The sequence below is a fragment of the Melospiza georgiana genome, chromosome 27 (assembly GCF_028018845.1).
Source record: "Melospiza georgiana isolate bMelGeo1 chromosome 27, bMelGeo1.pri, whole genome shotgun sequence".
NCBI classification, from domain to species: Eukaryota; Metazoa; Chordata; class Aves; order Passeriformes; family Passerellidae; genus Melospiza; species Melospiza georgiana.
Genome location: NC_080456.1, coordinates 5,383,367 through 5,521,228, shown reverse-complemented (window position 1 = coordinate 5,521,228; position 137,862 = coordinate 5,383,367). Strand labels below are relative to the sequence as shown.

The window sequence follows — 137,862 nt, the reverse complement described above, 5'->3', positions numbered from 1 at the left end:
TATTGCATCGGGAGGAAATCTGACGTTTTTCTCATCCACAAAAAATTGTAGGAAGCCAAAGAGTTTCAAGCGCATCCTTGAGGGGTTTGGTTGGTTTTTAGCATTGTTCCACCTCAATTTTCTCATTCTGGTGAAGAAAAATCCCTCCAAGCTTTAGTGTGGAAATAACTGCACCTCTCAGTTGGGTTATCCAGAGCAAGATTAGGAAGGAGATTTCCCTGCAGCAGCCAAGATAATCCTTGGGTAATTCAAGTTGTCCAAAACAATTTTGGATGAGAGGCAGAATTTTGGGGACACCGTGCAACACTCAGAGCCCTTCCTTGCCTGGCATTCCTGCCCCACTTGGACAATTATTCCCCTTTCCTTGCTGCTGTCACAGTCAGTTTGTTCACCACACGGGTGATTATTTCTCTGAATTCTGCTGTTTTAAGCAATCAGGGCTTGGTTCTGTGCTGCCTCACCCTCCTCCCCCAGCCCAGCTGTGTTCTCCACTGCCAAAGTTCTCCATCCACCCCAGGCTGCTCAAAAACAAGTCCCCAAAACTTCATTTATTTGCTGCCACAGCGTGGAACAGTGACACCGGCAGGGGGCTATTCACAGATCACAAATGGGATGGGGCTGCTGTGGAACTGCCTTGAGCTGTTTTATTTTCCAGCATCAGCCTCATTACATGGTTATGGCAATGGGAAGGTGCCTGCAGCTCACATCCCAGGCAGCAGATGAAGAACTCAATGTTACAACTCGCTTTATAAGTTTTTTGACAAATCACACAAAGCAAAAGCACATTGACAGTAGTTCTGTCCAACCCCTATGAGCACATGTACCTTTGGTTAAACAATGTTGGCTTATTTAAAATACAATACCTGCTTGTGAGCCTTAAAACACAACGCACAGAGCTCCATTATTAAGCTTCAAACTTCCTAATATCTCACTAGATAAACTTTTCTGTAGCTTAGAGAGTTATTCTAGCCAAGCGTTAATACACAGACCATTGTTCTATTTGCCCTTGCTTTTCTACAGTTTAAATAATTTTTCTGCTGACCAATCTCATGGCTGCTGCTCAGCTCTAATCACAGTTCTGCTGTATCTAAGGCCTGCCTTTTGCAGCTTTCCCAAACCCCTCTGATTTTGTGGATTCCCACAGAACAGCTCCATACCCAGCCCAGCCACGTGTGGGATCTGCAGCCAGCTGAAAAAAAAATCTGAATTTTGAGTTTGGTTTGATCTGCACAAAATCCACTATTTAACCCCCAAATCCATGTCTTCCACACACCTCATTTTTCCCATTCCCCACTCTCAGATGTCCCCCCTGTGCCCCTTTTTTTGGCAGTGCCAGGATTCCCTCCCTCCCCAGCCCATCCCTGCAGCAGGGCTGCTCTTTGCACCATGGCTGAGGAATATTAATTGCCTGAACATCTTGTTGTGCTCGGGCCCAGCGCCTTGCCCTGCTTTGGGCTCGTTGCTAGGGAACTGGCAATGGCAACCCATGGATTTATTTCATCTGCTCCGGGGCTGCAAAGCACAGCACCATCCGCCTGTTAATTATTTAGAGGCTAATAAAAGAAAGGAAAAAAGGTGGGGGAAAAAATCAGTGGGTTTTTTTTTTTTTTCTGTCTCCTACCGGTTTTTCAGATTGCACAGGGTCATTAATCCCCAGGGCCAGGTTTTTGTCACACAGGAGCAGGGCAGGGACCGCAGGGCTGAGCTGCACCTCCCTGAGCCTCATCTCGCTGGGATTTAATTGTCAGCATCGCGTTCCCTCGTTTCAGCGCTAATTTGGGATGTAAACAAGGCAGGCAGCGAGCTCAGCCTGGCCCCGGGCAGGGACTGTCCCCGCTGCTCCTGCTGCCACCAGGACACCCCGGTGTGTCACTTGGAGGGGATCAGATCAGCCTGGGGAGTCCCCTCTCTGCCCCTCTCCTCTCTGGTTTGCCCCAGCTGCCACATTTGATGCGTTTGCTTCTCGCTGGATGGAGGGAATTTATTCCTGTTCTTTTTAAATCTGCCACAGAACCTGACTGTTCCCCCAGTGCCACCCCAGCAGAGCCCAGGTGGCTTTGGGGGCATCAGGGTGAGCCATGTGCCCCATGGCCACCCTCCTTCCTCACAGCACAGGGCTCTCCCTGCTCCTCTGCTCCAGAGACAGAATCCTGGCATGGCTTGGGATGGAGGGACCTTGGTTTGGACACAGAATCCTGGCATGGTTTGGGATGGAGGGACCTTGGTTTGGACACAGAATCCTGGGATGGTTCGGACACAGAATCCTGGGATGGTTTGGAACAGAATCCTGGGATGGTTTGGGATGGAAGGACCTTGCTTTGCACACAGAATCCTGGCATGGCTTGGGATGGAGGGACCTTGGTTTGGACACAGAATCCTGGCATGGTTTGGGATGGAGGGACCTTGGTTTGGACACAGAATCCTGGGATGGTTTGGGATGGAGGGACCTTGGTTTGGACACAGAATCCTGGGATGGTTTGGGATGCAAGGACCTTGGTTTGCACACAGAATCATGGCAAGATTTGGGATGGAGGGACCTTGGTTTGGACACAGAATCCTGGCATGGTTTGGACACAGAATCCTGGCATGGTTTGGACACAGAATCCTGGGATGGTTTGGGATGGAAGGACCTTGCTTTGCACACAGAATCCTGGCATGGCTTGGGATGGAGGGACCTTGGTTTGGTCACAGAATCCTGGGATGGTTTGCACACAGAATCCTGGCACGATTTGGGATGGAAGGACCTTGGTATGGACACAGAATCCTGGGATGGTTTGGACACAGAATCCTGGGATGGTTTGGGATGGAGGGACCTTGGTTTGCACACAGAATCCTGGGACGGTTTGGACACAGAATCCTGGCATGGTTTGGACACAGAATCCTGGCATGGTTTGGGATGGAAGGACCTTAAATCCCACCCAGTGCCCCCCCTGCCATGGGTGACATCTCCCTCTGTCCCAGGCTGCTCCAAGCCTGGGCACTGCCAGGGATCCAGGGGCACCACAGCTCCTCTGGCAATGCCATCCCAGCCCCTCCCCACCCCCAGGGAAGGATTCCTTCCCAAAATCCCACCTGAAGCTGTTCCTGCACGCCTCATGGCGTGGCACAGTCGGTATAAACACCTCTGAACATGGGGATAATTGCCATTACTCATCCCCATCCTCAGCATCCCAGCAATATTTATCCACTTCTTCTGCGCCCACTTCTCAGGGCTGGTTTTACAAGGATCCTCCTGCTTTGGCAAGGGGGAGATTGATGATAGTGATTATTTTCATAGTTGGGAAAAAGGAGCTTTGGACACTGCAGGCTGGCTTGCCCTTGCTTTCACTCCCAGGCATTACAAGTGTGCAGTTATTGGGGGAATTGAGCCCCCAAAGCTGTGTTAAGGGATTCACTGTGCTCCCTGAAGTGGCACAATTTACCTGTGGCCTCCACTCACCTGCAGGAGAAAATGAGAACAGGGCAGGAAAAAGATGCAAGACTGCAACATGTTAATACAGTAATAAATAACATTTATTTTTCAGTGATTTCACTTGATTTAAAGTATAAATGAGTAAGGCTGATGTAATCCAGGCATGAATTTTTTCTAATCTAGTTGGGAATTCTCTACAATTCCATCAACACAACCCTGGTCATTTCTCTCAGATCCATTACAAGACACTCAACCAACCCAGGCAAATCAGCACAGGACCACGAGGGAAACTCAGCACCTTGAAATTAAATTGTCCTGGACACCGAATGGCTGCCCCAAATCCCCAGAACAGGCATGAGCCGTGTGATAAACAACTTTTAATGGCTCTGCTGGCACCACAGAGCCTGTGAAATGTCACTGCTTCCCTAAATACCTTTGGAGGGGAGCTGCTCTCTCTGTACACTGAATTTCCCCCTTATTATCAGTGCCTGCAGAGCTGGCACTGCACAGGGACTGCAGATCTCCTCAGGCTCATTTCCCTCTCTGTTCCCATCAGTATCCAAGGGGAATTTTTCCTTGGGACAGCTCCAAAGCAAAGCACCACATTCCCCCCCTGGAATTCCATCCTCCTGGAGATCCACGAGCAGCCAGGTCAGTGCCAACCCAAATCCTGATTTATTTTGTAGTAAAACACAAATCCCCACTATCAACAGCTTCTCCCCGTTTCCCTTTTGGGACTTGCTCGAATATTCTCATCATCCTCATGCTTTTATTTCACAATTCCACATTGGAGATGGTGAAAACAAGCTGCAGTTTTTAGGTTTTGCTTTGTGGCTGCCTGCTCTCCATGGTTAAAGACTGCAGCTCATTACACCAGCTGCTCTTCCCTGGATTGTTTGCAGGGTGCATGGACTGGTTTGCAAAACAACAGCAACAACAGAAAAGCAGTGTTGGAGCTCATTATATTTCCCAAAAAATGGGAGTTTCCAGCACCATTCCTGGGTGCCACAGCAGAACCTGGGTCACCAAATTCAGCAGTAGCAGCAGCAGCATCACCTCTGCTGCCTCTTCCCCAAGCTCCACTTGGCAGAGGATTACCCAGTGTCACCCCAGTCACCGTAAATTCCACAATAATCACATTTTTTTGCAGCAGGAATCGCATTCCAATCGAATCAGAGCTGCTGCTGTTACCCCACCATCACCACACCAGCACTAACCTCAGCCTGGAGACAGCTTAGCACAGAAAACCAGGACTGAAAACCGCCCTGTGGGGCTTGGAGTGTGGGGTCCTTCCTCTTCCACTTGGTTCTCTTCTTCTGTTAACAGGGACAAGGAACCCACAGGTGCTGCTTGGCACCTTTTAATGGGTATCAAAACCAGAGCCTCATCCAGCTGGGCAGTGAAATGGATGAGTGTGAGGAAAAAATCTGGGAATTTCAGCCCAAACCAACAGTTCCTGGAGCTGAGGAGCTGAGAAAGAGCCTCAGAGCAGAGAAAATCTCACCCAGGGTTTTGCATCTCCTTTATTCCCTGCTTATGATTCAAGTTACCTTTAAAAAGTTTAAACTTCGTGTAATTTCTAACAATTATGTGCCTGTGATGGAAAGCTGAGGGGATTTTTGATTAGACCTTGATGGGTTTTCCTTCCATCAGTGAGTCCAAGCTCTGTTTACACCCCAGGTGAGCAGTTCAAGGATGGTTCAGATGCCAAGGGATGGTTTGGGATGCTGGGAACAGAGGCTGAACCCCTCTTGTCTCCTCAGATCCCACAGAAAGCTCAAAAGGCAGCACCATTCAGCACCACAGATAAAACCCTCCCGAGTTTTACAAGCAGAAAAAAGCATTTCATTGGCACGGACTCTTTTTTACTCACCTGGCATAAAAGCTATCAAACTATATAAATAAACCTGGGGAATTATCTCCTCCCTCAGCCAGGACCCTTGCTGGGCCCTGAGCGGATTCATTTGAAATGGGTTATAAATTTCTGATAAAGGATGTTTCAGCTCCAAATTGCAGATTTAACGAGGCTTTCTCTGCTCTGCAGGACAAGGGGGGCTGAAGCACTTTGGGGTTTGGGGCTGGGGGGGCTCAGCACCCTCTGGAGCTGAGGAAACAGAGCCAGAAACCAGAAAAATACACTGGGATATTTCCCACCTTCTGGGGCTGCCCAGATTTGAAGCTCCCTGAGCTAATCTTGGCAAATTTGGTGTGGATGTGACCGAGTTTTGGGGACAGGGGACAGCCCTGCCAGGTGTGGATTCACTTCCCACCTCTGCTTTTCCCACTTGATTTTAAAGCAAATTCGGGCATGGAACTGTTGTGGGGAGAAGGGAGGGAGATCCAGACAGAAAACCAGTCCTTGCTGGAGCTGGAGCACACCTGGGCAGGGGGAACCCCAGAGCAGGGGGAGGATCAGGGACGCACCAGACTGAGGGACCATCCCTGCCCCAGCTCCTCATCCACGCCTTTCCCCTTTCTGCAGCAGAGAAATAAAACTGGAGCGAGGTCAGAGGATGAAAAGCTGTGCCTGAATGCCCAGCCCAGCTGAAATTGGGGGGTTTGGGAGCAGAACCTGGGGTGCTGCTGGGCAGAGCGGGACCCTTTGGCACCACAGGTGTTTTGTCACCAGGGATGTTCTGCTGAGCTGTGAGTGGTTTCCTCTGATGCACCCGGTGTTAAATGTGCTCTCATCCCCCCCAGAGCCCTTCCAGAAGAAAGGCAGATGCTGATGAGCGTTGTTGGTTCTGCAGGCTTTCAAACCCGCGCTTTCTCCGTGGGTCAAGGCGAGTTCTTTTATCCTCAGCGTTTTCAGACGTGCTCTGCTCGTGCTGCAAGACTTAACAAGAGAGGGGATTTTATTAGCAGCTCCTCATGGAGGGCTGGGACTGGCGAATTGAAACCCAATCCACACACTTCAGACAAGCCTGGCAGTGATCTGCTCCCTTCCCTGCCAGAGCTGCCGTACCAGGGAAGGCAGAGGGGGAAGCTCCCACATTTCAGCAGCAGGGCAGGGATTTTAAACCATTTCTTATCTTTATAAAGGCTGGATCCAAACCACATCAAATTCTAAATCCCACTGGCCTCAAGGCAGTGCTGCGAAGTTGTTTTTCATGTGGTATTTTTGGGGTTTTGATCTAGGCAGAAACACCACCACAGCTTTTCCCTTTGATATTTTCCCACTGTCTCCTCAGAGCTCTCCCTGCCCAGCTGCACTGGCTCAGGCCCCTTCCAGCTGCTTTCCAGTGGGTGTTTTCAGCTCCAGTGTTTTAAGGGAGCAGGAAACTCACACAGAGGGGTTGCCTGACCTTCCCTGCAGCCCTGGGGCTGATTAATTTGGTTTTTCACCAAAGCCCTATGAAGAAATCCAGCGGAACAGACCTGGGAGCATCCAGCCCTTGTGGACAGGACTTCAAATGTTCCCATTCCAGAGCCCCAAATCCCCTGGATCTCTGTGGGCACCACAAGGAGACTTGGGGAGACTTTTCCTTATGGAAAATATTTAAATACTCCCATCCCTGAGCCCTAAACCACTTTGGATCTCTGTGACCACCACAAGGAGACTTGGGGAGACTTTTGCTCATGGAAAATATTTAAATGCCCCCATCCCCGAGCCCCAAACCCCCTTTGGATCTCTGTGACCACCACAAGGAGACTTGGGGAGACTTTTCCATATGGAAAAGAGTTAAATGCTCCCATCCCCGAGCCCCAAACCCCCTTTGGATCTCTGTGACCACCACAAGGAGACTTGGGGAGACTTTTCCATATGGAAAATATTTAAATGCTCCCATCCCTGAGCCCCAAACCACTTTGGATCTCTGTGACCACCACAAGGAGACTTGGGGAGACTTTTCCTTATGGAAAATATTTAAATGCTCCCATCCCCGAGCCCCAAACCCCCTTGTATCTCCCTGGGCACCCCAAGGAGCTCTGCCCTGCCTGGGAAATCAAACCCCCAGAGCTGCACATCTGAGCGAGCCCAAGCAGGGGCTGCAGCCAGGAATTCGTGTTTTGGAAGACAGTTTGATTGGATTGACTTTAAATAGATGTTTCCCTCCCCGTTCATAATGAAGTGAAGGAAGCCAGAGGCAGAAATTATAAAGCCAGCCTGCCCATTGCTTTGGAAGCAGCTTTAAATATTTCCCTCCCACAGCCAGTGCTGGCTCTGAGGAACAAATGACAGGCAGAGGAGAGCAGATGAGTATCTATTTATGCAGGAAAATGAAGTGTATGAATAGTTATTTTCAGGACAAATGTATTTTGACAGGTATCTAATTTCGCTCTGTTGATAAAATGCACTTTCTTGCTTTCTGGAGTTGATGACTGGTTGGGCTGGATTTTTTTTTTTTTTTAATTTTATTTGCAATCGTTGTCAGTCGAAAAAAAGATGGAAAAAAAACCCACCCTGAAAATTATATTTGTCAAACATCAGAAAGCAATTTAATTTATTGTCATCACAAATGTGTTTAGGAAAAAAAAATGAAATCAAATAGCCAGGCACTATTTATTCAGCACGAACCCCAAATTAACAGGGAGTGGTGCTGAGGCACAAATACCCAGGGGAGGGCCCTGTGTAATCTGGCCACGAAGGAGAGCCCACAAATGCCTTCCCAACCTGGAACTGCAAACAAAAGGGAGGAGAAAAGCAGCATTAGAGCTGAAATCAGTGCCCAGCTCCCCACTCAGAGATAATTCCATCATTTAAACACCAGGGCCAGCTCTCCTCTGCTGGAATGGCTCTTGTTGTGGTGCTGGAAGTGGTTTTGTGACTGTCTGCAGAATTTCCTGGGGCTGCTTTCCTTTGGGAATATTGTTTGGAGGAGACCAGAAACCAGGATACCCCCAGAAACAGAAACTGCCCTGTTTGTGGGATGTGCACCGTTCCTCACCCCTGAACTGGGGTATTTTCAGGGTTCCTCGAAAGGAGGAGGAATTGAGAATCTGATTCCATGTTCTTAGAAGGCTAATTTATTATAGTATTATATATTATGTCATGTTATGTTGTGTTATGTTATGTTATGTTATATATTATATTATATTATATTATATTATATTATATTATATTATATTATATTATATTATATTATATTATATTATATTATATTATATTATATTATATTATATTATATTATATTATATTATATTATATTATATTATATTATATTATATCATATTATATTATAACATTACATTACATTACATTACATTACATTACATTACATTACATTACATTATTACATTATATTATATTACATCACATCATATCACATCATATCACATCATATCATATCATATCATATCATATCATATCATATCATATCATATCATATCATATCATTATTATATATTTATGATGCCATACTAAAGAATAGGAAAAGGGTATATCCAGGAGGTTTAACAAGATACTAATGGAAAACCTGTGACTGCCCCCAGAGTCCCAACACAACCACTGCCTGCTCGGCTCCCCTGCACTTTTATTGCTCTTCTGGCCAGGGTTTCTTCCTCCAAGGGCTGAAAATCAGGAAAATTCCCTTTTTTTTTTTTTTTTTTTTTTTTTTTGTTATATTATTATTTTTTAAGGAATAACTGCAAAACAAACCCAAACCATTTGTAGCTGCAGAACGCGGGGCACTGGGACACATTTGGGCTGGGCGGTGTGGAGAAGCCGCCAGGACCCCAATTCCCCGTTTCTGTCCCCAAAAAAAGGGCTGTGCCCGAATGCTGGGCGTTGCCATGGTTACCGCACGGTGTCGCGTAGCAACGCCGGAGCCGAGCATCACCGAGGGATGCTCTGCTCGGGGGGATGCAGCCGGGTCAGCGGGGCTGGCGCCCGCCCGGCACAAACGCGGGCCGGGAGCAGCCCCGGGGCCTTGGGTTTTAACCCACGGAAACAATTCCCGACCCTGTGCGAGCAGTTACGAGCCACAAGGGTTTGAGCGGCCCCGGGGGATCCCGGAGCCGGGGTGGGGGTAAGGCAGGAGCCCGAGCTGCCCCGGATCCAGGGCTGTGTCCCCGCTGGGATGGGCTGGCACAGCCCCCGGGCACGGGGTGGGGATTCCAGGGGGATGGAGGTGGGAATTCCACAGGGGTGTGTCACTGATGCGTGCTCCGAAAAATCCCTTTGCCAGGATTCCTTCTGCTGAGAAACCTCAGCTTGAATTGAAACTTTTCCCTTTTTTCTTATCAAGCACAGAAGTGAGGCTGGGTGGAAGTCCCTGAAGGGGGCTGTGAGCTTTGGATACCTCCCTGGATCTCTAAAAGAAACTTTTATATAAAATTGGAGCTCTCGGGGCGCTTGGCACCTGCTCTGTGCAGCACTGACAGACACCAGAAAGGTTTTCGCAGGAGACCTCGGGTTCAGCTGCCCAAAAATGACAAAAGAATGAAAACATCAGAAAGGAGAAAGGCAAAACAGGAGCAGCAGGGCTGAGGGACCCCACTGAGAGCAGAACAAAGGCAGGTTTTGTGTTTGATGAGCACTGGTGGCTGCAGAAGTGAAGGATTCAGGGATTTCAGCCTCACCCTGAGCTCACAGGAAACACCCCAGGACCAGCCCTGGGGAGCACTGAGCCTGTTGGGACCCAGGACATTCCTGTGCCTGCCCTGGAGGGCTCCAGACCCCGGCCAGGGGCTCAGAGACCTTGGCACACAGTCACAGACACCTGTGCCTTTGATTTTAGCCCATGGAAACAATCCCCAGCTTTGTGTAAGGAGTTACAAACCACAAGGGTTTGAGTAGAATGATAGTGAATTTATCACAGGGTGAAAAAGTAGAATTTTGAGGATTTAGAATGGGGGTTCAGGAGGCAAGATGGAGGAATCTGGGTGTGTCCTGTCTTCCTCCAACCTGGGCATTCTGTGATTCTGTGATTCTGGATTCCAAAAAGCACTTCCAGGCAGCAGAACGAGCTGTGACTACAAGCTCTGCATGGATTTCCCAAGAATTCCCTTTCCAGGGCGATTTGGGGTATCCAGGCTGATTTTCTGTGCACGGGGCCGCAGCAGCATCAGCTCTGTCTGTGCTTTTGCTTTCAATGCCTCCTGACACTTCCCCTGCCTGCAGCTGCCACTCAGCTCCTTCCCCCACCAGAGGCTCGGGGCTCGTTTTGGCACCATCTGGGAGCTGTCACTCGCCTGTGTGACCCAGCCAGCAGGAGCCCCACGGCTGCGTGGGGGCTGGCACAGATCGGGCACACCACAGAATGGGACCTGTGCCCTCCTCAAACCATCCCCTCCGCCCTCCTTCCCAGAAAAACCCCATTGCAGCGCCTGGGAAGCTGAAGTTTATGTGTGTTTTGTTCCCAGAGGGCAGAATTTCCCAAAAAAACCTGGTTTGGCATCACTGGGAGAGCGAGGACTGCACTTCAGGACTCCCCATTGCCCCAGGTGATGTTTAAATCCTTGGCAGGTGAGCCTTTGGTATTGTAAATTCTTTTTTAATTAAGGGAATTCCATTGCTTCTGGCGCCCCGAACAGGTAGAACCACTTCCAAATTTCACCTGGAACTGAGACAACAGCGTTTGCATTGTTTTTCCTCTGACAGATCATCTTCCAGATTAAAAAAAAACAAAAACCACAAAAAAACCCCACCGCAACAATAAAAACAAATTGTTACAATGCAACTAACAGGTGGCAAGGGAACAGCTTGCCATAAACTCTAGTTTGTAACTAAGGAAATCTCCTGGGATCGGCGTTGTTCTTGCCAATATGAGAAGTTTATGTGAGATTTTCCACCCTCCAGGGCTGAGCTGCATTAACCCAGCCCGCAGCCATTGCTCAGTGCTCCCAGCCCCATCCCCATGTGAAATCCCAGCCCGGAGGGAGCAGAGCTGATGGCACGGACCAGCCCAGGCTCTGAGCACCTCACAAGGCTCAGGGAGCCCCAGGATGTGCCAGATCCAGGGGAAATCTCCAGGCTCCAGCCAGGCAGAGCCAGCTAAGTGAGGCAAACCACACACAGGCACACATTGCACAGGAAAAGGGAAAAAAAAACCAGATAAAAACTGAGCTGGTTTTCCCTGGGGGCTGCGGCTGAACTCCAGGCTGAGCAGCCTGGCACAATTGTGGCTTAAATCCCGTTAGTAGGGAAAGGTTCAGAGCTCATTTCTAGGGCATCTCCAGCTTGGAAAGCACTGACAGCACAGGAGGCTTCCCCAGGGAAAGGTTCTCAGGCTGGGAGCTGTCACATCTCCTTCCTGGAAAGAAATGGAGTGGGAGGAGACATGGAGCATCAGTCCTGTCTGCCCAGGGACCTCCAGATCCTGCTGAAGTTCCCTTTTGGTAAAATCACAGCTCCTAAGGTGACTTTGGGCACCAGCTGTGCCCAGCACATCCCCCCCCCGAGTCCAGACAGTGCTGGGGGCATCTCACAGGGCATCCTGAGGGCAGGGCCAGCCAGGGAAAAGATGGTTTGGGCAGCAGAGCTCTCTCACTGATCCCTAATAAACCCGTCCCTAACAAACCCATCCCTAACAAACCCATCCCTAATAAACCCATCCCAAACAAACCTGTCCCTAACAAACCCATCCCTAGCAAACCTTTCCCTAACAAACCCATCCCTAACAAACCTGCCCCTACCAAACCTGCGCTGGAATAAATCAGGACATTTCAGGGGAGCCATGGAGCTGCAGAGGAAGAGGAGCTGCTCTGTGATCCCCTGGAGTCCCAAGCTGTCACTGAGCGCTGCCTCATGCTGCCACAAACTCTGATTTCTCAGAGCTCCTCGCTTATCACATTAGCAGGAGACTGTGCAAGTTTCTGGTGGTTCATTTGCGCTGATTAGCGGGGAGCAGCAGAGCAATAAAGAATATCCAGAGACAGCTCCCAGCACCAGGCAGCGCCACAGAATGGGAGCTGATTAATGAGGTCGTTGGGGTAAGAGGAATTACTGCTCCATCCCTGTGCTGGAGATCACTGGAGCACTTGGCTGATCCTCTCCTTTTATCAGCAGCAGCTCCTCTTCCCTTCAGAGGCCCTGGCAGGGTTCACCCTCTTTAAACACTCTTTAAACACTCTTTAAACACTCTTTAAACACTGCATGTCCTGCCTTTCCAGACTCCTGCTCATCCTCCAGGGGTTTTGTTAACTCCTCTGTGTGTCTCATGGGCACAAACCCCGCCAGGTGAAGCTGGGCCAGCTCAGAGCTTTGATTTCTCACTGCTGGGACCTTCATTAGGCAGCAAACCAAGGCACTGAACCCCTGAACTGCAGCAAAACCTGTTTTACGCAGAACCCAAAATTTATGTTCCACTTAACAGCAGAAGGCCAAAATATTCTGTATAATGTGGTTAACGAGCACATTCGTGCCCGTGCCCCAGCTCATCTGAGCAGGGCGTTGTGCTCAGCAGAGCAGAGCTGATGCTGCCCACAAAACCCAAATTGGTCACTGGGCTCTGCTTTCCTCCACCCGGGCCCCAGGACCTTCCAGCCTCTGATGGGATCAGCACAGGTTAAAGAAAACACTGCGGCTCTGATTCACCTGCGCTGTTTGGCAGGGTAAACCTCAGGGTTTACCTCAATTTAACCTCAAATTTAACCTCTCTCCCCTGGGATTGTGTAAGAGTAAAATAACAATTCATGGGTAAATGAAACAACAATGCGTGGGTAAATTAAATAACAATGGGCGTGTGAGAATTAAATAACAGTGCATGGGTAAGAGACAAATAGCAATGCATTGGTAAATTAAATAACAATACATGGGTAAGAGTTAAATAACAATGCATTGTTAAATTAAATAACAATGCATGGGTAAGAGTTAAATAACAATGCATGGTAAGAGTTAAATAACAATGCATGGGTAAGAGTTAAATAACAATGCATTGTTAAATTAAATAACAATGCATGGTAAGAGTTAAATAACAATACATGGGTAAGAATTAAACAGCAGTACCTCTGTAGCAGTTAAATGACAATGTTTGTGTAAGAGTTAAATAACAATACACAGGTAAATTAAATAACAATACCTGGGTAAGAATTAAATAACAATTCATGTGTAAGGGTTACATAACAATACATGGGTAAGAGTAAAATAACAATACATGTGTAGGAGTGGAATGATACAGGGGTAAGAGATAAATAAAATACATGGCTAAGAATTTAACAAGAAATGTGTAAGAATTAAATAGCAATACATCTTTCAAAGGTGAATAACAATAACAATAAATAACAATACATGGGTAAGAGATAAATAACAAACACGGGTAAATTAAATAACAATGCACGAGTAAGAGTTAAATAACAATACCTGGGTACATTAAATAACAATACATGGGTACATTAAATAACAATACATGGGTAAGAGTTAAATAACAATACCTGGGTAAGAGTTAAATGACAATACTGGTAAATAAAATAACAATACTTGGGTACATTAAATGAAAATAAATGGGTAAGAGTTAAATAATAATACATGGATAAATTAAATAACAATACCTGGGTAAGAGTTAAATGACAATACATGGGTAAAAGTTAAGTAACAGTGCATGTGTAAGAGTTAAATGACAATACATCAGCACAGAGGATCAGGCAGTGGATAATTCAGGATTTTGGCCAGTTTAGCTTTACTAACCCAAGTTCCCCCTCTGTCAGAGGAGGGGACAGCCCAGGGCTGCAAACACCAAGTCCTTTAGCTCCAGAACAAGCTGAAACCCTGCAGACTCCCATCAGAGAGGGCACTTTGACATTTGTGCTCCCAATTCTCAATATTTGCACCCAGCAGACTCCCCTATCTCAGCTCCAGAGGCTTCCCTGCTCCCCACACCTCTGGGGCTGCCCCAGGAGCAGAGAGCACAGAAATTGGTGAGTTTGGCTGGTTCCAAGCACAGAAATTCCTGGGTTTGGCTGGTTCCAAGCACAGAAATTCCTGGGTTTGGCTGGTTCCAAATGGCCGAGTTTGGCTGGTTCCAAGCACAGAAATTCCTGGGTTTGGCTGGTTCCAAGCACAGAAACGGCTGAATTTGGCTGGTTCCAAGCCCAAACTCCAATTGCTGAATTTGGCTGGTTCCAAGCACAGAAATTGCTGAATTTGGCTGGTTCCAAGCCCAAACACCAATTGCTGAATTTTGCTGGTTCCAAGCCCAGAAATGGCCGAGTTTGGCTGGTTCCAAGCCCAAATCCCAATTGCTGAGTTTGGCTGGTTCCAAGCCCAAACCCCAATTGCTGAATTTGGCTGGTTCCAAGCCCAAACCCCAATTGCTGAATTTGGCTGGTTCCAAGCACAGAAACTGCTGAATTTGACTGGTTCCAAGCCCAGAAATGGCCGAGTTTGGCTGGTTCCAAGCCCAAACCCCAATTGCTGAGTTTGGCTGGTTCCAAGCCCAGAAATGGCCAAGTTTGGCTGTGTCCAAGCCCAAAGCCCACCTGAACCAGGCACAGGCTGCAAGGTCCTCCCCTCCAGCCCTGCCCCAGCCCTTTGCTTCCCTCTGTCTCCCAGCAGCAGCAGCAGCCTGGATCCTCCACCTTCCATCTCTTCTGGGCGCGCTGTGCCATCTAACGCTGTTGCACAACAGCTGCTCTGCTGCCTGTGTCAACCTGGGCTATTTTTAGCTTTATTTCAGTGAAAGGAAGCTTAAAGGAGGCAACTGTGTTCATTACAGCCTCAAGAGCAATTCCCAGCCATCAGCCACTGTCTCCATCAATTCTTTTGTTAATTTGAGTGCAGCACTCGGGCCAGGAGCATGTGCCTGCACTCTCAGCCCCAGCCTAGAGCCATTTAATTACCTCCATTAATAAGCAATGAGGCTCTTAAGAGCAACAATTTCCTTCTGCTGATCATTTCTGGGGCTCCCAGACAGAAAATGCTCTCTTTTTAGCTGGTCTGGGAGGATGAGAGCTGTGGATCACAGAGGAAATTTCAGGCAGCTTTAATGGGCAGGATGTTTTTCGTGCAGATCCTGCTGCACTCGGTGGCTTTAATTGCACAAGAAATGTGCATAACCAAACTCACAGCCTGTGAGAGTGGGAAACTTTAAATTAAGGATGACTGACCCCATCAGAGTATGTGAAAAACTCACATTATTCCTGAGCACCGGGCCACAAAAGGGAGAAAAAGGCTCAGGGTGGGACTGAGGTCATGCAGGAATTTGGTGTCAGAGCAAGGGGCTGGGATAAAGCACATTTCCCACATTAATAACCAATAAGGCTCTGAAAAGCAACAATTTCCTTCTGCTGGTCATTTCTGGGGCTCCCAGACAGAAAATGCTCTCTTCTTAACTATGGATGAAAATCCTGGAAAATCCAGGCGAAATCCACCTGAAAATCCAGGTGAAATCCTGCAGCACCCAACCCAACCCAACCCTTCCCTCCTGAATTTATTGCTGGGGATTGATTTGCTTGGGAAAGGTGGATTTCACCTCCTAGGTCAGCTTTAGGCACTAATTAAAAAAAAAAACCAAAAACTTCTTAGAGGAGATTTTACCCCAAAACAAAACAGACAGGATGTAAAATGCTGCTGAAAATAGTTTTTAAGATAAATTTGGCAAAGGAAAATCCCAAACCTGCAGGAGCCTTCAGAGGATTCTTGTCAGGAGGAAGTTTTCCACAACTATTTCAAATGATCCTGTGTCTGCTGGCTTTTCAATGCTAATGGTCCCAGGAACGGCTGGGCTCAAACACTGTCTGCAAAATGCTTTTGATAAAACAAGACAAGAAAGGTTTCAAGATGTTACTGCAAAATTCATGAGTGTTTTTGAGGCACGGGCGAAAACAAGAGTCAGTTTAAAAATACCCTGGTTTTCTTAGCTAGAAAACAGTTCCTGGCATGGAAGTGCAGGGACAGCTCTCTCTCCATGAGGGGGAACACAGAAACCCAGAAAAGTCAGAACTCAGAATGCTCATATTGGGATTTATCTCTGCTCTGGAGCTGAGAAATCACAAAACACGGGCTCAGTGAGGTTTTCCCTACAAAGGCTGCCTGGAAAAGGAGTTTGTGCAGCAGGGGAGCCCCAGCTTGCTGAGCACTGCACACACCTCCAAGTGTCAGCTCTTAATTAGACACTTTAGCCTTAAAAATCCTTGTAACAAAAGATTCTTCACCATTTTACACCTTGCTACCGAGCTCATAGCTGAGAAACTGTTTTACTGATAAGAAAAAATAAACACCAGAGTCCAAACGGGAAAATTCCATCTCGAAGGCCTTCAATCCGAACCCGAAGGAGCCAATAACTGGTGCCCCATTTAAAAGATAAACTGTTTTACTGATAAGAAATAATAAACACTTAAGTCCAAAGATAAAGCTTCTGCCTCTAGGGCCTTCAATCCAAACGCAAATAAGCCAATGACTGGTGCCCCATGTAAAAGAGAAACTGTTTTATTAATAAGAAATAACAAAGTCTTAAGTCCAAACAGGAAAATCCCATCCCTATTGCCTTCAGTCCAAACCCAAAGAAACCAGCAACTGGTGCCCCATGTAAAAGAGAAACTGTGTTACTGATAAGAAATAATAAGCACTTAAGTCCAAACATGCAACTGTCATCTCCAGTTCCTTCAATCCAAACCCAAAGAAACTTTGTAAAAGAGAAACTCTTTTACTGATAGGAAATAATAAACTCCTAAGTCCAAAGATAAAACTGCCATTTCAAGGCTCTTCAATCCCAACCCAAAGAAACCAACAATTCCGTGCCACAGCCAGGCTGGAGGATCCAGCACAGGATTCCAAACCCTGCCTATCCCTGCCCTGCTTTAAGCTGGGTTTAAGCAGCATTTCCTGGCAGGAGCCGTGGTGATGGAGTTTGTGCCATGGTCACTTTTAGGGGGTCACTTCTGGTGACCTTCACAAACCTCACCACGGATGTTTCCCCCTCTGGGGATTGTCACATTCATATTTTCTGAAAAATCCCCTTGCCCAGGATTTTTCTCCTGGGAAGCTGAGAAGCCTCAGAGATAAAGGAAAACAATAATTATCTCATTTGCTTCTCCTGTCTTTTGCTGCTTTGGAATGTGTTTGGACATTGTTTACCCACAGGTGATTGTTTCATTGGTTTCATGTGAATTATTTTGGCTTTTTGGCCAATCAGGGCCAAGCTGTGTCAGGACTCTGGAAAGAGCCAGGAGTTTTCATTATTATCTTTTTAGCCTTCTGTCTGTATCCTTTCTGTATTCTTTAGTATAGTTTACTATAGTATTCTTTAATATAATATTATTAGTATTTCTATATTAGTATATTTGATACATACATTATATTATATATTATATATTTACATATTTATTTCTATATACTTATTATATATTTATATATTTATTATATATTTATATATTATTTTATATTTATATATTTATTTTATATTTATATATTTTACTTAATATTTATATTTTATTTATATCTTATTCATATATTATATTTAATACATACTATTTTATATTAGTGTATTAGTATATTTATTTAGTATCATAAAATAATGAATGAGCCTTCTGAGAACATGGAGTCAGATTCGTCATTCTTTCCTTCATTGGGGCACCCCACAAATCCAATAGGGGATACTCCCCCAGCAGAGCAGGAATCCAAGGATGCAGCCCCAGCCTGAGATGGTCTAAACTGGAATTTAATTAGGTCACTCCCCGGATACATTAAGCACAGATGTCCAGATTCAGGAGATTACAGATTTATTGGGCATTGATTAAATGAAAAAAAAAAAAATCAAATAAGAGTCCCAGCTGAGTGCTGCAGCCATGTGCCAGCTCTCCCTGAGGGCAGCTGGAGCAGGCTATAATTAATATTACACAGTCCTGACAGGCAAGATAAAAGTTCTGGCCAGGCCAGGGTGTAATTTAGGATCTATTTATTCTCCAGCAGAATTTATTAACTCGAGCAAACCCAGCACAGGCAGATTTGTGGCTGATCTCCCTGCAGAGGGTGTCAGGAGCTCTCTGCACGTGCTCTTCTCCTTCCCCAGAGCTGTGCTCTCCCTGCGTTTTCAGCGGTGCTGGTGGCAAAAAGCTGCTGAATTTCAGCACAGCTGAAAATGCAGGGAGAGCTCCCCAAGGCTGGATGCCATCCCTCCCTGGCAGCCCCTCCCGCAGCAGAGACCGCTGAAATAAATGCTTTAAAAGCCCTGGCACCAGTGCCCGCTCTGGGCACTGCCAGGGATGGGCAGTTCAGGTAAATCCTGGCTAAAAATGCCCAGCCAGGATTGCAGGCTGGGCAGAGCCAGCTCTGGGCTGCTGGGGCTGCACCCAGGATGGGCATCCCTGCCCATGGTGGGGGAGTGACCGGGAATGGCTGGGCGGGAGAAGGCGGCGATTTCGATTTCCTGCTGCCCTGCACATCTGTCCTGGTCCTGGGGAACTCCTGCTCCCCACCTCTGTGTCCTTCTCCTGCTGCCCTGCACATCTGTCCTGGTCCTGGGAACTCCTGCTGCCCACCTCTGTGTCCTTCTCCTGCTGCCCTGCACATCTGTCCTGGTCCTGGGAACTCCTGCTGCCCACCTCTGTGTCCTTCTCCTGCTGCCCTGCACATCTGTCCTGGTCCTGGGGATCTCCTGCTGCCCTGCACATCTGTCCTTGTCCTGGGGCACTCCTGCTGCCCTGCACATCTGTCCTGGTCCTGAGGAACTCCTACTTCTCACATCTCTGTCCTTCTCCTGAGGAACTCCTTCTCCCCTGCACGTCTGTCCTTGTCCTGGGGATCTCCAGCTCCCCACAGTCCTGTCCTGTCCTTCTGCTCCTCACACCTCTCTCCTTCTGGTAACTTCTGCTCCCCACAGTCCTGTCCTTCTCCTGGGGATCCCCTGATCCCCACACCTGTGTCCTTCTCCCCCACCTCTGTTCTCCTCCTGGGGATGTCCAGCTCCCCACAGCCCTGTCCTTCTCCCGAATGGCTCTTGCTCCCCACATCTCTCTCCTTCTCCTGAGAAATTCCTGCTCCCCACAGCTCTGTCCTTCTTCTGAGGAACTCCTGCTCCCCACACCTCTGTCCTCATCCTGGTGGCTCCTGCTCCCCACACCTCTGTCCTTCTCCTGCTCCCCACAGCCCTGTCGTACTCCTGGAGATCTCCTGCTCCCCACACCTGTGTCCTTCTCCTGCTCCCCTCAGCCCTGTCCCATCCATCTGCCCCATCACTGGCAGGTCCCTGTGCCCTGTCCCTGCCCTGACCTGCTCTGTGCTGTGTCCCCAGAGGGTGCAGCAGGGCTGGAGCTGCTGCTGCCCCTTCCCTGGCCATCCTGTGCTCTGCCCATGGCTTCCCTTCCCTGCTCCCTCCCTGTGAGCAGCTCCACCGCTGCAGGAAATGTTCCCTTTGCAGTGCCAGCCTGCCGTGGGCCCGGGGATGAGGTCCTTGTCACTTTGAAGATCCCAGCTATTTGAGTGCTTTGAATTCATTTGTTTAATGAACCTCAGGGGGCCACTGCACTAAAGCATCCCCAAACAAGTTCAGAGCTCTGCAGTTTCTCCACTAATTAGGGACTCCTTTGGGGCTAAACACAAGAGGTTCTGCTGCTGTGTTTGAGGCAGGCAGAAAGCCAAGGCAGGGCTGAATCTCCAGCTCAAGTGAAGCATTTTTAATGTTTTTCCTCCTCTATTTTTCTTTTCCCCTCTCCCCAGCAAGCGCAGAGCTGCCAGGCAGGAGCACAAACGATCAGGTCAAGGTGCTCTGAGGCAGGGGAAGGGTTTGAGCAACGCCTGGCTAAAGCAGCCCAGCTCTGCAGCGTTTTCCTGCTCTTGTGCCTTTCCCTTTGCTCAGGGGCTGCTCACCCTGCACTGCCAAAGGCTCCTGGAATTGGAGCTGGGAGCTTGGATGGTTTTGGAGGAGCCGTCCAAGAACAGGACCCAATCCCACCCAGACAGCACAGGCCGCACCCTGCACCCCTCACAGGGGTTAGGGTGGGAAATCAGGGGGGAAAATTCTCTTTTTCAACTGCCTCGAGGATGTGGGAGTCTCACAGCAAAATCCGCTCACAGCAACTTTTCCCAATTTTCCCTTTTTTTAATCCAAAAGTTTTTTTCTTTCCTTTCCTTCCTTTGCCTGCCTGGTTCTTGTCCTCCAAAAAGTGAAATGCTCATGTCCTGGTTTAAAAAAAAAATAATTAAAAATTCACACTAATTAGAAGGAATCAGGAAAGAAATTGATATCTCTGGCAATTCATCACAGCAAATTCATCACAGCTCAGAGCTCCCTCAAAGTAAGAAAGGGGCTGCTCAGAATCCAGTGCTCAGGGCACTGAGAGTCCTGCAGAATTAATTGCCAGGCACATTAATTACTGATTAAACGGGAAATCCCCAAATGCCATTAGGCAGGGATGGTTGAACACGGATCCATCGTCCTCCCAGCCTGGCTGGAAGTCACCTTTGTGGAGCTCAGGTTCAGGGGGACAAATAAATGGATCCTAGCAGGTGAGTAAATGGATCCTAGCAGGTGTGTAAATGGATCCTAGCAGGTGAGTAAATGGATCCTAGCAGTAAATAAATGGATCCTAGCTGGTGAATAAATGGATCCTAGCAGTAAATAAATGGATCCTAGCTGGTGAATAAATGGATCCTAGCAGGTGAGTAAATGGATCCTAGCAGTAAATAAATGGATCCTAGCAGGTGAGTAAATGGATCCTAGCAGGTGAGTAAATGGATCCTAGCAGTAAATAAATGGATCCTAGCAGGTGTGTAAATGGATCCTAGCTGGTGAATAAATGGATCCTAGCAGTAAATAAATGGATCCTAGCAGGTGAGTAAATGGATCCTAGCAGTAAATAAATGGATCCTAGCAGGTGTATAAATGGATCCTAGCAGTAAATAAATGGATCCTAGCAGGTGAGTAAATGGATCCTAGCAGGTGAATAAATGGATCCTAGCAGGTGAGTAAATGGATCCTAGCAGGTGAGTAAATGGATCCTAGCAGGTGAATAAATGGATCCTAGCAGGATAATAAATGGATCCTAGCAGGTGTGTAAATGGATCCTAGCAGTAAATAAATGGATCCTAGCTGGTGAATAAATGGATCCTAGCAGGTGAGTAAATGGATCCTAGCAGTAAATAAATGGATCCTAGCAGGTGAGTAAAGGGATCCTAGCAGTAAATAAATGGATCCTAGCCGGTGAGTAAATGGATCCTAGCAGGTGAATAAATGGATCCTAGCAGGGAGCTGGGAACCCCTCCCTGGGATCAAGCTGCAGGTTCCTTATCCAGGACCACACATCTTGGCTCTGCAGCCAACCAAATGCTCATTTTGCACCTTGGAGAGGGCAGCTTGTGGCAGCAGCAGCATCAGGCTGTGCTGCCAGCTCTGGGCTCAGCCCATCTGCCCCAGCCAGGGCTGCCAGGAAAGGGAAGGAGGCAGGAAAAGCTCCCAGGTTCTGGAAATTGCTGTGGCCAGGAGGGAAAGCTGGAGCTGGGATGGGGGCTCGGGTCAGGGGGACAAACCCTGAGGTGCAAGGCAGGGTGTGCTCACCCAGAGAGGGATCAGGGGATGGTCCTGGGGTTGTTTGTATCAATAAATCCCCCACCCATCGCTCCAAGCACTGCCCCCTGAACCTGACCATGAACTTGAGCTCCTTCTACCAATTTTCAAGCCCATCCCTCCTAGGAATCCCACTGATCCTCGTCTCAATGGCATTCCCCATTCTCATCTCAATAACATTCTGTTCCCATCCAGCCGCCCTGCTGGTGATGGGTGGCAGCAGGGACACTCCTGTCCCAGACGGTGATGGAGGAGCAGCCAGGCAAGTTCCAGGCCGTGCAGAGAGCTGGGATCAGCGCTCCCGCCCGCTCCGGGCTGTCAGGCTGCAGTGTAAATGTGCGAATGGAAATCAGCGCTGGAAACGCCTCTCCAGCTGTGCCGGGGGCGCCGAGCCCGTCCCCAGCGTGGCAGCGGCCGCGACAGCAGCCCTGGCACGGTGGGAGCCTGCTGCCATCTCCTGGGCAGCGTGGGCACCCTGTGCCCCTCCGGCTGCCTCCGCCGAGGGCTGCGGCTCCCTCCTGCCCGCCCGGCCGGCAGGGCTCTGAGCCCCGGGAGTCACCGGGGAATGGGTCACCTGGGGATGGATCACACGGGAATCACCTGGGAATGGATCACCTGGGGATGGATCACCCGGGAATGGATCACCTGGGAATGGATCACCTGGGGATGGATCACACGGGAATCACCTGGGGATGGATCACCTGGGGATGGATCACCTGGGAATGGATCACCTGGGAATGGATCACCTGGGGATGGATCACCTGGGAATGGATCACCTGGGGATCACCTGGGAATGGGTCACCTAGGGATGGATCACTTGGGGATCACCTGGGGATGGATCACCTGGGGATGGATCACCCGGGAATTGATCACCTGGGAATGGATCACCTGGGAATGGATCACACGGGAATCATCTGGGAATGACCCAGGAATGGATCACCCGGGAATCACCTGGGAATGACCTGGGGATCACCTGGGAATGGATCACCTGGGAATGGATCACCTGGGAATCACCTGGGAATCACCCAGGAATGGATCACCTGGGAATGACCTGGGGATCACCCGGGAATCACCTGGGAATGGATCACCTGGGCACCCACCAGAGCGGCACTGCTGCAGGTGGCACTGGGACACCGGGCAGGCTCCTGTCCCCTCCCCAGGGCTGGGGACACCAGGGATGGAGCTGGGACACCAGGGATCCATGCCAGGGCTGGGACAGGGCAGCAAGGACACCAGCACAGCCCGGGTTTTGTCCCAGAGAGGCTCTGCATACACAAGGAGAGCAGAGCTCTGCATGTGGGGAGAGCAGGAGCAGCTGAGCCCTCCCAGCTGGCCAGAAGGAGCTCCTGGCTGCTTTTTCTCCTCCTTCTGCAGCTTCTGGAGGAGTCCAAAGGAGCAGCAGAGTTCCCTTGTTGAGCTGCTCCCTTTGGGGAGGAACCTTCTGGCAAAATGTTTGTCCCTCCTGCCCTGCCCTGCCCTGCCCTGCCCTCCCTGCGGGTTATGAGGGGGTTTCAGGACTCATCCCTGCAGAGAACAATCCCCATTTTGTTCTTGCAGCCTGGACAGAGCCCTGCCAGGCTGGGACCAGCCCTCAGAGCTGGGATTCTTCCTGCTGCAGGTGGGAAATGCCCTGCAGAGCTGGCGTTGCTCAGGCGTGGGGCCCTGGCAGCCTCCTGCCCCCTCTGGATGCCAAATCCACCCTCATCCCCCTCCTCATTGACACCCCCAGCGACCCCCGAGGCCCTGCCTGCCCTCTCTGCTTTCCCTGCTGCTGGAGGCAGGGACGGGGTGCATTTCTGGAGCTGAGGACTCTGCAGGGACAGACTGCCCAGCCCTGAGCCCATCCCAGCACTGCCGGGAACCCGCCCCGCGCCTCCAGCAGCACAAGGAATCCTTTCAAGCAGTAAAAAACCCCCCGTCCGTGGCCACATTCACCAAACACAATATTTGCAAAGCAGGCCAGTAAACCTCAACTGTTCTTCACCCCAGAGCAAACAGCCCCATAAAGGCTGGCGGGGAGCTGAGAGCAAACACAGCCCGGCTGGATGGGCTGGGCAGAGTCCACCCTGTGCCAGGCAGGGCCAGCAGCCCTGGCACAGCAGAGCAGAGCAGAGCAGAGGATGCCCCGATGTGCAGGGAGGCTCCAGCCCTGCCCAGAGCCCTCCCAGCACCAGGAAATGGAACACAGAGCTCTCCCTGGCCTCGCCTTCCCCATCACCTCTGCCTGACCCTGAGCTGCTTTCCCTGCGGTTGGCATTTCCCTGCTCCCAGGCAGGTGCTTGTGCACTTGTTTAATCGGTTTTATTCCCTGGAGCAGGACCTGGAGCCATCCCCGCGCAGGGACGCTGATTCAGGATCATCAGCTCTAATTACTGAGTAATTAGAGAGCCGGGTTTCGCTCTGGCCCCAATTCCTTCTCCTGTCCCAAGGAGGTGGAAGGTGAGCAGGAGGAATCCCGCTTGTTTCAGGGACAGGGAAGTGCTGTCCTTGTCCCCAGCACTGATCCCTCAGTGCTGCCCCAACAGCTGCAAAATCAGCCTTGAAATCAGCCTCGAAACCAGCCTCAAAATCAGCCTTGAAATATCTCAAAATCAGCTTCACAAGCTGCATTTTGCCCTCCCCTCCAGGTGCGGCACAGGTGGGTGGAGGTTTGGCTTTCCTGGGTCTGCCCTTCCCTGGGTTATTCCAGCCTGGGATGCAGCTGCAGATTCCTTATCAAGGGAGCTCATCTTGGCTGCAGATTCCTTATCGAGGGAACTCATCTTGGCTTTCTGTGTACTGGAGGGTTCCAGATGCGCTCCTGCAGCACAGCCCCAGCTCCAAGTGCTGCTGTTTGCCCCAGGGATGTTCACTGGGCTCAGATCCTGAAATCCCTCTGGCTGCCCTGGAGGGCTCCAGCCCCTGCCCCAGACCCCTGTGCCTTTGATTGAGCCCTTGGAAAAAACAATTGCCAACCTTATATGGAGAATTACTAGCCATGACAGTTTTAGTAGAATGATAATGAATTTATCATGGGGTGAAAATGTAGAATTTTGGGGTTTTTAGAATGGGGGTTTGGGAGCAAGATGGAGGGATCTGAGCGTGTCCAGCCTTTCTCCTTCTCCTTCTTGGCCTCCATTTTCTGGGTGATGGTGGCACTTTGGGATTGGTTTAGAGTAGAAGCTCACTGTCTAACACAGGTGATGGGTATTGGGAAGTTATGGTAAATATTGTACATGTAGTTTTTGGTATAAAAAGATAACACCAGAGTGCCTCTGTCTGACCTGCTGAATGGACCTTGGCTGGACAGGAGAAAGAATTTTCTAGATAAGAAACAATAAACAACCTTGAGAATGAAAACAGAAGAGTTCTGACTCCTTCTTTGACTGCCATACTGGGAAAAGAGATTTTCTGACTCATCTGGGGTCACTGTGAGCCGCAGAGATCCCAGCCCAGCCCAGCCCTGGCGACAGCTCCTGCTGCAAACCAGGAGGGAGCAGATCCTGATCAGGATCCTGATCATCCCCTCTGGTGACACACTGCCATGTGGGCGGCACAGGGAAACACCCCGAGCATTTCCAAACAGCCCCTGAGCATTTCCAAACAGCCCCTGAGCATTTCCAAACAAACAGCCCCTGAGCATCAGGGCTGGGGCCGCTGCCCTTCCCCAGCGCTCCACACCCAGCCTGCAGCTCTCACCTGGCACCCTGAGATCGTCTCAAAAGTCCTTCAGGATTTTTGTCTCCTGGGAAGCTTCAGATTCTCCCCGCTCTGCTGATTTGGAATGGGATTTGGAGATTGTTTATGCCAGCGTGGGAATTGTTTTAATTTAAGGGCCAATCACAGCCAGCTGTGTGGGGCTCTCTGAGGAGTCACATTATTCATTCTCTTCTGATGTGTTCTTTGCTCTATTTCTTTAGTACAGTTTTAGCATAGCATTTTAATACAATATAATAAAATATAATATAATATGATACAATATAATGTAATGATATAATATAATGTGATAATATATACTGTGATATGATATGATGTGATATTATAATATAATATAATATAATATAATATAATATAATATAATATAATATAATATAATATAATATAATATAATATAATATAATATAATATAATATAATATAATATAATATAATATAATATAATATAATATAATATAATATAATATAATACAATATAATATAATATAATATAATATAATATAATATAAATCAGCCTTCTGAGAGCTTGGATTCTCATCTCCTTGGATGCTGCTCTGAGCAGGCTCAGCCCTCCCCAGACATTTTGGGCCCTCCAGAAGCTCAGGTCTCTCTGTCACACACAAACCTCCCACAGAAATTTCTGTTTCCTGCCCTTCCTCTGTTCTTCACTCCCATTTGATTGGTTTTGTTTCACGGGGTTACCCCTGGGTGAATGAACAATTGTGCAGCCACCTCTAGGGATAAAATTATTAATTCTACTGCTCCCTGGAGCTCTCTGCTGTGTCCTCTCCCCAAGGCAGGGCTCAGCCCCCACAGAAGATCAACCTCTTCAAGAAACAGCAGAACTGAAAAGGAAAAAGTTAAAATAATTAAAAAAAAAAATAACAAAAATTGTCCCTTCCTGCACCCCTCACAAGGCTCTGCCTGGCCCTGGGGAGGTTTCTGGAGCACTCCCACCCTGCCCTTTCTGTCCCAGATGGAATTCTGTGGGAGAGCACAGTGGCACCCACTGAGTCACCCCCGGCTCCGGAGATGGCACTGAGGGGAATTCACACGAAACTGCCCAGGGCAAAGAGCACAGCTGGGCTTGCCAAACCCTCTGCTCCCATCCCCGCTTCTTTCCCCATTCCATCAGCTCTCAGGGTGCTGCCATGCTGCCCCTGCTCCTTGGGGGCTCCCAGAAAGGGTTTCCAGCAGCTGGGAACAGCGGCTCCCATTCCCCAGCCTGAGGTCCCTTTGTGGAGCTCTCCCCCTCAGCAGAGCAGCCCCAGGCACTGCCCAGGGAAGCTCCAGAAGGGCAGAAAAGGAGATAAAACCCACAGGGAGAATTTGATCCTGTGAATTCAGCAGACCACAAAATCTCAATATTTTTGCCCGCACTCTGAGCACTGGGGCCAAATTCACCTCCAAGCAGTGCGGCATCCCTGGACATCCTTCCAACACATTCTCCCTTCCCTGCTGCTCTCCCCTTTGCCTGACCTCGCTTCTTCCATTCCTCCTTCTTCTCCCACCTCTGTTCAGCTTTTATTGGAAGTATTTTCCATAAACAACCCTCCCAGAGCTCTGGGGCTGGGGCAGGGGAAGGAAACCCAAACTCCCACTCGGGCAGCACGAGTGACTCAGCAGGGCCAGGGATGAAGAGGAGGAGGAGGAGGATGGAGTGAGCTTGGCTAAACCACAGCATGAGAACATCAGAAACACCAGGGAGCTTCATCCCCTTCTCCAGGGGAGGATATCAGGAAAAAAAAATCAGAATAAAAAGAGTGGTCAGGCATTGGAATAAGTTGCCCTGGGAGGTGATGGAGTCAGTGGATGTGGCATTGGGGTTGTGCTTTAGAGTCTCTTCCACCCTCCATGAGCCTGCAAGGCAGAAAGAGAGGCCATTCCCTTCTTTTTGGGGGAATCCAGCTCGTTTGGGGTGCCACCCTCTGTAATAGTGGCAGAAATGTAATAATGCCAGAAATGTAATAATGGCAGAAATGTCATTTTGGCAGAAATGTAAATCTCAATTTGGTGGAAATCTCATTTTGGCAGAAATGTAATAACGGCAGAAACATAGTTTTGGCAGAAATTTAAATCTCATTTTGGCAGAAATGTCATTTTGTCAGAAACATCATTTTGGTGGAAATCTCATTATGGCAGAAATTTAAATCTCCTTTTGGCAGAAATGTCATTGTGGCAGAAACATCATTTTCGTGGAAATCTCATTTTGGCAGAAATGTAAATGTCATTTTGGCAAGAATGTAATAATGGTAGAAAAGTAATTTTGGCAGAAATGTAAATCTAAGTGGAACCATCCCTGGAGCAGGACCTGGAGCCATCCCAGTGCAGGGACGCTGATTCAGGATCATCAGCTCTAATTACTGAGTAATTAGAGAGCCGGGTTTCGCTCTGGCCCCAGTTCCTTCTCCTGTCCCAAGGAGGTGGAAGGTGAGCAGGAGGAATCCCGCTTGTTTCAGGGACAGGGAAGTGCTGTCCTTGTCCCCAGCACTGATCCCTCAGTGCTGCCCCAACAGCTGCAAAATCAGCCTTGAAATCAGCCTCAAAATCAGCCTTGAAATCAGCCTCAAAATCAGCTTTAAAATCAGCTTTAAAATCAGCTTCAAAATCAGCTTTGAAATCAGCCTTGAAATATTTCAAAATCAGCTTCAAAAGCTTCATAGTCAGCCTTGAAATCAGCCTCAAAATCAACCTTGAAATACTTAAAAATCGGCCTTGAAATACTTCAAAACCAGCTTCAAAATCAGCCTCAAAATCAGCATCAAAATCAACCTTGAAATACTTCAAAATCAGCCAAGGACCTGAGGGGAAAATGGGGAAAAATCCAGGAAGGAGAGGAGAGAGAAACTGGAGCTGTTTTCCTCTGTGATGTTATTTGAGGTGTCCAGCCAAAATTACTGGAGAGGAATCCCACCAGGGATGAGTCCCCAGCATGAAAATTCCACGTTCACCAGTGAGGGGCTGTGAAAAGGGGCCAGGAGAGACCAGCCCTCCCCAGACCCTTGGCCCTTCCTGATCCAGCTCTTTCCAAGCAGGATCAGAAGCTGAATTTGAACATTTTTACAGGGCTGTTCCCTCTCTGGCTTTTTCACATTTTCTGGGACTTCAAGAAAAGCCTGGAGATCAAGACTGGAGGCTCCTCCACCTTTCCTGGGTTTCTGCAAGAGCTCCCAGGACCCATCACCACTCCAAGGGACACAGACCTCGGTGTCCAGCCCAGGGATGTCCCCAGTGCCCATCTGAACCCCTCAAACGGGGCTCACCCCTTGTTTTTCACCAGTTCTGGGCAGGTAGGAGGAAGTGTCTCTATCAGTGAAACCTCCAGGGGGGTGTGGACGTGTGAGCTGGACGGGGAGGAGGAAATATTTGAATATTTGCATTTACCTCATCACAGTCTGGGTATAAAAGGGGCTGGCGAGGGGCGAGGCTGCCTCAGTGCCAGGGCGGGTGGGCGAGCAGGGGGCAGCAGAGGGGTCATGGCAGCTTTCCTGCTCCTGGCACCCCTGCTGCTGCTGGGGACAGCGTCTGGCCAGGCAGACACGGACACAGACACAGACACAGACACAGACACAGACGGGTGCCTGTGGCTCTGGAACGCCACCGAAGGGAATTTCTCTGTGGAAACAACACCCGAGACTTACCAGCCCAACACAACCTACCTGGGTAAGCCAGCCCTGCCTGGAGCTCGCAGGCTGCCCTCGGTGCCTGACCCTGCTGTGCTGCTCCCAAATCTGCTGCAAATGCACGCTCTGATTCTGCTTCAATCCTTTTTCATTCCAGGCAGCTTCTGGCTGTTATTTCCATGGTGCTGCTCTTACCTCTTTGCTCCTATCTCATCTTCCTCTCTGCAGCTCAATCCCAAATCCCCTCTCTCACCTCAGGATGATTTTTCCCCCCTTTGTCTTTTTGCACAGAAGAAGCAAAGGAAAGACAGAAGTTGGGGAAGTTGTTTTGTGGTTTGGTTCCCTCCCCTCCTCTCTCGGACTTTGCCTTTCTGCACAGACAAAGGGGAAGAGGTGACTTTGGTGCTGACAAACGCTCAGCATCCACGGGAGGAAACGGATTTCAGGCTGCAGCAGGATGGGGCAAACACAGCCTGAGCCCTGAGGCCCAGAAAAACACAAATTCTGAGAAAACAGTGGAGAAAAGACATCCTGAGCCTTATCTGATCCTTCCTGCAGGGCGGAGGTGTGAACCACACACAGGACATCCATCAGATCCCACCAGGCAGCACCCACAGCACTCACCTGGGCTTCCTCTCATTTGCTCACTGCTGTTATTTCAATATTTTTGAGCAGGGAATTGAGGTTTGGATGGCAGCTCCTGCCTCACCTCATCTCCTGGAGGTTCGGGCTGTTATTTCAATATTTTTGAGCAGGGAATTGAGGTTTGATGGCAGCTCCTGCCTCACCTCAGCTCCTGGAGGTTCGGGCTGTTGTTTCAATATTTTTGAGCAGGGAATTGAGGTTTGGATGGCAATTCCTGCCTCACCCCAGCTGCTCAGGTTTGGTTTGGAGCAGGGCTGGCCCAAGGGGGAATGAAGGCGGGCAGGGCCATGGCAGGGCACTCAGGGGCCTGGGCAGCCCCTGCTGGTGCCCAGCAGCTGTTGGTGGTGCCCAGCAGCTCCTCCCTGCCCCACCTGGCCATGGGCCAGGTTCTGCTCTGGGGAAAAGCCCCGAGAGCCCCGGGCAGGGCAGGGAGAGGCAGAACCAGCCAGGCTGCGGCTGCCCAGGGTTCCTTCCCGTCTGCAGGGCGGGCACAGGGCTCTGCCAGGTGTGGCACCAGGTGTGGCACCAGGGGTGGCACCAGGGGCTGAGCAGCTCAGGGACACATAAACGGTTTTTTTGGGGGGGTAAAACACCCTCTGTGCTGGCTGCTGTCACCACAAGTGCCACACAGGGTGTGGGCAAACCCTGAGGGCTCGGGGTCCTGGCAGGGCAGAAATGTCATTTTGGCAGAAATGCACTAATGGCAGAAATGTCATTTTGGCAGAAATGTAGATCTTTTTTTTTTTTTGGCAGAAATGTAATATTGGCAGAAATCCCATTCTGGCAGAAATGTAAATCTTATTTTGGCGAGAAATGTAAATCTCATTGTGGCAGAAATCCCATTTTGGCAGAAATCTCATTTTGGCAGAAATGTAAATCTCATTTTGGTGGAAATCTCATTTTGGCAGAAATGTAATATTGGCAGAAATCCCATTTTGGCAGGAAACTCATTTTGGCAGGAAACTCATTTTGGCAGGAATGTCAATCTCATTTTGGCAGGAATGTCAATCTCATTTTGGCAGAAATCTCATTTTGGCAGGAATGTCAATCTCATTTTGGCGGAAATGTAAATCTCATTTTGGCAGGAATGTAAATCTCATTTTGGCAGGAATCTGACTTTGGCAGGAATCTGACTTTGTCCCTCTGGCTGTGCCCCCAGTGACCATCAAGGACGACAGGAACCACAGCAACAGCTCGGGGCCGTTCCTGCTGCAGGCCCTGTCCCCCCAGAACACCTCGGCGGGGCGGTGGGAGCAGGCACCCACGTGGACATGCAGCTCTGTGACCACAGCAATGCTGAACGTGTCTGAGAGAGCGGCCAACTGGACATCCCCTGCAGAGAACCCAGGGAACCTCTCCTCAGTGCAGATCAGGTGAGCAGTGACCGCCCTGAGCCCCCGGCCGGGACAAACCCACAGCCACCCCTTCCCCAGAGCCGGGCTCAGCACGTCCTGCAGAGCCCTCTGCATTGTCCTTTTCCTTTTCCTTTTTCCTTTTCCTTTTCCTTTTCCTTTTCCTTTTCCTTTTCCTTTTCCTTTTCCTTTTCCTTTTCCTTTTCCTTTTCCTTTTCCTTTCCCTTTTCCTCCTTTTTTCCTTCTCCTTCTCCTTCTTCTTCTCCTTTTTTCCTTTTCCTTCTCCTTCTCCTTCTCCTTCTCCTTCTCCTTCTCCTTCTCCTTCTATTTCTCCTCCTCCTTTTTTTCCTTCTCCTTCTTCTCCTTCTCCTTTTTTCCTTCACCTCCTCCATCACCTTCTCCCTCTCCTTTTTTCCTTCTCCTCCTCCTTCTCCTTCTCCTTTTTTCCTTCTCCTTCTCCTCCTCCTCCACCTTCTCCTTCTCCCTCTCCTTTTTTCCTTCGCCTCCTTCTCCTTTTCCAGCTTTCGCTGCCAAAAGCCAGCCCAGGGGTGCAGTGGGAGTCTGGAGAAGCTCGCAGAGCAGAAATGCAGATTAATGCCATGGGAGTGGCCCAGCTGAGCACTCCCAGTGGGAGATGTTTGTCCGAGGCCAGCAGAGCCCCCAGCCTTATCTGTGGGGAGGAAGCTCAGCCAGCTCCTGCCAGCAGTGCTGCTAATTACAGGGGGCAGATGGCTCCCACTTAATTGCCACCCATCCCCAGCCCAGCCAAAATGTGATGGAGAAACAACTTCAGATGTTGAAAACACCCCCCAAAACAGCTCAGAGTGGCTGGAGGGCAGCATCAGTGAGCTCAGGGTGGCTCTGGTATTCCTGTCCCTCCATCTGCGGGCAGTGTCCCCTTTCCATCCCCCTGGGACACTCAGCTTCTCTGCCCTGAACTGGTTTTCCTCTCTCTTCCCTCCTCCCACAGGGTCTATCTCAGGCTCCCTAATAACATCACTGAGCTCAGGACCTGGATGCTGGACAGAGGTAAATAAATAATCTGCATAGAGGTAAATAATCTCCATAGAGGTAAATAATCATAGAGGTAAATAATCTCCATAGAGGTAAACAATCATAGAGGTAAATAATCTCCACAGAGGCAAATAATCTCTATAGAGATGAATAATCTGCATAGAGGTGAATAATTTCCATAGAGGCAAATAATCTCCTTAGAGGTAAATAAATAATCTCCATAGAGGCAAATAATCTCCATAGAGGTAAATAATCTTCATAGAGGTGAATAATCTGCATAGAGGTGAATAATCTGCATAGAGGTGAATAAATAATCTGCATAGAGGTAAATAACCTTCATAGAGGTGAATAATCTCCATCAAGGTAAATAATCTGCATAGAGGTAAATAATCTGCATAGAGGTGAATAATCTTCATAGAGATGAATAAATAATCTTCATTTCCAGCCTCTGGGCAAGGACAGGGCACGCTGAGCAGGGGCTTCACTCTGCTCAGGGCTCTGGGAGAGGGCAGGGAGGGATTTGGGGTGCCTGGAGCTGAGGATTTCCCCTCTCTCCAGCAGCCAGGCAAAGACAGAGGGTTTCAGGTCACAATTCCAACTTTAAACCTTTCCCAGCTTCCTTTGTGCTTTAAGGGATGTGAAACAGCTGCAAACCAGAGGACAGCTTGTTGATCTCTGCAGGGACTGGCACGGGAGAGGGCTGGGAGCTGTGGCTTAGGGTCAGGGTCAGGCTCAGGCTCAGGATCAGGGTTAGGGTTAGGGTTAGGGTTGGGCTCCTCTAATGTCCTCAGCCACCCCCCTCCTCCACAGAGAGTGTGACCCCTCATTCCTGTGAGATCACAGAAGCTCTCAGCTGTTCCCTTACATTTGTAATCAATTTTTTTTTTCCATTCCAGCTGCAGAAACCACCCCGGTGCCCTCCAACACCACGTCCACCTCCAGCACCACTCCCAACTCGGTGGGCAGGGCTCGGGGCAGCTCCTGGCTGCTGGCTGCCCTGCTGCTGCTGCCCACGGCCAGCCTGCTCTCCTAGAGGGGCCCCAGCTCTGCTGCCCCTTCCCCTGCTCAGGAACACGGGGCTGAGCTGATTTACTCAGGAAAACTCTTCCTTGCTGTGAGAAATGTGTGAGAAATGCACCTGCACGGGAAATGAGAACGGTGATCCTCCCCTGCTGCCCTCGCCCATGAGCTCAGCAAAAGGAAATCTCCCCAGCAGAGACCCCTCTGCCCTGGCTGTGCCTTTCTGACCCAAAAATGGGTGGGCAGAGCCCAAGGAACACGGGACATTCATGAATCCATGATTTCCTCACCGTCTGAAGGCATCCTGTGAAGCACAAAACGCCTGAAGGGAGGAGAACTCTTCTTCTTCATCGCCGTCTTCTTCTTCTTTGTCTTCTTCTCCTTCTTCGTCTTCTCCTTCTTTGTCTTCTTCTTCATCTTCATCTTCTTCTTCTTCTTCTTCTTCTTCTTCGTCTTCTTCTTCATCTTTGTCTTCTTCATCTTTGTCTTCTTTGTCTTCTTCTCCATCTTCTTCTTCTTTGTCTTCTTCATCTTCGTCTTCTTTGTCTTCTTCATCTTCGTCTTCTTTATCTTCATTCTTCTTCGTCTTTGTCTTCTTCTTCTTCATCTTCGTCTTCTTCATCATCTTCTTCTTCATCTTTGTCATCTTCTCCTTCATCTTCTTCGTCTTCTTCTTCTCCATCTTCTCCTCCTCCTTCTTGTTCTTCACCTTCCTCCTCTTCCTCCTCTTTCCCTCCATGCCCTCCTGGCACAGCCCTGGATCTCAGGGAGCAGAGCTGAGCCTGGGGAGGGAAATCCAGCCCAAAACCGCCAAACCCCCCAGGCTGAGCCCAGCCCAGGAATTTCTGCTCCAAACCCCCCTGAATTTCATTCTTCCAGCTGATGATTCTCTTTGTTCTCCCTCTGTTTTTCCCCCTGGAAAGGCAAGGTGGGCATTTTGTGTTCCTCTTTTATTTTTTTTTTTTTTTTTTAAATCAACAGCTGATTTTACTGCAAGGCAAGATTATTGTGTGGGCCAATGGACATCTTGATTTTATTGTTGTTTGTATTTTTATATGGGCAAAATGTGTAGTTAGAAATTTTCCAAATTGTGGAAAGCAATTTTTTTTTCCTTAAACAAATCTAAATAAAATAAGGAATCAAAATTGGTTCTTGCACCTCCCATTATTTCCTGGCGATGTTGTTGGGGGTGAGGGGGGTTTGAAATTATTCTGAAATATTTGGCTTTGATCCCACAGATGGAAGAACAAATAAATAAAGGCGAGGCCTGAGCTCTGCAATCCTGGATTTTGGGGGAAAATCATCCTGTGCTTCCTCTTGAGGAGGCTGAGCCCCAAACCAGAGCAACATTTAAAATTTAAAAAACAGCCCTGGCTTCAGACTGCCCTTCCCAGCCCAGAGCTGCCCAATCCCCTCATTTCTGCTGAATAAATCCTAATTCCCAAGGGATTGAGGAGCCTGGGGATGAAGGAGCCTGAAAATTTAACACAGGAGCTGAACACCACGAGAAAAAATTCTGCTTGCCCATTTATATTTCTCAAGAACTCAAAAAAAAATTTGTTATATTTCTATTTCTCAGGAATTCAGAAGAAACTGTCCCTGCCCATTTCTATTCCTGAGGAATTCAGAAAAAAATTACTATATTTATATTTCTCAGGAATTCAGAAAGAAATTGCACCTGTTCATTTTTATTTCTCAGGAATTCAGAAAAAAAAATTGTTATATTTATGTTTCTCAGGAATTCAGAAAGAAATTGTGCCTGCCCATTTTTATTTCTCAAACATTCAAAAAAGTTTTGTTATATTTATATTCGTCAGGAATTCGGAAAGAACTCTGCCTGTTCATTTATATTTCTCAGGAATTCAGAAAAAAATTGTTATATTTCTATTTCTCAGGAATTCAGAAAGAAATTGTGCCTGCCCATTTCTATTTCTCAGGAATTCGGAAAGAATTGTTATATTTCTGTTTCTCAGGAATTCTGAAGAATTTGTCCCTGCTCATTTCTATTTCTCAGGCACTCATATATCAAGTCCAAGAGGGAATTTTTGTTAAATTCCATCAGAATTATCCAAAATATTATCCGTAAGAGTTGGCAGCTGCGATTAAACATTGCTGAGGCTGGTTTGGCTTTCAGGCTGAGCTTTCACTCAATTTCTGCTTGTTCAAATTGTACAAAAGCCACTGTTTGCCCCAAAAAATAAAGGTAATTCTCCCTCCCGTGCTCTGAGTGTAAATTCCACTTCTTTCACCCCAATTTCCACTTCTTTCCCTGCTTGCTGCTGGGCTGAGGAGGGGTTGGTGAGGGAAGAATTCCCCAGCACAATTTCACATTTCCACAGGTGCCATTTGAGCCTGAACAAATTGAACATTCGTGGAATGTTCTCGCAGAATTTCACATAAATTATTTTATTTTAGTGGCCAGCCATTAAATTTGGCTCCTGTTTAGCAGACGGTAATTAGCAGAGATAGGAACATTCTTTATCATTGCACAACACACAATAAAATCCTAATTAGTGCTGGAAATTACGGCTCAGCTCCCATCTCTTTGTTGATCTACCTATCTGCTAAGATTACAAATAATCGGATAATAAATATGAAATTGCATTTAAACGTCCCTGTGGCACCTGCCATGTCTCAGATTATCCCCATGTGCTGCTTTGGCCCATCCACGCTGAATCCTTCGCCACATTCACTGAATTTCTGGGTAAATTTACTGAATTTCTGGGTAAATTTACAGGGGCAGAGTTTTTTAATTCTTTGCCACATTCACTGAATTCCTGGGTACATTTACGAGCAGAAATTTGAATTTTCCACACCAGTGTACAAATAATTTCAGGGAAAAAGCCACGAAACGCCCCTGAACACCCAGCCCCAGTTTTTCTCCTCATTTTTCAGACTTCCACGCTCTGTTTCCACTTGGCCTTCCCCCCTGCACAGGGTAATTAATTGGCTCCAATTAGCGCCAGGCACAAACAAACACCCTAATGAGCTTTACCCAGGGTGGGAATTGCTGGGGCTGCTCTGGGGATCAGGAAAATGAGGAAATTTGGGGAATTCTGGGGCACAGACAGTTCCTTTTCTCCAGTTTTTTGCTCTTTATTGGCCTCATTCAGTTCCCTCTGCTGGCACTGCCCAGCCCAAAAGTGAGCAATCCCAAAAAAACCCCTTTAGGAGGGAAACAAAAATGCCCTAAAAAGGGAAATAAAAGCACTTTAAGGAGGGAAATAAAAGCACCTTAATGAGAAAAATTAATGAGGAAAATTAAGATGCTTTATCTTAAGGAGGAAAATAAAAGCACCTTAAGGAGGAAAATAAAAGCACCTTAAGGAGAAAAATAAAAGCACCTTAAGGAGGAAAATAAAAGCACCTTAAGGAGAAAAATAAAAGCACCTTAAGGAAGGAAAGTAAAAGCACCTTAAGGAGAGAAATAAGAACACCTTAAGGAGGGAAATAAAAGCACCTTAATGAGGAAAATTAATGAGGAAAATTAAGATGTTTTATCTTAAGGAGGAAAATAAAAGCACCTTAAGGAGAGAAATAAAAGCACTTTAAGGAGGGGAATCCCAGTGGGGAACTGGGAGGTGCAGCTGAGCTCAGGGGAGCAGCCCCTCATCCCTCCACATGTGGATTATTTATTAACTCCTGCATTGTTTGGGCTACAATGGGCTGTAAAATTCAGCCCGAGGAGTGGCAGAACTTGGGGGAGTTTCCCCTCTCTCTGCTGCTCCCTTTGGGCTGTCCATGTCCCCAGAGCTGCACCCTCCGTCCTCCCTTGGCCACTGTGCTTCAAAAACAGGGAAAAAAATCGAGATTTTTCCTCCTCCAGTGAGGCAGAATGGGGAAAAACCTCCCTGAACTAAAAATGAAGATGACAATAAATGAAAATAAAAAGGAAAGCTGCTGTTGGACAGATTTCCTGGGCTGCCTCAACCTTTGCTTTTGGTTGACAGGAGCAGATGGTGCCACAGGCATTAAACTCCATCAGCTGCTGGCACAGGCAGCCCCTGGCCTGGCATTAGCTCAGGAAAGGAGCAGTTTTGGTGAAAATCACAGAAATACCAATACCTCAGAAACCTCTGCACTGTCCCCACAGACACCTCACAACAGCAAGTTAAAATAAATTATTTACTGCGTCCAGCTCTGTGAAAAACCTGATTTGATTTTAGCATGTGGCAGGAAGGCAGGGCTGGGTCTTTCAGTCCCACTAAACACAACTGGGGACTTTAAATGACATTTCCTGTCATTATTTCCCTGCCATTCTCATTTCCATGCATTAAAACTGGAAATCCTGTTCCTCCAGCCTCTGCTGGGATCAGCTGCGGCCTCTCAGGGCTGTCCCCACTGTCACCTGAACTGTGCTCACAGCATTTCATCACTCAGTAACTCAGGCAGAGCTCAATGGTTAATGTTCAATGTTTAATTCTGGGAGTCCACTCCCTCCCTCCCTCAGCTGGGAATTTGGAATCCCACAGAGAATTCCCTGCAGGGCTCCCTCTGAGCAGGACGAGGGGACAGCACCCACTGAAATCCCAATTTTCACACCACTGAAATGCCAATTTTCACACCACTGAAATCCCAATTTCAATGGCAGCCCTGCTGTTTCCTGCCCCTTTCACCCAAACCCCTGCCCAGGCACCCAATTTATTCCCATTTCCCCAGAGCTGCAGTCATTGAAATCCGAGAGATCAGAATAATTGGTGCAGATCGATCTTCACAGCAATAAATACAAATATATATATTATATATTATGTATTATATATTATATATTATATATTATATATTATATATTATATATTATATATTATATATTATATATTATATATTATATATTATATATTATATATTATATATTATATATTATATATTGTATATTATATATTATATATTACATATTATGTATTATATATTATATATTATATATTACATATTACATATTATGTACTATATACTATATATTATATACTATATGCTACATACTATATATATATTTTTTTACTATTAAATAAATATTCAGGAGCTTTTTCAGGGCTGCAGATATATATATAAATATCTATTTTGTATATAAATAAATACTCAGGGGCTTTGTCAGGGCCGTGGGGCTGCAGAAATGCTCAGCAGTCTGGGCTGCCTTTTCTGCCCCCGTGCCAATAAAAGCAGTGGGCTGTGCTGTGCAGATGTAACGTTTGTTTGCTCGGCTTTTGCCAGCAGCTGAGCGGATTCCTGCTCTGATAAAGAGAGCACATGATGTGTTTGAGTGTCCATGAGTCACTGCCCTGTGAATCAGCAGCACAGCTCTGGATTTACATCATCGCAGGGCAGCAGGAGGGGTCAGAGCAGCTGCAAACCCCCCACGCTGAATAAAAACTGCTGATTCCACATTTGGGGAGGGAAAAAAGCAGGGAAAAGGGGCAAATGTGGCAGCTGAGTGTTCATTGCACTGAGCACTCCCTGCATGGCTCACACTGCAACGAACCTGAAGCCAAATATCCCCCAAAGCACCACCTTTAAAAAGGGAAAAATATACCCAAAGCTGCTGCAGCCAGGGCAGAGGTTTTGCTCTGGCAAAGGGAATATTCCTCATTTTCCTCCCAATTCCCTTTTGGAATTTCCAAAGGGAATATCCCTCATTTTTCCCCTCAATTCCCTTTTGAAGCTCCAAGGGGAATATCCCTCATTTTTCTCCCAATTCCCTTTTGGAATTTCCAAAGGGAATATCCCTCATTTTTCTCCCAATTCCCTTTTGGAATTTCCAAAGGGAATATCCCCCATTTTTCTCCCAATTCCCTGTTGAAGCTCCAAAGGGAATATCCCTCATTTTTCTCCCAGTTCCCTTTTGAAGCTCCAAAGGGAGGTTGAGTGAAGCCGATCCAGGTCAGGGGACAGCACAGACGTGTCCCCATCTAAAGCAATTCCCATTTTACACTCCAGAGCAGCCCAGACTCCCGTGAATTTAAAGTTTTAAACCACCTCAGGTATTTTTTGGCAGTGCAAACCCCACTTTGCCTGAACCTGCAGCAGAGTGTGGCCAAGGTGAACAATTAAGGCAAGCTTCATTAAACCTCCCCAAAGGGGATGTTTGCTCCCATTACTCAAACACCCCATTTCCTCGGAAAGCAAGGGAATTGCTGCCTTGCTTATCAGGTTGTGTTTTTTAAATATATCCATTAAGTTATCCAGGAGAATTGGGGTAGTGTCCATTTAAACTCCTCTCACAGGCTCATCCTGCTGCAACAGCCCCCACTGAGTTTTGGGGTTGATTTCAGGGTGGATTTAAGGGTGGATTTAAGGGTTGATTTCAGGGTTGATTTCAGGGTGGATTTAAGGGTGGATTTCAGGGTGGATTTAAGGGTTGATTTAAGGGTGGATTTCAGGGTTGATTTCAGGGTTGATTTAAGGGTTGATTTCAGGGTTGATTTCAGGGTTGATTTCAGGGTTGATTTCAGGGTGGATTTAAGGGTTGATTTCAGGGTGGATTTAAGGGTGGATTTAAGGGTGGATTTAAGGGTTGATTTCAGGGTTGATTTAAGGGTGGATTTAAGGGTTGATTTCAGGGTGGATTTAAGGGCTGATTTCAGGGTGGATTTAAGGGTTTTTTCTTGCACTCCCTCCCCAGGGCTCTGCCACCACTGGGGCTGTGACATTCCCCCTGCAGCTCCCTCAGTTTTCCATTCTCACCCTGCTCCCTTTGGCTCTCCAGTTTGGGTCAGAAATGCTTTTTTTGACTGCCCACCACAGCAGTTCCCCACACAGAGAAAGATCTGCTGGCCACAGGACGAAACGTGCCTGCAGCACAGGAAATAAACTGATAAGAAGCAAAGAAATAGAAAAATGATGTAATACCCTCAGAAATGCTTCTCTGTTTGATCAAGGAGCAAAGCAACACCAAAGCTCACATTATCAAATAAATTAATTCAATATTTAATCAGAGAGAAATCAAAGACTTTTGTGATTTTGCCAGGCCACCTCCTCCCCCCAAGGCTGCTTCATTTAGCACGGCACAACTCTAAATCTCCCATCAGCTGGCAGAACAGGAAGGTCTTGAGGAAAAGCAGAGAAACCAACCCATTGTGAGAAGCCAGATGGGCAAACTGCTGGGAGGGTCTTGGTGAAACACCTGCCCTCGTCCTGCTGGAGCACAGAACCAGGGCTGGCTGCAGGGAAGGCTGGGCAGGGATCCACAGAGATGATATAAAATATAATGAGATTTCTGCTGAGCAGCTGGGCCCAGGCTGATTTCACTTGACAATTGCTTCCTCTCCCTTGTAAACCACCACGTTCTGCTCTGTCTCGTGCACCTCCACCTTGTACAGGATGCCCTGGGGCAGGAGCTTCTGGAGGCTGTCCCAGATGAACACAGCCACGTTCTCCGTGGTGCTGAGGGGGAACAGCAGCAGGGCCAGGGCTCAGAGGGCAGAACTGACACCAAAATCTGCGGCCAGGGTGGGCTGGGGGATGCTAAGGGGCAGCTGGGGACACCTGGGCCACGTGGGGATGGTGGCACTGCCAGCACATGGGGTGGGGTGGGGTGGGATGGGATGGGATGGGGTGGGATGGGATGGGATGGGATGGGATGGGATGGGATGGGATTGATGGGATGGGATTGATGGGATGGGATGGGATGGGATGGGATGGGATGGGATGGGATGGGATGGGATGGGATGGGATGGATGGGATGGGATGGGGTGGGATGGGATGGGATGGGATGGGATGGGATGGGATGGGATGGGATGGGATGGGATGGGATGGGATGGGATGGGGTGGGATGGGATGGGATGGGATGGGATGGGATGGGGTGGATAGGATGGATGGGATTGATGGGATGGGATGGGATGGGATGGCATGGCATGGCATGGCATGGCATGGCATGGCATGGCATGGGGTGGGGTGGGATGGGATGGGATGGGATGGGATGGGATGGGATGGGATGGGATGGGATGGGGTGGGATGGGATGGGATGGGATGGGATGGGATGGGGTGGGATGGGATGGGATGGGATGGGATGGGATGGGGTGGGATGGGATGGGATGGGATGGGATGGGATGGGATGGGATGGGATGGGATGGGATGGGATGGGCAGGTCCTGCCTGTCCAGGCTGATGTAGGAGGGGCAGCAGGGCTGGACACAGGTGTGCTCAGCACACAGGCACAGAATGCTGCTGCTGCTGCCCAGGCAGGATGAGCTCCCCCAGGAGCCCCTGACCCACCTCACCACCTCAGAGAAGTAGGGCACGTCCTTGTCCAGGTTTTTGTGGTCAAGGGGCTCCATGATCGCTGCCTGCAGAGAGAGCACAGTGACAGCCCTGTCCCTGTCCCTGTCCCTGTCCCTGTCCCTGCCTGGCCCGAGGCCCAGGTAACCCACACAGCCAGGATGGGAATAAAGGAATAAAGGGAAAGAGCCCCAGATGCAGCTGTGAGATTCCCAGCTGGAGACGCGGCTCTGCCTCACAGAACACAGCTAAGGCATTTATTCTTCAATTATTGCCTAATTTCCTTTTGATGTGCTGCCTTCAGCAGCTCACCACGTCCCCATGCTGGCACCAGACAAGCTCTAATCATCTCTCCCAGGGGATTAGAAGGAAAACTGGGCTATTTTTACCTGCATGTATTCCTTCAGGTCTGTCAGGTTCATCACCATCCCCGAGACCGGGTCAATCTGCAGGGAAGCACAAGGGACATTGGTGGCAGCACAAAGCAGGCAGGAATATCTGTGCTCAGCTCATCTGAGCCACAAGGAAATTATCTCCCCGCTGTCACAGGGCTCCAGCTGCACTCCTGGGATGTTCCCAAGGGCTTGGTACAGCCTGGAAACAATTCCAGAGGCTCCACTCTCTCCTAAAAGCTGACACCAGGCACAGGCAGAAACAACGCTCTGGAAGAGTCTTCAAGCATGGAAACAGCATTAAACTGCAAATCCTTGTTGTGAACAGCACTGGCCACAGAAAACCTGCTCTAGTGATGTGCACAGAGTTTCTGAAATACTCCGGGAAACCCAGAACTGTGGGGATTCTGCCACCCTGAGGGACAGGAAAGGACGCTGGCAGCACTCACCTCTCCACGCACGGTGACCACAACTGGAAAACAGAAAAGATCAGGTCACTGTGGTGCCCATGAGCCCAAAACCACATCTGCTGCTCTGCTGGCACTCACAGCCCCGCTCACCCACAGGCTGCACTCAGGAGTGGGACTGCTTTTATAAAATGAGGAGATGCTCCACAAAAACAACGACTCAGAGGCACAAAAATCCCTCCCCAAGGGCTGGTGCCACAGCAGGCTGGAGATAAGCCTGTCTCCCCTGATAAAGCAGCTCCTCAGCAGAGGTTTCAGGGTGCCAACAGCACAGGGAGCCACTCCAGGAACTGGAGAGATCTAACTCTGTGTGCTCGGGGTGTTCAGATGGGAGAACTTGTGAAAAAAACCCGTTCAAATAATGTTTACACGCTGTTTAATTTGCATGGCTCTTGCTTAGAAAAATCTCCGTTCCAATCGCAATGACTCTGCAGCGCGTAAACAAGCAGACTTGATTCAAAAAGTGGCATTTGAAAATAAATATTTATTATCTACTCAGCTGAAAAATGGCAAACCCATGCTATGGTTCAACCCCCTGCTGCTGAAACTTCCTCCTAATTCTGAATAAAAACACAAGCCCAGCCGCTGGGTTTGTGTTTTTATTAAGAATTAGGAGGAAAAAAAGCTCTTTGAGGCTGCTGAGAGTGAGTGGCCCAGCCCTCCCCACCCTGAGCAAGGATGGAAATCAGTTTCCCACCTTTGTAGTTGTGTCCGTGGCCATTGGGATTGTTGCACTTCCCAAAGAGCTTCAGGTTCTCCTCATCACTCAGGGATTTGCTGTGGGAAAGGCAGGCATGGATCTGTTCCACATCTCCATGGATTCTCTCAGCTCTGCTCTCCAGCTCTCCATCTCTTCCCTCTCCCACATTTACCCAGCCCAGGAGGCACAAACACAGACAGAAATGGCTGGGCCATGAAAAGATGCTGCTGACAGCACTGAATCTTTCCCTGCCGTGGTTTTGTGTCTGTTTCACTGCTGGATAAATGTTCAACATCTGGGCCCAAAATCCCTTCGGCCTGCAGCAAGCTGCACATTTGGGTTTATCACTGATTAACAAAGAAGTACAAAGGATTTCCCTCCGAATGTTCCCTTTGAAGCAATGCAGGGCCCTGCTCTGTGTGTTTCAGGTCAAGGCACACTTTGGGAACATCACAGAACCCCAGCATGACCGAGGTTGGAAAGAGCTGTGAGATCCCGGGGTCCAAGCAGAGCCGGAGCAGTGAGTGCCACATCCCGGGGTTCCTCGGGCACCTCCAGGGATGGGGAGGCCCCGGGCAGCCCCTTCCAAGGCCTGGCCACCGTTTCCATGAAAAAATCCTCCTGATCTCCAGCCTAAACCTCCCCCGGCACAGCTCGATGCTGCTTCCCCTCGTCCTACCGCTCCTAGCCTGGGAGAAGAGACCGGTCCTAAAACTGAGGCAGCTTCAGGTCAAGGAATTTATCAGTTTTGGGGAGAAAACCGGCAGATGGGGGGGCGCAGGGCGATGTTTACAAAGCGAAAGCGCCGCCGGCTCTGTCAGAACACGGAACTGCAGCCGGGCACGGAGGGCTGGCTGCGGGAAGGGGCCGGGCCGGGGACACAACCGGGAAACGCAGCGGGGCTGGGAGCGCCCTCCGGTGCGGGGCTGGGAGCGTTCTCCGGTGCGGGGCTGGGAGCGTTCTCCGGTGCGGGGCTGGGAGCGTTCTCCCGGTGCGGGCTGGGAGCGTTCTCCGGTGCGGGCTGGGAGCGTTCTCCCGGTGCGGGGCTCCCGGTGCGGGGCTCCCTGTGCGGGACTCACCTGTGCGGGGTTCCCTATGCGGGACTCCCTGTGCGGGGCTCCTTATGCGGGGTTCCTCTGTGCGGGGCCCCCCTATACGGGGCTCTGTGCGGGGCTCCCTGTGCGGGACTCCCTGTGCGGGGCTCTGTGCGGGGCTCCCTGTGCGGGGTTCCCTATGCGGGACTCCCTGTGCCGGGCCCCCCTATGCGGGACTCCCTGTGCGAGACTCCCCTGTGCTGGGCTCTCTGCGGGGTTCACCTGTGCGGGGCTCCCCTGTGCGGGCTCACCTGTGCGGGCTCACCTGTGCAGGCGGTGGCAGGCGCTGAAGGTGACGGAGCGCGACAGCCGCGCCAGGCGGGCGGAGCGCGGCGACATCGCGGGGACGCGGCGGGGCCGGAGCGGGGCGGCTCCAGCCCGGCCCCGGGGGCGGCTCCGGCCCGGCCTCATCCCGGCCCCGGGGGCGGCTCCAGCCCGCGGGATCCGCCCGCCGACACCCGGAGATGCTGCAGTTCCTCCCCCTGCTCGGCCCCGGGGATGCTCCGGTCCATCCGTGCCGGTGCTGGATGCGGGATGCTCCAATCGCCCGGTGCCGATGTCGGACTCGGGGATGCTCCAGTTCCTCCCCGTGTTCAGCCCCTGGATGCTCCAGTTCCTCCCCGTGTTCATCCCCGGGATGCTCCAATCCCCCGTGTTCATCCCCGGGATGCTCCAATCCCCCGTGTTCAGCCCCAGGATGCTCCAATCCCCCGTGTTCATCCCCAGGATGCTCCAATCCCCCCGTGTTCATCCCCAGGATGCTCCAATCCCCCCGTGTTCATCCCCAGGATGCTCCAATCCCCCCGTGTTCATCCCCAGGATGCTCCAATCCCCCCGTGTTCAGCCCCGGGATGCTCCAGTCCCCCCGTGTTTGGCCTCAGGATGCTCCAGTTCCTCCCCATGTTCAGCTCCAGGATGTTCCTTTTCGTTTCCCACCTCAACGAGAAAAAACCAAAATTGAAAAAGAGAACCAATGGTGGCTGAACTCCATCAAACACCTCTGGGACAGGCGGGATGTGACAATGACCGGAGGCTGCAGGACAGGGCTGAACGGCAGCAACGGGAGCTGTTTGCCATCTAGTGGCTTCCACCAGCTCTGGCTGAGCCTCCTCTGCCTCTCCCTGAGGTAAAATCCTTTTTCTTTTCCCCAGACCTGTAGGGAAGGTGAAGGAAGCTCAGAGGAGGAAAAGCCCCAAGGGCAAAAGGGCTCCTTTATTACTCAGGGAAATTATTCAAATAATTCTTCACAATGAAAAAGTACAACTAGAAGTCCTCTCTGTTGACCCACCCAGAGGGTCTGGAGAAGCCTGGATGACACAGGGGGCTGGAGTTTGTTCTGCTCTGCTCAACCCCAGAGGGACACCAAGGCCACACTGGAGCTCTCTGCGTTTCCCACTGCTGTTTCCTACTGGTGAAACTGGGAGGAAGGCAGGAGCTGCCAGCCAGCAGAGCTGTGTCCTGCTCTGCAGATGTGCCCCCCACATCTACAAGACTCTGAGTGCAGGCAGAGAAAGGAAAATCTTCCCAAGGTTTTATTGGAGGGCACTGCTATGGTACAGAACAAAAGCACAAGCACAGCTTCTGTGAGTGTCTGCATCTACCCCCTGGAGCCCCCTGAAGGCAACCTGGATGCAAGGGGGGATTTATTTATTCCCCCTCACTGGGCCCACCTGTCACCTGCTGGCTTTTACTCCTCTCTTCTGCTCTAAATGTTTCAGCCAAAGTCACAGCCCTGAATGTTGATGTTCTCTTCCCCTCAGGGCACCAAAGGAAGGGGTTTATCACCTCAGCTTCCATTTTCTGCCTTGCAAGCCTCACCCTGGCATCCTTTGTGAATTGCTGCTCTAGCTGGTCTAGCAAGATAGTAAAAACAATGCAGATAAAGCAGTGGGCTGTGGGAGCAAGGGGTTCCTGCCTTCCTTGGCCGTGTTTTGTTAGGAATACAGGAGGTTGTGGTGGAGAAAAAGCAGCTCCTTCATCCCAGACGCGATGGAAAGGTGGGAGGTGAAGGCAGCAGAGGTTCCTGGTGGGGCTGGCCCGGCCCTGAGTCCAGGAGGTGCCCAGGTGCTCCTCAGTGGGCACTGAAGACGCCGTGGAACCCGTAAGGCACTGGCACCCCGACCTCTGCTCGCCCCAGCTCCTGGAAGGTCTCTGCGTCCAGCACAAGCAGGAAAGCACTTTGGTCCTGCAGGAGGAGCAGAGAGGCAGAGTGAGCAGCCAGGCTGAACTTCTCGCACTGTCTGCACACAAAGGCACGGAGCAAAGCATGGAGAGCAAACCTGCAGGGCAGGAGCTCCGAGCCTCACTCAGCTCTGAGCTTCCACTGGGGACACACCAACAGCCTGGGGAGAGCTCCTGCCTGCACTGCCTGTGCTCGGCCAGGCACTCTGGGGAGCAAGAACCACCTGCCAGGGAGCCTCCAGCTCGGCTGGGAGCTTTAAAAAGTGAATTAATGCTGTGTGACTTTGACAAACTGCAGGAAGCAAGTTACCTCAGCAGGGGAGACCACCACAGACAAGATGACTCCGCTGTCCTCTGCCGTGGCATTAGGCACTGGCACAAACACGGGCTCTGACGGGTAGCATCCCTCCTCCTGCCAGATCTAGCAAGCACAGGAACACATGGATGAGCCTCAGGGACATATGGATGGGTTTCATTGCATTAATACTTGTCTGCTGCACTCAGCAGAGTTACAATGCTCCCCACAAAGGCACCTGGAAATACTCTGGGCTCCAAGAAACTTAAGAGTTCAACTTTTTATGAACTTTTTTTTCATTCCAGGAGTGTGCTGGTGCCATCCTCTCCTGTTTGGTGACTGTGCCACGTTCACAAGGTGCCACGTGAGGGATGAAATTGGCAACCTCATCCCAGACCCATATGGGCAAAGCCCAAAAAAACCCCCAGTAAATGTCACACCTTCAAATGCAGCTCAGGAGAAGGACTCAATGACCTGACTTCACCTCACCTTGAAATCCTTGGTCTCCACATCGACCTTGATCAGGGAGTCTCCGAGCAGGTGCCCGAAGCCGCAGCCGTAGAAGTAGCGGTACCTGCGGCCGTTGTACCCCGAGTAATTGATCTGGGGGAACTCCAGGCCCCCGACCTTCTCAAAGCCCTCAGGGTGCAGATTTTCATGTGTGCACCACACCTGGGAGAAAAAGAAAACTGCAGGGTAATTTCTCCAGGAAATGTGCAGGGTTGGGTCAGCTTGGGCAGGGCAGGAGAGCTGGCAGGTCCCACCAACCACAGCACAACCAAAGGTGGTTAAAGCTCCGAGGTACAGGAGCTGCTGCATAAATGCATTTATGGTTTGGTACCCACCTTGCCATCTGCACCTTTCACAGCCTTTGCTTGGGTGTAAGGCAGCGGGTTCAGGTTTTTCCCCACGGGTGTGTCTGAATCCACGTCCAGAGGGAGAACAAAGCGGCGAGGGAAAGCTCTGGGCACGGAGGCATAAACCTGTTACAGAGACAGAGAGTGATGGTGATGGACAGAGGAAGCACATTTCAGCTTAAATGCACTTTTAGGGAACAATTCTGAAGTTTTAGACACCCCTGAATTCTTCTTCTTCTTTTCCTTACATGTTTTACCAAGTTCTGGTAAGGTAAAACACATAACGGAAAGAAGTAGTTCCTGCATGTTCCAGTAATTTACAGCAGAAACCAAAACCATATGAATTAAAAGGGTCAGCACTGCTCTCACAGTAATTAATGCTGAGCTGGGTATGCAAATCAGCCCAATAAAAAACCATTATCACCAAATCCAGCAATGGCACAGACACTGCATTGTGTTTTATTCAGTTAGAACAGGCTTGTGTTGCTTTACATCACTCTGAGGAGAAGCAGGAGAGCACTGTGCCTTCAGTGCCTGAGGTTGTCCTGCAGGATTCCCTCCTGCATGCCCAGGTACCCGTGGATTCATGGTTGGAGGTCCAGGGAATGATGGTGGGTTTACCTGGGGAGCAAAGTGCAGCCCCCAGTGTGGCTGACACTCAGCACACTGAGAGGATAATTCCACCACTGCCACTAAAGCTCTGCTCAAGCCAAGTTCACAACCCCTCATATTCCCATTCAAGTAAAATAGATAAGGACCCTGTTTTGGTGTGTCTCAGTTACTTCAATCCACAACCCACCAGCTCAGTTGTGAAACTTCACTTTAATTACGTGTTAACCTTATTTTCAAAACTTTACTGGTTCGTGTAATCTGGCTGAGGAACTCTGCCAGACAGAATACTCTGTCAGGGTTAGTGAGCCAGCCAATTTGGGGAAAGGAGACAAGCCATGCCCAGACACTCCTGAGGCTTTTGCTGCAGGGAAGTTTGAGGTTCTGTTCTGAAATGACTCCTCTGTGTGTGCGTGGGTGAAGTGTGCTGGTGATGCCACTTGTCACTTGAAGAATGTGCCTGCTGGAAACACAGGCCCAGTGCTGACACCAGGACACCTCCAGCCACATACAGCTCCACCTGGGTTGTGCTCAGAGAAGGACAAAAAAAAAAGCTGGTGTTAATCTGCTATACTTGAATATGCTCAGAAAATGCTTGAGAAACACCCAGAATGAATGCCAAGAGAAAGCAGAACCCGAAGGGACGCAGCTGTGCCCCTTTCAGGCCGGAGCTGAGCTGGTTCCAGACAGCTCAGGACAGACAGAGGAAGTTCAGCCCTGTCGGGACATGCAGCAGCCCCCCCGGCACGCGGGGTTTCCAACAAACACATCTGCACGGTGAGAAACTGAAAGCACCCCCACTTTTCCCATGTGTGACCTATGCAAAATAATGCCCCTCACACAGCCTGAAACAGGGCTTTTCACAGAGCTGGGCACAATAAATAATTTATTTGAATGTGCTGTTGTGAGGTGTCTGTGGGGAACAGGGCAGGGGTTTCTGTGGTATTTGTGTTTCTGTGATTTTCATAAAAACTGCTTGTTTTATGAAGTAATGTCTTAAAGAGCGGGGTTCCTTTTTCTTTTTCCATTTAGATGTTATGCTACAACTTATTTTGCATCATTTCTGGGGGAGAAATTCCATTACACAAGGATAAGGAAAACTAATATCATTAAAACCAAGGTTTTAAAACAGAAATAAATTCTGCCAGGCTCTGGAGCTCTGTGTCACACACGGGGCTTGAAGAGTTTCAAGGCCATGCTCCATGGAGAGAGATTTAAGAAGAGAGAAAGCATCAAGAGATGATCATTTCGGTTTTCATGGACTGTGCTTGTGCTGTCCCCACGGCGTTCTCCATTCTCCCAACCCGAGCTTTGCCGCAGAAAATCAACTCCTGCAGCAGCTGCTGGGGGAGCAGAGGCAGCAGGGGTCTCACCTGGTCCAGCTCCTGCCCACTCCTCCTGAGGTTCTGCAGCGTGTACAGGGCCAGGCTGGTGCCCTCGTCCTGGCAGCACAGGTCCAGCACCACGCAGCCCCGCTCCTCGAAGGCGTTGATCTGGTGGAAGCTGACGAAGGGCTGGGAGCACCACGAGCCCGGCAGCACCTGCAGGGAGCAGGGCACAGCTCAGCCCCTCCGCAACTCCTGCCTCACCTCCTCCTCCTCCTCCTCCTCCTCCTCCTCCTCCTCCTCCTCCTCCTCCTCCTCCTCCTCCTCCTCCTCTCTCCTGCAGCCCCACTTTTCTCTTGGTAGAGAAAAGCAAGGCACAGTTCTTCCCGAGAATATTTATGAGTTTCACATTCTCTGAACCTCAGAGAAAGGAAAATCAGTTCCTATCATTTGCTGTGCCCGTGTTTGTGCAAAAGTAGAATGCAATGTGGAGATTATTTACCTAAAGTCACGGTGTTTTATTTCCTTGGTCTGTCAGGACCAGGTGTGTGTGTCTGAGTCAGGACAGTCACCAGGTTGTGTACAGAGTTGGGTGCTTGGCAGATTCAGTTTAGATGCAATGTAATATAGTACAGAATGATGTAGTATCATAAAGTGATTAATTAGCCTTCTGATATCAATGCAGTCCTCCTCATCATTCACAGAGAAATTCACCTTCACAGAGAAAAGCGAAGCACAGTTCTTCCCAAGAATATTTCTGGGTTTCACATTCTCTGAACCTCAGAGAGTGATCAAAACAACTCTTATCTCATTTGCTGTGCCCGTGTTTGTGCAAAAGTAGAATGCAATGTGGAGATTGTTTACCCAAAGTCATGGTGTTTTGTTTCCTTGGACTATCAGGGCCAGGTGTGTGTGTGTTAGGACTGTTGGCTGACAGTCACAAGAATATATTATAATAAAGTAATTAATTAGCCTTCTGATAAGATGGAGTCAGATGCATCATTCTCTCCCCTTGCTGAAGATCCCTGCAAATACCACACTCTGCCCCCCACTGCAACCCCTCTCATCCCTTGGGCTTTGCCTTCTGTCCTTGTGTCACCACAAAAGGGCTGCCTTAAGCCACTAAGGAGCAAAACTGGAAGAAGAAAACCCAAAACATCAAGTAGCCCCTTACTGTGCATCTTTCCCAGGTTCTGACCTTTTCATACCCTGTAGTACCTGGGACCTGCATTTCAGTCCCTGTCCCTCCAAACTGCTTCTTTCTGCCTGTCCTTTTAGGGCTGGCAAAGAAAGGAATAAATAAAGAGGAAAATGCACGAGAAATCCCATTTTTAACAAATCTACAAATAAACACTACATGTAAATGTACACTACAATAAACTTTAAAATATTGCAGTAACTTCTGGATTGGTTCTTAAACTCCCCACGGCTGCTATGTAGCACTTTTGGGAATGAAAGTTCCCAAAAAATTGGGGAAAAAAACTGGAAATTTGGAACTGAAGTTCCAGATTAGCTGCTGCAGGGGCCAAAGACCCCCTCACCTCCCCAGTGTGCTTGTTCACCACGTGGAAGTAGGTGTTGTGCTGAGGCTCCCAGCTGATCCCATCATAGATGGCTTTCCCACAGAGCTTGGAGGTGATGATCTTCAGCAGGTTCAGCTTGAGGGGCTGCTCGATGAAAATGATGTAGTTTTCAGTCATCCCTGAGGAGAGAAGGGAGGAATATCACCCGAATTGAAAAGAGAACATCTCAAGGGGCAGACAGAGCGCTGGCCAGCCCTTTCTGCATCGCATTTTCCCAAATTCCCTGGTTTTGGGGTGGAATCTTACCAAAGCTGTGGTAGTAGGATGGCTTTGCCCTGTTCGTGGGAGGGATGGAGCACAGAACTTTGGCTCCCTCCAAGGTGTCCCCGTGGCCTGACTCCTGTGGGGGGACCCTGATGATGTTGTAGCTGGATCCTGGAAAGGGGAGAAGGTGCTCAAACCAAACTCAGGCTCTGCTCCTTCCTGTCCTCCAGGAATGCTTGCAACAACATCTCCTAAACATCTCCCAACAGGCAGGAAAGCATCTACAGAGGATTTATCTACCAGAAGAACAATGAAAAGAGGATGCTTGAAAGGAAATAGAGGGATCTTAGCCTGGGAGAATGCCAGCTCTGCCTGAAGTGCTGTCCTGTGATAACATGGGCAGGATGAAAACCAAGCCCACAGGAAATGAAAACTCTGAGCCTCAGTAATGCTCATTTAATAAACCCGGCATATGAGCAGGAAAGGATGGCACTTCTGAATAACAATGATCTAGAGCTTGCTATGTCCAGCTGGAAAAAGCACATGGCACAGAGCTGGGCTTTGCTGAGGCCAAAGGAAATGAAAGCAGAAAGAATGGAAAATGGTCAAAACTGGGACATTCACAAGGGATCACAATAAAGGGCAGTGGCTGTTCTCACAGGCCTCTGGGAAAGAAGGATTTCACACAGCTGACAGGGACTGATTGCTCTGAGCAGCCATGTGGATGGAACAGGATCCAATCAAGATGCTCAGAGTTCTGAGAAGAAGAAAAATATCCCATAAAACTCAGCTTTGCTGGAAGATAGCCAGGTGACCAGAATAAATTCTGTCTTCCCTTCCGCAAAAACCCTTATGGTGCTCATCTAAAGCCAATTTATTCTAAGTGAAAAACATGAATTGCTAAACTTCTTCAGATGAGGCTTCAACGGTGGAGGGGACTTTTTAAAAAAATCATTCTCCTGTTTTCCAGCAAAGCTTGGGAGAGCAAGAGAAGAATTTGCTGTACATTCACAGGCCAAAGTCAGAAGCATCTGCAACTAAATCCTGAGAGGAGCCAGTTTTATGGGACAGACTGACACTGACATTTTGACTGAGGAACAGCAATTTTCAGGTCTCTTTGGGTGTTTCTCCAACAGCTGCTCCTTGAAGCAGCACCAGGAGGGATCCTGCACCCCCTGCCCAAAAACCAGCCTGGCCAAGCCCTCCTCACCGTGCTTCCCATAGGAATTGCCCATGTTGTAGGTTGTCCCATCAGACTCGTAGTGGGGATGAGCTGTGGCCCCATTCACTGCAATAAACTTGCTCCAGTCCACCTGCAAATGCCAGAGATTTTCAGTCAGTGCAGAACTTCCCCAAGGGTCACTTTTGTGGAAGTCTGAGGAAGAAGAGCAGATTTTATTCATTATTAATAATGTGGCATCTGGACTGCAGCCTTCATTCTGCCTGCAAATCCTTGAAAATAAGGATATTTCTCTATCAGTAAAGCAGGACTAATAGCAGTAGACATTCCTCGGAGGACACAGATGTCCTTAGGGTACAGGTGCAGTGGGAATGATGCCAATAACAAGCACAGGCAGGTGTGTAAAGGGATGGTCACTGCCCCAAGAAACCACCAAGAGTTTTGTCACTGCAAGCTCAGAAAACCAGGTCCTATTTTCTTGTGCACAGAAAAAAGCTGTTTCCTGTTCTGCTGAGAGGGGCAGACAGGCCCAGACAAGCAGGGAGAGCAGAGGAGAACTGATAGCTGTGCCCAGCCAGGCAGTGACTGCACCTCCACCCCTGAAAGCTCCCCAGGGACTCGGCACGGAGATGCTGCAGGCACAGACAAATTCCTCCGGAGGTGGAATTCCCCTGGAGCCAGCAAGGGGTAGTTCTGCACCACCATACCCCAGCCCCCTTATCCCACCTGCCCACACCTTCTCCTTTGTTTCCAGCGTCTCTGGGTCCACCTTGTGCATGCAGATGTTCTCGCTGCTGACATAGTAATCCCCTTTGTACAGCACGTAGTTCACATTGCAGTTGTCACTGGGCTCTGAAACAGAAACCCTGGCATTGCGTGCAGCTCTGTGCAGCTCATGTTGAATTATGGCAAGTTAGACATGTTTAAACAAATAAACCCGTTTGCAGTGGCATTAATCTCTGGGAGATTGATTGGAAACATCTTGATAATCTACACAGGGAAACTGTGCAGGTGGAGCTGGGTGAAAAGGACAAGGACAGAGATGGAAATCACTGCTGGATCTGGGCAGAGGCAGGTGAGGAATGTGGAGAGGTCTGGAATGCCTTGAGGGAGCTGGGGTGGGGATTTGGGGGGTGTCACCACGAGTGAAGGTGTGAGCACCTTGGGAAAGGACACAGGATGTGGCAGGAGGGGAGAGGAGAAGCAGTGGATGGTCACAGCGTCAGCAACAAGCTGCAAACTTCAGCCCTGCTGGTTTTAGTGGGGAACACCTTGCTTGCATTTAAGCCTCTTTCTTCCCTGACGTACACAGAATCCTACAGGCACTGGAACTTCCGTTCCTGTGCAGCTCCATCCCTCACCCTACACAATAATCTCCTGTCCCTTAGTCCAGGAAGGGAGGGATTAGCCCACTTACCCTACAAGCTTAGCAAGGCAAGGTGTTCTGAGGGCAAAGCTGTGTCTCAGGTAGAACATCAGGCTGTAATGCTCATTATCAGCACTGCACAGGATGTTCTCTCGGGGAGAGCTTTCTTTGGGAAATTTGCAGAAAGATCCAGGATTCAGCGAGCTGAAGTGGCATTAAAACATTAAACTCTGCCTCCCCCCGCTGAGGCTGACACCAATTTGCATAATTTTGGAATTTGGGCCATATTGTAAGAAAAACACGGGCTCACAGAAAGTCTGTCCGACTTCCTCACCCCTCCCTTTCCACCTAACCACAAGTTCCTCCAAGGAGATCTCAGCAGCCCCTCAGGTTTTACAGAAGCTCTCGTACGTGGCGGCTCGAAGCGGGACAGGAAGCGCCCAAAGAGGCTCTTGCACGGGTCTGGCATGGCCAAGGTGCCAAACTCTGAGGCCACAATTCGGCTGTGCTGGCTGTTCCTCAGGTAGGAGCTGCTCTGCAGGAACCTGCTCCTGTAGCTCACGGTGCCATGGGCCAGCTGGAACTGGTGCAGCAGGGCCATGCCATCAAACCAGTGGTTAAACCTTCCAGGAGGGAGAAAAACAGAGATGAAGAAGAGTTGGGCATTATATGATGCTGTGCAGCACCCTCTTTTTAGGTTTATTGATGATTGTAAAAGCTGATTCCCAGATCCCTTGAATTATTAACTACAGCTTTGTTTGGGAAGACCCCCGAATCAAACAAACCACATCAAACCAAATCGAAACAAGTATATTCATAGCTGTGGGATGTGGTGTTTGCAAACGCTGTAAGGTTTTTTGGGAATAATCTATATAGATAAATCACCCACCTCTGCAGAGGGAATGGAGTTTGTGCTGTACTGTACAACAATATAAATTACTACTGCAAACCCAGAGGTGTTTAGCTCTCAGCTTCTTGCAGGATGTCATTGTCTCCAAACCAAGGGGTCTGTGAGACTCCCAGAACACCTGATGGTCTCACTCTGGGAATATGAGGAGATCAGCTTTGGCCAGTTACTGACACCAGCTGAGCTGCCAGTTACTGCAATGGCACATTGCAAGCCACAGGGAGTCAGTGCCTTCTGGGGGTATTTTAATATATTATTCTTGCAACTGGGTGGATTTGCTTCTAAAGCAGTTCACACCATTTGGTGCAACCAACTCTCCAAATTCCTGCCCTGGATTTATTTCAGAGTGGCCGGGGGTGGATTTTTGCTCAGGACAGAGGACAAAGCTGGGCATGTTTTATCCCCCATCCCACCACGGTGAGTGGGCGAGATGTTCTCTGTGACTCAGCTTTGCCAGCCTGGGTGACTTCACCATTCAGCTCCTCTCTGCAGAAAATGGGAGTTCCCAACTGAGGGAGCAACTGCTCTCAAAAGAGTGACACCGGTATTTCTTCCTTCCCTTACATAAAAAGAAACTAAAAGATGCTCTAAATAGTCATGAGGGGGGTCCCCTCTAGGCTTAGGCAGAGTTCTGGCCAGGAGCATTTAAAAATTCATTTAAAGGAGACTTACTTGTCGTTGCCAAACTCGAACTTGCCAGGGCCATTCCTCAGGAGATTTCCATTAATCCACTGGGGAATCTGTCCTTTGATCTTGGCTGGGATGGGCTCGGGGGTCTCCTCCACGCTCTGCACTAAGGGGGAGATGCACTGCAGCCCCCGGGGTCTGTGGCAGAGGGTTCGCTCCTTGGATGGGCTGGGCAGGTAATGCTTGAAACCTGCAAAGAGAGAAGGAAGGACAAAACACAGGGAGCTGAGATTTTCACTGGAATTGAGTGACAAATGCTAGATCCTGAGATTGGATGTCAGGGAGAAGAGCATTCAGCATGCAGCCAAGTTGCGGTGGATACTCAAAGTAAAGCCACAAAACCCAACATATCCACAGGGAGCTGAAAATCCTGTAGATACTCTGCTCTAGTTAATCCACAAGAAACACTAGTTCTGCAGCCCAAAGGAGGTAACAGAATATAGGATGATAGAAAAGATAATGACTTTTCTTTTAATCAAAGAAATGCATGTTTGGATTTAATTTTGCAAATAATTAAGAGAAGAGAAAAAAACCCTGCAAAAATGGAAGAAGACCAATGAAACTGAGTCCAAGCCCATTTACAGCACAAGATAGATTTACAACTTTTATTTGGCAGGGAGATAAGCAGAGAAGGATCATTTATGATGAAGCCTCTGGTTTGGCTGCAACCACCCCTTTTGGAGAACAAAAGCCCCAGGAGAGCATGAAGTGATTGGAATGCTGTGAGCTACCAGTGATGTCAGTGATTGGCTCCCACAGCCTGGTTTGCAAAGCCTCATCAACACAAGGATTGTTTTAGCAATCCATTTAGCTGCAGAGGTGGATTTAGCCGGGGGTGCCTCCCTGCCCAGGCTGGCACCTGCCCATCCTGCCCTCAGTGCATCCGCTCTGTGCTCTCCCCGAGACCATGGAGCCAGCCTGCACTGCTGAGCACTGAGATGGGGGAAATGCTGACCAAAAAGGGCACATGGCAGGCAGAGCTCCATCACCCAGGGCTGCTCGGACACCCCACACTGAAGGGAGTCCATGCTGTCACAGAATTCACTCTGATTTTCTGTCCTTTCGCCACCGCTGCTTCTGGCCTACATCCTTTAATCCAGGTGACCAAGCGTAGATGCTGCCCAATTTCCCTCCTCTGAAACCTTTTGCTCAACATCTCCAGAGGAAATCCACTATTTCAGCTGGACTATCTGCAAAGGAGCTGAGCTGGCAGGCAGAAAACTCTGCTGAGCTTGTTTCTCTACACAAAAACACCCACAGGTTGTGTGTTAGGATTGCAAGAAGGTAAAATGCAAGGATCCAATCTAGCTCTCCAATCTGCCAATCCCCCTTTAGATCTCTGAAGTGTTTAGAGAAATGCCGATGGGGATTGCAAAGATGCAAAATACACATTAAAGAACGAGAGAAACACATCTATAAGGAGATATTTAGAAGATTTCATTTGAAAAGGTGCAAAATGCGCATTAAAGAATGAGAGGAACACATCCATAAGGAAATAATTCACATCCAAGCAGAAACAAAGCTGGCATGACTCAAGACAGCACTACATTGAAAGTTCCTGGAGAGCACTGTCAATGGAAATTTTGCAAAGATACATTCCATAAAAGAGCCTGACCAGGGCTGGAAAAGACCTCCTGAGTCCTCCCCTCCCAACTGTTGCCCCAGAAATTCTTACATAAGAATTCTGTCTTAAAAATTATTATGTCTACATGCACTCATTCCCTCTTTTGATAACTGCTCCTTGTCCAGATGATCAGGAAAATGCTTCCAATTTACCAAAGGGTATTATTCTTGTTTTTCTGGCAGCTCTGGTGTGTAGTTTTGGTAGTTTTCCCTTCCTTGTCTTGTATTTAGGGTGAAGAATCATATCACTTCCTAAGCTAAGTAAGCCAAGTTCTTTTTGTTTTTCCTGTCCTGTGATAACCATTCACGTGGTCATCTCAGTAATCCTTGAAATCTGATCTAGTTAGAACTCATCTCATTAGAATTCATTCCAAGGCATCCCCTACAAACTGGACTTCAATAGAATGGACTATAAACAACAAGAATATTTAAGGGAATGCCCCAAACCCAGGCCAGAAAGGGAGAAAGAAGCACAGCAAGAGAATGGATTGGTTTTTTCTTCTGAGCATCACTCAAATGAGCTGAAGATCCTGGCAGAAATTCGCTCCCTGGCAAAATGGGAGCGAACCCCAACACCAACATGAGTCAAAACAGAAACTTCCAGAAACAAGACAAGTCATTGCAGACAATTCTGAATGGCTAGTGGGAGGGAAGGCATGCAAGAAAAACCAAACCAACATATCTTCCCTATTAAACAAAAAGAGATGCGAGTAATAACTGCTAACTTTAAGTGAACTTTGAATGCATGGAACACAGAAAACTCCTGCTCAACACAATATTCCTGAGTAATTTCAAAAAAGCCGTTTCAGCTTCAGGGGAAAACTCACTCATAAAAAGCCCCTTTTTAAACATTCAGCTCACCAAGAATGGACCAATCTCTCTCGGAGGAAGGCAGAAGATAGGCCAGTTTTTAATTTTAAAGAATGCATAAATAAAATTATTCCTTCCGTTCTGGCCACGCCCCAAGATGGAAGAACTTGAATCCACAATTAAAAGTCGACAGTCCCAGCGGGGCTCTCTGTGTGTGCTTGAACACTTGAAAATCGGCACAAGATCACAGAACCCTCATTTCTCCACTGTAGTTCCTTTCCATCCTACCTCAGACTTTTAAAAACACGCTCAAGGTCTTTGGCATATCCAAGCAGAGGCAGTGCCAGACACGGAGGTGTCAACTTTCCTCCAATATTTTCTTAACATAGCAGGCAACCACAGCAGAGTTATCCTTTGTTCAGCTCCTGTTTCCCTGCACAGTGTGCCATGATTTCACTGACCCGTGCAAACTGACAGCCCAGCATTGATTATTTATTGATTGCTTCTACGCAGATATGGTGGGATGAAGGACCAGGCTTTTGAAGAGAAAGCTGCTGTGGGTGCAGCCACCACGAATCACACGTTAAATTATATTTCCACAGCAGTGGGTGGGACACAAAATCTGGAATGGCGGATGATGGAAGCATGGGAGCCATTTGCTACATGGGCAACGCCATTTTGATTTTAATCTACTCGTTCAAAGCCAAGGCTCAGGATCCACCCCTCCATGCACACTCTAATTGCTTGACTGCAAAATTAAGGGCAAAATTTAACAAACAGAATGCTCGTTATAATCTTCAAGTAGGGAGAATGAGGCAAGAATTCTGTTCTCCCCGAGGACCATTCAAACAGGGAATTTTCCTCCAGCACAGGCTGTGTTTTGTTCCATATAAAACACTGGCACAACATGGAAGCAAAGCAGTTCTCCCCGACCCCAGGCTGAACCAGAGCTGTGGATTTGTGCCCTCTGGACTCCAGCCATCCCCAGGGTCGGAGCCCTGAGCTCCCAGTGGGATTTCCAAAGGGAAGGTGCAGCACTTGCCTGGCGAGTGCCGGGATGTGCCCGTGCTGGGCTCCTTGCTCCATGCAGCTGCTCGGTTCCCCATGGCCAGGGGCTCAGGCACCGACTTCCTCTCTAACAGCCCGAGGAGCAAAGGAAAACAGAGAAGAAACGACAGAAAACACAGGGGAAAAATAAATGGAGAAAAAGAGCAGGGGAAGGCTCAAAGGAAGGGAAGAAGGAAGGCGACAGTGAAATCCAGCACATGAAATAGCTGTTGATTTCCCAGAAAAATTAGAGTTTACACTTTGTGGTCTTCTGGTGGCAGATTTGAGATTTTTTTCCAGCTCTTTGGATACCTCGGAAGCAACGCTTTGAATTTAAATAGCACAAAACTACCACTACCATCAAACAGCAGAAATTCCCGTGAGGTCGGCCATGATTTTTATTGGTTCCTAATTTCTGAAAACGAGTAAACAAATAAACAAAATAAAACGAAGGGGGGGAAAAGCCCAAACAAAAAGCAGCTCAAGCGGTGCAACGATGACACAAAGCTGTGATACAAATCCTTTGGGGCAGTTCACCGTTTGCACGGTCGGGTTAAAGCCTCGGCAACGATGCGGCTCCAAAGAACCCTCTCCCTGCCCGCTTCCAGCTGGCTCCCCCGCACAGAGAATCTGCCGTGTGCTGCTTTTCCAGCTCCAGACCATCTGTATCTGCTGTAATCCTTGCCTCTGCCCTTTATCCATTCAGCAAACAACAGGCATTTTGTGCCATCTAACAAAGACTTCAAATCGCTCCGTCGCGAATGCCTGACGATAGGAATCGTTCTCCCGACCCGTGTTAGCAGCAGCAGCCCCTTTCCGAGGGCACGGGATGAAAGGGATTTTAACGCGTTTTACCTGGAATGAATTGCATCCAAGAGCAGAGGAAATGCAGCAGGTGAGCGAGCAGAAGGCTGGCGGCGGACAGAAGGATTTTGGCGAACATATTCCGGCGGGCAGAAAGCATCGGCCGGGAGCGGCCGGGCGGAGGTAGCGGTGCCAGGGCAGCGAGCAGGGAGGCAGCGATGGTCGGGAGAGGTGAGCGCTGCCTCTCATCATCCTTTCACAATAAGAGCCGTGTCCGCAGCAGCGCCCGGCCCGCAGCAGCGCCGCGTCCCGCGGGCCGGGGCGAGTCCTGCCGGCCCCGAGCGCTCCGTGCACCTGGGCCAGGTGAGCTGCGAGTGCCCGGGCACTGCTGCCGGTGCCAGGGCATTGCTGCCGGTGCCAGGGCATTGCTGCCGGTGCCAGGGCATTGCTGCTGCTCTCAGGGCACTGCCACCACTGCCAGGGCATTGCTTCTGCTGCCCGGGCATTGGTGTCGGTGCCAAGGCATTGCTGCTGCTCTCAGGGCATTGCTGCTGCTGCCCGGGCATTGGTGCCGGTGCCAGGGCATTGCTGCTGCTCTCAGGACACTGCCACCACTGCCAGGGCATTGCTGCTGCTCTCAGGGCATTACTGCCGCTGCCAGGGCATTGCTGCCGCTGCCAGGGCATTGCTGCTGCTGCCAGGGCATTGCTGCCGCTGCCAGGGCATTGCTGCTGCTGCCAGGGCATTGCTGCTGCTGCCAGGGCATTGCTGCCGCTGCCCGGGCATTGCTGCTGCTCTCAGGGCATTGCTGCTGCTGCCAGGGCACTGCCACCACTGCCAGGGCATTGCTGCTGCTCTCAGGGCATTGCTGCCACTGCTCGGGCATTGGTGCCGCTGCCAGGGTATTGCTGCCGGTGCTGGGGCGTTGCTGCCGCTGCCAGGGCATTGGTGCTGGTGCCCGGGCATTGGTATTGCTCTCAGGGTACTGCCGCCGTTTCCAGGGCACTGCCACCACTGCCAGGGCATTGCTGCTGCTGCTGGCAGGGCACTGCAGCGCCTTGGGGGAAATGCTCCATCACTCTGTGCCAGCCAGAGAGATGGAAAGACAGGCAAGAACAGGACGTGCATGCGTGTATCAGAGCAGCCAGGCTTCCAGGTGATTCCAGGAAATTCTCGTCACCTCGCCTTCATGTTCAGCTCCCAGAAATACTTGGGATGGAAAATAGTTGTGTTTCAAAACCCGAGGAGCCATTTTGCACCTTCAGGAATCTCAGGGTTTTGGGAATACTGGTTGCCACGGCAGATTCCCCCACCAAACCCAGCAGGATGGGCTGTGCTCTGCTGAGCTGCACCTGAGACAGAGCCTTCCCCTTGGGGATGCCAGGAGCGAGCTGCCAGCGCTTTGGATTTGTGCTGGAACATTGGTTTCATGTCATTAATCTGCTCTTGTGCTGTGCCTGGAGAGGGAGCTGGGCAGCAGGCACAGCAAGCCAGGGACCCTATTCTGCAGACAGATTAAATCTCATCTGAAACCTGCTGAGAATTAAGCTGATTTCTTCCTGTCCTTCCTGCACTTTAAAAACTCCTCTCTTATTATTCCCTCCCTTGAGTTGTGCCTTCTCTCAACAAATCCATCTGCTTCAGCCTTTTCCCACAGAGCATCTTTTCTCAGCTCTTTATTATTTCTCGTTTCTGGAAATCTTGATTTCCACTGAACCCTTCATGTTTTTGAGATTACCATGAATTTTTAAGCTATGTTAGTGATGCCTTTGTGACTTCTAGTTTGCTGCTCTTTAAAAAAAAATTATATTAATTCTGGTTTTTCTGTTTTTATATTAATTCTGGGTTTTTTTCTAAATCATTTGGGATAATGTGGAATTAGCAAAGCAGGAAGCAGATCACTATACAATACCCCATAGGCTGATCTATGACAAAAAAAAAGAGTATTCATTTACTTTTAAACTCATTTGTTTGCCCTGACTAACTGATTGCTCTTATTTTCTATATCATCATACACAATGGTGTCAATGACCTTACACCAAGCTGTACCCACTGGTAATTTTTCCATATTAAGCCAGCTATTCTCATAAATGATTTTCTTTTTTTTTTTTTAGTTTATTGTTATCCAAGTCATAGTTAAGAAATTTCCTCCAGCCTCTCTCCAGGATGGGATTTAGGGTGACTGAGCTATGGATCCCTGCCCTCCTTTTTTTCCTGGCTGTTCCCCTGTTGATGCAAAATGTTCACTCTGTTCTTTTCCAGTGCCACCTTCAAAGCCAATTCAAAGGTCAAGCATTCTACCATTAACAAAATTGAATTTTCATTAGTTCTGGACAGAATGTCTTGAGCCTAAAACACCTCTAGTTCCACTAGATTTGGGGTTTTTTTTCTATTCTATTCTATTTATTTCTATTCTATTTTTTTTCTATTCTATTTTCTATTCTATTTTTTTCTATTCTAAAAGGCGATCTCATTTTAAGTAAACAATCAAGATTAGCCTTTTCTCAGGAAAGAATTCTCATCACTGATTATCTAAACTCTCTGCATTATCTGTTATTTCCCATTTTTAGCTTTTAGATAATAGAAGAGCAATGAGAGAAACTGAGTTTTTCATCACTTACACTTTCCAGCCTGTGAAGAAATTCACAGCAAGCTCAGAAATGCAAAGGCTCAGTGTCAAGATCCCCTTGACTCCAAGAAGTGTCAGAACTTCATCTAAAATGCTTCAAGATTTAAAAAAAAAAATCCATTTATATTCTGTTACTGATCTGTCATCTTAGACGTTCTTGTTAATTTATAGGCTGGAGCTTAAACCAGGAGGGGAGAAGCTTAAAAGAAAACGCAGTTACCAGCTGAGCTTTGCTGATCAGGTTTAGCAGCTTTAAAGCCAATTAATTTTCTGTCCAAACCTCCTGCAGTAAAATTGGACAGCAGACAGGGATGGGATGGATGCCAGGTGGGTTTCACAAGGAGCTCACTCCTCAGGGAGAGCAGGAAGGAGCCCTTAGTGTCAGATCTGAACAGAAAAGTTGTTTTATTTCTCCCAATAAACACTGAAATCCATAAGGGGAGCAACCAGCAGAGTGGATGAATTTTAGTCAAATAAATAAAGTGATAAATTTTTATTTTTAATGGCTTAGAAGGATTATAGTGTGCAATGACTGTGTTCATATATTAAGATACTTAGTGGAACACTAAAGAGCAGCCAGCAGAAAAGTGCTCTGTATTTCTGATCAGCACAATAATTATGGAAAGTTCTCTTTAAACAGGGAGAAATAAATGCAAGATTGATTTCCATTTTCATTTTCAATTTCAATTTCCAATGTAGGAAGTATTTCCATTACTGAAATATTATTTATCTTCACAAGAGGAGAGGCTGACATTTTCAATGGGTGTTTTAAACTTTCTGAACTCACCATTTCAAGCCTAAACTCTATGAAATAGATATTGAATTAATTTTACTTTATATACATATATATACATATATGTATGCATCCTCACCTATATTCATGCAGCAAAACCAGAACCTTTGTTGCTCTTAGTAATTTAAAAAATTTCATAACCAATAATAAGCTCACCTAGGTTACTATGGCCATACTCACTGACTTTACTCCTCAAATTCTAAATTCCTCTCATTATCTCAGAAATCCCACTCTATTAAAGGTTATTCATTGGAATGACAATCAACTCTGTAAGAAATCACTGTAAAAAACCTAGAGTCATCTTGGATTGAACTGCACTAAGCAGTCCTTCATTGTTTTAAAAGTGGGACTTTACTCATTTTTGTTGGATTTTATGAAGTTTTTAAATAGAGCAAACTTCTGCAACAGGAGCAATTGATTTCCCACTGGAAAAATATTATAAAATTATTGTATCCCAAAATTAAGTTCTGGCGCTTAATGATAGTTGGATATATTTGCCACATAAACTAAAGGAGATAATCCAAACCCAGATGCTCTAAAGAGGTTGCACCATTTCCCCAAGAGCAAACGGCTCAGATGCAGTAACAGGCAGATGCTCCTCAGTAATTAGATTTGTGTAAGTTTTCCTTATGATTCATAAATAACTGTGGGTAAATGTCTGTGTTCAGGCCCTTGGCAGGCGTCATTGGGAAACTCCGGGTTGTGTCATCACTGCAGATGAGCCAGGGTTTCAGAAACACCCAGCACAATATTTTAAGAAATGTCACTTCCTAAATCTTCTCTGTATAAACAGAGCAGCCTGAGAGTATCAGGGAAAAAATAGGAGACTGCTAAATATGATAGCAGAGCAGTGGTGAGACTTTGGAAAGCCTTTAGATGCTAAAGATGCAGATAGGCACCTTATGGGATTTTCCAAAATTCCTAAGCGGGTAAGGCGCTTACACCATGCTTAGGCACTTTGAAAATCCTGCTAAGGACATATCTTGCATCTTTAGGCATCTAAATCTCACCCTGCATGTCCAGTTCCTCTCGTTCTTTGCTGTAAATCGTGTCACTGTGACACGTAGCACGTTTGGCTGGGAGCTCGGGAAAGGGGGAAAGGAGGGTGGATTAGGTCTGAGAGGATTTAGAGAGGAAATCACTGCACACTGCTGGGGGAGAGATGGAAATATATCTTGTTTCAGCACTTCTCTTTATTACATGAGCCTCATACTTAGTACAAGTGGTGCTTTGTACATTCCATCTTTCATCTTTTTTTTTTTTTTAACAAGAGTAGAATGACAAGAAATAAAAAGGGCTCAGTGTTCTCAGAAGGACTGAATATGAACAAACAACATTCATGAAGGTAAATAAAATAACACTGTAATTCTAGATCGTGTTAACATTATCTATTTACTTATTGACATCAACAGCAAGGCTTTGATTATGTTTTATAACTACATGGCCTTGAAATATAACACCTATTACCAGTATTACAATGCATTTGAAATTAAGACTTTATACTTTCTCAAAGTTCTTTATAGAACTCTTATTTCTTTGCTGATCTTTTCAGCCTGTTTACATTCTGAGGCCAAATGGAAATAACATTGCAAGTATATTCTACTAAGATTTTAGCAAAAAACACCTTTTTTTTTTAAGTAGAAAGGAAAAAAAAACAACTCATAACCAGAAAATGGTTAACATTAAATAATCTGAGTTCATTTTCCACTTACATCATAAATTTCTATATTTCATAGAAATGCTTTTTTTGCTATGTTTAATGGGTTAACATAGCTTAATGTCTTAATCCCTTGAGTCACAGGATTTAAAACAGGTATTCAGAATTGGTTTTATTAACTACCACTACACTATGTATTTAAACACTAAGTAGCTGCTTAACTTGTTGGAAGTTTCCTGAACTGACAGAAATATTTATACAAGAAACAGACATGACAACACTCATCCCGATTTGTTTTCATACACGAACAAAACTTTGGCTCTACGTTTTCATAACAAACTCCATTTAGCTTTGCAGACTATTGGCGATGACAGCGAATCTCTGTTTCAGCTTCTCCCTTTTCTGCTTCAAATGCTTTTCTATGGCCCTGGCTTCTTTTAGGATCTCATCAAGTTCCTGGACATAAGAAGAATCCAATGCTATTCTTGCACTAAAGTGAAGAAATCTGTGGTTAAAATCAGTGCTAATGCCATTCACTTTCTCACTACTTTTATGTTTTTCTTAAAAACTGGTCGTCTATCAATACACAGTTTCTGACCAAATTAATCCTCTGTTGTAATAAAAGCCACCATTTTTCTTTCAAGATCTGCTTGACAGTTTTCAGTGTTAATTTCCCTAAACTGCAGCCACCCATCCATCTTATCTAGAGAATTTAAAAATTGCTGTGCAAATTACACAAAGTTAACTTGCCTTATAGTGTCAGCATATTTTGACAGCAAGTTATTAATTTCTTTGCTGATCTCTGTTAAGAAATAAAAAGATAATTTTATTTAAACATTTGGATGAATCTCAAGATGAAATTAGGTCATTCCATACTTACTTCCAGTATATTTACTACATCACCATTTAAAACCTTTTCCAGTGGTTCAGTCTTGAAAAGGGACTGCGAGTCCTCAGAAGGAGCCAAATCTGTATTGTCAGACAATGGAGGATTTTCTGAAGCTTCATTCTAACAACAGAGCACATTAGGAAAAACACAGTTCTGGGATTTAAAACAAGCTTTGCACAGAGTTTAACTGAGAGAAAGAAAAGGTTTAAAAAGACCTTGAGGATGTTTTTGGAGAAAATGAAAGTGGGTTCACAGTATCGTGAGCATCTTGGGGAGTGGGTGGAAGTACCAGATTGAGATGTCTCTATATATATACATTTATTTATATACACACACACATTTATATCTATATATTGATATATGTAATATATGTAGCTCAGTAAAAGCTGGTGCACTTCAGAAGTTCGTTCTCAAGAAGTTCTACATACATATATCCCAGTGCTTACCCGATTTTGTTGGGCTTCAAGCCCTCAGAGAAACTGCGGTTTCCCTACACAGAAAAAGTAATTTCTGCTCCCCTAAACCTCCCTAAGGTGCCGTGGATCTCTGTTCCTTCAGTCCAGAGGAGGACATGGGAAGGGGGGTCCTCCCTCACACAGCACTGCTCACCTCCATCTTTTTGCTTTTATTTCTATTTTTGTCTGCTTTTTGCGAGTTGCTCGCCATGGCTGCCTCACGAAAAGCACGAGATGTTTGCTGAGAGGTCACGCTGGGAAGAATGTTTAAATAAAAACCTGTAAAACCTGCAGCTGGTTCCTCTGCAAGGGCGCTCCTCTCACGGGGGAGGCAGCGCCTGAAAGGGCTGGAGGCGGCGGGGGAATGGCGGGGAGTCCCGGGCCGGCCTAAATTCGATATCCGAGGGGATTTAAATTCGATATCCCAGGGGATTTAAATTCGATATCCGATGGGATTTAAATTCGATATCCGAGGGGATTTAAGCCTTTCTGATCCCCCCAGAGCCTGAGGGCACCGGGGCGCCCAGGACGCCCCGGCCTCGCCGCTTCCCCTTCAGGCAGGCGGGCAATGGCCATGACGGGCCGCGACTGTGGCGACAAGGGAAAGGGGACAAGGGACGACAAATAAGGGACAAGAAAGGACACAAGGGACACAAGGAACACTCGCTCCCCTGAGGGCTGGCAGCACCTCGGTGCCACCCTCGGTAGCAGCGGCAGGAGCGGCCCGAGGAGCGCCCTGAGGGCCCAGAGAGCGGGCCTTTCGATTAATTAAAACTTTGAGAAGTTCCTTAAATTTCCCGTCAAATTTCACCTTCTAAACGAAATCCTTGGAACGCGTCTCACGCGCGATGGATCTGCCTCAAAAAACGAGCGAGAAATGAGCGCAGTTGGAGCGACCAGGCACTAAAATGAGTAAAAACGCTAAAATGAGTAACAGCACGAAAATGAGTAACAGCACGAAAATGAGTAAAAACTAAAAAGGCATAAAAACACTAAAATGAGTAACACTAAAATGGGTAACACCACCACAACACAGGGCTGCCAAGACCATATTTTCTCTCTCTCTCTAATAAGCGGAGAATAAAATTGTAGATTTCTCAAGGCTGTGCTTCACTGCTGTAGGTGAACCAAGTCTTTGTTCACTGGAATGAAAGAAATCATTGCAAGACAGGAATTTATGATTATATTATGCTATATTATGTGTCTTAATTATGATATATTAAAGTTACGGCATGTAAGGTTATGTAAAATTTACCCCTGACTTGTGCTTTTTTCCTTTTTTTCTTTTCTTCCTTTTTCTATTTTCTCTTTTGAAGACAGGAAAGGACCTGAATCTCACATACATCATCCACAGAAGAAATTAAAATATCAGCATGAGAAATCAAACTCATGAAGGAACAAGAACTAGATACTTCCTCAAAGTAAAAACAATAAGCAGCCATAGCCCACTTCATTTAATTATCAGATATCTTATATATAATTATGTTATAAGCATTACTATCAAAACATTAATAAACAGATATGACAGAACATGTTAGGAAAATATTCTTAAGATGTTCACTTCATTGCGTCATGGTAATAACTTTTACTAATAGACCACCTGGAGTAAAACAAATTACACATCTGAATTTTCATTTCCATTTTCTTATGGATATAATAGTCTATAAATAAAACTAGGACTAAAAGTAACATAAAAATATTTAAAAGAAAATTATCTAAGAGGAGAGAGTTCACTCTTACTGGAGTTCCAGTTCCTTTCAAACTGGAGCAAAATTATCAAAACCATACTCGAAAAGTTGTTGCAGTTCCTCTAAAATTTGAGATATTAAATTCCAGGAGAAATGAAAAGTCTAAACTGTACCACAAAAGCCATTGTATGAGTTAGATCTGGTCCTGAAAAATGCAAATATGTGCACAAAGGATAAGCAAATGCCTTTTATTCAATGTGTTCAGTGAACTAATGGAATTTTAAGGCTCTCAAAGGCTGACATGAAAGACCAAGTCCTTCTTCCTGATAGCTTTGTATGGAATATCAGTTGGCCAAAAATATCAGTGCCAACAACTAATGCAAAATAAATAATTATCTGAATGTATATTTAAACTTAAATGATTAATTAGTAGTACAGCATTAATTTTTGAAAAATGTTTTTGGCTAAACCAGCCAAAATCCAGGGTTATTAGTAAAAGAGGCAGTTTTTAATCTCAAAACCACCTCATGTTTATCATACAGATATTAAAGCATCCCTGTAAACTTTGGTGGTTTTTTTTGTTTTTGGCTCCAGGAGCAGTAAAAGGCATGTGAGCAGCTGAGAGAATGTCACGGAAACTCAGGTTTGGGTTTGATGTGGGATTTTGTGGGGATGTTTTTATAATCCTCACAAGCTGGGGCTCTTCAATTTACCCCCCAAGCTGCAGGGCTGCGTGCCCTGAATTGTGACCAGCCACAGAAACAGCAAATCCAGGCACGGAGACGTAACAAACTGGGGGCACTTTATGGTGCTCGTATCCCCAATTCTCTGTTTAGCCCAGAAATAAGTTTTGCACCCTTCAGGGTGGTTCTGAGAGCGAAGGGGGGAGAGAAGAAACGCAGAGTTTTTTTTCAGAATTTGCACTCCTCCACATTCCGGCTCCTGGACTGTGCTGTCTGCAGCACGGACAGACAGCAGGACAGAGCTCTCCTTTGTTTTCAGTCAGTTTTTTAGCTAGCTGAGGAAGAGGAATTCCATGGAATGTGGTTTTTCTTTTTCTTTAGAACTATTTAAACCTGCTCTGGACTGAACACCCAGAAGAGCACCTGTGGCCCACCAGTCTGGGCCTGGGTAGCAGCATTTCCAGCACTGGGGGGACTGATAAGAGACTGATAAGACACTGATAAGAGACTGATAAGACACTGATAAGACACTGATAAGAGACTGAGTGAGTCAAGCTACAGCCCACAGAGAGACTTCCTCAGTTTGTCATCTCTTTTGGAGCAGCAAGTTTTATTGTTTAGTATTGTTCATATTATGTCCTAGTGAATGCTTTGCCTGTTAAATAAGCAGGTTTTTTCCACTTTTCTCCAAATAAATATTTTTTTCCCAAACCAAAAAGAAGAAAGGCCAGTTAAATTTGCTTTCTAGAGAAAACCCCTTCAGAGGTTTTCTCCCAGATTTGCCCTGAACCAAGACATTGGGCAATAATTCGTTCCCCAGCTGGCTGCCCGGGTTTTTAGGGCAGTGGCAGCGTTCCTCCCGAAGGCGGCGGGATGCGGACGGGGCGTTCTCCCCGTCCACGAACTCCTCCCATGCAGCCGCTCCTGCACTCGGGGAGATTTCCCCGCCCCGGCCGGCATTCCTGGGCACTGCTGCCACCAGCAGTGAAGGACCAGCAGCGCGGGGATTCCATCCCAAAGCGGCTTTTCCGACAGACAGGGAGCCGGCCAGGCACACAGTGTGCTGGAGCCACAGGACGAGTCCGCTGACATCAGCGCGACACCGAGCGAGCGGCACAAAGCCACCCTCGGAAGCCCAGATTTGCATAAGGCGCTGGCTCCTGCAGCGAGGAGGGGAAATGTCGTGCGAGAAATGCGGACGTAGGCACAGACCTTGGGAAAACGTCCCGATTTCGGCCGCCCCGGCCGCTATAAAAGCCCTCCCGGCAGCGCTGCGGCAGCGCCGGCTTCCCTCCGGCTGGGGCAGCCCCGGGCACTGACCCGGGCCGGCCTTGGCACAGCCCCGATCCTCACCCGGCAGCTGCGCTCCTCCCGGCTCCCATCGCCCGGCTTCAGCTGCCCGGGAGACAGAAGGGGCCACCGAGAGCCAGGAAGAGAGCCAGAAAGGGCCACCGGGAGCCAGAAAGGGCCACCGGGAGCCAGAAAGGACCACCGAGAGCCAGAAAGGGCCACCGGGAGCCAGAAAGGGCCACCGAGAGCCAGAAAGCATCATCGGGAGCCAGAAAGGGCCACCGAGAGCCAGAAAGGACCATCGAGAGCCAGAAGGGGCCACCGAGAGCCAGAAAGGACCACTGACAGCCAGAAAGGACCACTGAGAGCCAGAAGGGGCCACCGAGAGCCAGAAAGGATAACTAAGAGTCAGAAAGGACCACTGACTGAGAGCTACATCTGCTCCCATCCTGCACCCTGTGCTTCTCCCTGCTCCCATCGCTCGGCTGCAGCTCCAGAGGAGACCGAAAGGACTCCCGAAGAGCCAGAAAGGGCCACCAAGAGCCACCGCCCTTGCACCCTGCGCTTCTCCTGGCTCTCACCGCTCTGCTGCGCTTCCCGAAGAGCCAGAAAGGATAACCGAGAGCCAGAAAGGACCACTGAGAGCCAGAAAGGATCACCGAGAGCCACATCTGCTCCCATCCTGCATCCTGTGCTTCTCCCGGCTCCCATCGCCCGGCTGCGACTCCCCGGGAGTCAGAAAGGGCCACTGAGAGCCAGAAAGGGCCACTGAGAGCCAGAAAGGACCACCGAGAGCCAGAAAGGACCACTGAGAGCCACCTCTGCTCCCGCCCCGCATCCCTGCAGCTTCCCGGGGTGAGTCAGTCCACGACCGAGTCAGGAACGCCTTTGAGCTCCTGCCGTTCCTTTCGAAGAAGGGTAATCTGAAAACGGTCCTCGGTAAAAGGTCTAAAGGACCATCTTTTATTACTCAGGGTTGGGTTTTATGATCCTGGCGTTGGTCTTTTCCAACGGTTTTGATTCTGTGATCAAGGGGAGAGGCACAGTCGTTTTGTTTGACCCATTAAACCAAGGGCCACTTTTTCCTCTAGTCCTCTGCCTCTGCTTGTCCCTGGGTTTTAGAAAAACAGATGATTTTGAGGTTAATGTGCTAAGAACGAGACGTGCGCGGTTGGGTGCTGTGGTGTCTCGTTTCCAAGGTGTGAATGTGCACGTTTGCAAACAAAGATGCTGCTGGGAGCCTGCTGTCTCTTCTGCACAGCTGCAGCTACATGAAAACCATATGAAATACAAAGAGAAAAAAAAAATCACTCTCAAATACATTAATTAAAGTGCTTTGCCACAGGAACAAGGGAAACCACAGTGATTTCCACCCTAATCCCTCTGGGTGTGCATGTTTACTTATGTTTATATTGCTCACTTTTTGTATAAAAGGTCATTTTCATGTAGTGAAAAAGCTTTGGAGTGAGCTGCGTGTTTTGATTGCACAATCAAACCCCCCGTGCAAGAGCCAGATCTCCTCATTGTTCTCCTGGTTTTAAGACATTTATTATCTTTAGTGCAAGGGATGACCTTCCTAGGGGCAGTCAGAAATGGGTTCTAACTTTGGGGTATTTTGGAAGCTGATGCTTTTCTAGGGGAAAACTGGTAAGATCAGTGTGTGCAGACCTAGCTTTCATCCCTTTGTGGGGTAAGAAGCATTGAGGCTAACTCTGATTCCTCTCCCTGTACTGTGGGCAGGGTGAAGATGAGTGATGAAGAGATTCTGGTGTATGCAGTAGAACTTGGAAAAAATTTCTGCCTCTATTTTGAAGGTAATTAGAGCATTTAATGACCTTTTCTGTTTGAATACTGATTTAACACAATTCCTTTGTCAGTCTGATTTCACCTAATTTCCCACATAAGCTTCAGTTTTATGTGTTGCTAGCCAAGTGGCTGAGTCAGGGCAATACTTGTTTACAAATAGCTCTAGGAAAGGACGCTCAGAAGCGTTGGAATACTGGGGTGTGGACCTGGAGTGAGTGAGTAATTCCCCATCTTGAGGAAAAAAGTCAGTTAGGAAACAGTTTATTCTTTAAAAGCAATTTGCAATGAGTTCTTCTTGTCCTTTCGCTCACTTGAAGGCACCGATAAAACCAAAAATTTGCATGCAGTTATTCCTCAGTTTTAGGCTCAGAGTGACCTCCTCACCTCTAAATAACCCTAAAAAAGCATTTTGCATACCTCTGGTTTGGTGGTGACTCAGTTCTCAAATGACTGGGCTGTCATTTGTTTTGCTGACAGATAAAACCTGTCTGTAATGAGCAGCTCAGCCTTGGTGGCACTGGGCTGTGGGAAGGTGTAGGTGGCTGTCTGGGCACAAAGTGACTTCTTGTGCGGGGGCAGAGCTTAATGTTGTTTTTCTTTCCTTTTTTTCACTGCTCACTTGGAACCAAGACGACGATGGTAAGCTAAGAACTCATCTTTTATGGCTTTGTTACTCATTTCATAGCTGCCAATCCAGAGAGGACAAGTTTCACACTGAGAGTGGCTGCAAAAAACACAGAGCTACAGCTCATTACTTGTGATGCTGATGTTGCTTTAATTCCTCTTAAGGTGGTGGCTTCCCTGACAGCACCTTTCAATGCACTTTAATTGCTGGGCAAAAGAGAATTGATGCTTCTGAATTCTCATTAACAAAGACAGCAGCTTTTCTTAGAAATAAAAGATCTACAAATAATTTTATATAAATAAATTTCTGTTGTAAATAAATTTCTGCTTATCTAACTAAATTTCAGATTCTGCTTATATAACTAAATTTCGGATTCTGGAAATCTGCTTCAAGCAGAGGTGTAAAAGATGATGAGTTTGGTGTCATTCTCAGAACTCCTTTCACGTGACATCCACAATGCCAGGATTAACTGTCAGGATGTGAGGAGACAACAGCTGAAATGTGCAGAATTTAGGTTGATTCTTCCTGCAGAGCTGGAGTGTGATGCCCTGTGCAAGGAAAAGACCCTGCACCGAGTGCTGAGGAACGTGAACAGCCAGCTGCTGGTGGTGCGCCCCGACCTGAACGTGGCAGCCTTTGAGGATGTGACAGACCAGGAGATGCAATCTGGTAATTTCCAAACAAGCACAAACCATCCCCACGGCTCTGCTGCTGTATCCTGGAGGTGGTTTTGTTCTTTGTGATCATCCACTCAGCGATGGGACTGAGTGTCACGACTTAAAGCTTCATTTGCAAGAAGAAAACTAAGCTGAGAGTGAAATTTTGTGTCTTGGGCATTGGTGATGGATAAGGTTTCTGGGTTAAACCAAAGCCTGCCGGATGTCACATGCAGAAAAAGGGCTGTTAAAATTTTTGCTTGGCTCTGATCACAAAATTCTTAATTTCCCCCTTTTTTATGCAGGATTACAAAAAATCACTTTAAAATTCAAACAATTTATTGGCACTAAAAGGTCTTACTTTCTTCTAATAATACTAGCTATAAAGTTACAGTTTTGGCTTTGACTTCTTGGGGTGCTTCAGCAATTTATTTACAACTCTATTTATCGCCCATATTTATTTCTGGATCACGTGTATCCAGCCATGCTCTGATTTACAGCCAGCCAGTTCCACATGCCAGTCTCAGTTCCTGCGTGCACATAGAAGGGTCTGACCCTGCCTGGTGACCTTGGTGCACCCTGGTTATTGCCTGATTGCATAAAGCACAACCAGAAGCCATAAAAATTCAGGTCCTGGCTCTTCTGTCAGGAAGAACACCCTGGTGAGCCAGCTGGGGAATGGCAAAGCATCCCTGGCTGCAGCTGTTGCAGCTCCCTTGGAGCAGGTTATCAGCAATAACCCATCTCTTTCCAGGCAAGGGGATGCTTTTCAGCATCCACTGCTACAAAACCACCACACCCTTAGCTGGGCTGCCCGTGGCCTTCACTGTCCAAGTGGAAAACAAGAGTTACTACATGTGCTGTGAGAGGGAATGTGGGAAAATGATCGTCAGGTTCAAGGTAAGGATCTGCTCCCCTCTCCTCATCTGTACAAACCCAACAGGCAGAATTAACAACTCGGAGCTGCAATAAAACTGCTCAGGGCTCCTGCTGGGATTAACCTGCTCCATTTTTCCTTCCTCAGGAAGGAGAAGTTCCCAAAGAAATTTCTGGTGAAAGCAACTTCATCTTTTTCAAAAAGACATTTACACCTTGCTGCTCCCAAGCATTTAAGTTTGAATACTCCATGGAGCAGGGAATGTTCTTGGCCTTTGAGGAAGAAGGTTACTTGAGAAAATTAATCCTTAAGAAACTGTCAGAAGATGAAGTAGATGAAACCATGAAGATAAGTTTATGTAAGTTCAGTCAAAATGAAAATCACAACCTATGATGGAACACTTCAACAGTTTTAAAATAGTTTCTTTTTTATATAAAATAAACTTTTGTCTTTCTTTATCCTAAACAAGTCAGTTTTATGTTTTAACTACTGTCAGTTCTCATTAAAAAAATAAATGCAAGTTTTTGGCAAAAGGCCAAGCATGTTTTCCAGTCAGACAGAAGAGAAATACACACTGAAGAAACAAGAATATCCATAATGTCAATATAGTCCTGTAGAATTTGATCCCTAAAATCTTTAATGCCTAAATCCTTAAAATCTTTAACATCAACCCAACAGCTTTTGCATTAGGTTTGGACTTCTACATTGCCAAACCTCTCAGATAAAGAATTTCTCACCCAAGCAGCCTAAACACCACATCCAGCTGCATCCTGTGTGAGGAAATCTCAGACACTTTCCACGAGAGACCCTCAGCTTGCCCAGAGGGACTTCCCCATGACTCACCATCTGCCTGCTCCTCCTCCTGGCACTGAAGTAACACACGCTGGCATTTAAACCAGCCCTCAGCTCCATCCTGGCCACAACACCATCAAAAAATTGGCCAGCTACCTGCTTTTGCTAATAAATAAAATTTCCACTCCACGTTAAAAAGAAAAAAACCCTCAAAGTCTTGTAGAATCCGAACAGTGACTTGGTTGTTCTATTCATTGCAGAGTCACTGATGGTAACACAAATTCTCTTCCTCTCACTATTAATAGTGCCATAAAAGTACCACGAGAGTGTGGAAAGAGTTCTCCACTCCTTGGCAATGTGAAAGTCAGACAGCATGAAGCAAAAGTTAAAAACCACAATCTCAGTTCCCCCCTAAAAAGAACAAAACATTCTTAAAGAAAACATCCCTTAAACAGAACATTCCCTCAGCCTCCTCTTCATTGTCTTTTCTGTCACACAGGACAACACAGACCAGAGCATTTAGAAAATAAACCTCAAAGAAGTGTTGTAGATGAACATAAAAAACTTGCAAGTCAAATGTTCCTAAAGTCAATCTGCAGAAGTATTTTTATTCTTGCTATGTTTTCTAAGGGACATTAATTATCCTTGTGTTAAGTCAAGTCTAAGTCACCTCTAAGTATTAATTCATACAAATATTCTTCATTTTATGAAGTAAGGCAGAGCAGACCTATCAGCAGAGAAAATATTTTAGGCAACCCAAAGCAGTAAAAATGGTTCAGAAGCACACACAAAATTTCTGTAAATTCTTTATTGCATGGAATCTGAAAAAAAGAATTCCCTTTTCTACATCAGCTCCCAGGGTCCAAAGAGTTACAGGGTCTGCCTTACACACTGATGTCAGAAGAAACAGTTCAGTTTTCCACAAGGCAAGGTTGTTTTACAGAACAGGAAACCAACCAACAGTTAGAAAAACACTCATTAAAACTGCAATTACAAGGAGAGCCCCCTTTAGCTATGCAAACCTGCCACTGATGTAATTCACTCATCCATCCTAATTTACAGTGCAGCTTGAATCCACTCATCTCACTGGACATCTTCCAGTTAAATCTGAATTTAAACCTGTTTTTTTTCTCTATATATCCTAAACTAGCTGTGAGCCCCCTGCAGGCTCACTGGGGACCCTTGGCTGCTCCTGTGTGGTGCAGGATGGTGCTCACAAGCTGATGAAGCAGAGGCAGCAGAGGACAATCGTGTGTGTCGGGGCTGGGGCTCCTCAGAGGCTCCAGAGCATGGCCACAGCCTTGCAGATGCCCACGTCGTGGTAGTTGAAGTGGCAGAGGCCAGCGAAGGTCAGGGCAGACAGGACGTACAGCCCTGTGTTGGCCACTTTAATGGGGACATCTCCGTGCACATAATCAGTAATTACCTGGCCCAGACCCCTAAACGAGAGAGAAAAGCTCAAATCAGCAAAGGTCACTCACTGAAATCCATCCTCTTGGTGTCCCCCATTCTGCCAACTGGGCTTTTTTCCGCCCTGCTGCCATCAGCCTTTCCTGCAGTTCCCACACAGAAAGAGGAAAAATCTATTTCAAAAACAAACCAAAACATTCCAGATTCTTTGAAAATACACAGATTGGCTCAGAGTTTTCCTGAGGAAAACAAGTGCTGACCACAGCTCTCCAAACAGAATCCTTGGATCTGCCTTCTTATCTGACTTCCAAGGACTGGAAAAGAGGAAAAGCAAGGAAATATCTGGGACCAGCCATTGTCACAAAGACACAGAACACTCCTGGGTACTCATTTAGATTAGAAGAGTGGCAACCAAAGAAATTCGTATATTTTTAGTTTTTTCTACATCTGGAAGTGAACTGCTGCCCAGATTTGAACTATCCAGCAACATGAGACACGAGATGCTTCTTTTGGGAAAAAGCTCCCAGTCAGAGCAAGGACAGTGCAAGAATCCCTGGCACAAATTCCTCAGGACAAAACTGAGCTTTAAGAAAACCTGGCACCCCCAAAGTACCACAAAAATCTGCTTTGTCCTTGTGGCAAGGAACTCCCAAAGCAGGATCACCTCAGGAAGGTGGGTGCTGCCAGCGTGGCCAGCCATGCAGCTGGATCCACTCCTAACCAGCCCTGTCCCTGCTCTCATCAAGGATCACAGCAGAACTACACTGAGCAAACACCCATCCAGGAATAAAGGAATCATCCAGGTCTCCTTAGTGGAATATTTGCTGCGAGCTCTTTATTATGCAGAACCACTGAGATGGATGAGATGACCATCTCACCACCACTGAGACGTACAAAGCCACTGCACGGAGTTTCAGAGGCAGAATATTTTTGTATTATTTTTATACAGATCTGTCCTCTTTCTGTTCCCTCTGTTCACACAACACTGGTTCTTGCACGGGCTAAAAACATCCAGGATTCTGCACCTCCAGGGGCAAGGAAATGCTCTTAAGGTTAAGATTTTATGGATTCTTTTTCTGACTGAGAGGACAGTGAGAGAAAGGAAGACCAAAGTACAACCACTCCTGCCACCGAAGGCGGAAACCAAGGACCTTTTCCTTGTTTTACACTAGCCCAGGATGAGGTTTGGAGGCATCAAAGCTCCTTGGCTGTGAGCTGAGCCCTGCTGTGCTTACCAGTGGCCGTGCAGGGTGAGGGCAGCAGCCAGGGAATAGTCCACAGCCGGTCCAGGGCACAGGTAGGCTGCGGGGAGCAGCCCCAGCAGCAGCACACTGACAGCTCGCTCCCCTGTCCAGTGCAGAGATGCAGCCTTGGAACCGCCTGCAGGGAGAGACATCCTCAGGGAAAAGCCCCTCTGCCAAGGGCTCTGCAGCCCTTGCATGGCTGGCTTGGATGGCTGTCACATCTGGGGAGTTTGCAAACCAAAACTCTGCTTGAGCAATGCTTGGCAACACAACGGGAGCATCAGCCCAGGCTGAGACCATCAAGAACTGACTCTGTGAAATTATCAATGCAACCAAAGTGCTCAACTAACACACTGATATCATCACCTAAACCAAAATGCAAATGGTTTCCTTCGTTTTGGCACGGAGAAAAGAAATTTAGAAAGCGACAACATAAGGAAAGCAAAGGATCTGAAGTTTGGACTTGGGCAAAGTGCACACTGAAGTGCTATTAACTGGTAACAGAGCTGCTGAAGGGGAGGGTACACACACTCCTCACAGCCTGAGGCACCACAACTGCACCATTATTTATCACAAATAACATCTCTGCGCGGTTACTGCCCTACCTAACAACACTCAGCCTTTCACAGCTTTTCCCTTAAACCAACGGGCATTTAGGATTATTTTTTCCTTTGCTGGTAACACCTACAACTGTACATCACCCAACAGGACACCAACAAAACCACTGCACCATATGTAAATATCTTTTGTTCTTTGTTACAGCTGCCACTTAAAATCTCCTAGAGTGGCCCAAATAAATTATAGACTCAGCCTGGTTAGGGATGGGAGGGACCTTAAAGCTCGTCTTGTTTTTAAGTCTCTGTATGGCCATCAGGTACTACCTCCGTCTCCTCTGTTCCTGCACCACTGTTGGTGCCTTGAAGGACCCAAAGGAGCCAAAATCTGGTCCTTTACAGCCCATTCTTGACAGAATCACAGAATACTGAGAAGCTGGAATAGACCTGAAGGATCACCTAACCCCAAGTCTGCCATTGGCAGGATGCCTTGAGCTAGACCCGGGTGCTCGGGTTCAGCAGGGGTCCCGATCCCGGGAAAACGAGACCCCCGCACACCAGCACGGACGGACGGACAGACAGACAGACAGGCCCGTACCGTGTCCCTGGCGGGGCGGGCCGTGGCTCTCGCGGGCCGGAGCGCAGCGGGCGGCGGCGGCACCGAGCGCGGCGGGGCGGCGGAGCAGGGCCGAGCCCAGCAGAGCTGCGGGGACAACGGGGGCGCGGCGTGAGAACCCCGCACCCTCCGGGGACCCGGAGCCGCCAGGAACCCGCACCCTCCGGAGCCCCGCTCCCTCAGGGATCCCGCACCCTCCGGAGCCCCGCACCCTCCAGGATCCCGCTCCCTCCGGGTCCCGCACCCCGCCCCGCTCCCTCCGGGTCCCGCTCCCCGCCCCGCTCCCTCCGGGTCCCGCTCCCCGCCCCGCTCCCTCGGCCTCACTGACCCAGGGCGGCCCCGCGGGGCCGCGGCCGCAGCAGCGCCAGCGCCATGTCCGCTCCAAGGGCACTGCGCCCGGACCCGGAACCGCGCCCGAGCTTCCGCCGCCGCTTCCGCCTCCGGGGCAGCGGCACGGCCGGCAGCGATCGCGGAGCTCCGCGGGGAGGGTGCGAACGGCAGAGGCAGCCGTGTGGGATCTGGGCAGGAGCCTCCGCTGTGAGGGCGGGCAGGCCCTGCAGAGCTGCCCAGAGGAGCTGTGGCTGCCCCATCCCTGGAAGCGCCCAAGGACAGGCTGGAGCATCCTGGTGGAAGGTGTGATGTTCAGGGAACTGGAATATCCCTAAATTCCCTTCCAGCCCGAACCAATCTGTAATTCTGTAATTCTGTCTTAAACCCCGCAACAGACCCAGGTGCTCCTCATCTGTGTGTTCACTAGTGCAACACCTTGGTACACACCATAAACACCTCCATGAATATCCTGTTTTTCTTTCCACTGGAAGGGAAAAAAGGAACAGCAGTCAGGGCTTGGAGTGAGGATTTAGGGCCGCTGGCACTGTTTTGTGGTTGTCCAGGAGACAACAATCACCCCACACATTCCCCATTGCCCTGATTTCACCTCCTGCAAGTGTGGTCAAGCAGCAACAAACAGCACAGAGAGAACATAGGCACCACCCAGACTCGCAGGCCTGTGCTCTGTCCCCGGGCTTTGCTCCAGAACAATGACTAAAGCATCAAACACATCTGTATTCATTTGTTTTATTAAAAGGCTTGGCTGTTCGCTGCAGGGAGAACGGCCTGGTACCAGTTTCTCCAGTAACACACTGGGCACAGCAGAGACAGGACACAACACCCACCACGGCCCCTCTGTCAGCACAAATGCTTCCAGCATCCCCACAGAGGAGGAAGGAAGGTGGACACGGTGGCCAGCCCACAGCAGGCTCTGGACAGGAGTCTAAACCAAGCAAACTGCTGCCTTTTTTCACCATTAGAGAAGTCACTGCCCTTCAGCTGGAATGGGAATATTCCCTCAGCTCCCCTCCGTGTCCAGCTGACCCTGTGCACGCCCCCACGTGCTTTTGGTGGAGGATGGGAAGACAAAACTGATGTGGGGGTTACAGTGACATTTCCTCTGCTACCAGCTTGATTTACCAGCCTGTCCTCTCTCCTACTGGCCATTGTTTTGGTGAGCCAAAGAGCAATCTGTTCAAACATAATTTCAGAAACAAAACAACCTGATCACAGCCAAGCTGGCGGGATGAGCCCACCTGTGGGGCAGGTAGGTGCTGTCCTGCAGTGCTGCCCGGCGAGCCCTGCTCCCTGCGGGCTGGCAGCGTGTGTGTAAACCAGTGTTGGAGCAGTGCCGAGTGACACAGAGCTGCCTCTGCCCTCCCCTCCTGCTCTGAGCTGCCCCCAGACCCCTCAGTCCTCATCAGAGCTGTCCTCAGATTTCTCATCCCCCGCCACCTTCCAGTTCTTCCTCTTGCTCCTCTTCTCGAGCACCTCGCTCGGCCTCTCGGGCACGGAGCTGTGCCGCTTCTTCCTCTTCCTTGGGGGCCGCTTCTCCTTTCTCCCCTCGGACTCAGTGTCCTCAGAGCTGCTGGTGCTGGAGCTGCTTGCATGGCAAAAGTCACTCTCCTGCCCAGAAGAAGAGGTAGGTTCCTTGGCAGGCACTTTCCTGGGCTTTTTCTTGCGCTTGTGTTTTCCTCTGCGGGTGCTCGGAGTCTGCTCTCCTGAGCCCTCGCTCTCCCCCTGGGAGGAATCTGTGGAACTTCTCTCCTGCTCCTTTTTCTTTTTCTTCCTCTTTTTGTGTGAGCGCTTTTTTTGTTTCTTCTTGTGGGATTTCTTGGTTTTTTTCCTTTTGTGGGACTCACGGGCTGTTTGTTTCCCCAGGTGGGATCTCTTCTTCCCATTGACAGCATTTTGCTCCTCTCCTTCCTGCTGATCACTGGAAAAAGAACAGGAGGAGGTGAACTGGAAGCCACTGAGTGATGAAACTCATTTACATCCAATCTGTAAGCCTGAAAAGTATTGATGATTCTGCTGGGTGTAGGTTAAAAATAATTAATTCTCTCTTAAAATCTTGGTTTTCCACTGTCCAGGATACTGCAAGAATTTATTTACCTCCCAGACTCAGCGATTTTGGTAACTCCAGCTAAACATGAATATCTTAATTAATACAAAAGATTCTCTGAAGACTCACACCACGTTAATGGATTTGAGTTTTTTAACGGTAAGGCTTTGCAGTCAAGGTTGATCTGTATTAAAAATTCAAAACTCAGTTTGTAAAATTCCCAGCAGAACTTGTCAGAAGGCAGATTCTGGACCCATCAGTAAGGGTGTCTGCCTTACCTGTCTGTGTCAAATTCTTCAGGGTACAACTCTTTGTATCCACTGTGCCCCCACCTGTAAGAAAGCAGAACCATCCATTAAAAACAGACAATGTGTTTGATGATAAAAATGCAATTCTGAAAAGGCAGAGCTACAGAATGAATCTGAGTTTAGACAGGAAGGAAATAGGACTGATTTGCTTGGTGCTATTTAAATACACCTTATATTCTCAAAGCACAACTCCGATTTCCTTAAATCCAACCCTAGAATGGTGTTTCTTGAGATTTTCTAAGCTTTCTGGGCAGAGTTATAAATATTAAGTTTAGGGCTGGGCTTTTGCTGCTTAATGTGTCTTAGAAACTCCACTGATGAACTCAAATTGGTTATTCTGTGACATGGCAGAAGTTTGTACATGTTATTCATTCTCAAAATGAGCTGAAGCTCTATTTCATCACAGCACACACCAAACAGAAACGTGTCATTTTTTGGTACAGGGCTCCAAAAAGATGTTTTAATCACAACCCCAGAACACAGAACCCCCCCACAGACCTGTCTGGCATGTTGGCTTCACATTCATACAGCTTTTTATTCCAGGATCTGGCCCTGAGGAGATCATCTTCCACCAGGTCAAGGAGCTGTGGGTTCCTGGGTTTCCAGTCTGCCCTGTGCCCCTCCTCGTCGAAGCCATCGCTGCGCATGCGGCTGCTGGAGAGGGAACGGCTCCTTCAGGTGGGGAAAACCTCCCAGAGCCCCCAGAAATCCTCATTCACCTCCTCATTCATCCCCTCATTCACCCAGCACCTCCAGCATGTCACATCTCCATCAACACACTGACATCAGGCTCAAGCTGAGGCCTGAGCTCTTTGCAGGGAGTCGTTAAGGAGAAAATCAATATTTCAGTGGTGCATCTCACCTGGAGGTGTCTGACAGCATTCTGCTCTGCCTTTTCCAGTAAGTCTCTTCTGTCTGCTTCTCCCACTCCCTTATCTTCCACATTTCTGTCTCTTCCTGAAGCTGAAAGTCACAGGAAGGGAAATGAGTTGAACATCATGAGAAATTCACAGTTATGCAGCACCCTCAACACTCCTGGTGAGGAAACTCACAGCCACCCTTCCTACCATCCCCAAACAAAGGATTATTTACACATATCTGTATCCCAAACAGAACTTCCTGGTGCTGGTTAGACCTGCTGAATTATGATTCATGAAACAGTTTGCTAAACTTAATGGAGTTGCTTAACCTTGCACTAAAATCCTGCCTGTGCAAACAAAGTGCAAACTGTTTCATGCAATAAAAAGCACATACAAACCGCAACAAATAAAATACAACAAAGCCTATTCGAGATTTGCTATTTTTTAAGTAAACACACACATATCGGGGTGAAACCGAAACTCGGGGAAAACCGGAACGGCGTTAAACCAAAAGTGACCCTGAGGATGTGGCGGATTTACCAAACTCCTTTGGTTTCTGCCCAACGCTGCCGCTCTGCGCGGCACGAAGGCTGCCCCGCACTCCGGGGTGTTCGAACCCGCATCGCCGGCTGGCACCGCCGGGATGTCCCCGCAGCCCGGGATGTGCCCGCATCCTCACGGTGTCCCCGCAGCCCGGGGCTGTCCCCCACACCGGGATGTCCCTCCCGGTGTCCCCCCTGCAGCCCGGGGCTGTCCCCCACACCGGGATGTCCCTCACAGTGACCCCTCACACCGAGATGTCCCTCCCGGTGTCCCCGCACCCTCACGCTGTCCCGCCCGCAGCCCGGGCCGCCCCGCTCGGCCCCGCAGGCCCCGCCGGGCGCGGGCGGCCCGGGCCTCACCTTGTTGTGCGCTCCGGTGTGGCGGATGACGTTGCGCAGCAGCACCTTCCCCACGGGCACGCGGGACATGCTGCGGGCGCTGCCGCGGGCCGGCCCGGGCTCGGTGCCGGGGCTGGCGCTGCTTGTGGCGGCGGGGCCGGGCCGGGCCGGGCCGGGCGGGGGACGCGGAAACGCGCGGGGCCGCGCGCGCGCCGCTTCCGGCGCCGTCTCCGGGGCAACGGCGCCGCCATGGCCGTGAGGGCCGTGAGGGCTCCGGGCGGCCCGAACGGAGCCGAACCGCCCCGGACGGAGCCGGTACCGCCCCGGTACCGCCCGGCCCGGCACCGGATCCAGCCCCGCGCTGCCCGCCCTGGCTCCGACCGCCTGGGCCCCGGAGAGCAGGTGACTGCTCGAAAGAAATTCTTTTTTTGGGGAAAAAATACCCCAAACTAACGCAGAAATTGCCAGAAACACTGTGGCTGGGTAATGCTGCAAACGATAGAACTCGTTAGTACTTTGAATCAATTACTTAACTAATAAAATTTAAGTAATGGCTTGAATTCTTTTTTAAGTAATGGTTTAAATTCAATTTTAAGGAATAGCTTAAATTCAATTTTAAGTAATGGCTTAAATTTAATTAATATTTTTTATAAAATATTTTAAAATAGTTTTAATCAATTTTGAGTCTTATTTATAATTTATTTTTTAAATTGCCTTTTAATTAATTGTTTTCCGTAATTGTGGTTATTCTTAGCCAGCATTTAGCAAAGCTGTTGTAAGATACTTCTGCACAAACAGAGCTTGGGAACACGACTGAAACTTCTTGAAGTTTTGGCAGATTACACAACAAAAGCCCAGAGTGAAAATCTTTTGTAGGAGTGTGGTTAAGGGCATTTTTAATTCCTTTTTTACTCATGAGGGGTGAATATCTCAAATGCCTTTAGAGATACAAGCAGGAAAGGAAGGTTGGAGGAATAGCAGTAAAAATGAGTAAAGACTGTAAATATTCAAAGAATAGTTGAATATTTAGTCACAGAATTTGTTATGTGCTGTAGTAAAGAACCACCAATGCCCACAAGCTTTACTGAAGGGACAGCAGGAACAGTGGTGATGGTTTTTTGTTAAATAAATAAATGGACAGGATGCCGTGGTTAGAGCAGCTCTCTTCAAGTATTTAATGCTGGAACAACCTGTCACACATGGCCCCACGCGTGAGCAGAGCCGAGAGGAAGCTGCAGACAGCAAAAAGGAAAAGATCTGTGATTAAATCTCAGGTTAACAGGGTGAGAGGCTGCAGAGCACTGAGCCACAGCAGGAAAGCCACACACAACTGATGAGAAAAGCACTGGGACATGGTTTAGTAGTTGTCAATTCCCAACATTTAATGGAACATGGGTTCACTAGAGCCAGTCTGGAATCAGGGTATTTCAGGTCATTCAAGAAAATCCAAAATCTTAATGCACTTTTTTTTTTGCGCTTAAGCAAGGCATCACAGCAACCAGACACTAAACAGTTCCCACAAAAATATTTAATTTCCACAGTATTTTCTTTCAGTATTTTTAGTGAATTATGTAGAATTTTACAGGAGACAGTACTTAATGCAATATACAGAATAACAGGATCAGCCTGAACAACTTCTTCCTTTTTTTTCCAACTCTGCCCCCCTATTTAATTCTCCTGGTCACTCTGTCATTACTGCACGTTTGTCCTTTTTTTTACACGAACATTTCCATGTGGAAAGTGGAATTTCAGAATGTTCAGCACTGCAGCCCTCGCAGGGTACAATGCCTGGGGTAACTGGACACGAGTCCAACAGACTAGAGAAGCACCTTACATACAATATGTACATGGAGAGCACATTCTGCAGCTTCACTGGGGCTGGACAACAGGAACAATCCAGGGAAGGTCTGCAATTCCAGTGGCTAAAGTCAGAGCTTCCTGTGTTAGAATGCCTGAAATGAAAAATCCCAAACACCCCAGTCCTCACATGATTCCCTTCCCCTGCTGGGGTTATCAGCATGTGTGATTTGCCTACACTGCCTTCCAACACACACTGAACATTCTGCAAAACAGTGACTTCCATGGCACCAGAGCCCAGGGTTAGCTCAGCCACAGGAACAGCAGCTGCAGGGGTTCCACAGCAGAAGCAGATGGCAGTGAGAGTCCATGAGAGATGCACAGCATGTTGTTTGGTGCCCCAGAGCTGGGACCCACAGCCAGCAGAGCTCCTTCACCTCAAAGTGCTCAGGGAGCTCAGAAGGTCCCGGCCAGAGCCAAATTCCAAACAGGAATTTTGGAACAGCAGTGCTGGCCTCTGAGACTGTCCCCAGCCCTGCTGTGCCACCTCCCAGCCCAGAATGGGGCAGTTCCCCTCCTCTTGTCCCTTCTGTGGCCATCTCACCTGCGCTCCTGGCCAGAGATGTTTGAAACTCCAGGCTCTGACAACACCGAGGTCATGAAAGAAAATGTTGGTGTGCAGCCCCTGGGCACCCGAGTTCAGAAGCAGCTGGCACAATGCCAGGATAATTTTGTTTTATTTAAAATCTGGGATGCTTAACTCTGTTTTGGAAGAGTTTGCAAGTTAACTAACTGTATAAAAATACAGTGTAGCTGTAATATTGCTCTGAAAAGCACTTTTGCAAACTTTTTTTTTTCTGTACAGACTGGTAAATAACATTACCAGATAATATAATACATTTTTTTAAATAAAAAAAGGAACTCTCTCAAAGTCTGAACACTAAAGTCTAAATAGCTTGTTTAAAACACAACAGTGTGACCCATGAAAATTCGGCTTTGCATGGTTAAATTATAGCAGCATGGTTACTGGCTTTTCAAGGAAGTTCTTGAACTCAGCAAGCCACTGTGCTCCAACTGCTCCATCCACAACACGGTGATCACAGCTCAGGGTGACAGACATCACGCTGGCCACGTCAAAGCTGGGAGAAAAACAACAAAAAAAGGGTTAACACACCCCTCTGCAAGGCAGTGCCACTTACAGAGTGGAGAAGCTGCTCGGAGAGCCAGGAATAGCAGCTGGTGCCTGGTGACAGATGTTTCCCCCAGCTGCACTGGGGAGATCATGTTCATTCCTTCTCTGAGGAAAACCAAGGAAGGAACTTCCCAGAGGCACTAAAAACACCTCTGTGTGCTCCCCTGAGGGCAGGGAACTCACAGACAGCCCCACACACAAAGGAAAAAAACATTTTAGCTCTAAGCAAGGGGATATTAATACAGGATCCATCCTTGAGGATTTCCTTAAGTGCAAATTGGAGCAAGTACTGAAAGCACTGTGTCAACAATACATTTTAACGTTTTTAAAATTATTATCTAATGTAGGTGTTAGGAAACTAGGCATGACTTCAGAGTTTGAGTTCAGGATCAGATGGAAACTCACCCTTTCTCATTATCAGCTGGCACTAGTATTTCTTTTGAGGAACCCACTGCCAGGATGCAGGCTTGAGGTGGATTGATTATAGCAGAGAAATTCTTAATCCCATACATTCCTAAATTGGAAATTGTGAAAGTACCACCCTAAAAGAAAACAAACACATTCAGGGGCAAACTCACAAAAACTGGGAACATGAGGAGAGGGGGAACATCATTCCAGTCTGCAGCTTCCTGAGGAGGGGAGGCTCTTTGGTGAGCAGGGACAGGATCCAGGGAGAGCTGGAGCTGTGCCAGGGGAATTTGGGATGGATCTCAGGGAAAGGTTCTTCTCCAGAGGGTGCTGGCACTGCCCAGGCTCCCCAGGGAATGGGCACAGCCCCAAGGCTGCCAGAGCTCCAGGAGGGTTGGACAGCACTCCAGGGATGCCCAGGGTGGGATTTGGGGTGTCAGTGCAGGGCCAGGGGCTGCATTCCATGACCCCTGTGGGTCCTTCCCACTCAGGACATTCTGTGACTACTGAACAAGGCTCAAACATCACAAACCAGCCTTTGCTCCTTTCAGACAAGTCAAGAGCAGCAGAGTTTACACCACCTGGGGTGTCTGACCTGGAACTCGTGAGGCTGCAGCTTGCCCTCGCGGGCCCTGGCTGCCAGGGAAGCCACGTCCTTGCTGATGGCAGCCAGGCCCTTGATGTGGGCGTTGAACACGATGGGGGTGATGAGCCCTGCAGGGGTGCTGACAGCCACACTCACGTCCACCACATGATTCCTGCAACACACACAGCAGCTGAAACACCTCCAGCAAGGGAGCAAACAGGAAAAATAAAAACAGGCCAGACAACCCAAAATTAACATTAATTTGTGACAATGATTTCACCTTTCCCACCAGCCTTAGACTCGAAGATTTTATCACTTTAACAAAACCTCTCACCTTCAGATCGTATTTTTCCCCTCCCTCAAATCCCAGCAGTTCTTTTTTGCCATGAACAAAGGAAGTTTCTGGCTCTGACCATGCCATAAACTTACTGCCTAATAACTGTGTCCATCCATGAAGAATTTGCCTCAGGCACTTTCAAGCATGCCAACGCAGAAGCTTTAATGATGAAGTCATTGACAGAAAGCTTAATGTTCTCCGAGACCTCCTGCAAATGAAGAGATCCCACGTGTCAGTTTGTCCCCTACACATCCCCCCAGTTAACAAGGGCGGTCACTGCAGTTCACAGGAACATTAGAAAGCAATCACACCACTTGCAAGCATTGAAATTCAAGGATAATTTAGAAGGTGAAAGTATTTCCTTTGTAATTTAGGAACGTAGGTTTTGTTAATGTTTAGTTTTTCTCAAACTTGGCTTGGAATTATTTTACCTTTCTTCTTATTAAAAATCTTTCTATCCTTTTATTTTCCACCTGAAATAATGAATCACCACCAAGCAGAGCTCAGAACAGCCCCTTAGGGAAGTCATGAAGGAGCAGACATGAGGAAAACCTGCTTCTGTCACAGACAGTCCAGAACTCACCCACAAAAAGCACTCAAAAGAATGTTTTTTTTCCCAAGGCAAGATGCCAGAACTCACCTGATTGAGCTCCTTCCTTAGCACCAGGACTTTCCCCATGTTGACATCGATGGACAGGTAGTAGTGAGGTATTGTTTGTTTGGACTGCATCAGCCTCTGAGCAATGACCTGGGGTGTGCAGAGCAAGAACACAGATCAGCCTGGAGCCCTCCCGGCCAGAAGAGCAGCCCTGGCACACACTGAGCCCTTACCCTGCGGATGTTGCTGATGGGGATGTCTGTGAAGGTCCCCTCGGGTGCTGCTGCCACCACAGGAACTGCCTCCGGAGCTGCAGCCTGCAGGGAACACCAGTGTCACCCCAGAAACACACAAAGGGAGCTCAGTGCTGAGGCCAAGCTGCCCCTTGGGAAGAGCTGCAGCCATTTCCACCTCTCCAGTGCCCACCAAGCTCCTTCTAACCCCTCTGTTAGGTTACTAAATGCAGCATGGAGTGTTTAGCAGCTCAGCACTGAGATGTGCTGCTGTGGAGCTCCAGCCCAGCCAGTCCTGCTCTGGTTGTTGTACAGACAGCAGAGCTGTGCTGGGGGCTCTCCCAAACTGCAGCACACAGAAAACACCTCCATCAGCCCAGGGACAGCACAAACCACAGCATCAGAGCACTTCTGGGGCAGCACTGACAGGCTGGGCTTGGCTAGGTCTGCCTTTCCTTCTGACCCCTGTCCCCAGCAATCTGGCCCAGCTGGGACTGGGTGCCCTCACCCATGAGGATTCAGCAGCCAGAGGAAGGGTTGGGAGCACACTATTTTTGTTCTCAGTGGAATTTCAAAGGGACAAACAAAGGGAGAAGGCTTCACCAGTGCTTCTGGCAGGTTAAATTTCCCAACCTTACAGTCACCACCACCCACAGAATCCAGCAATGCCAGTTCCATGCAGGAACTGCCCTTCCACAGAGCTTTCCATGCCTGTAAAATCCCTTCCCACAGATTTCCAGCCTACCACTGGAGCAGCCTTTGATGGCACAAATGACTCCACATCTTTTTTGGTGATTCTGCCATCTGGTCCAGTGCCTGAAAGGGACAAAGGAAAACAGGAGAGGATTTTGATTATTTCCAGCATGGCTTTGCTTCTAAAGCAAAGTTTTATTCAGTTTTATTCAGCAGAGAGAATCACTGAACACAACTCCTGGTTCACAGCTGCACAGTCAGGAAGAACAGGAGGACATGGCTCTGCAGGGACAGAAAGCTGACAGTGAGAGCAAAGAAGTGGAAAGGAAAGGTACCTTTCACTTGGGTAAGGTCGATTCCTTTCTCTGCTGCCAACTTCTTTGCCAGGGGACTGACCACGACCCTTCCTCCTTTGCGGGGTGGCCCTGCTGAGGGGGCTGCAGCAGCAGGAGCAGCAGCAGGCTGGGCAGGAGGAGGAGCAGCTGCAGGAGTTGCCATCACCTTAACAGAGAATCAAAGCCATCAGTGGAACCCACAGTAAGAGAAACGGCCCACCTAATTATCAATCAAGAGATAATGACTTGTGTGCACAAAGGCTCCCAGAAATTAAATCAGAAACTCGCTGGGAAGGAGGTCAGCTGAATAAAAAACCAAATAAAATACAGAACTTGAGCTCCCCATTTTCAACGATGAGGAATCAGGACCGGCACAAGCAACAAGCTGGGAAAAATTCAGAATGAATGAAACCTGCTGTAGGTCTTGGAGGGCAAATCATCAATCATTTCTCAGCACATGGATCAGCCTTGCACTCACAAATCAGAACACTCCTGCTGAAGCCTGGGCTTCACGCTGTCAACAACAGCTCAGTCAGGCTTCTCAGTGGTGCCCATGAGTTCTCCTTACCTGGGGAGGAGGAGGAGGGGGAGGAGGAGCTGGTGCCTTCATGTCAGTGACTGCAGCAGCCTGGTAGTCAGCAAAGGCTGGGATATCAGCCTCCTTCTCCACAATGATGCACAGAGGAGTTCCTAAGGGCACATCTCTTGTTCCTTCAGGCACCAAGATCTTTGCCAGGTAGCCTTCCTCCTGCACTTCAAAGCCTGCAGGGGAGAGAAACAAACAACACTGAGGAGCTGAAGGGCTGCTCCAAGTGCTGCTGCTGCTGGAGACTGAGAACCCTCTCCAGCAGGGAACCTCTCCAGGCACTTGCTAAGAAGGACTGATGAAATAATAGAAGTGTTTTTAGGAGCTCTGCAGTGGGATGGGATGTTAACAAAACCTGTCCCACAGCACCACCCCCTGAGCAGCCAGAGGAGCTAGCAGAGGCTGCTCAGGACCCTCCCAGGGCACCTCACCCACCCTGGCTGGGCACTCACCGATTGTGGCTTTATCTGTCTCAATCTCAGCCAGCAAATCTCCCTCACTCAGCTTCTCCCCAACCTTCTTCTCCCACCTCTGCACGGTGCCCATTGTCATGGTGGGTGACAGAGCAGGGAGGGTGATCTGGGAAGGCACAGAGCACAGCACAGTCAGACCCTGCTCACCACAGGGCTCAGCAGCACAGCCTGGACTCCTGAGAATGATGCCACCCTAAAGAAGCAGCTTTAATGCACTCCCAGTCTGGCTCCATGGCAGCCAAGCAGAGCTGTCCCTCTGTGCTGCTTTGCCTTCTGTTAGCAAGGCCTGAGCAGGAGAGCCAGCAAGAGCAGAGGGCAAGGAATGGATCAATCACAATAATCATCACTGCAAGGCCAAGGAAGGCTGCAGCAAGTCCCTTTGTCACTGTGACACACAGCTGGGCACAGGGGGCAAGCAGAGGGAAGAAAGCAACTTCAGTAGCCAAAATGCACATTTAGAAGCCATTCATTAATTATTTTATGCCTGACTTTGAGTAACATCTCACACAAATCAGTTCCCCCATGCTTTGGCTGTGGGATGCGGTTCAATATTCCAGATTTTCCTTTTCAAAGCAACCCCCTGTACAAAATGCTCAAATCCATCAGTGGATACACTCAGAATCCAAGCAAAGCAAAAAGGTTACACCCACAAACACAATTCATTATTGGTCACCCACAGACACATCTGGAGTGGCCACCAGAGCACCACAGGCTGGAGTTCTGCTCTGAGATATGAGCAGAGCCTATTCACACTAAGCACAAGGTCTTTTTACACCACAACCGTCCAAAAATGCAGATTTAGCACATTTTTCAAAGCAACAACCCTGGAGGCATAGGTCTCTCCTCCACCAGCAGCTGGGATGCTGAAATGAATTTATTAAAAAAGCTTTCTGGGGTGTCCCCCAACACCTGCTCTAAGCACACCACAACTGAAGCGGCACAGTCAATAAATTCTCCAGACAGTTTCTATGACAAAATGCCCCACAGGCAGCAATGCTGGGGCAGAAAAAGAGTGCAAGAAGCCTTAAAGCAGGAGCAGTGCTCTCTTACCTGCATGTGAGGAGGGTAAGAGCTGCCAGGGGCCTGAGGAGAAGGCTGAGGTGGTGGGGAGGGGGCTGCAGCTGGAGGGGGAGGCACTGAGGCTGCAGGGGCAGCAGCTGCTGCAGAATCCAGGGTGTAGTTTTTGAAGGCATCAATGTATTCAGGCCTAGAAGAACACACAGAGCCCCAAAGCCCGTCAGGTGATGATCTGTCCTTCACTCAAGGCATCCCAGAAGCCCCAAGAGGGGGAATTCACATCAAGGGTTAGGAAAATACATACTTTTCTACTGTGATACATATTACAGCCCCAATGGGAACATCCCTTGTTCCTTCAGGCACCAGGATCTTGGCCAGGTAACATTCCTCCAGGCTCTCAAAGCCAACTGTGGCTTTGTCTGTCTCCACCTTTGAGAGAGAACAGCAAATGGTGAGCCCAGAGCCTCCCAGGGTCACAGTTCTGGAAAAATCACCCTAAGGCAGCAGCTCTAGGGAAGTCTGCCCTCAAACTAGCTCTGAGAGGCTGACAGCCACTCCTTCCCACCAGCATCCCCTGGGATATGGGATCCAAAATCTGCATTCAGCCAGGGACAGCCTCCAGGCCAGACATGCAGCTCAAGAGAGAGAGCTCAGCCTTAACCCCAGGATATTTCTGCTATAGATCCCCTTCAGCCCAGCCTGGTCCCCAGGATATTTCTGCTATAGATCCCCTTCAGCTCAGCTTTGCCCCCAGGATAGCCCTGCTATAGATCCCCTTCATTGATCTTGTCCCCATGATATTTCTGCTATAGATCCCCTTCAGCCCAGCCTCATCCCCAGGATATTTCTGCTATAGATCCCCTTCAGCCCAGCCTCGTGCCCAGGATACCTCTGCTATGAGATCCCCTTCGTTGATCTTGTCCCCCTCCTTCTTCTCCCAGCGTGCGATGGTGCCCATCTGCATCGTGGGGGACAGCGCTGGCAGTGCCACCTGTGAGGGACAGGGCAGTGTCACAGCCAGGCAGCACACATGGGACAGACACAAATCCTCAGCTCAGCGTGGATGTGGGGCACAGATCTGCTGCAAATCCCCAGCACTGCCCCAAGCTGCTGGTGAAGGACCCTGGCAAAGCCACAGTGGGTGCTGAGGGCAGAGGCTGTGCTTGCCCCATCCCTGGAAGTGTTCAAGGTCAGCCTGGGTGGGGCTTGGAGCAACCTGGCACAGTGGAAGGTGTCCCTGCACATGGCTTTAAGGTCCATTCCAACCCCTTGGCACTCTATGATTCCCTCAAGAAAGGGTTACAGAGAGCCAGGGCTCGGCCCGGGTCTGCCAAGGGCCAGCAGGGAGCTGGGATAAAGGACAGAGGTGATGGAGGGAGCACCCAACAGCCACGCAGAGACTTGAGGCTAAGTGGTGCCAAAGACACAAAAACCACCGATTTTCTCCCAGTTTGGGCGGCCGGGCGGTGGAACAGGATTACCCACAGAGGCGGCAGAGTTCCCATCCCCGGGGGCATCCAAGAGCCGTGCGGGTGGGAGGCTCCAGCGCAGTGCTGGCTCGCTGATCCTAAAGGACTTTATCAACCTCGATGATCCCATAACTCAATCCCTGGGGAAAAGTGAGCCTCACGGGGAGGGGACGGAAAACGGAGAGGGGAAAGGGAAGGAGGAGGGACGGGGAAAGCGAGGGGGAAAGGGAAGGGGAAAGCCAAGGAGGAGGGAGGGGGAGAGCGAAGGGGCAGGGACGGGGGAGAGCGATAGGGGAAAGCGAGGGGAAAGCGAGGGGGGAAGCGAGGGGGACACGGGGGACAGGCGGGGCAGGTTCCGGGGGAGACTCTCACCTTCTGGTGCGCCGGGAGGCTGCAGCAGCGGCGCGGGACGAGCCGGGGCCAGGCCGGTGGCGGCAGCAGCGGGCGAGGCGCGGGGCCGCCCCAGACCGGGCCGCGCCGGGCCGGGCCAGCCCCGGCCCCGACCCCGGCCCCGAGCGCTCGGCGGGGCCGCACCAGGCCGGGCGGCCCGGCCGCGCCCCGGGACACGCGTCGCGCCAACACCCGCCACATGCTGGGGCTGGGGCTGGGCTGCAGCCGGGCTGGGCTGGGCCGGGCGCACCGGGGCCGGCGGCGCTCGGTGACCTCCGTGCGGGCGGCGCGGCGCGACACTGGGGCGGCCGTAAAGCGGCGGCGGGCGGGAACCGGCCCACCTCAGCACCGCCTCAGCACCGCCTCAGGAACCGCCTCGGCACCGCCTCAGCACGGCCTCAGGAACCGCCTCAGAATCGCCTCAGGCCCCGCCTCGGCTCCGCTCTGCCCGGAGCGGCCAGTGTACGGGCTCGGCCTGCCGAAAACGGGATATGGGGCTCGTTCTGGCTCTGCACGGGGCTCAGCCTGCTGAAAACGGGATATGGGGCTCGTTCTGGCTCTGCACAGGGCTCAGCCTGCTGAAAACGGGATATGGGGCTCGTTCTGGCTCTGCACGGGGCTCAGCCTGCCGAAAACGGGATATGCGGCTCGTTCTGGCTCTGCACAGCTCCCTGAACGAGGGACAGCCGCGGGCCGGCTCTGCTCCCCGGGAACGGCCCTTAGGCTGTGGATGGGGCAGAACACATTAAATACATCCAGAGTCAGGGCTCTGTTGAGTCCTAAACTAAAACACATCAAGTTCCACCTCAAGCTAAGCAAGTTCTTCCCACGAGGGTGGGTTTGTTCTGAGGTGTCCTCTCGCTGCCATTTCCCAGGCTTGTCTGTTTCACTGCTTACAACTGGTTTATTTCTGCCAATTTCCTCAGAGTTACTTTCCTGTTCCTGTACTTGTCAACTTGATCTTGTAGCAAAACCTCTTCAACTTATTTTAAATTGACATCTGTTAAAACTCATTTAAAATTGACACCTTTTGCTTTGATGGGGGAGAAACCTCTCCAAAGCAAACTGCTCCTCTGGATAGCAGAGAAGGACACGAGGCTGGCCAACATCAGACCTCGAAAAGCTTTGAAATTTGCTCCATGAAAGTCCAGCCCGGGTGTGTGGCTGTTGCTGGAATAAAACCGATGAGTAAAACCCAAAGAATGAAACACTTGTGAGAAGTTTGCAATTCAAATACAATTGATCTCAGTATCACAAGCCCATGCCCTCTTCACTAGAGACCATGCAACAGAGAAACTGTGTCCAGGGGAGAAAGAAAATCATTGTTTCTTTTCCAAAGGGATGTATTTCCCTCGTTAATTAACCTGTTCATTGATGAACTTTCGTCCCGCTGTCTGTAAGCTGAAAGTCACACAAATTGTCCAGAACAGGAGGCAGCTTGTGTTGTGCCAATGTGGCACAAAACCACATAGGAACCTTGATATAAAACCCAGTATCAACCAGTTGGATTTCCATAATAAGATAAAATTACAAGGCCAGTGTTGCGTCAACAGAAGACGATACAAAACATCTCAGCATCCACCAGGAAAGGAGTAAAACACAGTATAATGCGTGCAGAAATATACAGAGAGCACTTGCACTAGTATAAAAATAATCCACAGTCCTCAGACAAATGTGAATCGGTACAAAATAATTTCAAGAACAGGTTTACAAAAGGACATGTTAATATAAAACAGTAAAACCAGGCTGCCCCCTCTCCCAGCCTCATGCACAGCACACACAGACAGTCCCACAGGAGCTGGGAAGGAGCAGAGCCCATTTGACCTCCCAAGCCCACGGGCAATGTAGAGAAACAAAACCACAAAACCAAAGGGAAAACCCCTCCCTTGGGGGATTGTAGGGCTTGTTATTCCCCCAGCAGTTCTCTCCTGATCCTTCAGGACTCAGCATAGCAAGGAACTGGTGTGGGTAAGTGCTTGGTGGCCCTGGCAGCGGGGACAGCAGCAGGGGATGCCTGTGCACAGGAGGTGACAGCAGCGAGGGCAGGAGCACGGGGACAGAGGCTCAGCAAGGACAGCGGTGCAAAGACCTCAGGGAGCAGCTGATTCCAGCTCCCCCACCTGTGAAATCCTTCAGCAAACAAACAAACACCAAGATCCCACAGTCCCCAGAGCTGCAGAGCAAACCCCGAGGGGCTCGGAAATGGGAACAGCTTTGGGGAGTGGGGAAAGCGGGGCTGGGAGCCTGAGTTTGGGAGAAAGGTTGGTGAGCTTTGTTTCAGACCATGCACCAACCCTCCAGAGGACTCTTCCCCCACCCAGAGCAGGTCCTGTCAGCCTGCAATGTCCACAGAGTCACTCTGCTCCTGCAGGACAACAGCTGGTCCAGCTTCAGCTCCCACAATCCAGCAACCTCTTCTCCGTGAAGGCAAAGCTTCGCATTTTCACCATCAGTGCAGTTTTCTGTGACAGCAGCACTGGAGATGCCCAGCTGAGCCCACAGCACACGGTGCAGGGATGGAGGAGAAGGGGGCAAAGCATCCTTAAGGCCTCCAGGGTGTTGCTGGCAGGGCTGAGCCAGGTGTTTCTGTCCCACAGAGCCATCCCTGCAGCCTCAGCACAGCAGCTGCCCCTGGGCACGGGCACTCAGGTGCCAGCTGTCCATGCACACAGCCTGCACCACCCGTGGCTGGCACAGAGGCTCTATTTTGGCAGCTTGAATTGGCCTCCTCCCAGCACTTGGGCTCCTTGGTCACTCTCTGAGCTCTGCAGACAGTCACAGGTTTCCATAGAAACAGGGCTTGAAAGCTCCATTAATTCTCCCCGTGGTCTTCTTCCACCCAGGCCACGATTTTCCCCTCCCAGCCAGGAATGATGTCGTCGTCATGGAACACCTACAAACAAAAAAATTTAAAAAATTTAAAAAATAAAGTATTTCAGTCATGTCTGGGGTCTGGAGACAGGGTTCTGCAGTGTGAGTGGCATCAGGGGCATGAAGTCAAATCCTAGCTCAGATTTCCCAAAATAATCCAGGGAACACATGGCAGTGATGGCTGAGGTATGAGTCACATTTTCACAATTTAGGTAAATAACAGACCAGGCCTCATTAACCAATGAATATCAGGGTTATCATCGGCTGGTTTTTTTTGACATTAAAGGTAAACTAAAGACAGGAATCACGCCTTTTCTGAGCCAGACCACGACCTCCAGCTGCTGCTGCCGCCTGTCCCCAGAGACACTTTGCCCTTGCCCTAATCAATTTGTGAAGCAAGAACTGTCCCAACAACCTGAGATGAATCCAATCCACACCCACAGCAGCCTGAGCACAACAGGCTGCACTGCAGCACACAAAGGGAACGATGCCACACACACACACAGAGTTCTCTCTGAAAAACCTGCAGAGAAAAGGAAGAGATTGTATGTTTAATACGGGCTCTCCCATTGCAATAGGGTTTATAAAACCTGCAGCCCAGAGCTTTGCTGTGTCCCTGGGCTGTGTCACAGGCTGGCTTTGCCCAAGGGGCTCTGCAGCTCCCAGGCAGTCACAGCCACATCCCTGGAGCAGCTTTTGCTGAGGATGGAAATATTTTAGCACCACAGGAGCTTAACCCACAGCTGGGAAAGCAGACACTTTTGTTTGGGGGAACATCCACTATTTCATTAGCTTAAAAGTGAGGTGACCATGGTCCCCAGGGCTGTGTGCTGACACTGATCCCAAGGCCAGTCCCACTTTTACCTCCTCCTTCACTGTGCCAAACTCTGGGTCCAGGGCTTTGAAGTGGTACCGATGGGTTCCTTCCCTATCAATGGCTGCCTTGAAATCCTTCAGAGTCACTTCCCCTAACCTGCAAGGGAAATAAATGCAAATGCAAAACACAAAAACAAAGCTCAGGGACTACTGCAGATAATCCTCCCCAGCCAACAGCATGAAATCCAGTTAAAGCACAGCAAACCTGTGCTGGCTGGGAGCATGCCCAGGAAAGCAGAGTGCTGCTTTTAGGGGCACAGGAGGCTTAGGAAGGCCAGGCTCACCTCTTTGGTATGCTGACCATGAAGGGGGTGAGGGAGCGGTCGGTGAAGTACAACACTTTGGTGCAGGCACTGGTGCTCATCACGGGCGTGCTCTGAGAGTGAGGCAGCTCTGCAAGGCAGCAACTCCCTGATTATCATCCCTTATCACCATTATCCCTCCCCAGCTTCACTTCCCTGCAGGCCAGGATGGATGGTGGTGCGTGGGTTTTAATTTGCCCATTTGTGTTTCTCTCCCCGGGTCCTGCCTTGCTTCCTGCTTCCCCCCAAGAGCTGAAACAGAGGAACTGAACCCCCCATTTTTAATGCTCCTTTTATGCAGAAGATACTCTGCACACATAGAAATGCGGTGTTTAAAAAGGAGATGTGGTGTTTCATTCTGTGGATATGAAGGCAGTAAACACTGAGTAGGGAACACTCCTCTGTCCCCACTAGATGGTGCACACAGCAGAGAGCTGGGATGACATCCCTTTTCCCAGGGATTGCCATGCTTATTCCTGCTGCAGCACTGCCCAAACGGCCCAGAGCAGCGCTGTGATGGTGGATGTTTTTTGTTTTTACAGAAAACCAGCCATAAACGTGTGTCCCTTCCCTTTGCAGGGAGCTCTGCTCCAGGGAGGATCCTGGAGGGGGCAGATTCCCAAGGGGATTCTACACCCGGGAACTGAGCAGTGAATCTGGCATTCCCAAGGGGATTCTACACCCAGGAACTGAGCAGTGAATTTGGGATTCCCAAGGGGATTCTACAACGGGAACCTGAGCTGTGAATTTGGGATTCCCAAGGGGATTCTACAACGGGAACCTGAGCTGTGAATTTGGGATTCCCAAGGGGATTCTACCCTGGGAACTGAGCAGTGAATCTGGGATTCCCAAGGGGATTCTACACCCGGGAACTGAGCAGGGGATTTGGGATTCCCAAGGGGATTCTACACCCGGGAACTGAGCAGTGAATCTGGGATTCCCAAGGGGATTCTACCCTGGGAACTGAGCAGTGAATCTGGGATTCCCAAGGGGATTCTACCCTGGGAACTGAGCAGTGAATCTGGGATTCCCAAGGGGATTCTACACCCAGGAACTGAGCAGGGGATTTGGGATTCCCAAGGGGATTCTACACCCGGGAACTGAGCAGGGGATTTGGGATTCCCAAGGGGATTCTACACCCGGGAACTGAGCAGTGAATCTGGGATTCCCAAGGGGATTCTACACCCGGGAACTGAGCAGTGAATCTGGGATTCCCAAGGGGATTCTACAACGGGAACCTGAGCTGTGAATTTGGGATTCCCAAGGGGATTCTACACCCGGGAACTGAGCAGTGAATCTGGCATTCCCAAGGGGATTCTACCCTGGGAACTGAGCAGTGAATCTGGCATTCCCAAGGGGATTCTACACCCGGGAACTGAGCAGTGGATTTGGGATTCCCAAGGGGATTCTACACCCGGGAACTGAGCAGTGGATTTGGGATTCCCAAGGGGATTCTACCCTGGGAACTGAGCAGTGAATCTGGCATTCCCAAGGGGATTCTACAACAGGAACCTGAGCTGTGAGTTTGGGATTCCCAAGGGGATTCTACCCTGGGAACTGAGCAGGGGATTTGGGATTCCCAAGGGGATTCTACACCCGGGAACTGAGCAGGGGATTTGGGGTTCCCAAGGGGATTCTACACCAGTGGAAGGGCAGGATCTGCAGGCACTTACTGGATTTGGGAGGCCAGGAGTCTCTGCACTCGTTGGTTGCTCTGCTTGCTGGTGATTTCCCCCTCACCTGGCACACAAAGCCAAAACAACAGCGTGTCACCTCCGAGGCAGAGCCAGGCTGGGGTGCGAGGGGCAGGAGCTGCGTGCCCGGGGGAGCCCTTACCCTCCTGTCCTGCCTCCTGTGCGTCTCCATGCGGTGCAGGCGCTCCATCAGGCTGGAGATGCCCTGCTCCAGGCTGTCGATGGTGTGGTGCTGCGGGTCGTGCCCGCTGAAGCTGTTCCTGAGGCTGCGCAGCGCGTCCCGCACCAGCTGCAGGTCACTGGTCTGCCCAAAACAGCACAGCTGAGCCCAGCCCGGGGCTGCCTCCCCAGCAAGGGGAAACCTCTCGGAATGAAAGAAAAATTCCAGGATATGTGGCTGGGAATGCAGCCCTCAGGGGCACTTACCCCTCGGTGGGCTGGGGGAGCGGCTCCTTTTCCTGCTGGCTGCAGAAAGCCATTGCTCTGGGCACTGTGACTGCTGAAAGCCATCACCTGGGCAGGGGAAGGTGTGTGAGGGTCAGGACCTCCCCAAAAATCCTCATTTATGCACTTCAAAGTGAGAGGGAATGAGACCCTTCCACATCAGGGATAAAGCTCCCATCTTCTCCCAGATAAAGACACTCCCTAAAGCGTGCAGGGAGTTCCTGCTCAAAACACAGACCCGATTCCTCACATAAAGGTGGAAAGACTCAATACCAGGGTCAGCAGGAAAAGGGGGAAGTAAATTGAGCTGTGGTCTAACCACTGCCAGGGTTAGAGGTGAAGCTGGAAGCTGAGAAAGCCTCTGGCTTTCATCCCTGAGGATTCTGAGCCAAGAGGCTGAGCCAGAGTGCTCCGTGCTGGGGGCTCTGCCTGCCTTGGTCAGTGAGAAAGCAGAGCCAGACCTCTCTGGGATGGAGGGGAGGGTTTCTGGAGACAGGTCCCTGCAGGATGCTGGGCAAACACCAGCCCAGGTGTGGAGCAAGGCTCCCGTACCTCCTCAGCCTCTCTCTTCATGCAGTGAGCCAGCAGGGCCTCCTTGTGCTCCAGCTCCCGCTCCAAATCCACCTGTGGAGGGGCAGCAGAGGAGTCAGCACCCGGTGGGCCAGCCAGAGCAGCTCCCAGCCCAGCCCAGCCCTCCCTACCTGCTGGTAGCTGGCCTCAGAAAGCTGCCTGAGCATCTCATCCAGCTTGCTCTGCTGCTGCTGCAGGTGCCGCTCCTTCTGGCACAGCTCCTTCTGCAACACAGGGAGCCAGGGAGTCAGCAGGGCAGGAGGGAGGCTCTGTCATCTTCCCACGGCAGGGGAAATCCCGTCCTCTGCTAGGATCAGGTGGCTCGCACAGGGTGTGCTTTGCCAGATGTCAGAGCCGAGGGTCAAAGCTTTTTTGGACAAGATCAATCAGGTTTTTATTGCCCAAAGTCCCCTTGGCCAAAGATCCGCTGCTGAGGTCACACAGCCGTCCCAGAGCACACAGATTCCCCAGGGATCAGAGCACAAACAGGGTGCCCACCCTCATCTGCACAAGTGCTGGACACGGCAGCCACCACCAACACCCACGACAATAAAAGATCTGCAGGAAGCCATGGGGGGAATGCAAAGAATTCTGATCCCTCCACCTCTCTGCAAACACCCCTGGCTCCCACAGCTCCTCCCCAGGGCTGTCCAAGTGCCAGGGAAAGAACAATCCCATCCCAGAACCGAAGATCCACCCAAACCCCATGGAAGAGGCTCCGTTACTTTGTACTCTGCCAGGAGCCGGTTCCTCTCTTCAACCTTCCTCTGGAGGTCAACCTGCAGGAGAACAGCCGGGTGTGAGGCAGACATTCCCAGAGAGTGCAAACCCCTTGTGCTGAAGGCTGAGCAGAAACCTACAGAGGGCAAGGGAGCTGCTGTTTAGGGTGGCAGCTTTGGACAGACACCTGCACAGGGCAGGTGCCACCTGCTGAGCCCGGGAACGAGGAGGGACAAATGCAACAGCACTGAAAACATCAGGGGAAGCCCCTCCCTGTCCCAGCTGAAGGTCCTGGAGGACAGCAGTGAGAGTGAAGGTCAGGAATGTCCAGCCTCAGAGCTGGCCTGTGAGCAGCCTGTGCTGTGCAGAGACCTCTGGCTGCTTGCTCGCTATCCCACGACCCTGAAATTTCTGCTGCAGCCACCCCGGGGGCCACCAACCCCCCCAAAGAGCCTCAGCAGCAGCAGTGACTCACGTTCTGGTTGTGCAGCTCCTCCTTGTCCATGTTGGCTCTCAGCAGCTCCTGCTTGAGCTGCAGCACTGCGGCGTCCTGCTGGAGCAGCCTCTGCTGCAGAGCGTCCTGGGGAGAGGGGACCTCTGCAGGAGGGCAGGGGGGACAGGGACCCCTCCCTGGGGCTCAGGGGCCACAACACCCTGTGGCCACCCAGGCCTGAGCTGCTGCCAGGGGCTCTCAGCCCTCCTGCCTCTCCCTTAGCCAAAACTGATTTCCCTGCCAACGTTCTGGCCACCAGCACAGAGGGATTTCTGCGCTTCAGCCTGAATTTCCCTCTCCAGAAGTGATGAGTATTGGCTGTGATGGACAGAACAGCTCTGGAGGGCCTGGAGCCTGCAGCTCCTGCCCCAGCCACTCACCCCGAGGGCACAGAGAGGCCAAGACCAGCCCAGGACACAAGGAGCCTTAAGGCCTGAGTGTGACCCAGTTGTGCAGTGAAATCCTCTCTGCAGAGGCCAAAGTCTGCACTAATTCTGCACCTTTCACTCACCCAGAGCTGCACCTTGCACAGCTGCTGCTGTTTGCTCCCTTCTGACAGGCAGCTCTAAAAATACCCCTGCCAGGAGGAGATCAGCAGTGTTGGCACTCCAGAGGCACCAACTGAGCTGTTTCTGGCCAGGACAGGGACACCCCAGGCTCTTTTTCCTGTGCTGGCAGGAATGAGTTCACTGGGCCAATGCTGCTGGGTGGGTACTCCAAGAGAGCGGGGAATAAAAGAGCCAGCCAACCAATTTATGCCTCTTTTTGTGCAGGAGAAACAGGGGGAAATAGAGAAAGAGGGGAATATTTGACCACAGTCTTACAGACAGAGCAGTAAACTGGAAACCCAGCTCCTTGCACCTGCCTAAAAATTCAGAAATAAACCACAGGATGCCCCAATGCTCCTCCTTCCACAGTCTGAGGCTCCTCAGAGGTGTGTGCTGTCGGCTGGCCCTACTCACCTACAGCACTGCTGTTCATTTTTGGTGCAATGCCCCTTTCCTCACCTTTATTCCCTGGAGGTTCCGAGCTTCTTGTTTGTATTTCAGCAGCTCCTTCTGCAAATGCAACACAATTTGGTTAAACAGCACCTTGTGTTGTTAACCCCTTCAGGACCAAGCAGAGCTGGTGTTTTCTCTGCAGGAGGAAGCACATCCCTCCTCTTCCCACAGATCCTAGAGCCTGAGACGTTTTAATGAGTTACAGACATGACAAAGAGCTGAGCTCTGTTATTAAAGTCCTGAGGAAAATAATGATTTCCCAGTCCCCCAGATCTGTCCTTCAGGCCAACATCAAACACTTCTCCAGCATCAGAACTGGTCTCAAGCCTCCAGAGTTGGAGCCTTCACAGAATATTCCCAGTTCTATCCATCCTGTTGCCCACCTTGCCTCATCCCCACCCCATTTTCCACTAAAAAATCAAGTGGGACAATCTGCAGAACCTCTCTTCCCCTCCATCAGTCACCCTCTGACCTTCAGATCTTGATTTTCCTCCACGCTCTGGTCCAGGCGGCTCCGGATGATGATCTGAAAGCAAAACATGAGCATTAATGTGGTTACTGTGCAGCAGGGGCAGGGCAGGCCCAGAGGCAGCTGCAGCAGGGAAAGTGGGCTCCAGGGCTGTGCTCACCAGCTGCTCCTCAGGGCAGGCTCCACGCTCTGAAAGCTCAAAGGACCCTTCCTGCTCATCCTCAGGTAAAGACCCATTGAGCAACAAAGCCTGGGGAGATAAAGGGGAGGGAAAAATCTCATTTTCAGGGATTTCAAAGGGAAAGAGGTGAGCTGCAGCTCTGGCCAGCAGTCACTCCTATTGACAGTCCCCAGCCAGCTTCATTTCCCATTTCTGCCCATTTATTTCCCTCAAAAATGAAGGTTTTTTGTTGTTGTTTTTTTGGGTTTTTTTTTTTGTTTTTTTTTTTCAGGAATGAACAGGAAGATTTATCCCCTGACAAACTCTCCCAGGGGTCTGTCAGCCCATGCTCTTCCCCACAGAAAGAACCAAACAAGGACAACTCAGATTTCCAGGGAGTGAAGTCTCAGCTTCGGCACCTTATAGGGTGTGTGTGCATCAGGTCCCCAATATATCAAACAAACTGTCACAATCTGGAGCTTCCCAATTATTGAGTAAGAGGAGGAAAATCGATGAACCAAATCAAATTTCCTGCGTGGCCACATCAGCTGCCTCTCCCCACTCCCAGGGGACGAGGGGGCAGCAGTGCCAGTCCCTGCTCCCAGTGGGCACAAATGCAGAGATTTTACCAGTCAACCAAGGAATTTTTTTCTTTTTTTTTGGTGACTCTTTTGTGTCCTGCCCATTGTCCCCTGGGGAAAGTGCCCGCCCAGCTGCCTGTGCTCCTCACACAATCTCTGCTTTGTTTACTGCCACATAAATATTTACAATTAAAAGCCACTGTGGTTCCCAGCACAAACAGAAAGGGATGTTCTGAGAGAGTTCAGTGCCTTCACCATATGGATCAAGGGGCTCTGTTCCCCAGGCACAGCCAGACACACACCAGGCTGAGGGGCAGGGAGGGGAGTGAGGGAAAGACCCCAGAAATTAAGAATTGTGGGGAGAATGTGTGAAGGTTCATCCAAGCTGACAGACTGACTGACGCAGGGCTGGGTGACCCTGGGAGGGAACACTCTCTGAGAAGAGAAATCCCTCACCTGCAAACCCGAAATCATCTTCTTTGCCTCCTCCATTTCCTTTTCCAGGTGGTCCTGCTGCTCCAGGAGCTGCTCCTCCCATGAGCTCTCCAGGTAGGACCCAGAGCTGCCCGGCTGCCACTCGGGCTGGAAGTGAGCCTCGGCCTCTTCTGCAGGAGAGAGGGGCTGGATGTGCTGCAGGCAGCCCAGAGGGCCCTGCTGCTCTGCCAGAGCCAAGGGGGACAGCGCAGCTGCCCCAGGATCCCTGCCTCACTCCTGAGGCCGTCCAAGCTGTCCTACACACAGTTTATCTGTAACTGCACTCAGGGAGATCTCCACGCTCAGCACTGGCGACAGTGGCAGAGGGGGAGAAGCACTGGGGGCTTTGCAGAGCATCCCTCAGCGCCCAAGGACACCCTGGGGGCAGCCCTGACCCACTGCAGCCCCTGGGGAGCGTTCCCAGTTTATCACACACAACAATGCCGAGGTTTCACCTGGTTTAGGCTCCGTTTCTTCAGCCTGGAGGATCACCAGCCTCTCCTTCTCCTCCGAGGGGGCTACAGTGGATTCACTCTTTGCACTGTGCACGGGGCTGGGTGAGGTCAGGCTGCAGAGCAAGGCAGGAACAGCTCTTTTAGATGGTGGAGATTATGTTAATCAACACTAATTTTGAACAAGCATTTTTCCATATTCACTTTTATCTAAGAATTATCTGCATCCCAGAGGAACCTTCAACAACCCAGCCTGGACATGTAAATTTTTGAATTCAGACTCTCACACAGGGGTAGGACCACACTGAGGAGACATTTACTGCCAGCCTTATGCTGGACAAAAATCCATCCTGGCTTCACCTCTTGCTCCAGAGCTTTCAGATTAATCATTCCAACTTTAAATCCCAATATATTTGAGAGTCAGATTCAACTCACTCGTGTTCTTCGATTAAAACTTCTTGCGAGTGCCCACATATTTTCACAGGAGCCATCTCAGCTGACTGGGAGCTTCAAGCAATCTTTTTCTCAGGAATTCTTCCTGAGTGCATCTCCCAGACAACATCAAAAGGTGGCTGAAGCTCACTGACCCATTCAATGTACCCCGAAAGTCGCAGGGATTAATCCTTGCAAGTGTGAGCGGGAGTTAATTTTTCATTCTCCCCCAACACAGAAACAAAGGGCAGGGAACAAAAAAGAAAAAAACAGTGTGGAAATAATATAATAGGTTTAGAAAAATAAGAGGCTTCAGCAGCTCCCTCCCTGCATCTTCCCAGCACTGCTGCTCGTCTCCCACAGCTCCCACAGAATGGGCCAAGCCCTGCAATAGAGATGGAAATGACTTGCTGCTCCTGCCTGCCCCACTCCCACGGCCAGGACAGCCTCTCCTCATTCAAACTACAGACCTGAGGCCAGATTTTTGTGGCCCAAACTTAGCCTGAGTTAAAGTGAAAGAATAGTCAATGTCCAATAGAAATGTCCCACAGGGACAGTGCCAGTCCTTTCAGGTGTGTCCCTGATGCTTAAAGGGCTCCTGGCTTTGCTCCAGGATTTACCTCTAGGAATTCCAAATCCATCACAGCAGTCCCTCATTAGACATATCTTTAATATCAAATTTAATATCAATTTAATATCAAACCAGCCCCTGCTCCTGCTCATTCCTGAATGGGGGCATGGCATAAAATTATGGGGTTTGGGGTTTTTTAAAATGCTGTTTATGACTTGATTTGGCAGTTCTGCTGGGATTGCATTATGTAACAAGGGCCAGAAGAAAGGATGGGACTTTCACACCACACAGACGCCAGCAGGAAGCCCAGCTGGTCTGACATGGCCAGCAGCTCCAGGAGGGATTTCACTTCTTTCTAGGAACAGATCTCAGAATTCCCTCCCTCCCTCCCATTCCCAGCTGATGCTCTGAACCTGCCCTCACCCCGAGGCACTGCTGGTTCTCATCCATGCAGAAACTGTCCCAGAAAAACACCACCAGGCACAGATGGGAGAGAAGGTGGTGGAACAGGGGAAGGGAAAAGGAAGAGCAGGATGAAAAACAAGCCTGGAAATAACATTCCACATCCACTCCTCCCAGCACTGGATCCACAGCCCAAAGCCAAGAAAAGGCAGCACAGGTGGGGATAGGTCCCCCCAGCACAGACAGCTTTACATTTCCTGAGGCATTTCCACATCCCCAGACCCTTTCCAGGCAGCTTTTCTATTTCCAAAGGCCCCTGGGCTCAGCCAGCATCCACAACCTCCTCCCAAACACTGCAAACAGAGCCCAAACAGGGCCAGAGGCAGCTGAAGCAGCAGCACAGGTCAGGCCGCTTTCTGCATCACCCAATTAACGCTGCAAACACTTGCCCGGGTTCTGTATCAATCTGAGCCATCACAGAGCGAAACAGCCTCTGATGCAACGCCTTTAAAAGTGCACAACAATCCCCTATTAAAGCATGCAGGAACCAGGGCTGGGAAATGAAAGCTTTCCAAGAGAGATTTATGATGCAAACTGCTCCACTTTATTCCTTCCACCACTTGGTTCCTTAACCCACATCCTGCCTCCCCAGAGCCCCAGATCCTCCAGCACAGCCCAGCTTCAGAGCAACGAGCCCCTGAACGCCCCGAATTCTAACCAACACCCACCACGACGCACACATTCGCTCACCATTTGACCTGCTTCCCTCCCATGATCCCACTTGAAGCTGCGGCCTCACAGAATCCGCAGGATCCCGGCTCTGCTCATTCCTCCTTCCCTTCTCCACCGCCCGGGGCTCAGCTCCTGCCAAACTCCGGGGCAAATTCTGCGAGCCCGAGCGCCGAGGAGATTCCCGGCAGGAACAACGCACAAACACACACACACACACAAAACTGGCTCAGGGGCTCCTCCGGCCGAGAGGGAACTCCAGGAACGGGCTGGGCTCGGGAGCCGGAGGGGAATCGTGCAGCCTGCCCGCGGCTCCCGCTGCTTTCCCTCGCTCGTTATTCGCCTCCCGCTGCTGCTGCATTTTGCTCCGCTGCACAGCCGCCTGTGCTCATCACAAGGCTCCGGGCTTGCCGGGGGTGTTCCTCATCCCATCCCGCCCTCCTTGCGCTGCCGAGCAGCCGAGGAGGGAGGGAAAGAAGGAGCTGCGGCCGGTGCGGGGCCCGTGCGCTGCCGGGGGATGCGGGATGGGCTCGGGATGCTCTCCCGGCTTTAGGGGGATGCAGGCTGTGCTCGGGCTGCTCTCAGCTTCCAGAGGGATGCAGGCTTTGCTGAGGATGCTCTCAGCTTCCAGAGGGATGCAGGCTGTGCTTAGGCTGCTCTCACAGTTTCCAGAGGGATGCAGGCTCTGCTCAAGCTGATCTCCCCGGCTTCCAGAGGGATGCAGGCTCTGCCCAGGCTCTCCCAGGTTTCCAGAGGGATGTGAGCTGTGCTCAGGATGCTCTCCCAGCTTCCAGAGGGATGCAGGCTTTGCTGAGGATGCTCTCCCAGCTTCCAGAGGGATGCAGGCTCTGCCCAGGCTCTCTCAGCTTCCACAGGGATGCAGGCTGTGCCCAGGCTCTCCCAGCTTCCAGAGGGATGCCGGCTCTGCTCAGGCTCTCCCTGGCTTTAGAGGGATGCAGGCTGTGCCCAGGATGCTCTCCCAGCTTCCAGAGGGATGCCGGCTCTGCTCAGGCTCTCCCTGGCTTTAGGGGGATGCAGGCTGTGCCCAGGCTCTCCCAGCCCGGGCACGGCTCCCTGTCGCTGTCCCCGTCCCCGCTGCTGTCACACGGGCTGTGCAGGCACAGCCTTTCTCCGAGATGCCTGGCTCGGGGGTGGGGGAGGGAATGCTGCTGGAAGGGGAGGGGAAACGGAGAGGGATGGGTGAGGGGCTCGGCAGCCGGGGAATCAGCTGATTTTGGGCAGATTTCTCCATGGATCCTTTCGGCAGCCTGCGCTGCCCTCCCTGGGAATCGGGAGGGCTCAGAGCCGGGGATGCTGCCCTGGGACACCTCAGCTGGCAGGAGGAGGGGTCCCTGCACTCTCACCATTAAAAAATGCATCTCGTTCCTCCCAGCCTGTTCTCCGAACCGAGCTAAGCCCGTTCCTCCCCGCGAGGAAAGGGAAAGCATCTCAAAGCATCTCATTTCCATCGTGCAGAACTGTGCCAGCACAGACACCCCCAGCAGCTGCAGGGGAAGAACTCTCCCAGGTTTTGATCATTTTGGAAAGATTCTCGCTGTGTTCTGCCCTATCAGCGATGATATCACCAGAGGATCCGTGACATTGTGGGGAAAAATAAAACAGAAGCGCAGGATGTGCAGAGAGATTTTTGCTTAACACGAAAGTAAGGGTAACAATAATAAAAGAATAAAAATAATAAAAATAAATAATACTAAAAGAATAAAATAATGAAAAATAAAAATAATAAAAATTTAAAATAAAAAATAAAAATAATAATAATAGAGATAATAAAAATAAATAATAAAAGAATAAAAATAATAATAAATAATGAATTAATAAAAATAAATAATAATAAAAGAATAAAAATAATAATAAATAATAAAATAATAAAAATAATAAAAATAAATAATAATAAAAGAATAAAAATAATAATAATAAAAGAATAAAAAATAAAAAATAATTTAAAAAATTAAAATCTAAGGGAACAGCAGCTACCTGATGGGGCAGGAGAATACATCAAATATTGCATCTCCCTCGAAGGGAGGGATGGGAGCAGGCAGCAGCATGTGGCACTCCTGAGCTCCCTGCTCAAGAGCCAAGCTCCCGTGGCATTACCCATGCAACGCCGCTGCCAAGAGCAGATTTCTACATCCCCCCTGGCAGGCTGGCCTCCAAAGCACACTGCTGACATCATGTGGAGGCACTGCTCCAGCACTGCCTCCCCGGGAGCCCCACGCTCCTCCTCAAGTCTATTTATAAACACTCCCTCAATGACACGCAGCGCAGCTGGGGGATAAACACAAACTCTTGTGCTTTTCTCCTCTGCTGGGCAAAGCAACCTTAATTTCCAGGTAGAAATTCTTCCTGGAATTTCTTCCAATGCTGCTGTGGAGTGTAAAATTGGCCTGAGAAACACTGGGGGAACGTCCTGCCTGCTGAGAGGCTGTCAGTGGCAATCTGTCCTTGGCAAATGAGCTCCTCACTCCCTCGCAAACGGGAGGGAGGCACTGGGGGAGCAGCCCAGGCAGGGAAGGACACGGCAAATCAGAGCTGGGGCTTTCAGGGGCACTGGGAGGCTCTGAGGCAAAGGGCTGCAGCTCCCCACGAGCAGCCCTGCCCTGGAATCTGCTCCAGATGAGATGAACTGGAGCACAGCTCCATTTCCAGAGGCAGTGCAGTTGTTCAGTAACTCAGCTCTGGCTCTTCCGAGTGGTTTCTGGTTCTCTGGGGGGAAAGGGAGCGGCTTCCCTTTACTACAGAGCTCTCCACGCTGGATCAGCTCCCTCACTGGAGCAATTTTCCTTCAAAAGCCCTTTCTGGCTGCATTTTCTCACAGAAAACTGCTTTATGTTGATTCCTGAGCTTTCACCCTCCAGACCAGCCAGGGGGGCCCTTTTCCATCAGAACTGAGCAGATTTTGGTGAGGAAAACAGGCACTTGAGGCAATGTCAGGCACAGGAGACACCTTGGCAATGAAACTGCTCACCTGGCAAGGTGACATCTCAGAGAGGAGACATTTTGGCTATAAAATTCCTAAATTCCTCACCTGACAGGGTGACATTGCAGAGAAGAGACACTTCAGCAATAAAATTCCTAAATTCCTCACCTGGCAGGGTGGTATCTTGGAGAGAAGACATTTTGGCAATAAAATTCCTAAATTCCTCACCTGGCGGGGTGACATCTCGGAGACGTTTTATTTATAAAATTCCTAAATTCCTCACCTGGCAGGGTGACATCTCAGAGAGGAGACATTTTGGCTATAAAATTCCTAAATTCCTCACCTGACAGGGTAACATCTCAGAGAGGAGACATTTTGGCTATAAAATTCCTAAATTCCTCACCTGGCAGGGTGACATCTCGGAGACATTTTGGCTATAAAATTCCTAAATTCCTCACCTGGCGGGGTGACATCTCGGAGACATTTTGGCTATAAAATTCCTAAATTCCTCACCTGGCGGGGTGACATCTCGGAGACATTTTATTTATAAAATTCCTAAATTCCTCACCTGGCAGGGTGACATCTCAGAGAGGAGACACCTTGGCAATGAAATTGCTGACCTGGCAGGGTGACATTCTGGAGAGGAGGCACCTTGGCAGTAGAATGGCTCACCTGGCAGGGTGGGGCTCCAGGGGCACGTGCTGCTGCCCCTCGTACTGCTGCACCAGCGCCCGCACGCTCCAGCAGGGATTCTCAATCTCCTCGTCCACGCTGCTGCTCCTGGGGGTGACAGGCACAAAATGAGGGCAGCCTCGCCTGGGTGCTGCTGGAAATCTTCTCTCCAAAAAAAGAAGGAGGGAGGAGAGAGCCAGAAAAATGCCGATTTTCCTATCAGGGATCCCCATCTTCTTGGTGTTAAGGGAAAACAGGCAAACGGGCCTTGCTGTTTTAAACTCATCCCTAATTCTGTGACTACAAAACTCCAAAAGCTCTGACAATGCAAGGAGACATCACAAGGACAGGCTTTCCTGAAGAACTCCAAGGCCTTTGCAAGGGAAATCTTTAACATTTCATTTTTCAACCACAGTTACCATCTCAGCCTCCTTTCCAGGCTGTTTCATGGGTGCTCCCTCGAGCCAGTACCAAAGGGGAAATGACCTTCAGCTGTGTAAATGGAACCCTGCACAGCCCCAGCACCTGGCTCCCAGCTAAATGTCACCGCTATTATTGTTACTGTCACCCCCACAGCACCTTTGGCAAGGGGAAAATGGGATTTTCAGCATTATTCCCTATTTGTGTGTGGATTTTCAGCACCCCCAGGACTCAGCAGCCATCTGGAGCAGTGGCAAAGATATATTTATGTGGGAGTCCTTAAAATCAGAGGGGTTTGGGAAAGCTGCAAAAGGCCTCAGAGGAGCAGAACTGTGACTGGAGCTAAGCAGCAGCCATGAGATTGGTCAGAAGAAAAATTATATGAGAAGTAGAAAGTAAGGACAAATAGAACAATGGTCTGTGTATTAACACTTGGCTAGAATAACTCCCTAAGCTACAGAAAAGTTTATCTAGTGAGATATTAGGGAATTCTAAGCTTAATAATGGAGCTCTGTGCGTTGTGTTTTAAGGCTTACAAGCAGGCATTGTATTTGAAATAAGCAGGCATTGTTTAACCAAAGGTACCTGTGCTTACAGTGGTTGGATAGAACGACTGTCAATATGGAACATATACTATACAGATATAAATACTGTCAATGTGCTTTTGCTTTGTGTGATTAGTCAAAAAACTCATAAAGTGAGTTGTAACATTGAGTTCTTTGTCTGCTGCCTGAGATGTGAGCTGCTGGCATCTTCCCATTGTCATAACCATGTAATGAGACTGATGCTGGAAAATAAACCAGCTCAAAGCACGTTCCCAGGTGCTGGAACCCAGGGAACCCCTCTGGCTGCCCTGGAGGGCTCCAGCCCCTGCCTGGGGGGCTCAGAGACCTTGGCACGGAGCCCCAGACCCCTGTGCCTTTGATTGAGCCCTTGGAAAAAACAATTACCAACCATATATGGAGAATTACAAGTCAAGAGAGTTTAACTAGAATAACAGTTAGTTGGTCACGGAGTGAAAAATAGGTTTTTGGGGTTTTAGAATGGGGACTCGGGGTCCCAAGATGGAGGAATCTGGGCGTGTCCAGCCTTTCTCCTTCTTCTTCTTGGCCTCCATCTTCTGCTGTGATGGTGGCACTTTTGGATTGGTTTGGAGTAGAAGCTCACTGTCTAACATAGGTGATGGGTATTGGGAAGTTATGGTAAATATATCTGCTGCTGTGGAATGCAGCAGGTGAATCTGTGATTAGTCTCTTGTGGATGTTTGGATTTAGTGACCAATCCTGGCAGAGCTGGATCTCGCTCTCTGTCCAAGCCAGCTGCCTTTGTCATCATTCTTTCCTATTCTATCCTTAGCTAGCCTTCTGAGAGAAAACCTTTCCTTCTATTCTTTTCAGTATAGTTATAACGTAGTATATATATCATAAAACAGTAAATCATTCTGAACATAGAGCCAACATTCTCGTCTCTCCCCTCACCCGAAGAGCCCTGTGACCACCGTCACAGCCACACACTTAAAGACGTACATTCCACCTAAACCCAAACGGATTTCCACCCTGGAAAACTTCCCCCCTGCCTCAGCTGCGAGCAGCAGAGACCCCCAGAGCAGCCTCACCTGTGCCTGTGCCGGAGCAGCTCCCGGCCGGAGTGCTGCACGTCCTGCCGGACATCGGCCAGCGCGGCCACCGCGCCCTGAGCCAGCGCAGCGGCCGAGCGCGGCCGGGGCCGGCCCGGGGGGGCTGCCCAGCCCCTGCCCCCCAAACCGGCGCTGCCAGCCCTGCCAGAGCCCGGCTTGAAGTGAGCGGCCAAGGCCAGGATCAGCCTCATGGTGGATTTCAAGTTGCCCTCGACGATATCTGCGAAACGCAAACGGCCGGGTGGTTAACGGGGGAGCTGGCAGAGCTGCGGGTGCTGCAGGAGAAACGGAGATAGGGAAAGGCAGCAGGGGCAGCTCAGGGTGGGAGGAGGAGCAGGACAGGAGGCCTGAGCGGCCACAGCTCACCCCAGAGCTCTGCGTTTCATCTATGGCATTGGGGCTGACTCCAGAGCTTTGCATTTTATCTGCATTGGAGCTGATCCCAGAGCTTTGCATTTCCTCTGCATTAGAGCTGACCTCAGAGCTTTGAATTTCATCTGTGGCATTGGGGCTGACCCCACAGCTCTGCATTTCAGCTGCATTGGAGCCACACCAGTGCTGTCATTTAGGGGCCACAGCTCAGCCCTGGTGGTGCAGGGCACTGGAAAGTGCTGCCACCTCCACAGCACAGCCCTGAGCCTCCCTTGGTGGCCATTTCCAGCAGTTAATTACTGGACATGTAATTACTGAGTGCTCACTCAGGAGCACAGCAGTTACTGAGGATTGCCACTGACTTTCTTGGCAGAGAATTCTCTTTTTTAAAGCACTAAAGGCAAACAGCAAGGCATTTCTCCAGTGGTGGCATCCTGTGCCATCAGCTGTTTGCAGCACCCTGCAAATGTAAATGAATCCCATTCAGTGAGATCACACGAGTGTTTTCCAGCACACTGATGTCATGGCAAAGATCAGCCACTCTCCCAGACCAAGATTTCCCAAAACAATTCAGTCAGAGCTGCTCAAAGTCCCGACTAAGCCACGCCACAGACATGTGATTGCGTGTTGTGCCTCCTCTCTGTTTCCAGCCCATGGCTTCCAGTGAACCACAAATATTTTTTCCATGTCTCCTTTCACTCCAGCAGGTTTGTGTGTCCTTTTGGTGGAAGATTCCAAGCCTGTATTTTTCATTACACCACTGCCTGGGCTTCTCAGTGCTCAGTAGCAGGAAAAAAGTCACTTTGTGTTTTTCTCTGCATTCCCCACCTTTCAACCCAAAACCTTCCCTAAACCAGAGGGGGGAAACCTCCAACTCCCCCACAAACTAAAAACTGACACATTAATTTACTCATAAGATAGAAAACAAAGCCAGAAACAGAATTTCAGCAGCAGAAATCCCCCCAAGGGCCACACACCTTTAGCTGACGTCTGGTGCATGCGGATCTTTCTGGATGCCACGAACTGCAAGACTCTCTCCACATTTTCCCTCATCTCCTGCTGGCTGCTGGGGTTGGGCTCGATGCCACTCAGCTTCTCACCAGCTGGAGGGAGAGAAAAAGCTTTATCAGAGGAGAGCTGAAGCACTGGGCACTGCCAGGGGCATCGCTGGCACTGCTCTGGTCTCATGGCTGGTGCTGCACGGGGCTGGTGGTGCTGCTCAACAGGAACCAGCACCAGGAGTGACTGGAACTGCTCAACAGGAACCAGCACCAGGAGTGACTGGGTCTGGGGCTGTGTTGGGATGATGACAAGGTTTTGGGGCTGGATTCTGGCAGGATTTGTGGCCCCCTGAGGGACCCACGCTGGAGCTGCCTCTTCCCAATGGACTGAGCTCCATGGAAAAGACTCAGCTGGTGCCAAATGGGACAGACCCACCTGGGGGGAGTTTGGAGAGCCGTCCCCCACCGGGGCAGGGCTGGGTGTGAGCAGCAAGGAGCAGTGAGCACAATGAACTCACTGCAGCCCCATTCCCTGTGCCCCTGCCCAATGCCATCAGCACACAGGTCACTCTTCCCAAAAACCACCCCTAACTCCCTGTGGGAGCTCCCAGTGCCCCTGCCAGCCTTCCCCATCTGCTCCAACTGCCTCTGAGCCATAAGGGCTCTAATAGAACTGCATTTGTGATCTGATTTATGATTGTTTTCCTTCCCAGCCAGCTCTGCCACCCCCAGCAACATCTGCCCGACAGATGCCAGAGCCAGGGCAGCCCCCGCAGGCCAGAGCCAGAGCCAGAGCTGAGGGGGATAAGCAGGGCCAGATGGCAGCACTGACCTACAATCTCGATGAGCAGGGCAAGGGTGACCCCATCCCGCAGGTCCTGCCTCAGGTCCTGCACTGGCCTCACCCCCGGCTTCTTCTTCAGCTGGGAATTCACCCAGGCCACATAGGCCTGCAGCTGTTGCTGAAACAGAAACCAGAACGTTTGCATTGCAGGGATTTCGCTTTTCTCTCTGGTTTTCAGAGATCTCAGCCCCTGCCCCGGGGAGCACAGAGCAGAGGGGTCACCCCAGAGCCTGGGGCAGCTCAGGGGGCGAGGAGAGACCAGGACAGGGGTCCTGGGCTGGGCACAGCTGAGCCCAGAGCTCTGCATTGCATCTAAACTGGGGCTGAGCCCAGAGCTCTGCATTGCATCTAAATTGGAGCTGAACTCTCAGATCTTTGCATTTCAACTGCACTGGAGCTGACCACAGAGCTTTGCATTTTGTCTGTGAGATAAATACGGTTCATTTCTCACCACCTGCATTGGAGCTGACCACAGAGCTCTGCATTTCGTCTGTGAGATAAGTACGGTTCATTTCTCACCATCTGCATTGGAGCTGACCACAGAGCTCTGCATTTCATCTGTGCCATTGGGGCCGACCCCAGAGCTTTGCATTCCAGCTGCACTGGAGCTGACCCCAGAGCTTTGCATTTCACCTGTGAGATAAATGCGGTTCATTTCTCACAATCTGTATTGGAGCTGACTCCCAGAGCTTTGTATTTTATCTAAATTGGAGCTGAACTCACAGAGTTTTGCATTTCGGCTGCACTGGAGCCACACCAGCGCTGTCATCCCCTCACTTTGGGGGTTTGCTCACTCCCAGAGCAGGAACCCAGCGTGCAGGGGGAGGGAACCCTGATTATTTAACAATTTAACAATTTAACAATTGTCTGCTCGTTTAACAACTCCAGGACGAGCAGGGGAGGATTCCTGGAGAGACAAGAGCCTCGTTCTGTACCATTCCCAGCGTGGCTCATTTGGAACTCCTGTACAGCCCCTCCACAGCCTGGGAGCTGCCTCAGCATTTCCAGTGGCCCAGTTTCTATTCCTGCATGCAGGGAAGCTGCCTTGGGGCCTGGGAGCCAGGAACAGGGGCTGGGCAGCAGCTCAGGAGGGGTGCTGTGGGTGGGAGAGAGCAGGGAAACAAACCCAGAGCAGGGGAACACAAACCCAGAGCAGGGGAACAAAAACTCAGAGCAGGGAAACTCAAACTCAGACCAGAGAAACTCAAACTCAGACCAGAGAAACTCAGACCAAGGAAACTCAAACTCAGAGCAGGGAAACTCAAACTTAGGTCCTGGTCAGTCTGAGAGACCAGGGAAACTCAAACTCAGACCAGGGAAACTCAAACTCAGGTTCTGGTCAGTTTGAGAGACCGGGAAAACTCAAATTTTGGACAAGGGAAACACAAACTCAGACCAGAAAAGCTCCAACTCAGACCGGGAAAACTCAAATTTGGACAAGGGAAACACAAACTCAGACCAGAAAAGCTCCAACTCAGACCAGGAAAAGCCAAACTCAGGTTCCTGGTTACTCTGAGGACCCGTGTGGCACAAATGACCCCAAGGCCACGGGCAGATGCCCGCGCCCTTTCCTTGCAGGGCTGCTGCAGAGGCCGCCATCCCCTGGGCAGGGTGCAGTGGCACACGGAGGGTGAACAAACGGATCCACCGATGGGATTAGCTCCCTTTTCACTAAGCTCCCCATGATTGTGCCCATGCAGCAGCTTTTAAGCCCCCATCCCATATGATCTCAGCAGGGCTGATGCCTTTAGAGCCCATCAAAGTCACAGTCTGGTCACAGCCCGGCTCTGAACGATCCTGACAGAGGAAATCCAGCTCGGATCACTGGCGGCTGGCTCAGGAAGGCGCCTGGGGCTGTGGGAGGCAGCTCTGCTCACTCAGCACGGCCTGGGGGGCTCCAAGGGGCTGCCCTGGGGGCTCTGGCACAGAAGGGAGCAGAAATGTCAGATCTGATCCATCTTTGCTGGGGCAGAGCAGGCCTGGCCTGGGCAGGGGCTCTGCAGCTTCTCCTGCTCAGGCGGCAGCAATGCCCAGCCCCACTGCTGGGGGAGATGAAACAGGAAATATTTATCAATATGATTGCTTGGCAAAAAGATTTGGAGAATATAGCAACTGTAAGTGAGATTGAAATGAAAGCAAGCTTTGAGATCCCTCAGTTACTGAACAACTGGAAAACAATGACGTGGCCGGCTGAAGGTGATCCCCTTTTGATGGAACAACAGCCTCTGCTTGCAGACAGCTCCAAGGGTCAGAGCAGACCCTGCAGCTCGGCAGAAGGGGCCCAAAGAGGAGATTTTAGGGTTTAAAATGTAACACAGTGTGGCGATGCAATGTGGTTTAACTCTCCTTACAAGGTTAAATATAAAGCTGTACACAAACAAATGAGAGATCATGGCAAGCAGGTGGTTTTCAGAGCCCTGGATGAAGAGGACACAGAGGTTCTGGGGCTCTGAGCAGGCTGCAGGCCTGGCCTTGCTTTCCAAGGCTTGGTGAGGAAAGAGCTTGTGTAAAATACAACACAGGATGGTGATGGAATGATCCTTATAGGCTGCATGGAAATGCTGTAGGATTTGTGTCTTGGACTAGATTGGTTAGTGAGAATCAGAATATTCAACACAGAAGAAGGTTTGTGGTGCTGTAATGGGAAACTCGCTCTCTTACCCTCTTACTCTCTTATCCTCTCTACCTCTCTTTTCTCTCATTCCTGCAGAGCAGGGCCCTGCACTTGGCCCTTTGCAATAAACCCCAAATTCCAAGACCAGAAGAAGATTTATTGTATTGTAATAGGAACCTTGCCCTCTGATCCTCTCTTTTACTCCCTCATCTCTCTTCACCACTCTCTCTCCCTCTTTGGGGCCTGCTCTGAGCTGTGTTTGGCAGCTCCCAGCAGGGCCCTGCACTTGGCCCTTTGCAATAAACCCAAAGTTCCATGACCTGGCTTCAGAGATCTCTCCTCTCCGTCCGTCCCCACCATCCCACCCCCGACATTCCTACACCTCACAAGTCTTTATTTTGTATTTTTCTAATCGTTTTAGGGACTGGCACTGATCCCCCAAGGACACAGCTCCTCCCAGCTTGCAGAAAATCTGCACTTTTTGGAGGAGTCTCTGTGGCTCTTCCACTTCTGCCTCATTTAGAGGAAAATCCCTTTCACCGAGCAGTTTGTTTTCTGTTCCTCCTCTCAGAACATTCCTCGTGCATTCACAAAAAAAGAATTTTTGGCAAGATTTTAGTCTCTTAAAAGAAGGAGGAGGTTGTCACTGTTATTACTAGTAAAAAATAAAAAAGCCATCCCTAAATCCCAGAGCAGTTACATTTTAAACAATGAGCATTAAAAGGAGGCTTCTGAGGCAATGGAATTGGGATGGCACCAGGACAGAGTCCTTTCACTCCCATGGCTGCTGTAATTCCGCAGACTTACACCTCATTTACAGACTCCCTTGGTTGGTTTTGGGTTTTTTCCATTAAACATCAGATTTTCCTGCAGACGTTCAGACAGTTGGATGAGGAGCATTTCCTAAGTTTGTAACCCAAAATTCCTGGCAGGCTGAGGGACTTCAGCAAGAGCCCTGGATTGCTGCAGAACTCAGAAATCCAGAGAGGGAGCTGTCAATGCTGGCAGCTGAGGGGAGCACGTGACTGAGCCTCCCAAGGAAATTTATCAGAAATAAAAGTTAAGTGACCTAAAAAAGGCCAAGTGCTGTGAAATGCACGTAGGATGAAGGGACAAAGCCCCCGAGCTGCTCAGCAGAAACCCCAAGGGCAACTTTTGAAGCTGGAGGGCCCAAAATCCTTCACTACTCAGCTTCTCACCAACATTTCTTCCAAACCCAGAATTTTTCAGAGGAAAACCAGCCTGGTGTGGGCTGTGCTCCACAGAACACACATTATTCAGGATTATGGTGGAGCTAAGCTTAATCCTGTTTACATTAACACAGCTTTGTGTTCCAAAAAAAGCCCCTTTTACCTGTACTTGCCATGGGGAAGAGCAGCAGCTGTACCTGAAGGGACCTGGAGCTTTTTTGGTGTTTTTGTCTTACCTTGGAACACTTTGCAGGGCAGGAGGTTTTTAAACCCAGGTCTTGGGGACTACAGGACATCCCAACAGAGTTCCAGGGGCAAATTAGAGGTTGGGATATATGAGGTTAATTTTTATCTCTCTGGGATTAAAATAATGGACTTTTTGGTGCTGAACAAATGGACAAAATCATTTTTCTAGCAAGGAGGGCCTGCCCTGCTCACTGCTATCTTCCAGTAGATCCTGTGCCCTGTTTCCTTCTGTTCTGGAACCAGATCCCTTCTCTGCATTGATTTGATGAGATGGAATCCATCCTTATCACCGGATTTAGAGAATCATCCTGCTAGGATGAGAGTTTTGGTGCTCAGTCCTCTAGGATGAGATTTTTGGGGTTCTTTATACTGATTTCCCTTTGTGCACTGCTTTGATCAGCTGGAATCCATCATTCCTGTTTGATTTAGGGAACCATCCTCTTAGGATGAGATTTTTGAGGTTCTTTACACCCATTTCTCTTTGTGCACTGCTTTATTGAGCTGGAACTCATCCTCACTGTTTGATTTAGGGGATTATCCTGCTAGAATGAGATTTTTGGGGCTCAGTCGTGCTCTAGGATGAGGGTTTTGGGGCTCTTCACACCCATTTCCCTCTGTGGCACACTTGTGGCCACTGCCCAAGCCCCAGGGCTGCTGAGGGCAGCAAGAAGAGCCCAGGATGAAAAGAATTCCCTGTTCCTGCCCCCAGAGCCCCGAGCCAAAGGTCTGCAGCAGCCTAATTGCATCAGGTTGAGGCCCTGAATGATTTCTAAGCTTTCTGACATTACCTTCATTAGATGGGGACTGTAATTTTCCACCCAGCCTTCCTCCAGTTTGCTGATTAATTTTTTGTTGCTCTTCAAGGAGGCCTTTGTGGAAGCAGAAAGCACAAACTCCCAAGCAAAGAAAATTATTCCCTCTGCTCTCAAAGGCAGGAAAAGATTTTTTTTTTCCCCTCTCAAAATTGATGTTTGAACGTGATTCAGGTTTTTTAATGTGTTCAGATGCATCCAACAGTGAAAACCACCCAGTCATGACCACAGTGAGGCCAGAATGACCAACAGCACCCACAGCAGTTCTCCTTCATAAAACTCATAATAATTTAAAGCAGGTGTTGATTCCCAGAGTGCCCAGCCCTCCAGCAGGACATGGAATTTCTGACTGCAGAGTTTTCCACCTTTTCCTGAGTTCTTTCTTTTCCCATTAACAGGAGGAGCTTAAGTGTAAGCAGCAAGAACAAGTTCCATCCAAACTCCCTAAATTATTTCAGCCCCTTTGATTTTCACCTCTTGTAAAGCCAAAAGCTGCCACGGCCCATTCCAGAGCCACCCAGGATGAAGTCGTTCCCACCTGCGCCTAAATCCTGGCATTTCATTAATTCTGAGCTTAATTTTGAGTTTAATTTTGAGTGAAAGGGCTTAATAATGCAAATGCAAGACCCTGAGGGAGCAGCACCTCTCACATGATGCTCAGCAGGTACCTGAGGCCCTTGTCCCACCCAGGCAGAGCTTCTGTGCCAGCTACAGGCAAAAAATAAAGGCAAAAAAACTGGGAAAGAGCTGAGCTCTGAGTGCACAGAGGACTTTGGAGCACATGATTCACCCTGAGCTGTCAGTTCCAAGCACTGACACATCCCCTGCTGCTCTGGCGGGGAAAGGAGCGTTAAGGAGCATTGTTCCTCCTTCAGCACCATCCTCATCCCCAGGCAGCTCTGAGGGGACCCTCAGCTCCTCAGGACTCCAAAATCTGCAAGCAGAAACTTTGCAGATTGGAAGGACACCCAGAGAGGCTCCCTAACCCAGAGTGAGAGCCCTAAAGGCACATTCAGGACACAGAAATTTTGCATTCCCTCTGCCATGTCTCCATGTGCCATCCCCTTTTTCCTCATTCCACCCATAAAGCAGCTGCAATAATCTTCCTCTTCCTGGAAAAAATGGTTTGAAAAGCAGAAATGTGGGAGTGCTCCTGTGCAAATGCTCTGTGAGGACACCCTGCCAAGGGACACAGCCTGGCTTAGCCACCAAGGCAGGGATTGATCCCAACTGCTCCACCCTAATCCTACAGAGCAGCAAAATCTGGCTGAGGAGTCCCGCTGCTGGCCAGGCACCAGGGTTTGGGGGAAAACTGGTAACAGAGCACATCTGGGGGTAAATGCAGCTGTGGGGAGCCCCAGCTGTGTTTTCTGTCCGTGCTGGAGCCCTGCAGGGGTTGCAGGGCAGCCCAGACACCCTGCAAAGGCTCGGCCCCCGCTGCCTCCCCCAGGCTTTAGGTGTGAAACGCTGCCAGGGTCACCCCAAAGCAGAGCTGGGGTGATGGACCAGCACCTCCGGAGCTCGGGGTGTCCCGGGAGGGATCCAGTGCCCCTGAAGGAGCCCTGGGGCTGAGCAGGATGAGGGAGCCAGAAGTCAAACCAGCTCTCCATGGTGAATCCTATTAATCCTATAAATAGCGCTGGGGCAGGAGAGGGTGAGTGCCAGCTCCTTGGGCTGACATCACCCAGCTGAGAACTGCTGGTGACAGATCAGGACCGTGCCCCGAGGGCAGCAGAGGGGTCACACCCCAGAAAATGATTCCAAACGGAGAAACGAATCCAAATCACCCCCAGGGTGAGGAGTCACAGATCGGGACCTTGCCCCGAGGGAAACAGAGGGGTCACACCCCAGAAAATGATCCCAAACAGAGAAACGAACCCAAATCACCGCCAGGGTGAGGAATCACAGATCGGGACCTTGCCCCGAGGGCAGCCGAGACAGAAAATTGCCCCAAATTGAGAAATGAACCAAAATCACCCCATGGCATTGCCCAGGACGAGGAGTCACAGATCAGGACCCTGTCCTGAGAGGAACAGAGCCAGAAAATCACCCCAAACAGAGAAACGAACCCAGATCACCTCATGGCATTGCCCAGGACAAGGAGTCACAGATCAGGACCTTGCCCCGAGGGAAACAGAGGGGTCACACCCCAGAAAATGATCCCAAACAGAGAAACGAACCCAAATCACCGCCAGGGTGAGGAATCACAGATCATGACCTTGTCTGAGGGGAGCAGAGGGCTCACACCCCAGAAAATGACTCCAAACAGAGAAACGAACCCAAATCACCCCCAGAGCATTGCCCAGGGTGAGGAGTGACAGCTCACAGGCAGGATGGCACCTCCACCCAGGCAAGAGGGGCTGGGAAATGCAGGAATCACCCACTGGGCTGAGAAGCACGGGAAATACCCCATGGAACAGCTGGTGAGGGGCAGAATAGCCCTGCAGCTCCCTGCAGCCCAGAAATGGGGGAGATTTCCCCCAACCCTGCATTTCACCCTGCCCTGCTCGCCCCACAACCCCTGCCAGCCTCCCTGGCCTCTCTGCAATGGACTGTTTGTTCAGCATAATCTCGGCGACGGGGGGAAGAAAATAGTTATTTTAAATGACTCACTGCACACGGGCAGCCACATAATGAAGTTTGCCACAGGAAATGATCCTCCAGCTCGAAAAAGACAAGGTGTGGTGTTGTTCAAATGCAGCCTGGAGCTCACTTGTGCCACATTTCTCTGTGCCCCATCTGTTTGCAAGAGCCGGCAGAAGTGTCAGCACATAAATAAACTGCATTTCCCCGAGGAACGGGAACAGGCTGGGGCCACATGGACACAGTCAGAGCAGATGAGCCCCCTCTCTGTGGTTCCCTTTCATTATAAACTCCTGCTTTTAGCAGCCACACATCCCCAGGGCCCCGTCCAGCTGTGGGATTGAATTATTTATCGGCCTGGGAGCCGCAGAAATCCCCACAAACAGCAGGGAAACACCTTCAAGGCAGGGCAGGCCATTAATGAGGGGCTTTAATGCCCGCGGGGGGGACTTTGCTGCATCTCAACATCAAACAAAACCACCCTGCCCTGAGATGTCTGCAGGTGACAGCGGCCACCAGGGCCCTGGCTCTGAAAGGGAAGGGGAAAAAGGGAAATAAACGGGCCTGAAGTGACAATTCAGCAATTTCAGGGAGCCTGGAGCAGCATGGGATTCCTCACATGGTGGAGAAAGCAGCAGCGCAGAAGGACAATGCTGCTCCAGCACTAATTAGGGATAATTGGGCTGCTGAGGTGCCCTCGGTCACAGGGGATGGAGAGGGAGGGGGAAAAGGAGAAAAAGGGACAAAGGAACCTCCCCGAGGCTCTTGGCTGTGCTGGGTCTGGTCAGCACCCGGGATCGGGACACAATTCCACGTTAATTTTAATGTAAATAACGCCCGGCATGGGGACACAATTCCACGTTAATTTCTGTGTAAATAGCACCAAGCATGGGGACACAATTCCACGTTAATTTCTGTGTAAACAGCACCAAGCATGGGGACACAATTCCACGTTAATGTAAATGTAAATAACACCCCGCATGGGGACACAATTCCACGTTGATTTCTGTGTAAATAAACACCCAAACAGGCCAACAGAGACGGGCAGGACTCAGAGCTGGTGATCACAGCAAGAATGGAGTGGGAGCTCCTCTCTCATTCCCAGAGCCTTGGAAAATCCCAGGTCCTCCCCTTGCTAAACCCATTTCAGTTTTACTTTTGTTGGGGCGTGTGAGGAGGCAGAGATCCCGACAATCTGTTTTTTCTGGTGGCAGAGGGAAGTTTCTTCCGCAGCTGAGGGTAAAACCAGCCAGGGCCAGGCACTGAGCATCGCTGGGGGTCACTCCCATCATTGATTAAATTATTAATAAATAAGTTACTAATTGTGCCTGAGGAGGATGCGTTGCCCCGAGCACGGGAAGTACAAGCTCGATCTAAACCCAGACCTTGGCTGGCTAAAAATGAGCTGACACTGCGAGGAGGAGGAGGAACGGAGCCATTCCAGCCCCAGGAGCCGGGCCAGGCTCAGGTTTCACCCCCAGTTTGGTTTTCCCGGATTCGGGAAGCCCAGCAGGGATGTCCAGGGTTCATTTTTCATTTTTTGTGCATAACAGGCACGGCACGGCTGAGGAGTCACCCAACACTAAACAGAACTCAGTCCTGCGCTTTAAGAAAGGATAAAAACCCCCCAAAAGTGAGAGATAAAATAGCAGCAGCTCTGGGCTTCCAGCAAATCCCCACTCAGTTTTTCTTCCTTTTCAGCCCCAGAAAGCGGCTGCCTGGGGATTATAAATATCCATAAATATCCAACAAAACTCATCTTTGTGCCCCCCAAAGAGGGAGGTCCCACTGCTGTCCCCCCCACAGCCGTGGGATCCCCATCTCTGCAGTTTCTTGTGCATGTCCTTATTCCACAATTCATTGCTCTCCTAGCAGAATAGGTGAATAAAAACACTTTAAAAATTACATTTTCCCCACCAAGTTCTGTTTCAGTCCCCCGAGGATTCATTTTACAGAAAAAGATGGGGGGCAAAACCCCAAAGCAGCTCTTTGGCTGCCTCTCCCAAGCAATGTGAGTCCATAAATCAGATTTCCAGCTCCCAGCACACATCCCTCAGCAGAGGAGTCGATTTTACACAACAAACGCTGCCCCACAGTTTGTGTTATTTATGGGACCCCACAGTTTGTAAAATTTACCGGGACCCCACAGTTTGTGTTATTTACTGAGACCCCCCCAGTTTGTGTTATTTACTGGGACCCCCCAGTTTGTGTTATTTACTGAGACCCCACAGTTTCTGTTATTTACCGGGACCCCACAGTTTGTACAGTTTACTGGGACCCCACAGTTTGTGTTATTTCCTGGGACCTCACAGTTTGCATTATTTACCGTAACCTCACAGTTTGTGTTATTTCCCGGACCTCACAGTTTGTGTTATTCCAGGACCCCACAGTTTGTACAATTTATCGGGACCCCACAGTTCGTCTTATTCACCAGGACCCCACAGTTTCTGTTATTTCCCGGACCCCACAGTCTGTGTTATTTCCCGGGACCCTACAGTTTGTGTTATTTACTGTAACCCCACAGTTTGTGCTATTTACCGAGATCCCAGAGTTTGTACAATTTGCTGTAACCCCAGAGTTTCTGTAATTTCCCGGGACAGCAGCAGAGCATCGAGAAGAGCTCCAACCCCTCCCGTAGAACCAGCCACAAACTCCTCACCAACTCCCGCTCCCCGCCGATAAATCTCGCTGTTTGCCCCCCATTCCTGCCTCCCAACTCCGCACTAACCCGCCGTGCCTTCCTCCCGAGGGAGCCGCGGCTTTACCTCGCTGAATCCCTCCTGCAGGATGTCCAGCACGCTGCCCCGGGCCAGGCAGGCCAGCATGGTCCCGGGGGGCTCAGGGGCCGCGGCGCCGCCTCTCGCCGCTCTCCCTCCTCTTCCTCCCGAGCACAAAGGGCGGGAGGCGGCGGGGAAGGGCTCTCATGGTCCCATCTGTGCGGGCCGGGCCGAGCCGAGCCGCTGTGGGCATGCTCGGGGGGAGGAGGCGGCGGAGATGTCACTGGGTTGTCACGGCGACGCCGCGGCTCCGCGAGGTGCGGGCGCGGGGGGGAAAAAACATCTGAGAGCCATTTCCAGCCGAAAGGGGGAAAGCAGAGCGCGAAACTATGCCCGAACGCGCTGGGGAAATGGGGGAGTTCAAACGCAGGGAGCGGGGGGAGAGAGGAGGAGGAGGAAGGAGGGACGGAGGGACGGAGGGAGGTGATGCCTTGCACGGGGAGCAGAGCGCTGAGAGGAGATCGCTCTGCAGCCACAGGAAGCCGCAAGGCAGGCCACGGCGGCTGGGAGGTTCGCAAGTTTGAACACTTCGTTTTTCAAATGGAAAAAAAAAACCCAAAAAAACACCCCCCCCAAAAAAAACCCCAAAAAAACAAAAAAAAAAAAAAAAAAAAAAAAAAAAGTCCCCCCAAAAAACAAAGAAAAAAACCCAAAAAAACAAACAAAAAACCCCCCAAAAGCCAACCAAACAACCCCCCCAAAAAAACAAACAAAAAACCCAACAAAAAAAAAAAAAACCAAAACCAAAATAAACCCAAGAAACAAAAAGAAAAAAAAAAAAAAACCAAAGCAAACAAAAACCAGCAAAAAACAAAAACAAAAAACCCAAAAACAAAAAAAAAAAAAAACGCAAAAAAAACCAAAACCAAAAACAATAAAAACAAAAACAAAAACCAAAAACAAACAAACAAAAAAACCAAAAAAAAACAAAAAAAAAACCAAAAAAAAAACCAAAGAAAAAAACCAACCCCAAACGCGAGAGAAAACGTCCAAACAATAACCACAGCCCCCAGCTCGCTCTGCACACCACTAAGTGCTCCCACGACAGAAATGGGTATCGAGTGTCCCCACGCTGCCTCTCGCAGTCGGTGTCACCTTTCAGGAAGCGCCACGGGAAGGAAAAATGGGAAAATGAAAGCGGAACGGGTGAAGCCCCCGGGCAGGGGCTCTGCCAGCCCGGACTCGCTGCCCTCCGCTCCCAAAATGTCCTGCCAGGATTCCTAGGTGTGAAACGCGCTTAAAAACAAACTTCTTTTTATTTTTTTTCCCCCTGCCTAAGTGTTGATGCATCCCGAGGAAAAATCAATGGCACAATTTCACAATTTTAGCCCAACACAGCTAAAATACAGAAAGAGAAGCAACAGGTCGGCTCCCTGTATACCCAGCCCAAAAGGAGGCGGTTCCCTCTCCTCCCGCTCTAAATTATTCATTTTGCTCTCCCTGCTTTTCATAATTCCCCGGGAGTGGAGATTTTGATGTTTTCATCGGTTCTAATGCCACATCTGTTCAGCAAAACAACAGATTACAGCCAGGCTTTGCACAAAGCCTCGTAAGCTGGGGCTGCTGGGGGCTTGGAGCCTTGATCCCGTTCACTTTTGAGCTTCAAAATGCCATTAAATAAATATTTAACCTCTTTTTTTAATGCAATTGAGTAGCTTATGTCTGTGCAATTCCAATAAAATTTTGTGGGAAAATGAAGTGGTTGCCTCATGAGACAAAAAGTGACCTAATTTTGGAGGAAAAACCAACAAAACACACTCAGAGCTTCCAGTGTGGAGTTTAAAATGCTCTTTTTGACTAATAATTTATTACATTATATATATATAAATATTATTATATATTGTATATTATATATTACTATATGTTATATAGTAGGTATAATATATAATATATAATATATAATATATAATATATAATATATAATATATTATATATTATATATTATATATTATATATTATATATTATATATTATATATTATATATTATATATTATATATTATATATAATACATTATATGTTATATGTTATATGTTATATATTATATGTTGTATATTATATGTGGTATATTATATATGGTATATTATATATGTACATTATTAAATTATAAATTATTTCTATTTATTGCATTATATGTATTTACCACCTGTTTTTTACATGGAAAACACACATTTATAGGGGATTTGTAATATAACAGGGAAGGATTTTGAGATTTTTGGGTCGACCAAGAAGATCTGGGATGCAGGGGCTCCCTTTCATCCCATCTCCCTCCTGCAGAGCCCCCTCCTGCCCCAGCAAAGGCAAAAATGTTCCAAATGTTCTCATTTTCCCTGCCAGGCTCGGGCACAGCCCTGCTCAGAGGTTTTCTCATCAAAGATTTCTTTCTGCAGGAGTTTCTCATTGTATTCTTACAGTTTCTAATCTGTACCTGAATGCCAGGGAACGGAAACCAGGCTGGACCTGCTGAGCCATTCTCCTGCCCATTGTGGGGACACAAATGGGGCTGGGGTGGATGTGGGGGCTAAAAATAACTTTTAAAAATTAAATTCCACTTCTCCCTTTGTGCTTGACTCCCAAGTTTGCAGGGCTGCTGGCAGGGTTGTGTTTTGCTGTCAGTTATACACAAGAGCCGCCTCTCAGTGCTGCTTTTGCAAGGAGCCTCTCACTAACAGGAAATTCAGAATACTCCCTGAATTTTCCCAAGGGGATTCTCTGCCCAGTGACACCAAACCCATTGGGGTGACGCCCAAAGGATGCCCCAGCAGCTGCCCCTGGGGTGAGTGACCTCCCAGCCCAGGCTTGGTGGCACTCGGTGGCATTGCCATCTCCTGGCCACTTCCAGCATGACCCCAGCCCTTGTCCTTGCACCCTTCTGGTCACTAAATCGGGGTTTGGGGGGTGAAAACAAAAGAGGAATCCCTGGGTCAGGAATATTTACAGTGTCATACATCACTTTTCTCTCTCTGGTAGCAAAAATAATTTCCTGAGACCTGCGGGGCTGACTTGTTCATTACCCAGAGATGATCCAACATAAATGATCCAACCCCATTCCTGGGTGAGAAATTCCTGGGTCAGGAATTCACCCGTGGGGGTTGTGGGGCTGTGACTGCAGCAAGAACCCAAAGAGCTGCCCAAAGGCACGGCTGCACTCGTGTCACTGATCCCAGATCCTCCTGAAGCACCAAAAAGGGACATAAAGGGCACCAAAGGGACAGAAGGGGCACCAAAGGGACAGAAGGACACCAAAAGGAACAGAAAGGGCACCAAAAAGAGACAGAAAAGGCACCAAAGGGACAGAAGGACACCAAAAGGAACAGAAAGGGCACCAAAAAGGACAGAAAGGGCACCAAAGGGACAGAAGGACACCAAAAGGAACAGAAAGGGCACCAAAAAGAGACAGAAAGGGCACCAAAGGGACAGAAAATACAGCAAAAAGAGACAGAAAGGGCACCAAAAAGGACAGAAAGGGCACCAAAATGGACAGAAAGGGCACCAAAAAGGCTGCTGGGAACTCACAGAGGGTGCAGGAGGCTGTGGATGGTGACAGGGCCCTGTGCCCATCAGAGTCCCCATGCTGGATGTCACCTCAGTGCCAGGGGAGGGTCCCAGCACTCCTGAGGGGAAAAGCAAATCCATCAGGGATTTGGGATGGGGTGGGATGGGATGGGATGGGATGAGGTGGGATGGGATGGGATGGGATGGGATGGGATGGGATGGGATGGGATGGGATGGGATGGGATGGGATGGGATGGGATGGGATGGGATGGGATGGGATGGGATGGGATGGGATGGGATGAGGTGGAATGGGATTGATGGGATGGGATCTTGAGCACAGGGACACCCAGGAGCAGGGCTGGGATGGGTTGTGGGATGGGAATGTGGGGAACAGGAACAGGAATAGGATCAGGAGCAGGAGCAGGGCAGTGCTGGGGGTGAGGAGAAGCTGGGGATGGGGTGGCACGGGGAGAAATGGGGACAGAGAGCGGGCAGGGGTGGGATGGGATTGATAAAATGGGATGGGATGGGGTGAGGTGAGGGGGAATGGGGAGAGATGAGATGGAACAGGATGGGATGGGATGCAGATGGGGTGGGATGGGATGGGATGCGGTGGGGTGGGATGCCATGGGATGCGGTGGGGTGGGATGCCGTGGGATGCGGCGGTACCAGGACCCGCACTCCCGGCCCTACCTGCTCCCGGCGCGTCTCCGGTTGCCGCGGGAACGGGGGCGGGATGGGGCGGGATGGCGCTGGCTCCGCCCCGGGATCGGGATCGGCATCGGGGGGCCGGGATCGGGATGGGGATGGGATCGGAGCCAGCTCGGGGATGCCCCTGCCCAGCCCCGCACCGCCCCCGGGAACGGGACCCTGTGTGTGCCCCCAGCCCCGCAAAGCCTCCCCCAAAGAGCGGAATTCTCACTCAAACCTGAACATTGCATCTTTAATGGCACATCAGCACCCGCTGGGCACACACGGCAGCCGCGGGCAGATTTTAATGTTCAGTGCAAAATCGAGTCCTTCAGGAAAATCTGTATTGCAGAACATGAGGCTTCCACAATTCCCCATGGAAAACCGGGGAAAAGTCACCGGAATGGGAGTGTGGAACTGTCTGTAGGATGAGCATGGAAATTGTCTGTAGGATGAGCATGGAAATTGTCTCCAGGATGCGTCACTTTGATTTTTTTAAGTTTCTCTAAGCCTTCTGATGTTTGCATTCTTGTAGCAGATTTTCTCACACACTTTCTGTAAATAACTCATTGTTTTGCATTCTTTTATTGAAGAAGAGAAGTTGGATGGGCTGTTGGTTTGTCCAGTGTCATTGGAGAGGTGGCACTGTCACTGTCACTTTTAGAAAACTGTAAATGCTGGAGTCAGAAAATAAACTTCCCCTTGTTTCACCTTGAGAGCAGCTGTGTGTGCTGATGTTGTTTTGTGTCCTATAGTGACAAAGATGAGCATGGAATTGTCTCCAGATGAACATGGAATTGTCTTAGGATGGGCATAGAATTGTCCTGCGCTTCCAGGAACAGCCCAAGGGTGGTGTGGAAGCCGCAGCTCCTCAGGAAATGGCAGATAAAGAACCATTCCAGGGGCTCGGGCACTCATTAAAACACGTAGGAAAAATGAGAATATTGGTCCTCAAACACTCCCACCTTGGCAAACACAGCCTGGAGCAGCTTTATTCTTCACCATGAGCAGGAACTCCTTCGTGCTTTTCCCACCCAGCTGAGTCGTAAAATGAAAAGTTGTGCTTGTTTATAAAAGGAACCAACCCTGCAAAGTTGTTTGTGGTTATAAAAGGAACCATCCCTGCAAAGTTCTGTGTGTTAATAATAAAATCTCCATCTCTAAACGCTGTGAGCCTCTGGGGCTGCCCCAGAATATGCTCTGCAGCCCTGACTGAGGAGCAGAATGTGCCAGCCTTGCTTTAGTGCCTGCACAAGGGGTATGGGGAGCCCTGGTGCCAGTGCTGCCCAGTTTGGACCATTGCTACGCTGAATTATTGACACTATTTCCAATCCACAAACAGAGGTGGAGCTGACAGCCCCACAGGGTGTGTGCTCGGTGTCACTGGGGTTTACAACCGGGGCTGACAGCACAAAATGAGGGAAACGGGGAGGCAAAGTCCAAAGTCTTCTCTGAGGCTGCCCAGGGTTCATTCCCAGTTCCCCAGGCAGCTGCTGGACTCAGAGAACTGCCCTAAAAATAGGCACTGATCTGCAGCTAAACTGCCAATTTTCCCTTGTTTCACTTCCAGCCCGAGCCAGGAGCTCACTCCTCACTTGTTTGCACAGAGGATGTACCTCTGAGCAGCCCAGCAGTGACAGAAATCCTTCTGTACCCTCCTAATTCTGCATTTCTGGCTGCCAGGCACCAGGCGTGGCTGCTCAGCACTGATTTGGGGGCAGGGGGATGCACCAGGGCCTGGCTGCACCTCCAGGAGCAGCAGATCCTGCTGAAGGTCTCCTCTCCTCACAGCACCAGCCACGAGTCGCTCTGCAGGCTCAGAGCTTTAACACTGACACAAAACCCTCACCAGAACCTCCCTTTAGTGCTGAATTCCTGAATTCAGGAGGAGCAGGACAAGGCCATGGGCTGAGCTCCTTTCCCTGCTGGAGGAGCAAGACAAGGCCATGGGGTGAGCTCCTTCTCCTGCTGGAGGACAAGGCCATGGGCTGAGCTCATTTTCCCACTGAAGGAGGAGTCCATGGGGTGAGCTCCTTTTCCTGATGGAGGACAAGGCCATGGGGTGAGCTCCTTTTCCTGATGGAGGACAAGGCCATGAGGTGAGCTCCTTTTCCTGATGGAGGACAAGGCCATGACAGGAGCTCCTTTCCCTGCTGGACAATGAGGCCATGGGCTGAGCTCATTTTCCCACTGAAGGAGGAGTCCATGAGGTGAGCTCCTTTCCCTGATGGAAGACAAGGCCATGAGGTGAGCTCCCTTCCCTGCTGGAGGAGCAGGACAAGGCCATAAGGTGAGCTCCTTTTCCTGCTGAAGGACAAGGCCATAAGGTGAGCTCCTTTTCCTGACGGAGGACCAGGCCATGGGCTGAGCTCCTTTCCCTGCTGGAGGATGAGTCCACGGGGTGAGCTCCTTTTTTTGATGGAAGACAAGGCCATGAGGTGAGCTCCTTTTCCTGCTGAAGGAGGAGTCCATGGGGTGAGCTCCTTTTCCTACTGGGGACAAGGCCATGGGGTGAGCTCCTTTTCCTGCTGGAGGAGGAGTCCATGAGGTGAGCTCCTTTCCCTGCTGGACAATGAGTCCATGATTTGAGCTCCTTTCCCTGCTGGAGGATGAGTCCATGGTTTGAGCTCCTTTCCCTGCTGGAGGAGGAGTCCATGGTTTGAGCTCCTTTCCCTGTTGAAGGAGGAGTCCATGGTTTGAGCTCCTTTCCCTGCTGGAGGATGAGTCCATGATTTGAGCTCCTTTCCCTGCTGGAGGATGAGTCCATGAGGTGAGCTCCTTTCCCTGCTGAAGGAGGAGTCCATGGTTTGAGCTCCTTTCCCTGCTGGACAATGAGTCCATGTTTTGAGCTCCTTTCCCTGCTGGACAATGAGTCCATGGTTTGAGCTCCTTTCCCTGCTGGAGGAGGAGTCCATGGTTTGAGCTCCTTTCCCTGCTGGAGGAGCAGGACGAGGCCCTGGTTTCTCTCAGACCAAGGTCCCGTTTTTGCTGTCGTACTTGAGCCTGGCCCTGGGGAAGTTGAGGGTGGCGTACTCGGTGGGCTGGTGCTGCTGCAGGCTCCTCACCTGGGCGGCTGAGCGCGGCTGGGACCTGCACAACACCTGGATGTCGGCGTAGTGGATGCTCTCCTCCTGCTGGACTCCCCTCCTGCTCACCGTGGCATACACGGGCACGTCTGGGACATCCTCATACGTGGGCACTGCTGATGGGACAGCCTGGGCACAAAAGGATAAAACCAGGTAAGTCTTCCCCAAATTGATCTGAGACTTACAAAGCAGTGTGCCCAGGTTAGAGAATGCAGAGCAGGAGAGGATTCTTGGCTCTGGATCCTGCCCCGTGTGCCCCCAGCCCAGGGCAGCTCTGTCTCCTCAACCCACCCTTAGGAAAACCCTCTGGAAGTTCATTATTTAAATTTACCTTGCTGCCAGGCTGCTGCTGCTGCGCCTCCTGCCTCACATTAGCTCCTGCAAAAGAAACACCAGTTTAGGGGTCAGCTTGGACCGGTTTGTTGTTCCACCCTGGGGAGCAGCAGTGCTGGGTGGGCTCTCCCCTGGGCACAAATCAGATTTCCATCTCCTCTGACTCCCTCAGCCCTGAGGCTGCCCAAGGAGAAAGCCTGGGCTTGTTTCTTTGGGGAAAATGAGGTTTCCCAGCATGGCAGAGCTCTTGGCAGAAGGCACAGACCCAGCACAGAGAGTTCCTTGTCAGGCTCTCAGAGGAGTCAGAGCCACTTTTAACTTTGTCATTTCCTCTCTGCCTGGCAAACACGTTCTGCCCAGCACGGTCCAAAGGCCACGGGACACAGCTTGAGGAATGCCCCTGATTGTGGCAGGGCTGTCAGACAGATGTTTGCAGCTCCTGCAGGAGGGGTTTGCAGCCCCTGCCCTGCTGGAGAGCTCCTGGGTGTGCTTTGAGGAGGGATTTGGTTGTTCTAAAGGCACTGCTTGTCACAGATATATTTTCTGAAAAATCCTTTCCTTAAGATTTTTCCTCCTGAGAAGCTGGGAGGCCTCAGGAACAAAATGTAAAAAATGGTTATCTGCTGCTGTGGAATGCAGCAAATAGATCTGTAATTAGTCTTATGCAGTTATTTCTAATTAATGGCCAATCACAGTCAGCTGGCTCGGACTCTCTGTCCGAGACACAAACCTTTGTTATCATTCTTTCTTTTTCTAATCTTAGCCAGCCTTCTCATTAAATCCTTTCTTCTATTCTTTTAGTATAGTTTTAATACAATATATATGATAAAATAATAAATCAGCCTTCTGAAACATGGAGTCAGATCCTCATCTCCTCCCTCACCCTCAGACCCTGTGAACACGGTCACAGCTGCTGAGTCCCTTCCCTCCCCACATCCCGTGGCACATCACCCTCCTTGCTTTGAGATTTAAGGAAATTCTGCCTCAAACTCCTCCTGAGGAAGGTTAAGTGCAAAACGAGTGTGGAAAGGAGTGTCCCCTCCCCAGGGGCTCTGTCACTGCACACATTGTCACACGTCCCTACCTTGCTTTGCTTTCTTCCTTTTGAAAGGTGAAGGGCACTTCCTGAAATCAGAGAGGCAGAGAGACACATCAGCCCTGCAAATCCCAAACCTCTGCCCCCCAAAGCAGCCCAGACCCCACCTGGGGTACCAGGGAGTGGCACAGAGCCCAGGAGAGCCAGCCAGGAGCCCCAGTGACCCTTCAGGGGAGATGTCCAAAGGGAAGGTGTCCAAAGGGAAGGTGTCCAAAGGGGATGGGATGTGTTTCCTCCTGCTGGGGCACACCCACACCCCCTCAGCCACCCCAGATCTCCCTCCTGCCCCAGCAGCATCCCCAGTAATGGGAGCTCCTCTCCCTGGAGCTTTGCATTTCTGCATTTTCCTCCATTCCTGATCTCAGCTCCGAGGCACGGGCTGCAGGGCACCATCCCAGCTGGCACCAACCCCTCCTTTTGGGGTCACCAACCTCTCCTTTTGGGGACACCAAACCCTTATTTTGGATCACCAGCCCCTCCTTTTGGGGCCAGCTGCCCTGCCAGTGCCTGGATGGGGCTTCAGGGAAGGAATGCAGGCACAGAGCAGCATCCCAGGCAGGGCTGCGCCTGTGCCAGCTCTGCCAGGCAGCACAGCCATGCCCTGGCACTGCAGAGGGAAAACAAACCCCCCGGGAATGCAGGCAGGAATGGGCAGGAATGATTAACCAGGACTGGGCAGGCACGGGCAGCTTTGGCAGGGCAGGGTGGCCGAGGCTCCAGCGCTGCCACAGGGGCACCTCCAGCCCTTCACAGCCAAAATCCAGGGGGTTCTCCCCAAAATTTGGGTTTAACTCACAGCAGCCCCTTTGTGGGGCTCTCCCAGCCTCCTCCTCCTCCTCCTCCCCTGCCTGCAGCGTCCCCTCCTTGCCCAGTTTGTGTGGCAGAGCATTTCCCTTGCTGCCAGCACCCAGACATAGAGCATTTCACCAAACCAGCACCTTTTAGGGCACTTTTCTTCCTGCCAGCACCCAGGTGTGAGGGTTTCACCAGAGCAGCACCTTGTGGGGCATTTCCCTTCCCTTTTTGGGGCAGTTCCCTTCCTGCCAACACCCAGGCAAGGAGGATTTCACCAAGCCAGCTCCTTTTGGGTCCCTGCCCTCCCAGGGGCTGGGCTGCCATTCCGGGCTGTTCCCTCAGTGCAGGAGCACTGCAGGCAGCGTGTGGGCTGCAGCTATTCCTGTCGGCAGGATAATCACAGCCAGGCCTCTCCCCAGGAATGGGGACACGTGTGGCAGGGGAAATGGGAGCGGGGAAACCTCTGCCCTGCTCTCCAACGCTGCTGGAGCTCCCGGCCCGAGGGGATTCTCCGTGGCAGCACCCACAGCCCTGCTCCTGCCCTGTCCCTGTGCCAAGGCCAGGCTGATCCCTGCCCCACACAATCCTGGCGCCCGGATTTGGGCAGCCTGTGCCACCTTAGTGCCGCTTTAAAGGTCAGAAGAGTCCAGACCCGAGGGCACAATTCCTCCACCAATGACTCCCCAGACAGAATCGATTTGCTGGGATCAATTTTCTCTCCAGACCTCAGACTGTGCCCCAGGCATGCCCTGATCAAGCCCTGATGCCCCGGGTGCCTCATTTGAAATGAAAAATGGGAATTTTGGTGGGTGACCACCTTTCCACCTCCCACCTCCAACTCCTGCTCCGAAATCCCAAACTCCTCAAGGCTCAGGGCTTGGAACAACCTCGGCGTCCTCAGCTCCCGAGCCTTCCTCCACTAGGTGATGCTGTGCCTCTTGGAATTATTAAAACCTGGATGAATTTCTTGCACTTTCATCTGAAATTCATGGCTCTTCCCCTGGCAGAGCTGAAGTTATTCCCACTGGGCAGGGAGCGCTGTCCTGTCTCTGCGAGCAGGAGGTGCGGGGCACAGCAGCAGCCAGGGGGATTCAAGCGCCACCTTCCCTCCCTCCCTGCCAGCCACAGCGCCTCAGAAACGTGCCCAGCATCTCCCGAGCAGGAATACAAAGCACTGGGATGCTTTGGGAGGTGGTGGAATCACCAGCTCGGGATGTGTTTAACAAAGCCTGCACACGGCACTTGGTGCTGTAGCTGAGGTGTCAGGGCACAGGTTGGACTCAATGATCTTAGAGGTCTCTTCCAACCTCATTATTCTGGGATTCTGTGAAATCAAACCCGGACAGACGCGGGCAGGGAGAGGGGCTGGGACGGGTGAGGGCAGGACGGGGCGGCTGAACCCCCCTTGTCCCGGGGACCCCTCAAGGGGACCCCTTGTGAGGACCGTGATTTGAGGAGAGTGATTTGAGCACAGCGATTTGGGATTTCCCAGCTCCGTCCCAGCCCCGAGCTGCCGCTCCCGTCCGGGCTCAGATGTGACAAATCCCCCTTGTCCCCTTGTCCCCGTGCCCCGGGCACCTGCACAGCGCTGCTGCCGTGCCCACCTGTCCGTGCCAGGCAGGTGCAGGGCACAGAGCCCTGGGCACCCCAGCACAGGGGCACAGAGCTCTGCCCAGCCCTGCCCAGCCCAGCACAAGGGTGCAAAGCTCCCGAATCCTGCCCGTGCCCGGTTCCCGGTGCCGGTTCCCGGTGCCCAGTTTCAGTGCCCGGTTCCCAGTTCCCAGTGCCAGTGCCCGGTTCCCGGTGCCAGTTCCCGGTTCCCGGTTCCCAGTGTCGTTGCCCGGTTCCCGGTTCCCAGTGCCAGTGCCCGGTGCCGGTTCCCGTTGCCCTGTTCCCGATGCCCGGCGCCGGTTCCCGATGCCCGGTACCGGTAACCGGTTCCCGGTTCCCTGTGCCCGGTTCCCAGCGCCGGTGCCCGGTGCCGGTGCCCGGTGCCGGTGCCCATTCCCGATTCCCGGTGCCCGGTACCCCCTGTGCCCGGTGCCAGTGCCCGGTGCCGGTGTCGGTGCCGGTGCCGGTGCCGGTGCCAGTGCCCGGTGCCGGTTCCCGATCCTCGGTGCCCGCCCCGCACTCACCAGCGCCGGCCGCAGCCGCACAGGTTGCCCATGGCGCTCCCCGCTCGCCGAGCGCTCCCCGGGCAGGCTGAGCTCGCGTTTCCTGGTTCCTGCTCGGGCCCGGCTCCCAGGGAGTGTCCCCAGTGTCGGGTTTCGGAGCTGGCCCCGTGTGCCATCTACCGGAGCGCCGGCGGGACGGGAGCGCTGCCGTGTCCCCGGGCTGGGCCGCCCGACCCGGCTCTGTCCCTGCCCAGGGTGAGCCACGGACCCAGCCGAGCCCTCAACTGCCCCTTTGTTCCATTTATTAACTTTATTCCAGTTTATTCCAGTTTATTCCAGTTTATTCCAGTTTATGAAGTTTATTTCAGTCCACATCTGGTTTGCCATCCAGCTTGCCCCGGCTCCGAGCCTTGGGAAGCGCCATTCTCCCAGGATTATCAGGATTGTGGAAAATGCGTGTATTTTATGATTGGCTTTTCGCAAATACCCAAAGGAATATTATATGTGTTGTGTCAGAAAGCGATGCTGTATTAATTCTCTTAAGTGCTGTGTTAAATATAGTTTTAGGTTATAAAAATTGTTAAAATAGAAACTATGTTATGTAGGATACTTTTTTTAAAGAAAGGACTGGCAGTGAGACAGCAGCCACAGGACACCTGAATCTTTCAGAGGAAAAGAATTTATTTTTCTCTTATCAGAAGAAATGAACTTCTTCCCACCTCGAAGGCGCTGTCAGGATTCAGAGGCAGAAGCTGACACTGCCCAGCCAGAATCCTGTGTTTGAATGGAATTTATGCATCATGGATGCGCTGCATGAATATCCAACAGGCTGTTGCTTTTAAGGGTTAATCCTCTGTTAACGTGGGGCCTTTTTCGGGCTCGTGCTGCCAAAAGCCACCCTCCAATCCACTGTCACTTTTAGAAAACTATAAATGTTGGGAGTCAGAGAATAAACTTCCTTTTTTCTTCACCTTGAGAGCAGCGGTGTGCGTGCTCGTGTTGTTTTGTGTCCTACAGTGACACACAGCAAGGGGAGGGGCAGGAGGAGAAGGATTCTGCTTTGGAAGGGTCACAGCTGGCTCTGGGCGAGCAGCCTTGCTCTGACACTGCTCGGGCTGGAGAAACACCGCGGAATTCAGGGCTGGACGTGTGCGGACAGCGGGACTCTGCAGAGCCCAGGTGTCCCCAGGAGCCCGGCCCTGCCTGGGAAGCGCAGACTGTGTGTCTGTGCCTTGCCACAGACGCTGTTGTTTTAATGAGCCGGCGTCTGTTGTTATTCCCGGCATAACTCGGCCTTTGTTGCTCTGTGGGGAAGGAGCAAAGAGAAGCGGCCGGGAGCCCGTTCCCACCAGCCTCTCCCACAAACACTGCGGCTGCCGCTTCGAGCTCCACCAGAGAAACAGAAAAGCACCACAAACACTGGCGGGGCCGGCAGCTCTTGGCTGCCACCCCACATTCCGTGTCTGCAGTGTCTGCGGGGACAGCCCGGGGCACTGCCAGCCCTGTGCTGCACGGAGACGGGGCTGTGACACCGGGCACTGCCAGCCCTGTTCTGCACAGTGACACTGCTGTGACACCGGGCACTGCCAGCCCTGTGCTGCACAGTGACACTGCTGTGACACCGGGCACTGCCAGCCCTGTGCTGCACGGAGACGGGGCTGTGACACCGGGCACTGCCAGCCCTGTGCTGCATGGTGACAGGGCTGTGACACCGGGCACTGCCAGCCCTGTGCTGCACAGTGACACCGGGCACTGCCAGCCCTGTGCTGCACAGAGACGGGGCTGTGACACCGGGCACTGCCAGCTCTGTGCTGCACGGTGACGGGGCTGTGAGACCGGGCACTGCCAGCCCTGTCCTGTACAGTGACACCGCTGTGACACCGGGCACTGCCAGCCCTGTGCTGCACAGTGACACTGCTGTGACACCGGGCACTGCCAGCCCTGTCCTGCACAGTGACACTGCTGTGACACCGGGCACTGCCAGTCCTGTGCTGCACGGAGACAGGGCTGTGACACCGGGCACTGCCAGCCCTGTGCTGCACGGAGACAGGGCTGTGACACCGGGCACTGCCAGCCCTGTGCTGCATGGTGACAGGGCTGTGACACCGGGCACTGCCAGCCCTGTGCTGCACGGAGACGGGGCTGTGACACCGGGCACTGCCAGCCCTGTCCTGTACAGTGACACCGGGCACTGCCAGCCCTGTGCTGCACGGT

General features: G+C 49.9%; 9 protein-coding genes across 16 annotated transcripts; 1 reads left to right on the top strand and 8 right to left on the bottom strand.

Annotated features, from left to right (window-relative positions):
- Window positions 1-40,027: 40,027 nt before the first annotated feature.
- On the bottom strand, window positions 40,028-44,364 carry PTS (6-pyruvoyltetrahydropterin synthase). The gene is made up of 6 exons (XM_058041400.1): window positions 44,264-44,364; window positions 42,902-42,981; window positions 42,187-42,209; window positions 41,735-41,791; window positions 41,343-41,413; window positions 40,028-40,512 (listed from the first exon to the last, which is right to left on the bottom strand). Exons 1-6 carry the CDS (start codon window positions 44,335-44,337, stop codon window positions 40,374-40,376), a joined length of 444 nt encoding a protein of 147 aa, XP_057897383.1. The 5' UTR covers window positions 44,338-44,364; the 3' UTR covers window positions 40,028-40,373.
- An 816-nt stretch (window positions 44,365-45,180) lies between these two features.
- BCO2 (beta-carotene oxygenase 2) lies at window positions 45,181-59,695 on the bottom strand. 2 transcript variants are annotated; one of them, XM_058041399.1, is made up of 13 exons: window positions 59,528-59,695; window positions 58,668-58,760; window positions 55,178-55,382; window positions 54,010-54,221; window positions 52,969-53,084; window positions 52,263-52,365; window positions 51,095-51,223; window positions 50,807-50,967; window positions 49,314-49,481; window positions 47,320-47,457; window positions 46,964-47,146; window positions 46,490-46,600; window positions 45,181-46,183 (listed from the first exon to the last, which is right to left on the bottom strand). In XM_058041399.1, the coding sequence occupies exons 1-13, from the start codon at window positions 59,634-59,636 to the stop codon at window positions 46,070-46,072; spliced, it is 1,842 nt and encodes a 613-aa protein (XP_057897382.1). In that variant the 5' UTR covers window positions 59,637-59,695; the 3' UTR covers window positions 45,181-46,069. The 2 variants fall into 2 exon arrangements, with proteins under 2 accessions (XP_057897382.1, XP_057897381.1); XM_058041398.1 differs by lacking the exon at window positions 58,668-58,760.
- Window positions 59,696-64,747: 5,052 nt separating this feature from the next.
- TEX12 (testis expressed 12) lies at window positions 64,748-66,135 on the bottom strand. Its single transcript, XM_058041402.1, has 4 exons — window positions 66,054-66,135; window positions 65,459-65,564; window positions 65,306-65,357; window positions 64,748-65,045 (listed from the first exon to the last, which is right to left on the bottom strand). The coding sequence occupies exons 1-4, from the start codon at window positions 66,108-66,110 to the stop codon at window positions 64,901-64,903; spliced, it is 360 nt and encodes a 119-aa protein (XP_057897385.1). The 5' UTR covers window positions 66,111-66,135; the 3' UTR covers window positions 64,748-64,900.
- A 4,207-nt stretch (window positions 66,136-70,342) lies between these two features.
- IL18 (interleukin 18) lies at window positions 70,343-73,970 on the top strand. The gene is made up of 6 exons (XM_058041313.1): window positions 70,343-70,415; window positions 71,301-71,374; window positions 71,997-72,005; window positions 72,523-72,660; window positions 73,402-73,547; window positions 73,672-73,970. The coding sequence occupies exons 2-6, from the start codon at window positions 71,308-71,310 to the stop codon at window positions 73,915-73,917; spliced, it is 606 nt and encodes a 201-aa protein (XP_057897296.1). The 5' UTR covers window positions 70,343-70,415; window positions 71,301-71,307; the 3' UTR covers window positions 73,918-73,970.
- A 1,139-nt stretch (window positions 73,971-75,109) lies between these two features.
- Window positions 75,110-78,514, bottom strand: SDHD (succinate dehydrogenase complex subunit D). The gene is made up of 4 exons (XM_058041139.1): window positions 78,469-78,514; window positions 78,123-78,227; window positions 76,962-77,106; window positions 75,110-75,755 (listed from the first exon to the last, which is right to left on the bottom strand). The coding sequence occupies exons 1-4, from the start codon at window positions 78,512-78,514 to the stop codon at window positions 75,590-75,592; spliced, it is 462 nt and encodes a 153-aa protein (XP_057897122.1). The 3' UTR covers window positions 75,110-75,589.
- Window positions 78,515-79,204: 690 nt separating this feature from the next.
- NKAPD1 (NKAP domain containing 1) lies at window positions 79,205-82,733 on the bottom strand. 2 transcript variants are annotated; one of them, XM_058041259.1, is made up of 5 exons: window positions 82,603-82,733; window positions 81,703-81,803; window positions 81,339-81,494; window positions 80,811-80,864; window positions 79,205-80,406 (listed from the first exon to the last, which is right to left on the bottom strand). In XM_058041259.1, exons 1-5 carry the CDS (start codon window positions 82,669-82,671, stop codon window positions 79,881-79,883), a joined length of 906 nt encoding a protein of 301 aa, XP_057897242.1. In that variant the 5' UTR covers window positions 82,672-82,733; the 3' UTR covers window positions 79,205-79,880. The 2 variants fall into 2 exon arrangements, with proteins under 2 accessions (XP_057897242.1, XP_057897243.1); XM_058041260.1 differs by having other exon boundaries at window positions 81,339-81,491.
- A 1,204-nt stretch (window positions 82,734-83,937) lies between these two features.
- On the bottom strand, window positions 83,938-92,896 carry DLAT (dihydrolipoamide S-acetyltransferase). Its single transcript, XM_058041182.1, has 14 exons — window positions 92,678-92,896; window positions 91,726-91,827; window positions 91,141-91,265; window positions 90,870-91,026; window positions 89,799-89,925; window positions 89,329-89,522; window positions 88,761-88,926; window positions 88,478-88,548; window positions 87,733-87,816; window positions 87,542-87,649; window positions 86,994-87,109; window positions 86,574-86,736; window positions 85,976-86,112; window positions 83,938-85,517 (listed from the first exon to the last, which is right to left on the bottom strand). The coding sequence occupies exons 1-14, from the start codon at window positions 92,894-92,896 to the stop codon at window positions 85,388-85,390; spliced, it is 1,899 nt and encodes a 632-aa protein (XP_057897165.1). The 3' UTR covers window positions 83,938-85,387.
- A 1,016-nt stretch (window positions 92,897-93,912) lies between these two features.
- DIXDC1 (DIX domain containing 1) lies at window positions 93,913-127,642 on the bottom strand. 6 transcript variants are annotated; one of them, XM_058041203.1, is made up of 20 exons: window positions 127,556-127,642; window positions 113,808-113,937; window positions 112,952-113,077; window positions 111,582-111,822; window positions 109,547-109,654; window positions 103,806-103,942; window positions 103,333-103,481; window positions 102,296-102,385; window positions 102,139-102,192; window positions 101,673-101,723; window positions 100,648-100,752; window positions 100,178-100,231; window positions 99,584-99,676; window positions 99,435-99,506; window positions 98,865-98,951; window positions 98,581-98,742; window positions 98,418-98,484; window positions 96,727-96,835; window positions 96,431-96,539; window positions 93,913-95,588 (listed from the first exon to the last, which is right to left on the bottom strand). In XM_058041203.1, exons 1-20 carry the CDS (start codon window positions 127,610-127,612, stop codon window positions 95,508-95,510), a joined length of 2,082 nt encoding a protein of 693 aa, XP_057897186.1. In that variant the 5' UTR covers window positions 127,613-127,642; the 3' UTR covers window positions 93,913-95,507. The 6 variants fall into 6 exon arrangements, with proteins under 6 accessions (XP_057897186.1, XP_057897185.1, XP_057897187.1 ...); XM_058041202.1 differs by lacking the exon at window positions 127,556-127,642 and adding an exon at window positions 124,030-124,210; XM_058041204.1 differs by lacking the exon at window positions 127,556-127,642 and adding an exon at window positions 124,030-124,210 and having other exon boundaries at window positions 103,806-103,918.
- Window positions 127,643-131,190: 3,548 nt separating this feature from the next.
- On the bottom strand, window positions 131,191-135,746 carry C27H11orf52 (chromosome 27 C11orf52 homolog). Its single transcript, XM_058041430.1, has 4 exons — window positions 135,670-135,746; window positions 132,728-132,768; window positions 131,642-131,688; window positions 131,191-131,439 (listed from the first exon to the last, which is right to left on the bottom strand). The coding sequence occupies exons 1-4, from the start codon at window positions 135,699-135,701 to the stop codon at window positions 131,191-131,193; spliced, it is 369 nt and encodes a 122-aa protein (XP_057897413.1). The 5' UTR covers window positions 135,702-135,746.
- Window positions 135,747-137,862: the final 2,116 nt, after the last annotated feature.

Coding starts and splice junctions, on each gene's coding strand:
- PTS (XM_058041400.1), bottom strand. CDS start 44,337: ATGTCGCCGCGCTCCGCCCGCCTGGCGCGGCTGTCGCGCTCCGTCACC. Junction 42,982..44,263: donor GCCTGCCACCGCCTGCACAG/GTGAGCCCGCAC, acceptor CCTTTCCCACAG/CAAATCCCTGAGTGATGAGG. Junction 40,513..41,342: donor TACTTCTCTGAGGTGGTGAG/GTGGGTCAGGGG, acceptor GTTCCCCCTCAG/CACCACGGAGAACGTGGCTG.
- BCO2 (XM_058041399.1), bottom strand. CDS start 59,636: ATGCTTTCTGCCCGCCGGAATATGTTCGCCAAAATCCTTCTGTCCGCC. Junction 52,366..52,968: donor CGCTGGAAACAAAGGAGAAG/GTGTGGGCAGGT, acceptor TGGCATTTGCAG/GTGGACTGGAGCAAGTTTAT. Junction 50,968..51,094: donor ATCCTACTACCACAGCTTTG/GTAAGATTCCAC, acceptor TTCTCTCCTCAG/GGATGACTGAAAACTACATC.
- TEX12 (XM_058041402.1), bottom strand. CDS start 66,110: ATGGCGAGCAACTCGCAAAAAGCAGACAAAAATAGAAATAAAAGCAAA. Junction 65,358..65,458: donor ACTGGAAAAGGTTTTAAATG/GTGATGTAGTAA, acceptor ATTTCTTAACAG/AGATCAGCAAAGAAATTAAT. Junction 65,046..65,305: donor AAATATGCTGACACTATAAG/GCAAGTTAACTT, acceptor TCTTCACTTTAG/TGCAAGAATAGCATTGGATT.
- IL18 (XM_058041313.1), top strand. CDS start 71,308: ATGAGTGATGAAGAGATTCTGGTGTATGCAGTAGAACTTGGAAAAAAT. Junction 72,661..73,401: donor AGACCAGGAGATGCAATCTG/GTAATTTCCAAA, acceptor ATCTCTTTCCAG/GCAAGGGGATGCTTTTCAGC. Junction 73,548..73,671: donor AAATGATCGTCAGGTTCAAG/GTAAGGATCTGC, acceptor TTCCTTCCTCAG/GAAGGAGAAGTTCCCAAAGA.
- SDHD (XM_058041139.1), bottom strand. CDS start 78,514: ATGGCGCTGGCGCTGCTGCGGCCGCGGCCCCGCGGGGCCGCCCTGG. Junction 78,228..78,468: donor GCCCCGCGGGGCCGCCCTGG/GTCAGTGAGGCC, acceptor TTGTCCCCGCAG/CTCTGCTGGGCTCGGCCCTG. Junction 75,756..76,961: donor CTCACCCTGCACGGCCACTG/GTAAGCACAGCA, acceptor TCTCTCGTTTAG/GGGTCTGGGCCAGGTAATTA.
- NKAPD1 (XM_058041259.1), bottom strand. CDS start 82,671: ATGTCCCGCGTGCCCGTGGGGAAGGTGCTGCTGCGCAACGTCATCCGC. Junction 81,804..82,602: donor ACACCGGAGCGCACAACAAG/GTGAGGCCCGGG, acceptor TGTGACTTTCAG/CTTCAGGAAGAGACAGAAAT. Junction 80,865..81,338: donor GAAGCCAACATGCCAGACAG/GTCTGTGGGGGG, acceptor GCTTTCTTACAG/GTGGGGGCACAGTGGATACA.
- DLAT (XM_058041182.1), bottom strand. CDS start 92,896: ATGTGGCGGGTGTTGGCGCGACGCGTGTCCCGGGGCGCGGCCGGGCCG. Junction 91,828..92,677: donor GCCTCCCGGCGCACCAGAAG/GTGAGAGTCTCC, acceptor TGTCCCTCACAG/GTGGCACTGCCAGCGCTGTC. Junction 86,113..86,573: donor TGCAGCCTCACGAGTTCCAG/GTCAGACACCCC, acceptor GTTTTCTTTTAG/GGTGGTACTTTCACAATTTC.
- DIXDC1 (XM_058041202.1), bottom strand. CDS start 124,089: ATGCTGGCCTGCCTGGCCCGGGGCAGCGTGCTGGACATCCTGCAGGAG. Junction 96,836..98,417: donor CTCCTGGCCTCCCAAATCCA/GTAAGTGCCTGC, acceptor GCTGCCTTGCAG/AGCTGCCTCACTCTCAGAGC. Junction 96,540..96,726: donor ATGGTCAGCATACCAAAGAG/GTGAGCCTGGCC, acceptor TTTCCCTTGCAG/GTTAGGGGAAGTGACTCTGA.
- C27H11orf52 (XM_058041430.1), bottom strand. CDS start 135,701: ATGGGCAACCTGTGCGGCTGCGGCCGGCGCTG. Junction 132,769..135,669: donor TGCGGCTGCGGCCGGCGCTG/GTGAGTGCGGGG, acceptor CTCTGATTTCAG/GAAGTGCCCTTCACCTTTCA. Junction 131,689..132,727: donor AAGGAAGAAAGCAAAGCAAG/GTAGGGACGTGT, acceptor TTTCTTTTGCAG/GAGCTAATGTGAGGCAGGAG.